Source organism: Spea bombifrons, chromosome 4, assembly GCF_027358695.1.
Source record: "Spea bombifrons isolate aSpeBom1 chromosome 4, aSpeBom1.2.pri, whole genome shotgun sequence".
Taxonomy (NCBI): Eukaryota; Metazoa; Chordata; class Amphibia; order Anura; family Pelobatidae; genus Spea; species Spea bombifrons.
In genome coordinates this window covers 40,040,346-40,176,625 of record NC_071090.1, presented here as the reverse complement: position 1 = coordinate 40,176,625, position 136,280 = coordinate 40,040,346, and the positions used below count along the sequence as shown (strand labels likewise).

Here is a 136,280-nt window from a genome sequence, read left to right as displayed (position 1 = left end):
GAAGGATTTATCAGAGCTCTAGCCAATAACAAGGAGGAATTCTAAAATATATTTATATATATATATTTTTTTATGTGTATATATATATATATATATATATATATATATATATATATATATATATATATATATATATATATATATATATATATATATATATATATATATATATATATATATTAATGATTCTATACGCGTTTTAAACATTTATATACATTTGGACTTATCAAAGCAAGGAAGTACATTTGAAGCCTAAAAATCAGTTCTTTGTAACTATGTACGTTTTTCCATTTTGCCTTTATTTTTGTTGAATAAATCATGACACGGTGTATTATGCCACGTGTTGTTGTATTTACCTAATTTTAGCTCTGCTAAGGAACATATGATTGTTAGTACCATTATGTCCTGATACGTCAAACCATAAAGAGTTGCTCAAAGACCAACAAGCATCACTGCATTCAACATTAGTGTCTTCTGCAGCTCATTATGGGGAACCTACATGGTTCCTTTGGGTGCTGAGCCTGTAACATGCTAACATAAACGCATGCAGGAATGATGCACCAGTATCACAGTTTGCCTAGGATTATAGGCAAAGTGTCCATGCTTATGGGGGAGTTTGTCAAATATCCTTCACAAAGAATGTTTTGCTGCCTTTCCAAGATTCTAGGGCTTGTACAGCTTGATTACAAGAAAACAAATTAGCCAAGGAAACGCCAGAGCCACTGGGCACAAGCCAAATCGGTGTTGGATGGGGAAGGAGGGCTATGGCCAGCAGCTCACAGTCCTCAGCCCTTTGACTTGGGATGTGTGTTGCATGGCTGCCTTAAAATCTAAAAATCACTGCTCCCTAGCGTGATACATTCTTATTAAACCTGAGTCACAGGGAATAGTTGACCATTTCATGAACTCATGTCTATAAATGGTTCTCAATACACTGAAGTCACCAACTCCACCATATGACTCTGGAATTTTAGCCATGACTCACACCTGTACAGGGCCCTTTTCTGATTATATGTATGAGTCACCAAACATGTTAGCTTACAGTTCCTGCAGTGATACACCCTTTATTCCATACATGTAATACATGCAAATTATGATCGGTTACTTAGCCATTAACAAACTTATACTTTTAAAATGCCCAGTGTTTACATTGTTAACACAGCACGTATGAAATGATACGGTGCGCTAGCAGAACAAGAGAAGATAAACACATAGAAACATCATGTATCTTCATCTGCTAATTAAACATTCACATTTCTAGCAAATCATTTCTATATTATGATTAGATTATGCAGAAGAACAGTACAAATTGTAAACAATGCGAGCAAATTGTTGCTCCAGTTTGGATTATAAAAGTAGCTCTCATGGCAGGCATATAGAATACTTACTGTCTCTAACAATTCATACGATTATAGCATTAAAGAATATTACATTTCTGTTAAGATTTGCTGATTAAATTGTAACAGGCGATTATCTTTGATTATTTTAATCAGTTCACAAATCAGTAGACAAATTAAATGCAGGTGCAAGAGCTTACAGTCCATATTAACATGTTTATACAGTCCTAAGGTATTCTGCACCTCCATGATTCAGGAATAAAATGACCATACAGCCAGTTAACAGGGACGCTATCGGTTTTAATGCAGTCCAGTATAAAGGAAAATCTGACTGCAAGAACATAATGCTGGATTTTTTGAGACACAGTGATATGGCTGAAACAGGAACATTTATCTTATTTATTTTTAATACTGTGAAATATTGTGAAAACTATGCTACTGAAATAACCCTTTCACCCCATGGGACTAAAAATAAAGTAAAAAAGTCAACTGCGTAGTTACTGCTGGTCATCAACGAAAAAGGGTATTTGACTCCAACAATTACTCTTATCGCACTAATTGCTGTTCTACCCCAACTAAACATACTGCTTCCAAGTATTTAGCATTTGTAGCAATAATTATCTTTCTGGAATATGTTTCTCAAAATGTTTTCTGCTGAAAATGGTATTCTCTTTGTGCTGCTCAGTAAATAAAAGGCAGATGATGTTTATGTGATGTAATATATCATTTGCCTCAGGGTACATTAGTAATCTTCAAAGGAATGGCTATACAGTTTGATGAGATGAGTCTAATTACTTACTGCATGTAGAGCATTGCCCTGATCCAACCTGCAGATGTTATGGAAAATGAGTCATTTATGTCTATGTGTGAGAGAGCAGGCGCATATCAGCCTCACTCACTCATTTAACTTGTCAGTGATGTATCTCACGATCTTAAAGAAAGACCCTGAAGTTCCTTGGCATTATCATGAGGTGTCCTGGTATGAGTGTGCTGCAAACCAAGTAGGGATTGTCACCTAATAGGAATAAGACAAAATAATTGAATCCAAGATAATATAGGAAGAAAAGTCAAGTAGAGGACTGCTAGCAGCTCCCAACACTAAACAAATAATTACACAAAGCTTTTGTAGCCCAAGCATGACCTACAACTGCATAGAGTGTGTATGTCTGGTCATATAGGGAGCCTAGCCCTGTGTTCACGCACTCTCCTTGTTCAGAACACAACCTCATATCCTAGTTGCATCAGGTGGCATACAGGAAAAACATTTGAAGTTGCCCAGGTCCATTGTAACCTTGGAATAGTGAGCTATATCACCAGGTTTGCGGTTTTATTTTTTTTTAAAGAACATTAAAACAATTATTACAATATGATAATCTCTCTAAAATATTATTTTGGACCTATCTGATCAGCTTGGTAATTTACAGACAACCAATAAAATGACCTGACGTGTTTCAATCATATTGTCGGTATATGTAGAAGGGTATAATCTTAATCTGCATTATGGAGAAACATAAGAGCACAAACGATGTGTATGCAAGCAGTTTATAATGTTTGAGGCTTTGGCACATCAATCATTTTGGTTTCTCTTAAGAGCTCTGCAATACAATGTCACGTCACTGTGCCGCTGTAAACAGAGGCAAGCGGTCCAAACCATGGTACAACATGACTAAAATGCATCTTTCCCGCTCTTTTTTGCTCCTCGTATGTCCTTCTTAATTCCGTCTCAGCTTCTGGATAGCTCTGTTAACCCAGCTGGAGAATCCTTGAGGACTTCCGATTTCCAAGGTTTGTAAGGTGCTGTTTGTCATATTGCTCAGCAATGCACAAAATGAATTGGTTAATTACATAGTAATAAGCTGTCTTAAAACATAAAGACCCAAAAGGCCTGGATTGAACATCCTTGGTTAATGTGAAAGGCAACAAATCACATGTTAATGTGAAATGGGTGCAGCAAATTGATTAGTAATCTCCTGGAAGCAGCCTTGAGAGGCATACAATTTGACAGCGAATTTGACCTATCTAGTCTTCCCATTCTATGTTTTAATAGAACATGTACGATATATGCGCCTAGTTACCAGCAATCCAAGATGCAGCAGTAAAGTCTGGAAAGTCTGACTACTGGCTGGTGGCACTGCCGTAACTCCAGGGGTCCCAGCGATGGTGCGACCCCTGCTTTGTGTTTCCTCGTACCGATGCAAAATAATTGTGTATGTGTGTAAGCATGGATGTTTAATTGTGTGTATGCGTGTGAACATGCATGTGTAATTGTGTGTGCTAATATATGTGTTAGTAAGCATGAGTGTGTGATTTGTGTAAGCATATCTGCATATATGTGCCAGAGAGTATGTTGGAAGAGGGGGGCAGGGGGCAAAGAAGGCAAAGACAAGTTTTTTGGGGGCAATGATGGCACATACCAGCTGTTGGGAGGGCCCGGGGCAATTTCCTAGTTACGCCCCTCACTGGTGGTCCCAAACACTGAAGTAGAAAAACTTACTACTACAAGATATGGAACATGGTAGACTTTTCATGGACACTGTCTAACTTTATAATTAATGTCTGCCATTTCACTCCAACTCCACAGTAGATATTAAATAAATTTTATCGTTTTTTTAATTTGGAAATGAATATGTAACCCCTTTAGTGCGTGGTTTAAAGAGTACATACAATCCAATTCAATCCAATTCATATAGTCCAATACAATCCAATTCCAATAAATATTTGAGACAAATTACTTTCCCTAGGGCTGGGTCATATAGTCATAAGACGAGACCCAGCACAAAAGAGAAAGCATTCTTGACATGAGTTATACGGTAAAATATCGGTTGTCAAGTTAGCGTTTTGAATGCAGATGTTCTCCAGGCAATGACAGAACGAGCTCGTGGCTATTGGTTATGTTCTTCAGAAGTATTTTCCACTTAATTTGTCATTGTGCTTTTGTTATAAATAACCTATATTTTTTCTGTCACATTTTAGTTACTAATGTAACCGACAACAGTGGTTTTCCATTTCAGAGAAAGCCTACAGGGTAGATAGATCAAGGCCTCTGAAAATGGGACACACAATCAAAGCTCTACCGCAATCTAAACTATGATCTCAGACAACTTACAGGGAGAAATCTATATAATTAACTGTTTAAAAGAGAGAAAATATCAACATCTCAGCGTGTGTCGGAAACGATTTCTATCAGAAAAGAAGTCATGAAATAAAAATATATGGTCAACTAGCTTAAGAATTCTGTCAAATAAATAAAATGGTGGCTATCTATAAAAGAGATTCAAGCCAAAGAAAAGTAGAATTCTCCCAAAAGTGTGATTTGCACCAATGTACAAAAATATTAGGTTCCTGAAAAAGCGAACTGAGCATATCTTTGGTGAATAATTATTTTGCTGGTTATTTGTAACACGCAAAATATAAGATTACTTTATGGTGTAAGAAGTCTCTGCCATTTTGTTACTGGTGTTATATGTTGTGTGGAGAAAAAAAGTCAAAATGTTAAAAAATAAATAAATCGCACTTTTGTTTTTATATAAAAATGCATTCTGATAGTTTTATACATTCTGTATAGACAGGTAGTCATAATTAAGACCAAGGGTAATTTGATATTTTTACATATAGATCCCTTGTTCCATAGCCAATTTGTACGCCATACGGTCCATATGGTTAGCGGTGTATACCAGTTTCACTGTGCACATTTATAAAAACATTTACATATCTTCATACACAATTTATGTTATAAACTAAGTTTATCAAGCCACCGTATTTTATAGTATAAAAAAAACTGTATTGCTTGGGCTGAGAAAAGCATTACATCATAAGTAAGGAAATAAACACATTTCTAATTGTGCTGCATGTTAGCAGAGCTCTGTGGAGATCTTTGGATGCTATATTTAGAAGCTAAAAGCATCCCCCTGTTACGACCCCTTACAGTAAGCGGTTCTGGTAAATTATGTCGTGACTCGATTTGGAATTCATATGCAGTGATTCAGAAAACTTCATCCAAACATGCCACATCTCAGCCAGTTCCCAGAGATGCATGTGTGCATGTTAATGAACACACGGGTGATACTCTTTGCATGGAATTCATTAAAGCTCTATTATATCGCTACTGCTTGGGGATTTAAGTCTAAAGGCATAAAGTCGTGGAAGTAAGATAGAACTGCAGGTATGTCTTGCAGTGATTGGAAAGAATACCAATACACAGTAATCAGGGGCATTGAAACCTAACCTTTTTGTGTCTGTTGTATATATGTGATGCATCTTAATATTATATCTGAGCTCAACTTTCCAATATTTATTAGGGAAAAAAATATTCTACTAACCTACATTTCATCATGCAATCACAAAATTACAAAGCAATAAAGCTTCTATGATGGAAAATATACAGTAAGAGATGATTTCTCTTCTTAAGACCATCTACCATTTGTTTGGCTTAACCTTAGCAACAGGATTGACAAATTCTTTGGGAAAAAATGGAAAATTGGTTTCTTGAGATTTCTATTGGTAAAATAACAACCTTTATTCATAACGCATATATCTGTGTTTTATGAGCAATGTTCTCAAATGAACAGTTGAATAGTAATGTGAAAGTAATTTTATTTAACAGCAGTTCTGGGATATGGAGTGTCAACCCTAACAATAGCTTATTGCAAATCGTTCATATTGAAAACTTTCTCTGTTGTCAGGTTAACTCTATTTTAATCGTCTTTGGGAACTGTCTGGATCTCAACAGTTAATGCTGCCCTTTTTGACCTATTTGCCATGGACTGGGGCAGCACAGTTCAACTGTCTGGGCAATATTACTAATGCATGAGAGTCTTTCTTGGGGGTTCTCTAATAAAGCATATGAAAAGCATACTGGGTTATCACATTTAACAATCCATTAGTGACACATCTGGATGGTATAGATTTAGTAACCACAGGGCAAACTGTAAGTTAGATGTCTTTGGAGTTATCATCATCTCCAGTTCTGAATTGTCCTTTAGGAACATTCCTTGGTGCCCTCCATCTCAAGGGACCATTTATTGGATAAACCAGCCAATGAAACTACCACTAGTGGTAGTCCGCAGGAACAGTACTGATCCAAGCTACTGTATAAGAAAGATGGGAGCTCTGGGCACTGAGCATTTACCACATACATAGAACAGGTATTTTCTTCTTCATGGTTAATGCTATGGGCCAGTGTGTTGCTTTTGTTGACTCATATATGGTAATTGCCAGTCACATACATGCATTTTGTCTTTCCTTGCTGCCTACCCAAAACAAATGAATGTTTGTATAGCAGTCCTGGTATGAATTCTCCCACATTGAGCAGATAAATACTCCTTGGCTCATTAGTTTGTTCTTGGTGGTAACTCTTGATTTCAAACTCTAAAGCAGATAAGCCTCACTGCTAGACAACATAGAGAAGTTCATTCCAGAACATTTTCATCGAAGAACTGTATTTCCCCAGAGTACAACCCTCAACAGAAGAACATAACATACTTACAGCGATAAAAATAAATTCTATTACTGCAAGATGTTTTATGGAATGTGAATGGCTCATTAACACCAAATTCATATTGAAGGCAAAAATCTGAAGGCATGTGACATGTGCTTTAAAATATAATAGATTTCAGCGCATGTCATTTTAACAAAAGTGTTCTCTTACATATTTCTTTGTATTCTGAGATTGCCTTGGTTTTAGTAATTTCATTTCACATAATAATACCAAATGGCACATTTATCCTTGACAGAGGATTTAAGTGTTGTACAGATACAGCATGGACGTTTCCTTGATTCATTCAGAATACAGAATACTCAGCAGTGAAGGCTCTTGTGATACATGTGATTATGATAACTCTTTATGCCTTCTGACTGATATATGGATGACAAACTTATGTGTGAACAACATAACTGGGGTACAATTCTCCCTTTTACCAGAGAGCCTTGTGAAAAATGTATTATACCCAAACTAACTCTTAATAACGATATTTATTGACTCGTGCACGTCTACTAGCTAAAGCCTGAGTCATAGCTAGAAGTACAGAAATAACTGAGTGAGTATTCAAAACCACTCTACATCAACTTGTTTATTAAGAAAAAGCTAAATTGGTGCCAAGTTGAAAGGTGTGCATCGGCAACCTCCAATAAAGCCTGATGCCTCATTAAGTTCAACTCAACTGCAGTGTCAGTTGAATCATCATATGTCTGTCAGTCAAGGCAGCAGGCAAGTTGACACTGGACCAAAGGACACAGTTTACGGTCATTTCTCCTTCTCTTTAAGCTGATTCTGTTAAGTTGGAGCGTTTTTTAAACCCAACTGCTATCCTGACTCAAGTCATATACTTGTGAATTGCATATTTTTCATGATAACTCGATGCAGTTGACTCCACATTTCTCAAGTTTACTTGAGCTGTGACAGAGTTAAGTATATGAGTCACTCAGCTGAGTTGGTCTGAGCTACATAACCTGATAACTCAGTTTAATATCAACTAATAAAACACAATCCAATGGGTTGTGATATGGTATATAAAACATGATTTAATAACCTGTAGAGTTTTTCAAAATAACTAAATTTCTTTTATTTTTCCCACTTCATCTCATCTTTATGTATGTTGCTAAAATCACGGATGATTATGTAAACACATCAGTTGGGCCATCTATGGACGCTTCTCACTTGCTCACTGATGTCCCATGGATGCTAAGGATGCTGTGATGAGCACAATATTTGTCTACTTCGTGTTACCCTGCTAAAAACAATGATCAGAAACATTGGAGCTTTACAGTTTAAATAACTGTCCACTGATCAATTAGTCATCTGGTAAACCTACATGGCGGTGATCACATCATGATACCATATTTAAAGCCCACAGGTAATGTCTTCTTTTCTAATTTTGTCATTAGTTAACCAACTCATGTCAGCAATTTTTAAGCTGTGAATCACCAATAGCCAGTCTTAAAAGTCTTCTCTTGGATGAGTAATCTTTATTGTCTAGAAGGCTTAGCCGAGAAACCTTTTCCTCTTCTGTGGAGCACAAGTGTATGTTGTTTACTACCTTGGGGTACTGTCTAAGTTTATTATGGCTATAAATTAGACCCAGAGTACTAAGCTGAATCATTTCATCCATGGTCTGACTAACTAGATTCCTAAGAGACATACTGTGAATTAACTGCTTTTCTCTCACTGACTCATTTTTCACACATTGTCACTCAATGATATGTCTCTGAAAAGTCCATGACAATTATTTTGTGTCTGTAACATAATTTAATCAGAGAGAGCAAGTCCCTATCCTTACATAATATCCAGTTGACCATTGAAGGTTGTCAGGAAGTAGCAGGAAAGTTAATTTGTATATTTAAATCATATTAATGTAAAGAAAAACAGGAATAAAGAAATTTATGTATTTCCGAGAATTATACAGTAAAAGTCTCGCCCACTGTTTTTTTTTGTAAGGACAGAAATAATAAGTTTGCAGATAGCTTCACTTGCATGCATTGGTTAACACAGATCCGGCATCTAGTAAATATAGAACTTTTGGACAGCTCATCAATATTTTACACTTGTGTTATGCAACAGGAAAGTTAGTAAAATCTATTTGCAGGGGGAAACTCTCTAGTGCATTTTGATAAAACCAAGACAAACAAAAAATAAAGAACATCAATATATGAGATTGTAAACATTGCATTTACCTGTTCAGTATCATGATGTAGCATGAGCTTATTTGTTTTCTTAAATCAGAGCAAACGCACATTACATTGCAACTCAGGGCTGACCCCACCATACATATCATATGTGTCATATCATATACATATCATATGGGGAACTTCCAGGGTAGATACCTGGAGCTCTCTGTCTTGTGTCGAAGATATCCTCAATGCTACTGAACAACAGGACTGGTAGTCTTGGGTGGACATATAGAAGAAGAGCAGAAAACACTCCATGGCACAATATAGTGTATCAAAGTAAAAAATCAGAATACAATGTATTATTAACCCACAAGAACATTGGCACTGAGACCAGCTCAGGTGCTAAAATTATACAGGTTACCGGTCTGGAGATGTCGCTCCAAACGGTAGCTAGAAAAATCCCCTGGATGGCAGATAGGGAAGAAACTGTCTCCAAAACCTGGGGAAGCAGAGCTTCACCTGGAAACTCTGAGGCAATCCTAGAGGTTCCCTGGTATGCATTTAGGCAAAGTAGGTGGCTGTCTAGGGTGTGCCGCCATCACTTTAAGAGTATGTAGGAGGAAAAAAATCATATCCCTGTTTTTAAAATCACTATTTTAAACATTTTATTATTATTATTATTATTATCCTTTATTTATATAGCGCCAACAGTTTACACAGCGCTTAATACAATACATAAATTCAAGGGGTATGACAAGACGAGAATTGACAGACTAAGACAAACTGATACATTTGGTGGAGAGAGCCCTGCTCGCAAGCTTACAATCTAGAGGGAATGGGGTGACAAACATAAGGCACAGAGAAAGGGTGAGAGGTATTGTGGTGGGAGTATCGATGACAAGGAAGTTCTAGCAGCTAAGATGGTATGCTTCTCTGAAGAAGTGGGTTTTTAGATGTTTCTTGAATGTTGGGAGGGAGGGTGAATGCTGAAGGTTCCTTGGGAGTAGATTCCAGAGATATGGGGCAGCCCGAGTGAAATCTTGTAGACGGGAAAAGGAAGAGGTGATGAGTGAGGAGGAGAGCCTTAGCCCATGGGAAGAACGTAGGGATCGAGTAGGAGAGTATTTGCTAATGAGGTCAGAAATGTACGGAGGAGCAGTATTATGGATGGCCTTATATGTCAGTACCAGGATCTTAAATTTAATTCTAAAGGTAACTGGGAGCCAGTGGAGGGTTTCACAGAGGGGGGAAGCAGAAGAGGAGCGACGTGCAAGGAAGATGAGCCTAGCAGCGGCGTTTAGGATAGACTGTAGAGGAGAGAGTCGAGACAGTGGAGTGCCAACCAGAAGAGTGTTGCATTAGTCAAGACGGTAGTTTTCACGTGTAGTCCATATTTATCCTCCAATAGAAACAAAAAGAAAACACCATGGCTGCATTTTATTTAAATGTGTGATTTCTCCAATTTTCAAACCCAACAGGGTGTCACTAAACTGTGATCTGCAGGTGAGTTGTGGAAAGATTATTAATATTTCTGTCTTGTTGGATATTTAGCATAACAGTGTTCCATCTGGAGTGTTAGATTAGGGTTACCAGATGTCCCATAATAACCACAATTAACCAGACATTTTATTAAATATCATGCATAAAGAACCTATCATTAACACAGAATGTGAGGAAAATTACATATTTAAGCATAGTTGCCCACAGTTCTGATAACAAATATAGAACGTGGCCTTAAACTACACCATATGCATGTATCCACGTTCTGTTCTGATGCTAATGATATAATAACATAAACTGCCCCCAGATATTATTTTTTTAATCTTGGCAGTTTATATTAGCTACTTCCTTAAAATGACCAGATTTGTTTTAATTGAAACCAGGTGCATTTTATGCTTTATTCATACGATTCCAGCAACAGGAGCAGCAAGTATACAGTACGTAATGCGAGATTAAATCAACCCATCCATCATCAGAAATAATCTAACTGTGTCTGATATAAGCATTATTTACAATAAAAGTGGGGATTTCTGTTGTGTCACAAAACTATGGAAAACACCTTTAGCCGTATTTAAATTTTAGAGGGTCTCAATTAAGGGACTGTTCCCTGAAGACTGGGACTTCTGGTCACTCTGTATTTCCCGTCAATTGACAGAGGGTAGTAAAATAAGTCTTCAATAGTCGAAAAGTTATATTAAGTATGTGTAAATGCTTTAACCCTTTTAGTCCCATAACATAAGTGGTCCCTAGGAGCCAACCACAAATAGAAGATTTTTTCAATCTACTTCAGTTTGGTACACCACCAAAGTGTCCCTTTGTGGGAGGGACAGTCCTTAACTGGGGCCCAAATCTTTCTCTCCCTCTTTCTTTCCTAGATGCTCTAGATCCTTAAACATCATAATAATGTGTATAAGGTATATATTGTGTATAAATTACAATGAGAATTAGCAGCGCATGATAGGTATAAACAGACACATTTTATACAGTAGCACAATTTAAGATGTCAGATTCTGTAACCGCCACCTATAGTGATCTCTAACCACACCCACCCCAAAAAAGAAATGGCCCTATTAGGCTATTTCAAACCTTGGGAAATACCGTTTGGTCAATAAACACTGCATGCATGGATATTATAATGGTACCAATAATAAGAGTACTTCATATTATTGTGTGTTTCCTACATTCATTTTAAAAAGCAAGGAAAGTATGGCAAATACTGCCTGAAATAAATATTTAGTAAGACATTTAAATATGATTTTTGTCACTGTGAATGTAAACACAAAGATTATAGCATCATGATGGTGATCACAGGTAAGATGCATGGCAGTTGATGACATCACAATAGTAGATTCCATGATACGCAGTAGGATCTGTCCTTCAGTGCTGAAAAAAGATGACAGTGTACAACCGTCTCTCCGAAGCCTGCCCATATCCTCTGAAAATCTCTGTTTGACGCGTCTTCATGACAACATTGTGACATTGGACAGAAAAGACATAACCCGCTGAGGCAATCCGCATGGCTGAGTCGAGTCAGCCCAACAGAGATTGGTTGCTTTTTCAATTTTACATTTATGGTTTAAAGTTAGATTTTATTTAGATGTTTTATGGTTTAATTAGGACACGGGCTTAACGAGAAACCGCGTGGCCCTGGTGCTGGTCTGTGCCTTCTTTGCCCCTCCTTCCAAAATATGTAAACACACTTAGTCATACTCACTAACACACATTCCATCTCACCCCACTAACACAATAACACATCCACGCTCACCCCGCCCACCGCTCCTGCATCTGTCCTCACTGGCGTAACTACAGGGGTCGCAGCGGCCGTGCCCTTCCCTCTAAGGGTTCCGGTGCGACCCCTTCTTCCTGTCCCCTCGTACTGGTATAAAATTGTTTAGAAAGGGCCCTTCCGACCTGGACCGCACCGATCCAGGTCGGAAGGGCCCTTTCCAAACTATTTTGAACCGGCACGGGGACACAGAAGCGTATCGGGGTCACGTGATGTCACGCGACCCCGCTGTGAAACCGAGGCTGCCCGCACAGTGTGCACGAGCAGCCAGAGGGAAAGCTGCAGGAGCGGTGAGGTATGCGGGGGCGGGAGGGAGGTGGGATCTATGTATATGTGTTTCTATGTGTGTATGTATATATATATATATATATATATATATATATACTTGTGTGTATTTGATCATGGATGTGTATGTGTGTGTGTGTGTGTGTGAGCACAGATGTGTTATTGTGTGTTTGTATGAGCATGTAATTGTGTAAGTAGGGTGAGATGGAGTGTATGTTAGTGAGTATTAGTAAATGTGTTTACATATGTTGGAAGGGAGGGCAAGGACCAGCTGTTGAAGTTGGGGGGCCGGGGCCATTTTTTCTAGTTACGCCCCTGGCTTTCCCTCGGGCAGCTCGCGCATACTGTGTGAGCAGCCTCGGTTTCACTGTGGGGTCACATGACATCACATGACCCCTATACGTTCCCGTCTCCCTGTGCCGGTTCAAAATAGTTTAGAAACAGAGGCGTATCTACTGAAAATAGCGCCTATGGCAAGCACTGAAATTGCGCCCCTGTCCAAATATCTACAACCCATTTATTAGCCCTTGCTGCCTATATATATATATATATATATATATATATATATATATTAGACCCTGCTGCCGATAGCAGGTAAAGATCAACACATTAACACACAAAACCAGCTTTTCATGTATAGATCAACTGAAATTTACTTGTGATCTCAGCACTGAAGGTATATATCAAATAAACAGAATCAGACATACAAATCCTGTATTTGCCGGTATACAATAATAATATATGAAACGTAGGATTGCAGGTATAGATCAAACAAATACATGGAAACAGCATTGCAGGTATTAATCTCTCCCTCATTCAGACAATACATTCACATATTAACTCATGCTCTCCCTCATTCAGACAACTCATGCTCTCCCTCATTCAGACAACTCATGCTATCCCTCATTCAGACAATACATCCACATATTAACTCATGCTCTCCCTCATTCAGACAATACATCCACATATTAACTCATGCTCTCCCTCATTCAGACTATTCATCCACATATTAACTCATGCTCTCCCTCATTCAGGCAATTTATCCACATATTAACTCATGCTCTCCGTCATTCAGACAACTCATGCTCTCCCTCATTCAGACGATACATCCACAAATTAACTCATGCTCTCTCTCATTCAGACAATTCATCCACACATTAATTCACACTCTTTACTTATGTTAATATTCTTACTACCTACCCTCTTCCTCCCTTATCACTTTCTACCCCCTCTCCCTCCCTTATCACTTTCTAACCCCTCTCCCTGCCCCTACTCACTATCTACCCTCTCCCCCTTTGTAGTCTCCCCCTTTAGGTCTGCTCTGCTGCGGTGCCTGCTGCTTCACTGCTGAGCGCCGAAATATGACGTCATATTCCGGCGCTCAGCATGAAATGCCGGCACCGGGACAGAGGTAAAAGCCTCGTGCAGGAGAATGAGGGGCGCCGAGCGGTTGCTAGGAGCCCCTCCCTCTCCGCCGCATAAAAAATAAAAAGGCAGCGTTTCTAAACTATTTCAAACTGTTATGAGGAGACAGGAAGAAGGGGTCGCAGGGGTCGCGCCGGCCCAGTCACAGCTGCGACCCCCATAGTTACGCCAGTGATTAAGGACTATTTTGGAAGAAGTAAGAGAACATAAACATTGGAACCTGAGTTAGGAGAAATTCTCTGATTTAGAGAAAAAGTGTATTAGTATTTATATATAATTGATAGTGTGATATTATACGTGACAATCACTGTTTAAAATGGGATCTCTTTTAATATTAAACATTTTTTAAATTAATTTATATTTAACTTACAAGAACCTGAGGAGTTGAAATTTAGCAGTAGTAAACATGCACATTTAGTTCAACTCGTAGAAATGATGGGGTATACTTGCATTTTTTGTCAAATTGCATACATTCATTGTTTTGTGAATAGACGTTTAGACAATGTACACTTAGCACAGAAAGGAAACGTAAGCTCATTATTTTCCTGTGTTGCATGTCATTACTTCATGTTACAGTGTTAGTTTGGAAGAGGAAAGAAGTGTAAGCTCAGTGGGCCTAATGTTGCTCCCCTGTCCAGAGAATGAGGTGATGTAGAATTCTGACTCAAATCCGGAGTGGTCCCAGGTATGTCTATAGTCTCATGAAATAGAAAGTAAAAGCGCTTTGAATTCTATGGTTTTACTTATACCGTATTTGCAAAAAAATGTCCGCTGTGGCCAGGCTGCTTACCGGTGCTTTGGTCGCGAGCAGCGTTTCTTCTACTAGCAGCAGGAGAACAGGAAGCTAAAAGAGTGTCACATAATGGGGGCGGGGCCAGGGAAGTTGCTCACACAGCCGGGCCACTGCAGAAGTCTTCGAGTGAGAGATCTGCAGTTCAGGTAAGGGGGTGGGGGAGGGTTTTTGAGCAATTATGTGTGATTAATGGCATGAATGAGTATTTAAATTTTTGTGAATGAGTGTGTGTGTGATAGCATGGATGTGTAAGGGGGGTGGGGGTGGTAGCATGGCATAGGGAGGCTGTAATCACACTACTATCATCCCCAGGTTCCAGCATGTACTGGCTGCCTTGGCTTGATAGGAGTGTGATTGCTGTTAGCAGTTATATATATATATATATATATCTCCAGAAATGCCTTTTAACCCCCTATATGCCACTCTGCCCCATGATATGCCTTTTAACCCCCCATATGCCACTCTGGCATATAGGGGGTTAAAAGGCATATCATTGGGCAGAGTGGCATATAGGAGGGTATAAGGCATTTCTGGGGGCAGAGAGGCAACCCTGGGGGCAGATGTGCATAACTGGGGGGGCAGGTTGGCAAATAAAAGGAAATACAAAAAATATATTTTTCTCAATCATAGCTTTTATTAAATAGGAAAAAATTGTTTACATGAATTAATATTTACTAGTAAAACTTTTTTTCCTATAGGGTAGTCAGGCTTTTTGTTTTTTTCCTAAATTAATATTTAGATTTTGGGGGGTCGTCTTATTATCAGGGTCATCTTATAATCGAGCAAATACGGTATTTGTGATTTTTCACACTGTGTCATGTCATGTGTTGTTGTTCATCTGAGGTTATATTTTCCTAATTTTTAGACCTGCTGACTTGCATACCCAGATGATTGTTATTATGTCCTGAAATGTAAAACCATAGAATTCCAAGAGGATGTATTTTTTCCACATAAATGTATGTCTTTCTTCTACAAGAATCTATAGAAGCATGTTAGGAGATATAAAGGTAAACTGTCTAGGCAAATTAGCTATTTCCTGTATTTTATTAATCATGTTAGATTTTATGTCACAGGGCAGGGGATGCTTTTCTCTATTCTGCATTTGTGTCTTTAGAGAGGATGTATACTCTGCAGATCTCTACTCCACTCTCCACACTAACATGCATACCCAGTCAGAGAGATACTAACATGCATACCCAGTCAGAGAGATACTAACATGCATACCCAGTCAGAGAGACACTAACATGGCCCCTGCTGCCAATATATATAAATATTAGACCCTGCTGATGATATATATAAATATTAGACCCTGCTGTCAATATATATATATTAATATTAGACCCTGCTGCTGATATATAAAAAATATTAGACCCTGCTGCCAATATATAAAAAATATTAGACCCTGCTGCCGATATATATAAATATTAGCCCCTGCTGCCAATATACAGGGCCGGCCCGACAATGGAGCTGAGTGGGGCAACCGCTCCAGGCGGCACTTTTGAAGGCCAAGCCCCTTTTTTTTTTTTTTTTTTTTTAAGCGAAAGAGAGACAAAGGGGCCCCGAGTGGTCAGTACCCGCTCGGCGCCCCTCTCTCTCTCCTCTGCGGCGAGTCTCCCTGTTCGGTCTCGGTGCCGTCTTGTAATGCTGAGTGCCGGAAGATTTCCGGCGCTCAGCATTACAAGCCGGCACCGAGACCGAACAGGGAGTCTCGCCGCAGGACTGCTGAAAGGCAAGTAGGGGGGGGGGTTAGGGTAGATAATATGGGGGGGGCAGGGACGGAGGGAGAGGAAGGGTCGATAAGGGGGGGGGCGGCATTTTAAAATTCGCCCCCAGCATGAAACCCTGGCACCGCAACACAGACACTGAAGACAGAGGCCTCGCGGAGGAAAATGAGCGACCGGTCGCCGCCCCTCTCTCTCCTACACGTCAATCAGTGCTTCCTTGCGGCAGCTGGGGATGACACATGGAGGGGCACAGCATACTATCTCTCTATATACACATATACACAGTCCTTACAACCCTTTCTTCCCATTTCTTACCTTTCTCATCTTCCATCATCTTCAATCATCCTGCATCATCTTCTTTCTTCCATGCTGTCATGGGAGCGTGAGGTCTGTCACTCCTGGCCTCTGCTTTAGTGCTCCCTCATCACTGTGCGCCGGCAGAATGCTGGGGTGACGTCATATCCCCGCGCTCTGCATCATTTGCCGGCGCGTAGTGGTTAGGGAGCACGGAAGCCGAGGTCTGAACTGACAGACCTTGCACTCCCTATGTTGGGCCGGTTAGAGGGAGAGTGTGATCTCCCCAACCAGCCCTGCTCATCGGACACCTCCTACCCAGACCAGCGCAATGCCCACGGGGCGCCCGATGAGCAGGGCTGGTTGAGGACAGCACATTACAGCTGACTTCACACTCCCCTAAAACCGCCCCAGGGGAGGTGGCCTCTCTGATCGCCCCTCCCCTATATTATTATTATTATCATCTTTTATTTATATAGCGCCAACAATTTACGCAAAACTTAGAGTGCCCATGCATTTAGATGGTTTCCTTAATGTTGGGCTGGTTAGGGAGATCAGTGATTTCCTCAACCAATCCCTGAGGCTGCAGCTGCTGATCGGGCGGCTGTGTGCCCCTACGGCCCTGACTGACATAAATATCCAGGCAGTCAGAGACTGACACTAACATTTATACCGGACCAGAAAGACACTGACATGCCTACCCAGAGAGACAGACACTGCCATGCCTCCCCAGGCAGACAGAAACTGAAATGCATACCCAGACAGACATTACCATGCATACCCAGACACACAGACACTAACATTCATACTCCGACAGATAGACACTGACATGCATACCCAGACAGACAGGCACTGACATGCATACCCAGACAGACAGACACTGACATGCATACCCAGACAGACAGGCACTGACATGCATACCCAGATGGACAGGCGCTGACATGTATACCCAGACAGACAGGCACTGACATGCATACCCAGACAGACAGGCACTGACATGCATACCCAGATGGACAGACACTGACATGCATACCCAGATGGTCAGACACTGACTTGCATACCCAGATGGACAGACACTGACTTGCATACCCAGATGGACAGACACTGACATGTGTACCCAGACAGACAGACACTGACGTGCATACCCAGATGGACAGATACTGACTTGCATACCCAGATGGACAGACACTGACATGTGTACCCAGACAGACAGACACTGACTTGCATACCCAGACAGATACTGACTTGCATACCCAGACGGACAGACAATGACATGAATATCCAGGCAGACACTGACTTGCATACCCAGGCAGACAGACAATGAAAGCATACCTAGACAGATAGACACTGACGTGCATACCCAGACAGATAGACACTGACATGCATACCCAGACAGACAGACAGACACAAACATGCATACCCAGGCAGAGACTGACTTGCATAACCAGGCAGACACTGACATGCATACCCAGACAGACACTGACATACATACCCAAGCAGACACTGACATGCATACCCAGGCAGACAGACACTGACATGCATACCCAGACAGACACCAACATGCATAACCCGGGGCAGACAGACACCGGCATGCATACCCAGACAGACAGGCACTGACATGCATACCCAGACAGACAGACACTGACATGCATACCCAGACAGACAGGCACTGACATGCATACCCAGACAGACAGGCACTGACATGCATAACCCAGGGCAGACAGACACCGGCATGCATACCCAGACAGACAGGCACTGACATGTATACCCAGACAGACAGGCACTGACATGCATACCCAGACAGACAGGCACTGACATGCATACCCAGATGGACAGACACTGACATGCATACCCAGATGGACAGACACTGACTTGCATACCCAGACAGACAGGCACTGACATGCATAACCCAGGGCAGACAGACACCGGCATGCATACCCAGACAGACAGGCACTGACATGTATACCCAGACAGACAGGCACTGACATGTGTACCCAGACAGACAGACACTGACTTGCATACCCAGACAGATACTGACTTGCATACCCAGACGGACAGACAATGACATGAATATCCAGGCAGACACTGACTTGCATACCCAGGCAGACAGACAATGAAATGCATACCTAGACAGATAGACACTGACGTGCATACCCAGACAGATAGACACTGACATGCATACCCAGACAGACAGACAGACACAAACATGCATACCCAGGCAGAGACTGACTTGCATAACCAGGCAGACACTGACATGCATACCCAGACAGACACTGACATACATACCCAAGCAGACACTGACATGCATACCCAGGCAGACAGACACTGACATGCATACCCAGGCAGACAGACACTGACATGCATACCCAGACAGACACCAACATGCATAACCCGGGGCAGACAGACACCGGCATGCATACCCAGACAGACAGGCACTGACATGCATACCCAGACAGACAGACACTGACATGCATACCCAGACAGACAGGCACTGACATGCATACCCAGACAGACAGGCACTGACATGCATAACCCAGGGCAGACAGACACCGGCATGCATACCCAGACAGACAGGCACTGACATGCATACCCAGACAGACAGGCACTGACATGTGTACCCAGACAGACAGACACTGACTTGCATACCCAGACAGATACTGACTTGCATACCCAGACGGACAGACAATGACATGAATATCCAGGCAGACACTGACTTGCATACCCAGGCAGACAGACAATGAAATGCATACCTAGACAGATAGACACTGACATGCATACCCAGACAGATAGACACTGACATGCATACCCAGACAGACAGACACAAACATGCATACCCAGGCAGACACTGACATACATACCCAAGCAGACACTGACATGCATACCCAGGCAGACAGACACTGACATGCATACACAGACAGACAGACACTGACATGCATACCCAGACAGACACTGACATGCATACCCAGACAGACACCAACATGCATAACCCGGGGCAGACAGACACCGGCATGTATACCCAGACAGGCAGGCACTGACATGCATAACCAGACAGACAGGCACTGACATGCATACCCAGACAGACAGGCACTGACATGCATACCCAAATGGACAGACACTGACTTGCATACCCAGATGGACAGACACTGACTTGCATACCCAGACAGACAGACAGATACTGACTTGCATACCCAGACGGACAGACAATGACATGAATATCCAGGCAGACACTGACTTGCATACCCAGGCAGACACTAACATGCATACCCAAGCAGACAGACAATGAAATGCATAACTAGATAGATAGACACTGACATGCATACCCAGACCGACAGACAGACACAAACATACGTACCCAGGCAGACACTGACATGCAAACCCAGACAGACACTGACATGCATACCCAGACAGACACTGACATGCATACCCAGACAGACACTGACATGCATACCCAGACAGACACCGACATGCATAACCCGGGGCAGACAGACACCGGCATGCATACCCAGACAGACAGGCACTGACATGCATACCCAGACAGACAGGGACTGACATGCATACCCAGACAGACAGGCACTGACATGCATACTCAGACAGACAGGCACTGACATGCATACCCAAATGGACAGACACTGACTTGCATACCCAGATGGACAGACACTGACTTGCATACCCAGATGGACAGACACTGACTTGCATACCCAGACAGACAGACACTGACTTGCATACCCAGACGGACAGACAATGACATGAATATCCAGGCAGACACTGACTTGCATACCCAGGCAGACACTGACATACATACCCAGGCAGACAGCCAATGAAATGCATATCTAGACAGATAGACACAGACATGCATACCCAAACAGACACTGACATGCATACCCAGACAGACACTGACATGCATACCCAAGCATACACTGACATGAATACCCAGACAGACACTGACATGCATACCCAGACAGACAGACACTGACATGCATACCCAGACAGACAGACAGACAGACAGATAGATACTGACTTGCATACCCAGATGGACAGACAATGACATGAAACTCTAGGCAGACACTGAATTGCATACCCAGGCAGACACTGACATGCATACCCAGGCAGACAGACAATTAAATGCATGCCTAGACAGATATACACTGACATGCATACCCAGACAGACAGGCACTGACATGCATATCCAGACAGACAGACACTGACATGCATACCCAGACAGACAGGCACTGACATGCATACCCAGACAGAAAGGCACTGACATGCATACCCAGATGGACAGACACTGACATGCATACCCAGATGGACAGACACTGACTTGCATACCCAGATGGACAGACACTGACATGTGTACCCAGATGGACAGACACTGACTTGCATACCCAGATGGACAGACACTGACATGTGTACCCAGACAGAAAGGCACTGACATGCATACCCAGACAGACAGGCACTGACATGCATACCCAGATGGACAGACACTGACATGCATACCCAGATGGACAGACACTGACTTGCATACCCAGATGGACAGACACTGACATGTGTACCCAGACAGACAGACACTGACTTGCATACCCAGACAGATACTGACTTGCATACCCAGACGGACAGACAATGACTTGCATACCCAGGCAGACACTGACATGCATACCCAGGCAGACAGACAATGAAATGCATACCTAGACAGATAGACACTGACATGCATACCCAGACAGATAGACACTGACATGCATACCCAGACAGACAGACAGACACAAACATGCATACCCAGGCAGACACTGACTTGCATAACCAGGCAGACAGACAGACACAAACATGGATACCCAGGCAGACACTGACTTGCATAACCAGGCAGACACTGACATGCATACCCAGACAGACACTGACATACATACCCAAGCAGACACTGACATGCATACCCAGACAGACAGACACTGATATGCATACCCAGGCAGACAGACACTGACATGCATACCCAGACAGACAGACACTGATATGCATACCCAGACAGACACCAACATGCATAACCTGGGGCAGACAGACACCGGCATGCATACCCAGACAGGCAGGCACTGACATGCATACCCCGACAGGCAGGCACTGACATGCATACCCAGACAGGCAGGCACTGACATGCATACCCAGACAGGCAGGCACTGACATGCATACCCAGACAGACAGGCACTGACATGCATACCCAGACGGACAGACAATGACATGAATATCCAGGCAGACACTGACTTGCATACCCAGGCAGACAGACAATGAAATGCATACCCAGACAGATAGACACTGACATGCATACCCAGACAGACAGACACTAACATGCATACCCAGACAGACACTGACATGCATAACCCTGGACAGACAGACACCGACATGCATACCCAGACAGACAGGTACTGACATGTATACCCAGACAGACAGACAGACACTGACATGCATACCCAGACAGACAGGCACTGACATGCATATCCAGACAGACAGACAGACACTGACATGCATACCCAGACAGACAGGCACTGACATGCATACCCAGATGGACAGACACTGACTTGCATACCCAGACAGACAGACAGACACTGACTTGCATACCCAGGCAGACACTGACTTGCATACCCAAGCAGACAGACAATGAAATGCATACCTAGACAGATAGACACTGACGTGCATACCCAGACAGACAGACACTGACATGCATACCTAGACCGACAGACAGACACAAACATACGTACCCAGGCAGACACTGACATACAAACCCAGACGGACACTGACATGCATACCCAGACAGACACTGACATACATACCCAAGCAGACACTGACATGCATACCCAGGCAGACAGACACTGACATGCATACCCAGGCAGACAGACACTGACATGCATACCCAGACAGAAACCAACATGCATAACCCGGGGCAGACAGACACCGGCATGCATACCCAGACAGACAGGCACTGACATGCATACCCAGACAGACAGACACTGACATGCATACCCAGACAGACAGACACTGATATGCATACCCAGACAGACACTGACATGCATACCCAGACAGACACCAACATGCATAACCTGGGGCAGACAGACACCGGCATGCATACCCAGACAGGCAGGCACTGACATGCATACCCAGACAGGCAGGCACTGATATGCATACCCAGACAGACACCAACATGCATAACCTGGGGCAGACAGACACCGGCATGCATACCCAGACAGGCAGGCACTGACATGCATACCCAGACAGGCAGGCACTGACATGCATACCCAGACAGACAGGCACTGACATGCATACCCAAATGGACAGACACTGACTTGCATACCCAGATGGACAGACACTGACTTGCATACCCAGACAGACAGACAGATACTGACTTGCATACCCAGACGGACAGACAATGACATGAATATCCAGACAGACACTGACTTGCATACCCAGGCAGACACTGACATACATACCCAAGCAGACAGACAATGAAATGCATACCTAGACAGATAGACACTGACGTGCATACCCAAACAGACAGACACTGACATGCATACCTAGACCGACAGACAGACACAAACATACGTACCCAGGCAGACACTGACATACAAACCCAGACGGACACTGACATGCATACCCAGACAGACACTGACATGCATACCCAGACAGACACTGACATGTGTACCCAGACAGATAGACACTGACATGCATACCCAGACATACACTGACATGCATAACCCAGGACAGACAGACACCGACATGCATACCCAGACAGACAGGCACTGACATGCATACCCAGACAGACAGGCACTGACTTGCATACCCAGATGGACAGACAGACAGATACTGACTTGCATACCCAGACGGACAGACAATGACATGAATATCCAGGCATACACTGACTTGCATACCCAGGCAGACACTGACATATATACCCAAGCAGACAGACAATGAAATGCATATCTAGACAGATAGACAGTGACGTGCATACCCAGACAGACAGACACTGACATGCATAACCAGACCGACAGACAGACACAAACATACGTACCCAGGCAGACACTGACATGCATACCCAGGCAGACACTGACATGCATACCCAGACAGACACTGACATGCATACCCAGGCAGACACTGACATGCATACCCAGACAGACACTGACATGCATACCCAGACAGACAGACACTGACATGCATACCCAGACAGACAGACAGATAGATACTGACTTGCATACCCAGATGGACAGACAATGACATGAAACTCTAGGCAGACACTGAATTGCATACCCAGGCAGACACTGACATGCATACCCAGTCAGACAGACAATTAAATGCATGCATGCCTAGACAGACAGACACTGACATGCATACCCAGACAGACAGACACTGACATGCATACCCAGACAGACACTGACATGCATACCCAGACAGACAGACACTGACATGCATACCCAGACAGACAGGCACTGACATGCATATCCAGACAGACAGACACTGACATGCATACCCAGACAGACAGGCACTGACATGCATACCCAGACAGACACTGACATGCATAACCCTGGACAGACAGACACCGACATGCATACCCAGACAGACAGGTACTGACATGCATACCCAGACAGACAGGCACTGACTTGCATACCCAGATGGACAGACACTGACATGTGTACCCAGACAGACAGACACTGACTTGCATACCCAGACAGACAGACAGATACTGACTTGCATACCCAGAGGGACAGACAATGACATGAATATCCAGGCAGACACTGACTTGCATACCCAGGGAGACACTGACATACATACCCAAGCAGACAGACAATGAAATACATACCTAGACAGATAGACACTGACGTGCATACCCAGACAGACAGACACTGACATGCATACCCAGACCGACAGACAGACACAAACATACGTACCCAGGCAGACACTGACATGCAAACCCAGACAGACACTGACATGCATACCCAGACAGACACCGGCATGCATAACCCGGGGCAGACAGACACCGGCATGCATACCCAGACAGACAGGCACTGACATGCATACCCAGACAGACAGGCACTGACATGCATACTCAGACAGACAGGCACTGACATGCATACCCAAATGGACAGACACTGACTTCTATACCCAGATGGACAGACAGATACTGACTTGCATACCCAGACGGACAGACAATGACATGAATATCCAGACAGACACTGACTTGCATACCCAGGCAGACACTGACATACATACCCAAGCAGACAGACAATGAAATGCATACCTAGACAGATAGACACTGACGTGCATACCCAGACAGACAGACACTGACATGCATACCTAGACCGACAGACAGACACAAACATACGTACCCAGGCAGACACTGACATACAAACCCAGACGGACACTGACATACAAACCCAGACGGACACTGACATGCATACCCAGACAGACACTGACATGCATACCCAGACAGATAGACACTGACATGCATACCCAGACATACACTGACATGCATAACCCAGGACAGACAGACACCGACATGCATACCTAGACAGACAGGCACTGACATGCATACCCAGACAGACAGGCACTGACTTGCATACCCAGATGGACAGACACTGACTTGCATACCCAGATGGACAGACACTGACATGTGTACCCAGACAGACAGACACTGACTTGCATACCCAGACAGACAGACAGACAGATACTGACTTGCATACCCAGACGGACAGACAATGACATGAATATCCAGGCAGACACTGACTTGCATACCCAGGCAGACACTGACATATATACCCAAGCAGACAGACAATGAAATGCATACCTAGACAGATAGACACTGACGTGCATACCCAGACAGACAGACACTGACATGCATAACCAGACCGACAGACAGACACAAACATACGTACCCAGGCAGACACTGACATGCAAACCCAGACAGACACTGACATGCATACCCAGACAGACACCGGCATGCATACCCAGACAGGCAGGCACTGACATGCATACCCAGACAGACAGGCACTGACATGCATACTCAGACAGACAGGCACTGACATGCATACCCAAATGGACAGACACTGACTTGCATACCCAGATGGACAGACAGATACTGACTTGCATACCTAGACGGACAGACAATGACATGAATATCCAGACAGACACTGACTTGCATACCCAGGCAGACACTGACATTCATACCTAAGCAGACAGACAATGAAATGCATTCCCAGACAGACACTGACATGCATACCTAGACCGACAGACAGACACAAACATACGTACCCAGGCAGACACTGACATACAAACCCAGACGGACACTGACATGCATACCCAGACAGACACCGACATGCATACCCAGACAGACAGGCACTGACATGCATACCCAGACAGACAGGCACTGACATGCATTCCAAAATGGACAGACACTGACTTGCATACCCAGATGGCCAGACACTGACTTGCATACCCTGATGGACAGACAATGACATGTGTACTCAGACAGACAGATACTAATTGGATACCCAGACAGAGACATGCATACCTAACATTCATACTCTGGCAGACAGACATTGGCCTGCATACCCAGACAGACAGTCAGACACTGACATGCATTCCCAGACAGACACTGACATGCATACGCAAGCAGACACTGACATGCATACCCAGACAGACACTGACATGCAAACCCGGGACAGACAGACGCCGACATGCATACCCAGACAGACAGGCACTGACATGCATACCCAGACAGACAGGCACTGACTTGCATACCCAGATGGACAGACACTGACATGTGTACCCAGACAGACAGACACTGACTTGCATACCCAGACAGACAGACAGATACTGACTTGCATACCCAGATGGACAGACAATGACATGAATATCCAGGCAGACACTGACTTGCATACCCAGGCAGACACTAACATGCATACCCAAGCAGATAGACATTGAAATGCATACCTAGACAGATAGACACTGAAGTGCATACCCAGACAGACAGACACTGACATGCATACCCAGACCGACAGACACAAACATACGTACCCAGGCAGACACTGACATGCATACCCAGACAGAAACCGACATGCATAACCCGGGGCAGACAGACACCGGCATGCATACCCAGACAGACAGGCACTGACATGCATACCCAAATGGACAGACACTGACTTGCATACCCAGATGGACAGACACTGACTTGCATACCCAGATGGACAGACACTGACTTGCATACCCTGATGGACAGACAGATACTGACTTGCATACCCAGACGGGCAGACAATGACATGAATATCCAGGCAGACACTGACTTGCATACCCAGGCAGACACTGACATACATACCCAGGCAGACAGACAATGAAATGCATATCTAGACAGATAGACACAGACATGCATACCCAGACAGACAGACAGACACAAACATACGTACCCAGGCAGACACTGACATGCATACCCAGACAGACACTGACATGCATACCCAGACAGACACTGACATGCATACCCAGACAGATAGACACTGACATGCATACCCAGACAGACAGACAGACAGACAGATAGATACTGACTTGCATACCCAGATGGACAGACAATGACATGAAACTCTAGGCAGACACTGACATGCATACCCAGGCAGACAGACAATTAAATGCATGCCTAGACAGATAGACACTGACATGCATAACCCAGGGCAGACAGACACTGACATGCATACCCAGACAGGCAGGCACTGACATGCATACCCAAATGGACAGACACTGACTTGCATACCCAGATGGACAGACACTGACTTGCATACCCAGATGGACAGACACTGACTTGCATACCCTGATGGACAGACACTGACATGTGTACTCAGACAGACAGACACTGACTTGCATACCCAGACGGACAGACAATGACATGAAAATCTAGGCAGACACTGACTTGCATACCCAGGCAGACACTGACATGCATACCCAGGCAGACAGACAATGCAATGCATGCCTAGACAGATAGACACTGACTTGCATACCCAGACAGACAGACACTGACTTGCATACCCAGACAGATACTGATTTGCATACCCAGACAGATACTGACTTGCATACCCAGACGGACAGACAATGACATGCATACCCAGGCAGACACTGACATGCATACCCAGGCAGACAGACAATGAAATGCATACCTAGACAGATAGACACTGACATGCATACCCAGACAGACAGACAGACACAAACATGCATACCCAGGCAGACACTGACATGCATACCCAGACAGACACTGACATACATACCCAAGCAGACACTGACATGCATACCCAGGCAGACAGACACTGACATGCATACCCAGACAGACAGACACTGATATGCATACCCAGACAGACACCAACATACATACCCAGGCATACACTAACATGCATACACAGACAGAGAGACACTAACATGCATACACAGACAGAGACACTAACATGCATACACAGACAGAAACACTAACATGCATACTCTGCAGATCCCCACTCTTTGTATAACATCTTTCAACGTAGTCTAGAAGCTTAGTAATGAAGTATGATTATTAGTAAATGGAGGGTGCTTTTCACAATGTATCTACTTAGGGCCGATGGTACATGAGAGCATAAAAAATTATTCAGTAGTGCTAAGTAGGTATATCTTCATTTTATTTTATGGACATAAGACATGGACTCAATAGCATGATTTTAAAATGTTTTATGCCCAGTGGCTTATCTTGGCCTAGGCTGACTCGGCCCAGGGGTAATTAGTTCTGTAAGCAGGGATCTACCTTGTCTTAGTAAATGCATATAGCAATACATGGCAAATGCCTTAGGCAAGTGATCCAGGGAGAAAACCGATCGCCACATTTGGGGTCAGGAAGGAATTTTTTTTCCCCTAATGAAACATAATTGGCTGGAGTTTCACTGAGGTTTTTCTTTGCCTTCCTCTGGATCAGTTAATTGGTAAATATAATGAGAATAACAATAATGCTTATTTTGCAGCTCTGCTTATTGCTGCCAAAAAAAAATAAAAAAAATAATTGTAATCTACTCCTGTCTGATACTTGATTCATTCAATCAAATGGCTACAGTCTGAATGTTAGAGACCAGTAAAATGTTTATTGGCTGTTAAATGTGTGTTGTTTTATGTCTGGAGTGTGAGTAGCGCGGGTGTGATGTATGTACAGAGGTTATGTGTTTCTGTGAGTACTCTATACTGTGTACACATATAGGTTAAGAGTCATAAGGGGTTGAGGTGTGGGATAATTATTTGGGTGAAAGCCCCACAAATGAGTCCGGTCCACACCTCCTAAAACTCCTGCCAATTGAAATGTTGTAAGACAAGCCCCCTTGGGGCCTGTTGGTTCTCTTGCCCACATAGCCAAGTATGCAATTTCTGGGCTACAGCAACAGCCATGTACAAGACACATTCCCTAAGAAGACATTCACGAAGGAGCAATAAAAGAATCTGTGAAGAATGTGTAAGATGTTGCCTGATTGTCCCGGGGATCCCAGTGGATATGTTTGGAGCTGCAAATACAATATTCAAGGAGGCTTCAGGCAGTGGCCCAAAATCTTTCTTTAAATGAGGGCAGCTCTGAAGTGTAGTTGCTCCCCTGCCCGTTGCTGATTTAGCCTTATGATTTTCCAGCTCACTAGCATAGGGGGGGGGCACTTGGTTTTTTTAATTGGCAGAATGGGCACTGCCTAAATGTTATTTTAACCAAAATGAAATCCAATATTCTTCCACATTCCTTACTGGTACAGCGGCAGATCACTATAGTTTGAAAAACACTTAAGAGGACAGTTGTGTAAAAATTGTGACCCGCACTGTTGCTTAAATTTAACTTGCTACACATCATGGAGGCACTGTAGTGCCCAAGGAGACACCAGACCTTTGGGGGAGTGCTGCCACCCGGCACCATGGTCACCTGACAGCAAGGCCAGCCCTGGAAACACTTTGTGCCTCACTGGTGCCTAGAAAAAGAACTTTCTACTTCTGCTGCTTTAAATACAAGTTACCTGCCTTCCCCATTGTCTGGCGGTAGCGACTTCATTCATTGAATCACAGATCATACAAACCCAGGGAATCCATTATGCGGCGTCTATCGTAAGAAAATACCACAGGAGGTCACTGCATAAGTAATGGTTTTATTTTGTTCAATGAATTTTACACTTTAATACATTTTTTAAAATAAATTATCTTTTGGCCATTCTAGTAGATTACAGATGCTTTTAAACCTTTTAAACTTGGATCACCTGCAAAACACTGCTCTGCAACGTGATGCAGGACCCTGAAGCAGCAAAAGGTCGAAAGGACAGTATGTACAAAATGACAAAGCACCACCTAACTTGAGAGGCCCTCAAGGGGATAGATAATAGTTTCAAATTATCAGTAATATACATATTACAACATTTTTTCCTAGATGATGACAGACATCAACAACATTCAGAACAAAAAGTAAGCATTTCTGTTTATAGACTGACCAGCAGAAAAATGACATTTAGCCACTGTTGACATGACAGACTGCAGGTCTTCTCTTTGTGCAGACACTGAGGGGATGAACTAGTTTTCAGGCAGGTAATAAAGTCATAAGCGCTTGTCCCAAGTCCTTTTCAAGGCCTGAATGAGTCATTGTCCATTGGTAGGGCCTAAATTCTCGATATTCAAAATGGACTATGACATATCATGGTAGAAATGGAATTTAGAACAAAAAAGTTTTATACATAAAAAAGGTGACCGTTTTGTCCATATGGAGCAGGAGAGGAAGAGATCCTGGTAAGCCAGCCTAGGAAGTTCGTTCCTAACGTAGGCCACTTGCAGTGAAAGGTTAAGATCTCCATATCTGGGAACTTCGCATGGATGTTTACCCACAGTTCTCCCAACATTATGGGAGCTACACAGGTGAGATGGAGCTAGCTGTGTTTGCTTATTGAGGCTAGTCCTTTATAGGCAGGAAAGACGCCAAGATAAGTGCCAATCATAACGAGGAGTGAGATGAGCCCTCCTTATCGCAAGATGAAGAATTGCCCCAAATGCAGATACAGAGTTCACAGGTAGAATGATCGCCCTACACATAATCGTATGATAAAAATGACAAAATACAGTGATTATATTAAGGACTTGATCTCCTTGTTTCTGTAACACTCTTACACACAGGAAGCCACATACATGTGTTTACAAATGCTAAGGATTCATGGAACCCTGAGTGCAATTACACATGAGAAAACAAAGTTGGCAAAGCTAACACTGCAAAAGGTTTTGTTTGGAGTAGGGATTAAAAGCACTGCATATAGTTATGTCATTTTGTATTAAAAATAAGTTTGTGTGTGTGTATGTGTTCACCATATTCAACAATAGAATCACAGTCTCAGTATCGGGGATGAATTTTTAATAATTTATGGGTTGATCTGAAGGGAGCCGTGTCAGACTTGCGAAGTATTAACATTTTGTCACAACCACTTGATTCTCCGGTAACCCCCTTAAGGTATAACATTATTTTCTTGTGCTACATTATTTAGTACATGAAAAGAAAACGAAAGAGAAATAAAATCAATAATTTACAGGTCCCACGTGAAAAAGAGGACATTATATCATAACCATATTTACAATCTGTAGCTTCAGAATAATGATAACTTAAATTTAATTAAACATTTAAACTTGATTTATGTGAGTTTCTATGATTACCAGAATATATTTTTAGCATACCTCCAATATTAGCCACTAGGCACTGCATACTTAAAGTCCTTGGACCCCAATTTTGCCTAATATTTGTAATTAAGCCTTTTTTTCAGCCCCCTCATCCCCCTCCTAGTCGAAATATAGTTTCCTGTTCCCTTCAATCCCCATTCAGTACTTTCCTGAGTGGAAGACTGTTCTTGACAACAGATAGCCCACTGACATCAGCACAGGATTTGTCTGGGTCTGCTACATGTTACATGCCCCCATGATGACATCAGTGTGCGGTATAGCACACTCCTTGCTGTTGGGTCCAGGCTATAACCCTTGTTAAAGGACAAGTGAAGACAGCATACCTCAAAAGTGGCATGTCCACTTCTCAAAATGATATAAATACATACACGTGACGTTGGAGAGGCAGAGCTCAGCCAGAGGGGAATGTGTCGTGCTGAGGGCCAGGGCTAGACACAAATGAGCAGAATGAAGGTGGAAAGTGCTTAGACCTATTTTTCCCAACCTGGAAATCAAAGGTTGTTTTAGAGGTCTTCAAATTAGCTGAGATATTGGGATCTTTGGGGTAAATATACAACGTTCTCAGCTATTATCAAGGTTGTTAGTGAAGCAGAGTTACCGATGGGCCTCATTCAGCTGTATCATGTCGATGGCAGCTTCCAAGCTTTGCCAAAGCATCAGTCCACAGCAACTAAGTACTGTCACGGCTTAAAACGCTTATACATATGTATTTTTGTGAATATTACAAATCATTCTTTTATTTGAGAGAAATGTTTGTATTTAGTCATATTTTTCATTTCAACATTAACCTTTTTTTATATTTCATAATACCGTAAATGGAATTTTAAAAAAAAACGTAGAAAATTAAACATGAAAATGGTTTGCTTAATATTTGGCTTTTTCAAAATATGTACATATATATATACATACACACACACAAATCTATATACACATTTACTGTATATATGTATATATTATATTGACAGACACAATTGTGCCATGAGATGTAACTTAAATAACTATAAATAATTTATATAGAGAGTAAAGGCGCTGTGGAAACTGAGAACAATGTAGAAGTTTGTAATCTTTCATACTAGCTTAAATTTCCTCTTGTCCTTGAAAAGAAATTTAAATAATGTTGTTTATGCTGCTCGCAGCACAAATTAAAGACCTATCCCACCCCTTTTAATTTACAAAATAACCATCTACCCTCATGATAACAAAATCCTTCAACGGAAACAGTGGCTGTCCTTACTCAATTTTCAGGTAGGCTGGCATTGAGTAATTAAACATTAAGTAATCAAGTTTGTAGACTTCAAACAATTGCATTTGGTGTTCTGAGCTGATATTCTGGAAAAATTCGGCTGTCATTTCATCAGTAGTTCTGGTAGATTTTGCAAAGGTGGGGAATTTCAAATAGTCACTAACTCCTGCAAGCTTTAGAATATAATTGGAATCTTCTTCTAAAGTTTCATACTTTCCAATGAGGTCATAGTGGATGTGGCACGGATGGCACAGAGAAAAGACCGTTTGCCAGTGCTCATTAAAAGGCTCTTCTTTTTGGGTATGAGGGTCGATAAGGTAAGCTACAAACTCCTCAAACTTGACATCATTGCCATTATGCAGAGCTTCCTGAGTGGCATTTTTCCTTTGACGTCTAACGATTTTGGTTCCATACCGCTTGTGGAAAGAGGTGTTATACTTTTGTGTGAATTTGTTTCTGTAGGCAGAGACCAATCTCTCAAAAGGCTCGCGGACGAAAAGGAACTTCATGTAATTTTTCAAGCGGTGATTGATCTCTGGGATGGTGTACTGGTTGAGAGTCTTCAAGTTAGATGATACATGGGCCACATTGGCTGGTATTTCCATCGGATCGTTGTATTTACCTCTTCCAGAAAGAACCATCATGACCCTCTTCCAATTGGTACACGCTACTTTCGGTACATAACAATAGATCATCTCGTGATCTTCATCCACTACCAGGTGTTTCAGGTCATTGGGTGTCAGCACACGGCGTTTCCTGTTCGCCACACTGTTTGCCCGGCACATGTCCGTAACCTGATCTCGTCTTATTTGATGCAAAACAGCAGTGCTGGACAGTTCCAACTGTAGAAACACAAAATTAAAGACTGTTAGCCACACCTGCACAAAAATCAAGCTTAGATCAACATATCATTTTGATGCTATATTTTTCTTCTGCATAACAAATAAAAAAGCATTAAAAAAACATTGACTTACTTGAAAAGCACATTTAGTAAAGATGATAACTGAACTGCACTAGATTGCAAGCTTTCAAGACTACTTAGGTAGTGCCTCATTAAAACAACAAAGTCCAAAAATGTAAATTGATGCAGGACCCTCTTTCGATAATATATTTCTTTGTCGTTCAATTTTAGTTTTGGCATACCCTTTGACTATATGTACTGTAAGAAGCTTTGTGCACTGGTAAAAAAAACAGGAAAATAACACAGTATAGAGCTTCATGTCCAAAACATAAAAGAAAAAAAACTTCCATTGTTATTCATCATGGTACCTGAGCATGTTTTATAGGCAACCGGCATCCCCCAGCTAAGCATATTTTTGGAAAAATACAGAATGCTAGGTGATTCAAATAAGTCTATGTACTAAGGGCTGGGTGCATGACTAAAATAAAACATGTTCCTAGAGGAAAGTCTCAAGCAACTCCAGGCATAGGAATTATATATATATATACATACACACACACACAACACACAAATCCCACAACTCGAATGCCCAGTAAGTCTTTGCACAGACAAGCTCAGCACTGTGTGCTGCTTAACTATCCATGTGTTCTTGTACGAATCCCCTATGAGACTATTTGACATCTGAGAAATGTATCACTAATAGTCTCTCCAGCACATCCATATATTACAACCCAAAATTCTAAGATTAAAAACCACACAGGCAATTCTTAGATGGTCAACAACAGAGTTAATGCCAAAACGGTTTCTCGCACTCTAATGAAGTTGCATGGGGTTGTGTAACTCAGGGGAGTGCAAGTAAAGCCAAGTGGCCCCATCGACCCCTTGTTCCCCCAATGTATTTACTAGCACAGATTTGCACAAACACTTACACACTCATGCTAACACACATACATATACTTACACACCTACTAACATATACTTAATCATTCTCACTAGCACACACTTACATCCCTTATGCTAACACACACTCCCTCTCACACTACTTACATATACACATCCATGCTAACACACAAACACTTACACATCTATGCTAGCACACAAACACTTACACATACACATGTTTGGTGAAATTGAGGGGCTCTAGGGCAATTTTTGCACCAAGGCCCTGTGATTTCCAGTTACGCCTCTGTTTGTATGATTGTTCCTTCACTTCGTGCTGGGCTGTGTGTATGGTTTTCTGCCTTCAGAACATGAAGCACTTGAGATGATGGCCATAGAAGATGTCCTTTTAAGTGCTGTTTTTTCTCAAACACAATGTGATACAACTACAGTGTTACTAAATATTTTGGGACCTTATGAATTTTAGGTTGAAGTGGAATACGAGAATTATATTTGAATTCTTATAGTGCTATTACATCAAGCCTGCTGAATTTAGCACTTTAGTAGCTGAATAAACCATTAGAAAGCCATTCACAGTACTGGTATATGCTAAAACCCTTCATATCAATTCCTGTAAAAATGTTGCATTTTTTGCGGGATAATTTTTGACAGGTTCACTTAACTGTCATGTGACACAAAAGCAGGCACTGATTGATGCCAATGAAACTGAAAATAAGGGTCTTAAATAAATAGCAAACCTTAACAGAAAAACCCCAAAACCCTGCACCCAGACATTGGTGACACTGGGCTTGCCCTAGACATATACACTCACTATACACACACACACATATATTATATATATATATATATACACACACACACACAGATAAAATCTGTACTAATATGTAAGCAAATATGCAAAGAAAAGCAGCTTTACTGGAAATAACGTTTTGATGAAAGTCTTTAGCCATCTGTAGCTGCTATGAGCTTGGGTTTGTGATTGGCAATAGGATGCATCTATATCACACATTAGACTAGGAAATATTGCATTCAACACTTGTCATTTCCCTTCCATTTTCCTTCATGATAAATCCCCACTGTCTTATACAGCACAACAGTCTCAAGCAAACAGATCAACCTCGTACATAACAAACTTGACACGAGACGCCAAGAGAGACAAAAATGTGACGGCTGCGTCATCCACTTTAATAATATTCTTACTTTAAGGAATTTTGTAATCCTCTTAATTTGGCAAGGATAGTGATGAGATTCTGTAACATAATAATAAGCTTTGTGTTTTTGTAACTTAAAGTCTATGAAGCAAACAGATAATTTACATCTATAGCAAATGCAGCTTTACAGTTTGTAGTCTATTGGGGTTATGACTCTGGGCTGACTCTGGGGTTTCTAGAATCCTAGGTGGACCACATCTCTTTCGAGGGCCCTGTTCCACCCAAACTGATTCTCTGTGGATATCTCCTCTGCCTGCACACCAGAGCCAACACCTGCAAGGTCACTCACATGTATAGTGCATGCAACAGAAGAGCACACATATGGTCTACGCCACTCATTCCTTGTGTATTTCAAGACATATGAATTCACTAACCAGTGTAGAAAAGCTGGCCATGGCATCATCCACCACCTCCAAAGCATTGGTTACTCAAGCAGCACATATGGAGTGACCAGCTCTGACTTTAATGGAAGGCACAGCTGAACTTGAGGCACCACTCTACATATCCTATACTGCCATTCACTATAACTAGTAAAAAGGAATCAACAAAACTATTCATCAATCAAATGATTTAATATTTTAAAAGCACATATATTATCCAGACTGCTAGGGGCGTATCATGCAATGGTATTTTGCCTGCTAGTACAATCCTCATTTATAAGACATTTTAAAGATTTTAATGATACAAACTGTGCAATTAGCAGTTGAGATGGACAAACCAAATGTGTGCTGGGAGATATATTCTGCTATGGGCAAGAGTGGGCATAAAATGTTGCAAAACTCTAAAAACAACCCAGGATACTAATATTTAGTGAATTACTTACATTTTATAGATTTATGTTAACAATTGTAATCTGTAGTACTGTATTCTTCAAAAAAAAAAGTGTATAAGTTGCCTAAGATCCTGTGACAAAATACTGAATCATTGCATATTATTGCTGTACAGTGCCTTACAAATTCAGATTCCTACAGCTGACGTATAGTCACAGACACAAGGCCATGTTCTGCAAATAACGCCACATTAAGTTAAGAAGCCAAATTAGAAATAACAGTCAGAGCTGTGAGCTTAGTCCAAAGAGACAGAGTTATGGCAGACTGCTGTGCATGTACTTTGCTAAATATTACGCAGCACACAGCTGCCAGGTAATGGGGCACTTTCTGTGCCCAGGCTCTGCAGGTGGCAGAGAATTTTTGGGGCATTCACAGCTTCTAATTGACATCCATCAACTTGAAGACGACAGTTAGGCAACAAATTTGCTACCTACAGGTAAATCTCCATAATAAGCCTTAGGGAAATTTCTCTTAGCCGCTTTAACACAGTGGGATCAGGTTTTCTCTGAACATGCCTAGGCTCTTTTGTCAAGCTGTAGATGCCTTACAATTAAAAAAAAATGTTTTTAATTCAGAATTGCAAAATTGCACGCAATGCAGAGAATGAGCAAGCATGAATTTCCTTATATTTCACGGAAACCAAGGGTGACAGGGATATCAGACAATTCTGAAACAGCGAGTTTGTTAACAAAGACATTGTGACTTTCTTTATGCCTCTTTTTATTCTGGTCCTATTAATTAACAATAAGAATCTCCAACATGTCATGACTAGGTGCTAGTCAGAAAATAAAAATCTGAATTCAGGCCTGTCTTCAATGTGCGGCAAAAGGGGCAGCTTCCCCGGGCCCAGTCATTCCTGGGGGGCCATAGTAGCTCCCCTTTGAGACAAGGTTAGCATGTGTGATAACATAAATGTGCATGTGTTAGAGTGAATGAGTGTGTTAGAGTAAGTGATAAGGGGTGTCATGTTATTGATACTGCCCAGTAAATTGGGATTTAGCACAGACATATGTCCTTTTTTTCTCATGTGTGACAGCTAAAATATTATCTTTAGTTCGAAGCAGTGGCATGATTATTTACTAAGATATAAATAATTTGGAAATTTTCTACACTTTGACCATACAAATAAATAGGCATTTTGAGGTATCCTTCCCATCTCTACAAAACAAATACAATAAATTGCTTAAATTCAAATCAATACACTCCAGAAACATTGATTTTCCTGGTCTATTTTTCATACTTTGACAATAAAGGACATTATTGTCATTAAGTCATACATTTTTTGGCTTTGTTCTCTAAGCGGTAGTATAAATCAGTGTTATAATTAAAGGGTTTGCCATTAAGAAATATAGCAGTCAAGGAGAAACCCGTCTATCTTACAGGACATTGTGATTCAGTCTTTCAGAGGTCATCTCCTGCTCAGGCAATCTTTTATGACAGGGTTGAAAGTATGCCAGCAGTACCGTAAAGATCTGCCAGAAAAGTTTCATCTTATGGCTAGAAGCAGCTGACAGTGCAAGGATGACAGTGCTTCTTTAATCCCTTAAGGACAATGGGCGGTCCCAATACCCATTGAAAACAATGCAATTTGAGCCCGTACATGTACGGCCTCTGTCATTAAGGGGTTAAACTTTTGTGAATCAAACACAGTTTCAAATGAAACATCAATTGCTTTCAATGTTACTTTTGATTCTAAAATAAGTGCATTCTGTATATCCTCTCTTGGAGAACACACACTGGTTCTATAATCATGAATACGTATCTATAATTGAGGTCTAGCTCTACAAGCTCCATGGTATGTGTACCATGCCTACTAGTGTTACTTTTATTAAGACACATAAGGAAAACTATACAGATTGTAATATTTTTAAAAGAGGGGAGAGGAGTTACTCCAAGACCCCTCTTTCCCAATAATGCATTCCAAAAACATATAGGCCTTGCTGTAGACATTTCAACGTCCTGAAACAAAATATTCAAATTCACTGAAAGTTAAGGATCTAACTCTCCAAAAGAGCAGAAATATAGGCTTAACTCTGTGACATCAGACATGTTGTCAGTAGAGCAGATTAGCTCTAGATCCACCAACATATGTATATCAGATATCACATCTAAGTCTGACATTGGCTTTTCAGACTAGGAGAAATGTTTAAATTAAATCAGTCATTATTAGAATAGAGTAACCTATTTCCCTTGGACCTTGTAAACCCATGACATAGGATGCTAAAAAAACGAAACAGATTCCATTTTGAAATTAGACTCCAGAATGAAATTTAAGAAATATTACTTTCAATGTATACGATTTTATTGCACTTAAATCTCTAATGTGTTTTATTATAGCACAATAAGCATTACTGCAAAAAAGCGCATGTTAAATGTTTAACATCTCCTAAATGTAATTTAGCAAATTGTGTCCATTTTTTAAAAAAAATAAATTTTTGCAAGGTCAGATGGTAATCCAAAAAAAGGCATTTAACAGTTATGGTTGTTAGCAGTTTCTTTTAGAGGCTACAATGCAATTGAACTTTTTGTGTGTCTTGAAAAATGGCAATTTTAAGCATAAGTGCACAGTTTATACTGATTGAAAATCACCAGCCACTTCCATTATCAGTCATTTTAATCAAAATAGAATAAAACAGCACACTTTGGGAGATCTTGCTCCTAAATAGATATTTAAAGTCCATCATCTAATAAATTATAAATAACTGACAATAATCACAAGAAGTTCTATTTCAGCCAAAACAAACATGAAAAAGGCAATAGATGAAAAACTCATAGACAATCGCTTCAGACACGTGAGCAGAGACTGGCAAGATGGCCTTCAGACTGTCTGTCTGTAAGAAGCAGATAGATACCAAAAAACAATATAAATATGTAGATAAGTGAGCATTTAGATCTGTTCATTTGGGTTTTGCGCAAATGTAATATTTTTCTAATAGCGTCATTAGCAAGTCAGAGCCAGCCTTATTAAAAGTCCATGATATCTTCTTAGGCAATGTTAAGCTAGTCTATTTTTTATTTAATACTTGTTCATTTTAGTTGATATTGAATATTTAGTCTTTTTGGTACTCGAAACAGATATTTAACCTTTCCCAATAATACATTTTATAGTTTAAAATGCCACATAAATCTGTTTAATGATGTTTTTATGCTGCTTAGTGAGTGGACCTGTAGGTAGATCTGTTTTTTATGTTGGCCCAATAAAAAGGTATTAACATTTACTAAAGATGAACATCCAAACTGGGACTTCTTTGTAGTGCAGCTAGAGGTGGGAGTGACTGGCTTGAAGAGCCCCCTTGTGGCACTCAGCTACAGAGCATTATGAGGTGGACATGTAGGAGCTAAAATGGAGTTACATGCTGCAACAGCACAGACTTCCATCATTTTACAGCTACTACAACTAATCCAGAGAGATCAGAGGAGATCAGAAAACTGGGGCTGTTTCATGAAAACCATGATGGTTGGCAAGTATGGATTCTAAGTACAGATAAGCATGCCACCTAGTAATACTGCTCAAAATAAACCCTGTAATGGGGATTACAACATTCGTGGTTAATGGCCATTTATTTAATATTTTGATCTTGATGTGTTTCATGGAATATGGACACTGAAAGATAAATATTGTGGTATCATTATAAGGCACAACATTTCAATTGTAGCCTACTGTTAAGTGAAAGCGCGTTTGTCCTGTCTGCAAATATTACCAGTGTTTTAAGAACAAAACAAGCAAAGGAAACATTGTGTTCTCTATAGTTATAGGAGCTGCATAGGGAAATGGATTATGTTCACATCACAGCCCAGTCCAAGAAAGCTCACAGTTGTCACTTCATTAAGAATTCATGGATTTGGTCTCCATTCCCACACTTGATGTGTGCAGAAACCCAGCGGACTGCTGTCACTGATAAGAGATGTTTACTTTAAAATCCACAGGTTTATCAACGGCTCCAGAGAGGTTTATTCAACCAAAACCTACTTAATCCTAATAATCTGCCTGTTTGCGGGTAGTATGAAGCTGTTAAACAACATGCAAATAATGTTTTTCTCTCATCCAGTCCCAGTAGGTAATATATTTGCTTAACCCATTGAGGCAGGAGCAATATGTTTACATTTAATAGATTCTAAATTCCCAAGGGCTTTCTTCTTTTGTACTAGTATGTCTTTTGTGTGTTCATACTATTGTTAATTTTGTATATTATTCATTTTAAGGTTATTATACATTTTATTATTCTCCCTTTATTGTAAGCTATTATTATAATTATTATTCTTTATTTCTAAAGCGCCAACAGATTCCGCAGCACTGTACAAGGTGAAAAGGTTACAGATAATGACAGGTACAATACAACAATTGACATACAGATACAAAAGGAATGAAGGGCCCTGTTCCCGCAGGAACTTACAATCTAGGTGGATAAGGGGTGAGAAACAGGGGGTGAGGACTGCATGGTAGTGAATTACGTTAATGTGGGGCGAGATAAGGGTTGTAAATGGGTGAGAGGGAAGTTTTGATGATTACCTCAGTGGTGGGCTTCCCTGAAGAGAAAAGTTTTTAGGGAGCGTTTGAAGGAGGGTAGAGTTGGTAAGAGAGTTCCAGAGGGTTGGTGCTGCGCAAGAGAAGTCCTGTAGGCGGGCGTGGGAGGAGGTGATGAGTGAAGATGCGAAGAGCAGGTCATTGTTGGATCTTAGAGGGTGGGCTGGAGTATATTTGCTGATGAGTGAGGATAGGTAGAGGGGAGTGGTGTTAGTGAGAGCTTTGTAGGATAGAGTGAGTATTTTGAATTAAATTCTCCTATGGATGGGGAGCCAGTGGAGGGACACGCAGAGAGGTGCGGCAGATGCAGAGCGCCGGGTGAGATAGATTGGTCCGGCAGAGGCATTGAGGACAGACTGGAGGGGGGATAGTCGGGAGAGAGGGAGGCCAGTAAGTAGGTTGTTACAGTAGTCTAGACGGGAGATTACAAGGGAGTGGATTAGTTGTTTAGAGGTGCTGGCAGTCAGGAAGGGACAGATTTTGGAAATGTTACGCAGTTGGTTGTGGCAGCATTTAGGGAGTGATTTGATGTGAGGGATAAAAGATAAGTTTGAGTTAAGAGTCACTCCGAGGCAGCGGACTTGTGGTGAAGGAGAGATAGTGGTCAGGGGAGGGCTGGCAGCCTAAGGCCTGGGGGGGCAAGTCAAGTGAAGTGGCTCCGCCCCCTCGCACTCACCTTTCACCCCTCACGCTGCTCCCATCACTATGCGGCCATCAGACTGCTGGAAAACTTATCTAAACGGCCGCTGGGTGCTGATGCCACCGGCCGGAGCTACTTTAATCCTTTTTTTTTAATTTATTTAATATGCCGGATCGGCTTACCATATTAAAAATAAATAAAGTATTAAAGTAGCGCCGGCCGGCAGCATCAGCACCCAGCGGCCGTATAGATTCGATTTCCAACAATCTGATGGCTGCATAGTGATGGGAGCAGCGTGAGGGGTGAAAGGTGAGTGCGAGGGGGCAGGGCTTTCACCCCTCACACTGCTCCCATCACTTGGCGGCCATTGCATACGGCCGCTGGGTGCTGATGCCGCCGGCCGGCGCTGCTTTAATACTTTTTTTTCAATTTAATAGCCGATCCGGCTTGCCATATTAAATTTAAAAAAAAAAAATATTAAAGTAGCGCCGGCCGGCGGCATCAGCACCCAGCGGCCGTTTAGATTAGATTTCGGGCGGCCTGGGGGGCAATTGCCCCCCTGCCCCCCGGCCCAGCCCGCCCCTGATAGTGGTACCGTCGACAGTGATGGAAAGGTCAGAAGGGGGAATAGAGTTAGATGGAGGGATTAGAAGGAGCTCGGTCTTAGACATGTTTATTTTGAGGCCATCCAGCATAATATCTACAGGCACGCTATAAATAAAATATAATAACAATGTAAAAAAATAATAAAAACTATTTTTACTACAAGCCAAGGATGAAAATCAGAACCGACTCCATGTATTAGGCTGGCATCGGTGCGGTGTCCCTCATGGCAGAAGTATTTTAATATACATTGAGAAATATCAATATACACCTTTTCTGTTTATCATTCAATTTACTACACATATCTTAAAATCTGCCATATGGTGTGTTTAACAAAAAGTATGAATATAATCTTAAACTCTAGATCCATTTTAACCATTTAAGAAATTAGCGTCACAATCTGGCATGACAAGTTTTAAACTAACATGTAGCTAAAGGTGACTCTTTCGGCTATAAAAAGAGCAGTGTGTAATACTAACACATATGGGTAGCATTTCAATGCACTGTTTTTCCCCTGTCTTGAAGAAATTTTAATTTACGCTTTATAAGCAGGGGTTAGCTATAAGATACGGTATATTTATTAGCTTTTTATAGTCACAGAATACATGTACTTATCACTCTTTTCCCAGGACATTCATTTGCTTATCACAGGACAGCTGATTTCTTTTCACACAAATCAATATTTAGACGTCAGTGATACATCGCTCTTTGTCTGGATTTATGCTGATAAATCAACCGTATTGAATATTTTGTAAATGTTATTGCTTTGTACAATATCTATTTCTGTACACTGATGAATTCTGTGAATTTGCCTAGAATTTGCAGTCAGTTATTATCTTTTATTTATATATCACCAAACATTTCGTCTGCACTTCTTACAATACATACAGTCAATGGGTATGACAAAACAAGAACTGGCAGAGTAAGACAAACTGATACATTGGGGCCCTGAAGTTAATTTCATAGTCTGTACGTGTTAATTGTATCCAGTTTTCTGTATTTCTGAAATCCACACAGAAGGCACTGTGTTTCGAGTAAATTAAAAAGGTGCGACTTACTTTTTCTTACCACAAAACAAAGCCTGAACCCAGCCAACATTATTAGGTGTCAAAAAATTCTACTTTCCTCTATACTGCTAATATTTAAGATAATTTCCCCAATAAAGAATACATCATTCAAAAACTCAAAATTCCATTGATATTTATGGAAAGAATGATGTGTAGACAATGAAAAACAATGTAGGGACAATAATATAAACATATTAATATATTTGTATTTACAACAGAAATTGCAATAAAAATAATGCTACTGTGACCCAGTGTGTGGATCCTGGGGGGAGGGGGGGGGTAGTGATAACCAAACACTGCTCTCCTGGAGACTGAAGGTACCAACCCAAAGCCCCGGGGAAGCAGCATCTCACCTGGAGACTCCAGGTGAAACCCAGCAAGTTTCCAGGGCTTTTTGTTTTTTTGGGGACGTACTAGTTAAATTAAAGATAATGAATCCATTGAGGAGTATAAACGATACAAATAGTATCATTTCTTTAATACATTTTGATTTTCAGTAAACTGGCAGTAAATAAGTAACTGATGACTCAAATCATAAATTAGGTGAAATATATTATACGAAAAGTTGTGTTTCCAAAATGTACTTATACAACACTGGATTTTTATTTTTATTTTATGATGGCTGGTTTAAAATGGTAACAATACAAAGGATAAGTTCAACATGGCAACTAAAGAGTGCCTTTGTTGGATACATTTCAATAACATCCAATCTGTTTGGCCACAGTATGATAAATCAGAAAGACAAGGCTACACAGTAGAAGGAGGCATCTAGTTTAATACATTGAGAGAGCAAGAGTGACCTTGCCTCAAGATTAAATTGCAGGAGTTGTCAGACATTAAAGATTCCGAAGTCACCATTTGAACTGTCCATAATAACCATGTATGGGATAGATGTCTTTTTACACTATGGTAAATACTTATAATTATTTGATTAGAATAATTGTTAAATAACATTCAGGGGTTAGCTCGCGGATTGTCAGGTTTTAGCTGCCTCACTATTTAAAGCACTATGTTGTGAACACACAGCAAATGTACACCAATCAGGCATAACACTATGACCACTGAAAGGTGAAGTGAATAACACTGATAAAACATTTTTTCCTCAAATGTGTTAGATGCAGGAAAAATGGGCAAGAGTAAGGATCTGAGCAACTTTGACAAAGGCCAAATTGTGATGGCTGGACTAACGGGTCAGAGCATATCCAAAATTGCAGCTCTTCTGGGATGTTCTCGGACCGCACGTATCAAAAGTGGTCCAAGAAAGAAAAAGCAGTGAACTGGGGACAGTCATGGGACGCCAAGGATTATCGATGCACGTGGGGGGCGAAGGCTGGCCCGTGTGATCAAATCCAATAAATGAGCTAATGTAGCTCAAATTGCTGAACAAGTAAATCTTGGTTCTGATAGAAAGGTGTCAGTACACACAGTGCATCAGTCCATCACCTTATGGGTCTGCGTAGCTGCAGATCGGCCAGGGTGCCCATGCTGACCCCTGTCCACTGCTGAAAGTGCCTACAATGGGCACGTAAACATAAGAACTGGACCATGGAGCAATAGAAGAAGGTGGCCTGGTCTGATGAATCATGTTTTCTTTTACATCACGTGGATGGCTGGGTGCGTGTGTGTCGCTTACCTGGAAACACATGGCACCAGGATGCACCCAGAAATGCCCTACTTTGCAGCTTACAGGATATGTTGCTAGTGTCTACTGGTCTAGTGGAGTCCATGCCTCAATAAGTCAGGGCTGTTTTGGCAGCAAAAGGGGGACGGCTGGTCGGTGTATGTAGTTTAGGATGGCCGCTACATGCAAAATCACGGTATTGTTTCGATAAAATACAGAATAATGTAACAAATTGTTGCTGTCAAATCTTGTGTGGAGCAGTAGGGACAGAGAAGTTACGCAATATTACCCACTGTTTTTATTTAATCTGAGTTTTAGATTTTACATAATAACACAGATAAAGAAACATAGCTACAAAATCACAACAGGTGTCGCTCCTGCCCAAAATAGTGTAGAACATAATAACTCTAAATACAGTATAATGTAGACTATAACCTGCTAAACCCAAGGGCATAAAGCAGAATAATACTGAGGCATAAATCAAGTGGCCACCAAAAACATTAAATGGGGAGAGGTAGGGAATTTCTGAAGTGGGTAGCTGATGAGAGTGGGAGAGGTATCCTGAGAAAGGTGTTACACCTATATACCTTATGCCCTAACCATCTTCATCACATTCGTCTCCTGCAAAACCTTTTTTAAAATTTTTAAAGCATTTTTGAGCATATGGGGGCTCCAGAGGTATTTGAGCTTAAGGCTCCTGGAATGTATAATACCGCATATAACATATATAAATCTATAAATATAATTCATAAATAACAGAACACTGCCACTATACATTTCACAAAATCCACTACACATTTTTTAAAGCTAATGTCCTATATTATGGATAGATTGTCAGCTCACATGAGCAGGGCCCTCTTCTCTTTCTGTACCAGTATGCTTTGACATGCAATATTGTCATTTTAAGTTATCTTTATTAAATAAATTCACTGCCCCCTACTGTAACAGCACCACAGCGGGTGGTATAGAAATAAATGTTGTGCAATATAAAATAAAATGTATTTCCCATTGTTCTCCAGAAGAAGACTGCTTTAAAATTTGCCCCTGGTCTTACTTGATCCATCTGAAAAATGATCAGATTTTCCTCTATTCCACTGTCCTGTATTAAAGCCATTACATTTTTCAGCATATTCGTTCCATTCACTAACCACCTATAACGACACCATTCCCCTGAAAATCCATACATTTTAATAATGCATGCGCTCCTGTTTATTATGCTTTGGTTTGCCTGTGACACAGCAAGGAACTGTGAACGCGCAGAGACAGTAAATATACCCATGAAACATTTCCAGAGTGTTGTTCTGTCCTTGGGAAACCCATCGACGACTTCTCAAGGACTCTTTAGTGATACAGAAATAATTATTGCACCATTCTCAGACTTAAAACAAACAAAAACATAATTTAGGCAGGAATTACATTAAGATACGTGTTATTTTTTGCGAGCATGCTGAAAATCAAACTACACAAATATTTAAGAAATAAATAGGTACTATAGTGAAACACTTAAATAGTTGAATAAATCAAGATTTCTTCAAGCTGTGTTAAAGCTTAACTTTTAACTAATTTGTAAAGCATTACATAAGGAGCACACAAACCCCTCACTCTACGGGGGGTCATTGTGATTGTTCAGTGAAATCATCTTATAAATGTAAAAAAGAAAAGCACATGCTTTTAGAAACATACCAATTAACACGTGACGTTTTTAAGAACATACTATTTATTTGGTTTGTGCTTTTGTGATGCTGGTCACTACAATATGGCTAAAGGCAGTCTTTGTCAGCTATCGCTTGCAAGTATTTTCATAACTAGTTGTTTACATATGCGTTCTGCCCAGTGACTGCCTAATACTACCCTCCACCTGATATGATGGCCGTATTAATGTTAGGCTTTTTGTTCTTCCTGGGAGCTGACAGTTTGTCTCCCTCAGCCACGCTCACTGGAATAAAGGTCATTAGTTGAGGACTCCAGTTGTTAGTTATGGAAGGAAATAACACCATTCAGAGTGAATGTAATTATTCTTCACAGGTAACCTGGCTCTTACTAATCCTCCTGATATAGCAACACACATCACCTATCAATCCATTCACATAACTCAGTCTAAAAACTCAGATCTCCTTCTACGGGATTTCTTCATTAAAAATTATCCAGATGTTTTAATTAATTTTTCATTATTGTTGTTTAATATTTCACATGAGAGATGCCACGATAAAACTTTCATCTGTCCCATTCCTGACCTGGCACCCATCTTTCCAAACGCACTGCATATCGGAGGAAAAAGAAAACCACAGCTCAATCAGGAAATAATAAATCAGACATTATTATCTACAATGTTTGGTTTTTTCATCGTAAAACAGATCTTAAAAACTCCAGATTTATCGGCAGCAAATGAAAAGCTTTCTCTCGTCATTACGTGAAACTGAAAATCAGTTGTCTAATAGAAGAACGTGAACATTGATTAATGCTGAAACCATTATTGTATTGCCTGATAGCCAAAAACACAAAATGAACATAAAATATACCATGAAAAAGATTTACTTGTCTACATAATGCTTTACTGGTAAACCTCAATGATAATCATACTCGGAGACTGACATTCTGCATAGAACAGAGACTGTATGATGCCTCAAGCTGCTTTTTGGAATTCCTATACCTCTGAAGTACTTCTACTTAAATATTCATTTAAATAATATTGTAATGAATCATTTCAATGCAATCTGTGTGTTCGGTCTTTGACTTTTAGTGTGCTTTATGGAGCGATCACATCCGGAATGTACAATAAACTATGTCCATTCCAATCATTTATTAAAGTTAAGTTTTAACACTCCACATTGTGTGAAATTAACCAACGGCACTCAACATGTGTGATGCTAGGTGTGAACATTCAGGGCTTATCTGGCTGGTCATCACTGAAAGAGGATGGGACTGCTTGTAATTACAACGGGAAAAGAAGATTGGAAAGGGAAGAGTGTATTGGAGAAGGGAAAGAATGGACAGCTGCATAGGGAGGTCAATGCTTGGGTGCCCGTTACCTGGCCTTAAAGTAAGAAGTAAGAAAAAAAAACAGAACCAAAAAAATGCATGTAGATGAAGACTGTAGGATGATAAACGAGACAGAGCCACGTTCCGATATTTGCAGTACAAACACACATTATATTGTTGCTGTGTGTCTGAATAGTAACAAGATCAGGAAAGTGCTAAGAAAAGCCTATTATTGGGTTCTGTAAACACAAGAAAACAGCCTGCTGCATGAGCACTCACGGAGCGGGGCACCGGGGACCTTTTTGCTGTAAAGGTTAAAAGGATTTTCGACTGAAATTGTTGAACAAGCTCCTTATTGTCTCGACTGCACTGAGACTCAGCTCCTGGTGACCATTTTACCTTCCTTCTCAATGTTTTTAACCACCTGGGTTCAAGCCCTTGTCAGCAGCTCTGTGGTCATGCAAGGGTCACATCTGCCGATAATCTGGATCACAGCTAAAGTTCTGTGATCAGTGGCACAAATGAAACCCAATTTGTGTTCAGTGAAAGTGAGGCTGGTTCCCTAAATATTGTCTCACTGCATGACCTATGCATTATGTGGGGCCAACTCACAATGTATGGTTAGTTCACAGTTTTTCCCACAGGAGGGGATATAAGGGCTCTTCTAGTACATATATAGCGAAATGAGGTTCTTTATGTCACTGCCATTCACCTAAGCTTTAATGGGAAAAAATCTGATGACTCTCTATGCCCAAGTACATCAAGGATAGCTATATGTGTAAATGTTCTCTATGTATTTACCTAGGTCTATGAACATAACCGTATATACAAAGACAACCACACATTGCATAGTCTAAATAGACTGATAAGAGATAGATGGATAGATAGATAGAGATAGGTAGGTAGATAGATAGACAGATAGATAGATATTCTGTTTCCTTGCAAGTCCATAAATTGCTCACATAACTAGCATCCTTACTGTGTGATCAGTTCACAAGGAGCAAATGTTTTTGGACTCTTTTGTCACTTGTCGAATAGTGATTTAAAGAGGCGCAAAACTTGGAGCACGCAACATTCAATATAAACTATTAGTGTTGAGTGAAAAGAATCCAACAGTACCAGATTTAGAACACTCCCTTCAGGGACAGGGAATATCACATCAAACAGAAGAGTAATCCCAAGGTTCAAGTGTTTGGAGTCGCTGATGCTAAAAAAAGAGCTTGCATTTAAATGTTCAATTGGAGTGTGAATCATACTGTCTCTTATATATGTAAGATGATTTCATTGTGTTACTAATCATGCAAAAACTATTGGCAACATATTCAAAGGTGCTGAACTCCAAGTCATCAGACACACTGGATTTTATGTTTTCATGATAAGCATTAAAGCATTAAAATTCTTCTAGGACTTTGATCTTTAAATGAGTATGCCACACGGTATCTGCATATACTGCACAAATCCTATACAGGAGTCCCTGAGGTGGAGCAATTCAGACAGCAAAGTTGGTCAATGCGCCAACTCCAGTTTTTCAACAGACTGGAGGTCCAGGACAGATTTTGGAAGTCCAGTCCAAGACTCTGATGGAGCCTGCAACGGATTCAGGAAGAGTTATGAAGAAGTTTCCCTGTACTCTCAGGGCAAGAATGGGCCCTGAAAGAAGATCTATGATCTCCTTTTCATTTGAGGCCTACCCAATGGCATATGCTGGGCTAGACTAGATTAAGGCCTAGGGTGGTCTTTATAAAATAAACTTTAAATAATATACATTAAATTATCACAAGCCTAGTGTTCACTAGCCCATTATACCATCTTTATTATCGTATATAAACATAAAACAGCTGTATTCAAGAAGCCACCTAGCATGTGTATGATGACATTTAAACCTTCTTTTTATTAGTCTTTTGTGCATGACCTGCAGGTCTTATGATGCACAGGGAGCTCCATAAAGGACAAGTTGCCCAAAGCGTGCACTGTAAGATTACACAGCTTTCAACCAACAGGCCAACGCAAACAACAAATTAAAATTTCATTAAAAATGACAGGCCCCTGTAAGGCTACGAGCTCATTAATAACTTTGTTGCATCTAATGTTACCTGAAATGAACCTGAGCATTCCAGTCTCTTTTATTATTCCAAAGCTACATGAAATACTTCTACTATAGTTCTGGTTCTGTATTGTGACAAAGAAACATTACAGCTTCCAGTTAGGTCGGGTAACTGAAAATCCAAACGATTCGGAATGATGTATGAACAGCTCTCTAAACATCTGTAACACATTTGACTGCTTCATTCAGTTTGTTTTACAGCCGAGAAGAGATTCCATTTGTTTTCAGGTTGACTGCAAGTAAACAAATGCCCAAGCAAAAGAGTTTCCAATTAGGGCTTGCATAAAATCTGTCCAACAAAATCCAACAAAATGATGTGCTTTGCTTTGTGTTGTAAAGCAGTAGGAAAAGGGTCATGCAGGTCTACTGTGGGCTTTCGGAAGGACTAGGATCGCTAGAGATTCAGTGTGTAATTACACCTGTATTAAAGGGGGGTTATTTGAGCTTCTGTCCAATTGCAACACAGTGCACTAAGGAATACAAAACAGAGATTTTTACACGAAGACTAGTTGTGGAATGGATCTTATCACTAATGTTTTTCAGCCAGGATACCTGATCAGGGGTATCATCAGTCTGGGCCCAGGGAAACATGGACTGGGCCCCCTGCAGCCAGATAGATGGGACTCAGCACTCGCAGATCATTACCCATTTCTGGGCTCTTGCTGGCTTTGGGGGCCAGGTGGACCATTGACAGTATGAGAGAGACATGGCAGGGACATGGGGCAGAATGGTAGGCGGAAGATGGGGGCAGAATGGGGCAAGGGGTCAGTCTCTTTAGGTTTGTACTGGGACCCAATATTTCTGAAGGAGTGCCCCTGGTTTCTATGCTGTCTGCTAGACCCATTTTAGGCAGACTTTTACAAACTATGTAAAGAATATACTTCAAAACAATTACTGTACATGTAATTCAACATTTATCCTTAAATAGCTGCCAGACTGAGACAAATAATCTGGACGAAACCAACTTCTTTATCCTGGCCACAGTGCATAACGGCAAGCGACAAACTCCTTAATTATATTTATATCTTGCTAAATTGGCATTTGGTATCTAAATACAGATGGTTTTACTGATTGCCAGAAGACGTGCATCTCTCAGACCAGTAACGGGTCAAAGGGTTAATCTGCTGATCTAGCTTCGGCAAATGGCCTTTGGCTCAAGTCCAAGGAAGACTGTTTAAATGAAATAAACCCCACCACATTGCTGATATAGTAGTCAAGGGAAGAACGGGAACCCCACAACGTTATAAGGAAGGAACAGATAGATCAAAAAGCTAGTGAACAGTTTAGGTTAATAAGGTGATAAAACCGAAAATGTTTTTGCATTGGGGGCTCCACAGACTTCTGATTTACACAATCTACTATTTTACATAATCCTTAAAATGTAAACAGTATGTAGCTAAATTAAACAATAATAGTATGCCTCCATTACATGGATAACAGGGGTAGATGAGGTGTCTGTACCAGGGTATCAGTGTCCGTCTAAAAGATTATGGAAGTCTTTGGTAGAGCTGAGAACTTCACATGGCAGGCTACCAGGAGCCTGGATTACTGAGGTGGCAGGGCTAGCTGTGCATGTATGAGTGGTCAGTTGTGCTGGTAGAAGGGTTAACCATGGGGGGGGGGCATGGTTAGCCCCAAATATAATTAAGTGGAGAAGGGGAATTGGGCAGGGAAAGGGTTTGGTCTGAACACAATACACTTACCATGAGCGAGAGGACAGTGATCTCAGACGCTCCGGGTATAACCCAGAGAGTTCTCAAGTATGGTCATTGGGCTATTTGCTGAAGGATCTGCCACAATCTACCTTTTATAAGTCTTGGATACGGATTTGGCCAACTGAAGCTCAGCTGCACTTCTGGTGCTGCAGTCATCACATAAAATTAGATAAATCTGTCATGACTTTTAAAATCTATCCTTTCTAAGCCCCAATTGGCAATCTAGTGAGTTCACCATAAACTTTACAGTGAAGTTGGAAGAGATCCAATTCAGTTTAAAGGCAGTCAGTGTTCACATTAAGAGGCAGCAAACTTTTTTTTGGCAATTATCAAATCAGCTGTGAATCTGAATCAACCATACTGCTTTTAAATCAAATGTCTCTGTGTTACTCAGTTACAGGGCTGGATCCAGACAGCTAATTATGATAACAAATATAGCCAGTATAGCAGTACATTAATAATTACATGTACCATTGTGACGTCTGTTAGAAATGCAAGCATTCATATAATGACTATACATTTTGATTAAAAATAAGAAAAAAAAAGATATAAAAACACTCCAAAAACAGAGCCTGAGCTCTATTTTTAGCGTAACCGCAAGCCAAAGTTACTCTAAACAGGGAATTCCTTTCTTATAGTAAACTTGTCATAATTTACTCAAATTCCACCGGGCCAGCAAACTTTATATTGGCTCCTAACTTCCGAAATGTGCAGTATATGAACCTTTTACCACAAACTATATTTTAGCAACAGGGCTAAGCGGTTTGCGTGAAGCATTTTCAATGGTTTTTTATTAAACACATAATAGCACATTAATTTGTTTAAAAAATACAATGTCCTTTGTGAGCAGAATGAAGGACCGGTTTGTTTTCAGAATGTCATTTACTCTGTGTGGTTTCACGGAATGTGTGTTCTTAAAATCCTCTGAATGAACAGTATACTGTTCTAAATGTATGGCTATTTGTCTGGCGCTCGACGTGTCACGGAATTGTCAGAGATTACCGATGGTTTTCTCACCTGTAAATTTAAATTGATGGCGAAAATGAAACCCATTAAATCTAAACAAAAATAATACACTCTGGTCTACAGTCCAACAGAGGTATTTTTCCTAATGTGAGTACAAGGCACTGACTTAAGATCAGAGCCGGCCTTAGGTGTTCTGGCGCCCTGTGCGGACTACTCGTCTGGCGCCCCCCCATCCCAAAAAAAGAAAGGAATCAAAACTTGTAACAAAACCCCAATCACTATATACTACGCCAAACATTGATGTGGTGTAGGCCTACCACTTCATTGTCTGGCTTAGTAGTAGGGATGCACCGAAACGAATTCTGGACTGAAACCAAAAGTGCAGCATTTACCTGGCCGAAACCGAATATGACCCCCCCACACCATAACACATAACAAAACAATTAAATAACAATATTTATATATATATATATATATATATATATATATATATATATATGATTAACAGCAATCACACTCTTATCATGCCCGCAGATTCCAGGATGTACTCGTAGACTACTTGGCATGATAGGAGTATGATTGCCCTATGTACCCCGTCTCACTCCATTCTCCCTATCTACCCCCTCCTAACTATCTACCCTCTCCCTCTTTGAAGTTCACTTACCTTTCAGAAGTCCTGCGGTGAGGGTGCAAGGCCTCTGCCTCCCAGCTCTGCCACTGTATGGAACAGTATAGAGTGATGGGAGTTATGATGTACTTTAGAGCATAATTATATAATGAAAAATACATTGGAAATGGTACAGCATAACACCCATCACTCTCACACACTTACCAATCCACACACATACACCAATCCACACATATACACCAATCCACACATATATACCAATCCACACACATACACCAATCCACACACATACACCAATCCACACATATACACCAATCCACACATATACACCAATCCACTCCACACATATACACCAATCCACACACATACACACCAATCCACACACATACACACCAATCCACACACATACACCAATCCACACATATACACCAATCCACACATATACACCAATCCACTCCACACATATACACCAATCCACACATATACACCAATCCACTCCACACATATACACCAATCCACATATATACACCAATCCACACACACATACCAATCCACACATATACCAATCCACACATATACACCAATCCACACATATATACCAATCCACACATATACACCAATCCACACATATACACCAATCCACACATATACACCAATCCACTCCACACATATACACCAATCCACACATATACACCAATCCACTCCACACATATACACCAATCCACATATATACACCAATCCACACACACATACCAATCCACACATATACCAATCCACACATATACCAATCCACACATATACACCAATCCACACATATATACCAATCCACACATATACACCAATCCACACATATACACCAATCCACACGCATACCAATCCACACGCATACCAATCCACACACGTATACACCAATCCACACATATACACCAATCCACACATATACACCAATCCACACGCATACCAATCCACACATATACACCAATCCACACATATATACCAAACCACACATATACACCAATCCACACATATATACCAATCCACACATATATACCAATCCACACGCATACCAATCCACACATATACACCAATCCACACATATATACCAAACCACACATATACACCAATCCACACATATATACCAATCCACACATATACACCAATCCACACATATATACCAATCCACACATATACACCAATCCACACATATACACCAAACCACACATATACACCAAACCACACATATACACCAATCCACACATACACCAATCCACACATATACACCAAACCACACATATATACTAATCCACACATATACCAAACCACACATATATACCAAAGCACACATATTTACCAAACCACACATATATACTAATCCACACATATACACCAATCCACTCTCACTGTCACTCTATGCTTTCCTACCTTTCCTCTTTCAGTTTCTTTGCCTCCTCTTCGCTCTTCTTCTTAGTTCTTCTGTCTTCTCTTCTTCCGGGTCAGAGGGCACGGAGACCGGTGGGCGCGGCTTCAGTGCTGTGCGCCGGGATCTGACAGCAAACCCCGGCGCACAGCAGCTGTTGCCGCGGGGATTACAAGGGAGCGGTATCGGAGGTCTGTTAAAGACCTCCGATACTGCTCCCTTGCGAGCCTGCTCCTCCAGCGGCGGACATTACTGTCCGTCTCTGGAGGGGTGCCGGGTGCCCCCATACTGGCGGCAGCGGACCCCGCGGCGGCAGGGGCGTCGGACCGCGCTGCGGCGGACCCCGCGGCGGCAGTGGCGTCGGACCGCACTGCGGCGGCGGCGGACCCCGCGGCGGCGCCCCCTGGAGTGTGGCGCCCTGTGCGGTCGCACAGGTCGCACACCCCAAAGGCCGGCCCTGCTAAAGATAAAGGAGAATATGGCAACTTAAAATGTTATACGGAACAAATCTCCAATTCAGTTTTGAGAGAAGTAATGATTAAAGTGACTTTAAATGTATTTTTCACATTTAACAAAACAATTAGCGAAACCTTACTTATATGAAAAGGATTACACAATTGTTATTTTAAGCAAAAAAAATTCTGTATTACTTCCCATACATTTTTCTACTTTACAACAAAAATTGTATTATTTACTGCTGCTGTCTGCCTTCTCTCTCGAACAGTACGGGCACCGGCGGTGAGTACCCGACAGCACATTATGGATACTGCCGGGGCCTGTACTGACAGAGAGAGAATATATATATATATATATATATATATATATATATATATATATTAATACCTCATATTTTTTAGTAAACCGTACCAAGGTTGGGCAATGCTAGCCAGAAATAAAGATATGAAGTATGTATATATATATACATATATATATATAATCCCATCTCAAGTCATTCCCTGCAATTTAAGTAGACAAGGTAGAAAGGAGACTGAGATTTTCAAAGTCCATGGTTTATAGAAACGTTAAATTACAGCACTGGTCTAACTTTATTTTTAAATATGATTGTTGTTTCTTAAAATAAGCCATACATGTGCCCATCAAAGAGAACAACTCATAATTTATAGAAATACTAAATTACAATATGTCATGGTAATTAAAGATGAAACTCTGGCACACAAGAGATGGACGCCAGTAGTGTTACATTCTTAGAAATTTCCTAGAGTTTTGGTCTAGTCACATATTCATTTAATGTTACAGTAATACACAAACATTGCGGGGGCTTCGGTCGGACATTAAAAGCACAGCATATTACATTTGTGTGGCTCAGATCATAAAGTAAAACGCACAAATGGTAGGGCAAAACAAACCAAGAAAGGCACAACTGTACTCCATAGCTTATTCAGAGTTCTCCCTTCACTTAGTACCAGTATGTGTTAACGTGTGTTATGTCACTTTGAACAATCATTTATTATCACCCCCTCTTATTGTAACAGCACTATGGAATCTGCTGGCTATATATATATATATATATATATATATATATATATACATGTAATGTAATATTTATTCAGATCCTCCAAAAAGCTAATGATGTGTCAATGATTGGTCATGCTATTGTGTTGGCTGATATAAAGCACTGGTATATGCTTATGAATATAAGCTTATCAACATCATTTTGTTGCAGCAAAGAGAATACCCATCTGGTAATTCCACCGAGACTCTATCCTTGTGTGAGTCTATATTGTGGTGTTGGGAAGGTACATTTCTGCACTCCACGATGATCTGTGCAAACCGTCCCAGGTAACACAATGTAAAGCATTTAACTTTTGTGGTGGCAAGGCATTAAGCAACTTACTATCCAGCTCCTTAACAGTATACATCTCTGTTGAAAGTTTCTAGACTGTCACTATGGAAATGTACCAAAAGTTAACAAATTGGCTCTGTTTCTGCTACTCTTTCAATCTCTGCTCCTCGAGCTATGCACGAGAGGGATAAAGGCTGTCTTTATGTTGCTTCAGGCTCTTCTGAATGCCAAATGTTCCTTTAAGCCAAAGCAGACACGCTTTGCCTATTAATTTAAAGTTCTCACATATGGAATCTGTAAATGGAAGTGTATTTGTATGCTCTCAAGTGAACTGTACAAACATAATGATCCATTGAGGGCTTTAACATGCTCAATTACATGGTATTATGATAAGGTACATTATACACATCACTTAACTGCAAACTCTACTTATATTTAACCTTTGTAGGCTTGGGTGATGTGTGTATTATATACACATACATATACATATACATACACACATACATACACACATGTATACTTATTTTCTTTCCTTAAAGTTGCAGTACTGCAAGAAAGAATATGTATGTTTTACACATGTCTTGGTTTTCAGACATTTTTAAAGATTAGGTTCTGTATAGCAATGTAGCGATTCTGTATTTAGAGCAGTTACCTGATACGAGAGACTGATGCTGTATGGAGCAGAACTCTAGAAGCCGTCAACTACAATTTTACGCTAATGAATGTTACATAAAACCTGAGAGGCAGCCATTCTGCTTTGTGCCAGCGCCAGCGCAGTTTGGGATGTAATGAATCTTGGCAGAGGGGGTAGAGGTTAGGTATGCAATCAGCGGCCAGCTTGGAAATGCAGGTTTTCATACAGAACAAGGGAAATGTGACTTTGTCAACGTGATTGGAGCATTTATCATGATTCCATGATACCTTAAAATCATATATATAATACGTACGCTTAGTTTACAACTAAAGTTTCAGGAAAACTTGATTTGTAGGTCATGATAGTTTGTATATGTGTAGAATATGAACCCACCTTATTATAAATTAGAGAGTAAAACATAAGAGTTTGTCAGTAGCAAAGCATTACCAGGATGTAGAATACATCACAGGCTAAACAACCTTTTTATCTCTACATTTAGCTCTTTATTTTTATTACACCTTTATACAACCAATGTAAGAGAAGGATATGACAGAAATGAAACACCTTGTAATAAATATAGAGCCAACAGCTTCTTTCATAGCAGAGGTTACACTTACAGCTCATAATGTAAAAATATCTGAATACGTTACACCAGTACTGCACAACTTTGTATATCCTTGACTCTATATCCCTTACAGAAAACTAGTTTGAAGGCCATCATATGGAATAGTGGTCCGTTTTGACCCAAAAGTGTAGAAGTCAAGAACGAAGCCTTCTTAATGCGTGGAGGGAATGTACATTGATTATCTTATATGGTATCGCTAACATAAGGCGTAGTATCGGCTTTAAGAATGTGAATTCTCAATCCCATTCTAAAGTCATTGTATAATTTACATGTATGCAATACCCCTACAGATGGGCAGGAGATAAATAACAGGTGGGGCAGATAAGAGTAATGGATGGAATGGTGGAAGAAACACAAAAAAAAGGGAATGGATTGAGAGAGAAAAAAATCGGTGACTAAATAATTTGTTTTACGCCTTTTTCGGTTTCCTTCTCTTTTAGCCGTTTTCTTTCCTTTACACAAATAAATTCATCTTGAACTTATGTTACACTGTGCAGACATAATCATTTTCTACTAAACTGTGGCATATTTGGAGAGTAACATACCCGTATATTATATTTATTACAATGCTTGCTATGTGTTCTCCATTTCTCTATGAAACATTCAGTGATTATATTCAACAAAGAATAACTCTTCAGATCTGCTCCGCTTGTAACAAAGCCACAGTGTCATACAGCAGCAGGATGGAGGTATGGGTAGCTGCCTGGTGCATCAATCAAAGGATCATATTTATTTTACCGCTAAGCAAAATGAAGCAATGTTATCTTAAGCTGCCTAGAATGAGGAATATACAGTTACAGGGTATAATTTATGAGACATTAGGAAAGACAGAGCCCAAGATTCTACAGCAAAAGAACACCTAAAGTTCAACACAGAGAACATCCTTTGAGACTATTTAATCTTTGGCTTCTTTGCTTACTAAAGGATTCCCTTTGGTGAGTCCCAACGCTTTCTTAACCAGTTCCCTTTGAACTGGAAATCTGAAACTGTATAAGAGCAGCAGTAGTTTAGCATTTGAAAGTTTCCAAATAACAATAGATAAAACTACAAAGGCACGCTTAAAAACCCATGCTTTGTTTGCCTTGATTGTATTTTTCATGTTGCTCCATATTGCATTATGTTTGGATCTTTCTTCTGTATGATTTGATGTTGTATAGAAGAGTTTTAATATTAATGGCATATGGATTTTTGGAAGAGTAAAAGGTCCCCCAGGAGAACTTCACATTGAACACTAAAGTAAAAAAACAAACAAACAAATAACCTATAGAGTGATTCCTAATCTTATCGGCTACTTATGTGAAACTTGTAAGCCATTTACTATATGCTAGAAGCACTTAAAGATCTCCCCTGGTTGACCTTACAAGCATTTGCCAAGTTTTATTTCATAAACATGACCCTGGCGGGTGTGCTGATGGAATAGTGATTTTCTTATTTGGGTAAAGGGCATATTACACAGCAGGATGTCAAATACAAAAAAAGCTGAACAAGAGCGCATTATACGATTTGTTTATATAGAAACGTTGTTAAAGTAGCTGCCCGCAAGCATGCTTTATTTACCTTAATAAGATCTATTAATTATATTCATATATTAACACTCAACATTTCTGTAACCACATTAGCCAACGGAGCTATTTGGAGCTATGCATAGCCCAGCGGCCATATACCCCAGGGCAGTTACAGTTTTTACCAGCTTGAGGAAATAGAAAGACTTAATACATTACCAACTTGTACATATCACTGTCACTGACAAGTTTACAATGAAATACAAGGGATATGAGACAGAAGTGAGGAAGCAAGGAAGCATGGAGCGCCAGAACCACAACAACCCGTCAATTGTTCCTGTTTGCCCATTGAAAAGCACCGCAGAATATCAGGGTACTGAAATGCTGTAGCCAGGCCCGGACTGGCTATCTGGCACACCAAGCAAATGCCTAGTGGGCCGGTGGCCAGCTGTGCCACACACTCACCTGATCTGCCCCTCCAGGGCAGATTCGGGGCTGCAACGTGTGGCTGGATATGCCTGGCGGCACGTTACCTGAGCATAAAAACACAGAGGACTTAAAATGCGATTACGTGTATGATTTTAGAGGAAACATGCTGAATTTGTAGCATTAGTATGACACTGCTCCAGGCGCAGTAAAGGCTCCAGTTGCCCTCTTTCTAACAAACCACACAGCCGAAAGACGTTCTCTAAATGTTGCCTAAAAATCAGCACAGAGTACAGTCAGATGCTGTCTCTAATAAGAACAAAAGGGAAAGGGAATGCTGTAGGGAAATACTGCTCCAGCTGTATCCTCTAAGCAATTGTTCTGTTAACATCATGTTAAACAGAAAATACTTAATTCTTTCTTTACTGCCCAAAGCTATTTGCCTTTTACATACACTAAAATGATTGATTTAATGACTCAAAGCAATTGCAAACAATAGCTAGTCTTTGAAATATATCCTATGCGCATCCATGGATCTTCTAGTAAATATCTTTTTAGTTAAGATCTAACTACAGTGTTGTATACCGTAATGTATTACTGAGGAAAATATTTATTTCTTGTTCTTCTGGTAAACTATGGTTAACTGCAACCCTCAGGCTGCTGTCTGTAGGCATGTCAATATATTGAGTTAACATTTCATCTTCTATTCATACATCTTGGAAACTTGATGAGCTAGATCGCGCATACTCAAGGTCTATTCACTAAGCTTCAAGATTGTCCAGTGGGCAAAGGACTCACATTACCTGACGGACCTGGCTGAATTAGCTGAAAAATGTATTTACCAAGAAAAAGTCAAATACCAACGCAGCTTCAGTTCAAAATAGTGTGCAAACTCACAGAGAATTACTATGGAAAACATGGCATCTCTTCTATTCCCAGAAATTCTAATAGATAGTCCAGTTAAAAAAGGGACTCCACCTATACAAAGTAGGAAGTGAGCGACTCAATAATAAGAGATAATTGATTTCACTGCAAGCTTGGCTGCCAACTTAATTAAGACTCAACCACCCACTTGCATGACAAACCTGACTGGCAGACTTAATGCCAACTCATCAACAGTCCACTTCCAACTGACAGTAACTTGACAGAATCCCTGCCAAGAAACTGAATTTCCTACAGGGCTGGTATTAATGCACATGGAACCCCAGAACAAATACACATTTTATCATTACTCCGAATTACTCATAATCCTGTTTCAGGGTTCCTATGATGTAGTGAGGAAGTGGTAAGATTTTTTATTATTATAATCATCAAATTTGCACTGTTTTTTTTTTTATTTGGGTTTACGGATGCATTCAGATAAGCGTAAAGTATAAGTGACATGCCAAAAGCAAGAAAGAAAAATAATACAGACGCAAAGAAAAAAAAAAAGCTGTATACAGAATTCAAAAATGTGATCCGTATATTAATAATTATGTATATTAGTTATTGTTTTAGGATTCAGTGGAAAGTTGCACCACAAAACATATGTTGTGGATACATAACAACAGTTACAGCCAGTAAGCAATATGGGATTTGTCCAGGGTTCCCAGTCATGCATCAATAGGAATGGAGCACAGGGTTGATGTCTAGCAGTGTCTTGTCCTCTTTGGGGAACACCTGGCAAGTGAGTTCATTTCTAAAAATGTCTTACCCCATAACCCAGCTACACATAAGTGTGTGCTAGTCGATGGGCATGGGGAATCAAAGAAGAAACCTAATTGCACGTGGTGAAGTGTGACCGGCCAAGAACAGGAGGCCTGGTGCCTTGTCTTAGAAAGCCAGCATTGATGAAGCATCAATGGAGCACCATACAGCGGAGCACCCATGTTTTGGGGTTTTATCACTAGATCGTCTATTCCTCATGCTCAGGTTCGTATAGATCAGCATTGCTAATGCTTCTCTAAACATTTCAGAAATGAAAGGGAGTTAATGAGATATTTGTGTCTGACTCAGTAATGTTACCATTTAAAAAAAACCCCTGAAACATTTTTAGAAGCAGATGTGCTAATGCACTTTGAATACCGCATACAGAAATGATGTCTAATTGCACTAATTTGTTCCACCTGTCTGCAAATTTGTTCTTGTTAATATCTAAATGAGATTGTGTGCGCGTCTGCTCACCTGGGTAATAGCCAATTGCCCTGTGCAAATTGTTTCTTTTACACAATGCTGCGAATCACATGCCGGACTCTGTATTACAATCATTTGTCGTGCATTCGATTGCTAGATATGGTTGGTTATCACAATTCCCCAGCCCCCAACAGGAGAGAATCACTTCCTACCACACAAGAAATTGAAACGCTGACACACATGACATCAGTCCATGCTAATTCGGTTTATAAGCGTCTATTGGATTTCTCAACTAATATTTTATATATATTAAAATCACAGGCATCCGGTGTATCCGTGTATATGAATAACTGTATATGTGATAGACACACATTTCCCCCTATAATTATATAACTACTATTTGCTGCCATGTTTCTCGGTGCTCTGTTTCACGGCTCCTGAACAATAACACTGAGCGTTAAGTCCACAGTACTTTTATTTATAATGGCTTGAATGGCTAGAATGTGCCCAGAAGGCCCCGCATTCAGTCACGTTATCTGATGAATATGTATTACGGCAAAGCATACTATTCCTTCCTCGGCATAGAAGCAAGGCTAAAAATGCTTAGTCTCACATGAAACAAACTCAGAAAAATGTATCTTGTTATGTAATTTTGTAAAAAAAATAAACCTTAAAGATGGTTGACCTAGGAAGAAGGATGGTGCCGTACAAAGTATATGCCCTGCTGATATTACATCTGAAATGTTTAGAATCAGTATCCACGTGCTGTAAACATAATGGGAATCTTTAAAATACTGTAAGGTTAATATGGAGCCTGTCAGAGGTTGTACCCACCTAATTTTCACATAACGAGCAAGACGTTGCAAAGTTTGAGGATACAGCTTTATCATTTGAAAACAAGTTTATTGGATCTGTTAATTAAAATAAAAGATTTGCTGTCTATTTCTAATGCAATTTGAGCCGGGCTTAATATTTAGAAAATTAGATTTCATTATTTGATGCATATTTTCGACATGTTCGCTTAGGCAACTCAAGTGTGTTCCTTTAATTACAGCCTTGATGTATTGCTGTAGAACTGCGTGTGTACACAGAACACACAAAACTTGTAATTACTACTTAGGACACTTTAGGGTATTGACAGTTTATACTTTTCTCAAAGCATTAACATACATTATAACAATAGGTTGGCTTTATTTCATTCACATTGAACTCACGTGTATGGGAGAGAGAGTGCATCGGATGAAGCCATTTATATTCTATTATTTTCTTTGGAGGCATAAAAACAGGACCCAAAGGCACGTTAAAATTAATATTTTTAACATATTGAAGAATACACATTAAAGTACTTATTTCATATGTATTCTTCATTGGTAAGGCTGCATGAGACACCAGAGTGTCTTAAGAACAAAATGTAATTTATATTTTTACTGTACAAAGCGTATCTGAATATCATTTATTTTAGACTGAAGGCAAACAGTACTCCATCTTAATTCCAACATTTTACCTTTTTAATTATTTCCTTATGCCTGCCAATGCATAATGCCTTAGGTCTTAACACCACTGGGCTGAAATTTGTAAAATAATATTGACTTTGATAAAACTCTGTCTGTGGTGATGACTTTAAGTGTATTAAAACATGAATATTCATTTCACTGTTGGGATGCCTGCAAGCCGCATATTTGCCTGCTTGAGTTAGCAAACTGCCTACAAAATTAAAGGCTGTATTTATGAACCATAAATAGAAAGAAAATAAAACATACATTTAACATACAGTATAGTGATATTACGTATATCATACTACAGATGGAAAAGAATGGCTTCCGAGGACATTTATAATAGGCTAAATTTAGAGAATACCATGACCTTCAAAATGAAATTTGGTACCAATAGGCTGCGTGTTGTGATTATAGGAGGTAGGATATGCAAGGTTCCCTTATCCTCCTAAAAATCTAATAATTTGTATACAATTAATAAACAAATATGTAAATAAAACAGAGCCTGTATAGTATCTAAACATACCTTATCTCACTGGTGGGAGCAATTGTATATAAATGAATGGATTTGTTTCTAAATGTTAAGACCTCAAAGAGTTAATCGGAACATAATGACACTTGGATGTAGATATTTAATGTAATTTCTATTTAAATAGTTAAAGTTAATTTATAGTTTAATTCTGAACACATCTCCTGCAATAAAAATAGCCTGGGGGGGGTAGGGTGTTGGCTGCAGGTTTCTACACAATGCATTAACAAAGGGGATATAAGATAAAGTCCATATTATGGAATATCAGTTTATGAAGCTTCCCTGTAACTATAAGAAACATTCCATATTTCTGTGAGATTTCACAAAAGTAGACCATAACGCTTGGGTAATCAGAATCCAGGTAATCAAGGCATTCAGCAGATTACGTGGTTTAATGAACTGAGTAGTAGAAGACCGCACATATAATAAGACATGTAAAATTTCACATTTTGCACATTTTAAGCCACTTACTAAAAATAAGCTAGAATGGTGCACAGCATCTAATCAGTCTGCGGCATACCTCCCAGCATCGTAATCTTTAAATGTGCACCCGTGCTCTAGAAAGAACAGTAATTGCTAGTTGTCTTACAAGCAATCATCTCATCAAAGAATAAGAAAGGAGGATGAAAAGAGTTCAGGAAACAGGCAGACAACACCTGGAATCCCATCGCACCCCTTCAGTATAACTCAATGGGATAAACCTGAAGATGCACATTGAGAATAACCAATTTCATATCAATAATCATGAAGCAAGAATAGCAAAAAAAAACTTGCTGTTTGTTGTTATGTTAACATTTCATATAATTTTGAAGTTTTAGAACAACAGATACTTTTGATGTAAATAATTTAAAGAGAGAAAATTAGAACCTGACAAAATGGGTGATTTTCAGCGTATAATTACTATTTGTTCTTATCATATAACAAGTGGTGTATTTACTTGATTGAAAGTACAGATAAACAGTATATAAAATGACAATAATTAAAAGTAGAAAAGAATGCTGTTGTATTGGGATGAAAGAATAATGAACAAGTTTAGAGCTTTCAGGCTGCCAATGGTTTTTGAAGAAAACTAAACAATAAAATTTAGTGAGACTTCACCAAAAATATGCAATGTTTCTTGGCACCCTTCACAGTCATGGAAAAGCTCTAGATTTTTCTAACATGCCTCATAGAAACATAGAACATTACAGAAGCCAGAAACCATTTGGCTGATCTAGTCCTGTTTTTCCTGATGTAGAGACTGAAAAATCCCATGCAGGTTTAAACTCCATCTCTGCGTTAGCATCTACCACTCCTAACGGGAGGCTGTTCCCTTTATCTAACACCATCTCAGTAAAGCAAATCTGCCTTACATTACATCTCTGACCCTCCAGTCTGTGACTCATGTAACATGTCTCCTTTGAAATAAATGTCCCTCCTGTACTGTGTTAAATCCCTTCATGTATTTAAAGGTTTTTATCACATCTCATCCTTCTCTTCTTTCTTTCAAGCTACACATGTCTTCTCATACCAGAAGGTGACAGAGGGTGGACAACTTTAGCAGCGGAATCAAACAGAATGATTTTACATATTAATTGGCAACACCCTCCGATCACACTTTATATGACACATTAGTAATATTGTAACAAAAAAGATGTGATATTTTTATGTCTTGGCATGGAATTCAGGCTTTCCTGGCTGACAACAAAGAAGCAAAAAAAAGCTGTCCTAAATGACCTTATTTTGGGTTTTTTGCATCTAAAAGACTAGTATATAAGCTGATCTAAGCAAGAAAAATACTCTTCAGGATCTGATGTAATGTCAACGATAAAACATTCTCTTAAATATACAGATTTGAAGGTATTTTTTCTGAAATTTAGCTTGTGTGCGCTAGTGAAATCACCAAAAAGGGAAATGGAAAAATATACTGCCGCTATCTAGAATCCCCCCTGAGGTAGGTACTACGAAATATATATATCTTGATGCATCTGTGTTAACATTTCAGTGTTTTTAGTGATTTTACTGTAGGTGTATATAGCAAGAATACATTAAATGTAATAGATAAGTATAAATATATGCAGTAAAATGATAATCTATCTGAAAGCTAGAAGATAAAGGCTACTAGCTCTTCTTTTATTTTACTTTTTATTGAAAAATAAATCTGGTCCCTTGTGACTACCTACAAATAGGTAATAGTGCCAGTCGTAGTAAGGAATACTCAACCGCTATGAGAATCATGAAAAGACAGTCCTGAAACAACAGAACAGTCTATCACATTGTAGGATATTCACTTACACGTAAGATATTTGCTTAATGTAGTTATTTAAATTTCCTCACCATTCCCCATTGAAGAACAGAATCCTTGGTGGCCCCTGGACCGCAGAAGCATTTGATATGCCCTGATCAGAGCAGGATTCAGGAGACTGCTGACCTTTTTCAATTTGTGAAAATAGCAAATTTGTTGAAAATAGCCAATAATATTAAGATATATAATGGGGAAGACCAAAAAGAAAAAAAAATGAATTGATGATTCCCATACGAACCTAAAATTAAAATACAATTAGTCTAGAATGATGTGTGCGTAATGCTTTTGACAATCAACATAAAAAGATAGGCCAAACTTTGAAGTGACGGCCAGGAAAATAAAGTCTGTTAGCCGGCTTTACAAAATGTAAAATATGTAATCACGGCATCTAAAAGAATGCTTAGATTTCTAAACAGTAAATCTTTAAAAGCCTGCCTGGTATGATGCCAGTGTATAGATGACCTGAGGCTGAGAGAAACGCAGCTTCCTCCTATACAATACTCATGGGTCTGATTTATTACCTACGCTATAATAATGGGCTGGTGGAAAGCTGAACCATTACAGTGATAACGGACTAGCATCGAGATATTATCAAAGGGACACAGAATACCTAGGACTTTGTTTTGCTTCATTGCTTCTGTGAAATTCAACCTTAAAATTGTGCTGAACATGCTGGGTATTAAATGGACTGATTTTCCACCTACTGAGTCACATTCTGTCTTGGGAAACTGAACACTCTCTTCCTTTCTCTGCACATTACTTAACTGTGCATTCATGTATTTAGCAACTGTAATCAGAAGAGAATTACAAGGTGGGTTTGATGAACAATAAGACAGTCAAACTTTCATATCATAGAGTTTGCTATGCCTACAAGACTTTCTTTAGATTACATTATTCACTAACAGGGTAGTGGATAAACAAAAAATGAAATGGTAGAGGCTAACACATGGGTGGCATTTTTTGGGACAGGCACAAAGCAAGTCTGAAAACACAAGACATGCAAGGTTTTATCTAAATGATTAGGAAAGATGACAACTACATCTTCCCATACACGTCAGAAAAATTCAATAGGAGAAAGAATTGTGGTAAAGGTATGTCCCCTTCAGCATACCAAGCCATTTTGGACAATGCTATGCTTCCAACTTTGTGGGAACAGTTTGGGGAAAGCCCTTTTCTATTCCAGCATGACTGTGCTCCAGTGCACAAAGCAAGGTCCATAAAGACATGGTTGGATGTTAAGTTTGGTGTGGAAGAATTTGACTGGCCCACACAGAGCCCTGAGCTCAACCCCATCAAACACCTTTGAGATGAACTGGAACGGATATTGCTGAGCCAGGCCTTCTTATCCGACATCAGTGCCTGACCTCACAAATGCTCTACTTGATGAATGGGTAGAAATTCCCACAGAAACACTCAAAAATCTTGTAGAAAGCCTTCCAAGAAAAGCGGAAGCTGATATAGCTGCAAAGGTTGGACCAACTACATATTAATGTCTGTATTTAGAATGTGATGCCATAAAAGTCCCTGTTGGTGTAATGGTAAGGTGTCCCAATACTGTTGTCCATATAGTGTGTATATTTTATATAATATATAATTTTGCACATGTGCTGGATAATATTGATTCTCTTCACATACACTAATAGCTTTTGGCAAAATGACAAATGTCTCACGTACTGAGAGCCCTCTTTGCGTTATCACTGGCTGTGCACGAAATGATGCTACAGAAATACTATGTAAACAAAGGAGTTTAACAGGTGAAGTGGAAGCATCTGTAGCAGGGAAACAGATATGACAAGTGAAAGGAGAGAAAGGACTCTTGATAAATGAGCTTATCTTTCCTTTGCACGCCTGCTTCCATGCTATTACTTGTCACATCTATTATGTCCTGTTTCTGTTTGTGACGCCCCCAGGCCATTTAATTAGAACAAATACAACAAAGGTGTCAGCAAATGTCTCCAACAGTAGAACCCTTCCTGTCAACCAAGGTGGAGCCCCGCCGAGAGGTCAGCAGAGAAGATCACAAGCAAATTGAAATCAGTAATTGGCCACACTTTCACTCGCACAAAAAAGAGCTAGTTACACTAAATAATCTATTTCCAAATTAACTTAAAAAAAACCAACTAAATAAAAAATGTCCTTGTATTTTGTATAAATTCCAGCATTTGGGATTATGATGAGCACCCTACATGGTTTTCGGAAATGGCTACATTAGATAATTGTATTCAATTGACTCATCCTCCCTTTGTTGGTGAAAATTGCTCACGGTTTAAGACGGTTCTTTGTCCTATTTTTCTTTCCTAAACCTTTATAATTTGCCAATTCCTTCTGTTCTATTAAGATAAAAAGGCACCAAATTTCCGCAAAAAAAAGAGTATAATTAGTGTTTAGCACATTCCTAGGAATGTAGGAAGATCTCAAGTGACCCTTTCAAGTTCTACTACAGCAGCTGCAGTTTGCTATTCATACAACTGACACACAATGGATGGCTGTAATTTCTGAAGACAAAAATAAAGAAGAAAAAAAAGCAAATGAAGACCTATGGAAAAAAAGATGTTTATTTAGTATCCTCTATGTATAATAAAAACTGTACAAAACTCTGTACACAGAATAGCAATTATGTACCTTTGCCTTTATTCTTAAAAACATGTTTTGTATAAACGAGTAAATGGAATGATACAAAATACCTGGCTAGATTTTGTACCTATTCATCACTTTGATTGTATTTTGATGTTATAGTACAATGAATAGAACAAGTTTTCTTGTTTGACTGAAACAAAGTGAAACAATATAAAAAGTATTTAGTGGCAGCAGAAAGTAAAAATGGATATCTGCTTTATTACTACTACCCAGTTATGATAAGTAAAGTGAGAATGGAAGAGGACATGCAGAAGGCATTGTACATTCTGCCAATCTTACAAAAGAATGTTTTCATTAAGTAAAGATAAAGACAATTCCAGTCATTTGGGATAGGCGTAAAACATCACTTGGAGCACCAATATGTCAATAGTCTAGACTAGAGTACCAAGATGCTGATCAACAAGGCATTTCAACACACATCATGGTTCCGATATCAAACGCTTCAGGAAAAAATCCTATTGTATTACCTTCTTAAATGATTGTAGAGGACAGACTGATGGGGGAGATGCTGGACAGCTATGATAGAACTTGGGGGTGGGGATGCTATGTGCCAAGGTATATAAATGTTTGTGTTACAAGAAACGTTAGAACAAGAAACGTTGGTTATTGCTTGTTGAAACCCCTGCATGGGGTAATTTTCGGATCCAGAAACATTTGGACACAGTTATAGGGCATGCAGAAATGGAACTAGTCTAAGAAATGCTTTCTGCAATCCCTAAGGAATTTGTATTATCATGCATTCTGGAAATGTTAATGAAAAAAAATAATAGTTAAAAAAATAAAATAAAGCCAATTACATATTCAAATGTGTGCACAATTATACTGGACAATTTCATTGTTCTTATGATTACTTTCTTCTTTAAAACCAGTATAAATAAATAAAAGTATTTAAGGGCTATAGGAAATAACCATTATCTGTGATGCCAGATACAAATCTGCAGCCTGATAGTTTAACAGATACACTGGTGACCTCTAAAGCCTTGGATCATAGTGAGTTAGTGGAAAACAGCTAAATTATTTCTGAAGTATGGCCTGACTTTACTTCTCATGTCACATTATTGAGCTTACATGGTAACTAATTGACATAGATCAATTGTTACTACCTAAAACAATTTCAACTGCTTAAAACAAGAAGAAGATACTATGTAATGATAATTATTGGCCAAATGTAATTCTTCATCGTACATCTATTTACTCAAGTTCTTTTCTTTTAAGAAGAACTGGTGAATTCAACAGTAATGATAATATAAACCGTGTTAAAGGAAGGAATATACCAGATGGGTGTTTGTTTGCGGTTTCCCATGCTATGTACAAAAAATGTGATTTAGCCAATTGAAATTTACCTTTAACCTGCACCATGTAAAAAGTAATCATGGTTTGTGAAAGGGAATTTTCTAGACACAAGGCAATTTGGGCACTTCAATGCAGAAACACAAAGAGGTTTTGCACTACAGAGACAAAAATAAGAAAAGCAAAGGGAATCTGATAGTGTGTCAAAGCAGGAGGAAGGGAGGAAACAGGTAAGAGAAGATGGTATGCCGTCTAGGAACAGGATGTTTTAGAATCTAAACTGTATCCCATAAAATCCCGTTTTTAGATATTGTAGGAACCTATCTTGAAAATTTAAAATGAGGTGATTTCTTCTACCTTTTGGATCCAGAATTACAGCTTTATCACCATATACATACAGTATACACCTTGGACTAGAATGGGTTGTTTGATGAGAACACATCAAGGTACCACATCGTTTGTTAAATTCACAAATTGTTTCCCTTAAATATCTTTGTGATGACTACTCTGGACACCTACATAAGTAACACTGTGCTATTTATTACATTGCAAAATGTAACTGCAATGCACAGCCTCCTTGTTTGATAGCAATTTCCCTTTAAGTCCTCCGAGCATCGACGAATCCAATAAAGGCATGAAACATCATAGTGCAATTTTAATGGAGGGGAGATGCTGTTGTTGCAGGGGAGAAAAAAATTGTTGTGGCTGTAAATCCGTGCAATTGTCTTTTCCTTGGTACAGTACAATCTGTTTCTACTGTGAAGCTGGCCCAGATTTCCAAAATGGACTTCTGAGGGCTTATATCAGACTATGCAGTTATAGGAAATTGGCTGTAGCCTCACGAAAAGGTAGGATAACGACTTTGATATTTCAAAGAGGGGGATGTAAGTCGATTAACAGCAGCAGGATGAGAAAAGCAGTGCTTAGATGGCCATCTTAGATGTGACCTAACCTGGAAATATACCGTATTCGCTCGATTATAAGACGACCCCCCCCAAATCTGAATGTTAATTTAGAAAAAAAGAAAAAGCCTGAATATAAGACGACCCTATAGGAAAAAAGTTTTACCAGTAAATGTTAATTCATGTAAACAATTTTTTTAATAAAAGCTATGATTGAGGAAAATTGTTTTTTGGTTTTTGTTTCCCTTTATTTTCCAACCTGCCCCCCAGTTATGCACATCTGCCCCCAGGCTTGCCACTCTGTCCCAGAAATGCCTTATACCCCCTATATGCCACTGTGCCCCATAATATGCCTTTTAACCCTCTAAATGCCACTGTGCCCCATGATATGCCTTTTAACTCTCTAAATGCCACTGTGCCCCATGATATGACTTTTGACCACCTATGTGCCACTCTGGCATTTAGGGCGTTAAAAGGCATATCACGGGGCATAGTGCCATATAGGGGTATAAAGCATTTCAGGAGGCAGAGTGGTGTATAGAAGGTTAAAAGGCATTTCTGGAGGCAGAGTGGCATTAAGGGGTTTAAAGGCATATCATAGAGCACTCTGCCTACAGAAATGCCTTATGCCCCCCATTTAACACCCCCAAAACTTACCGGTGCTTCTGACTCCTTGATGTGTAGTCTAGGCAGCCTGTAGACGTCTACGCGATTCGCATAGGCAACTACCCCTGCAGCCGGAAGGAGGTGCCGTTAGCAGCAGGGGGTGTCTGCGCTGAATTCAATGCAGTTGTATGGGGAACTCTCCTCTCTGACAGCCATGGAGTGTCTGCGCGATGGAGGCAGACAACCCCTGCTGCTAATGGCAAATCGCATAGACATCTACACGCTGCCCCGACTACACACCAGGGAATCAGAAGCACCGGTAAGTTTGGGGGGGGTTACCAGACAGGAGGATCCAGGTCCCCTGCAGCGCTGCGGGGGATCTGGATCTTAGTCTCATAGTCAGACCTATTTGAGGTCTGATTATAAGATGACCCCGATTTGCTCTGAAAAAAACCTTGTCTTATAATCGAGCAAATACAGGTCTAGATTAGATATACTACACTGCTTGAAAACAAGTCCGGAATTATAACCTCATGATCCTTAGCCATAGTCTGCATAATCAAGCTGAAGAACTATCGATTGCCAAAATCACAAAATTCTGTTAAATCAAAACGAAACTTAGAACTGATTTTGGTTTCTATTGCATATGTACTGTTTAAAAAAGGAGAAATTTTTTTAAGATGAGTCAAATTCAACCACATTAAAAAATAAATTTAGCGTTTAAGCAGCAAGTTGACCCCTCACAACAGTAAGCCTATGCTGTGAAGCATGAATGAAAGGCATGTGTCAAGGCTATAAATGTTTGATCTGGAGTGTGATGTCGGCTTCTCTTAAGACTGCAACAGAGACCTAATGAATTGAGACTGAACTAATTAAGTGTTAATTGATAAGGGTAATAGATACTAAAACCACAGGAGGATAAGAATCAGCATGCGGATGAGAAAATATAGCTCTGCGCATAACATGCAGCTTGTCTCATGGAGCATAATAATGCCAATCTATCCTACAGCTGTGATTTTTTTTTGGGGGGTGGGCAGGTTACATCTTTGCTAAATCTTTCATCAAAGTATACAATTAACTGGAAAAAACACAATAACAATATAATAAAGACACGAGGTCATGTTTAGGGGCAGTTTAAACCCAAAGCGCACAATGGGGAGCAAATACCCAGAAATTTTCAATTAGCACAGCATAGTAAATACTACTATGCAAAGTTTTTAATTGAACTGTTTTGCAATGATCGTCTTTATAAACCGCTTAGGTGTGGGAATATTCAGGCCGTAGGCTGTAGAGTGCGGCCGTAGGCTGTAGAGTGCGGCCGTAGATCATTTGGCAGCCGCTGCCCTTAAAGAGACAAGGCCTCTTAGTCATCCCTAGTCTGGTGTAAATGACAAAAACACAGCATATAACACACAGACCTGTGTTGGATTGTAGAGCTCTTGCAATGGACTTCGAGACCCCTTCCGACAACAGATGTCCATTCCAAATGGGTTTCTGTGCATTACTGCAAAATAAATAAAATCAATTTGAGTAAACAATCCAATGACAGCATACATGAATACATTAAACAAAGCAGATACAAATCTCGAAACCATATGCATGTAAATATACATTATTCTGTTTGCTTCCACCATCTGAGCTTCAAGAGCAAAATCATTTGTAAAACTGCTTATTCAAACAAAAATAAAATGCCAATTTCCCCCTAAAAACAAGAACTTTTGGGACAGCAAGAAGGTATCACACAACATTGTTTCACAGCATTATAGTCTAAAGCTGTAAAAGAGTTCATCAGGTTCACACTTTCACATACAGCTATGAAGCTATGAAGCTGCTGTTCGGCTAATAAGGAAAATAAGAGGAATATTAAAAAAAAAAAATACTAAGTGCCTAAAATGAGAAACATCTGTTGGCAATAAAACTACCACATAAAATGTAATATAAAAGATCTAGCTATTGTGTTACTTTTATTTAATTGTTTGTACCACAATACAAAGTGAATGGAGATACGCTGAGGGCGACTGTGGAAATAGAAACCACAAACTATCTCACGCGCCTCACCATATTCCAGGAAGACGGTATAGACCGTCACACACACTGAATTTATATAACCCACAACAAAACACACTGGATTACACTTTGTAAATCATAAATAGAAGGATTACCATATGTTAAAATGGATAACAGTTGCTTCCTTTCATTTCGTGTTCTATAGTTTATATCAACCACCAAACAAAATGGGACACATGCATTATACATTCCGCGGGCATAGATGAAAATTTTATAACGCAAATAAACATTAGTGAAGCCTGGAAACCTCCCGTGTTTTACCTTGGCCTGATTCTGTCACTGTACTCAGTGTGTGTCTATCATAGATGAATGGCGAAGTATATGGTGCACGCCATCTACAAAGACACATGTGAACAATTTCAACAGAACCTTGCAATATCCAAGTGACAGTACTTGATTTATTCTATATGTATGTAGTCAGTGGACCACCAACAATGGTCTACACTACATACGAGGACTGTTTATCCTAGAGAACAGGTATCGTTAGGATCGTTTTAGGATTTTTTGACATAGAATTTAACAATAATAATACTGAGTATCAGTACGGTAAGGTCTACGCTCCTCACGGACTTGACTTGATCCCATCGCAGCCAACATTAGTGCTCAGAAACACTTGCGTGTAGAGTAAGCTAGGAGTAATAGTCCAGTAACTTGTCTGCTTTCATCCGATTCCATTTAGGATTCATTTCGCTTTTTTATCTAGTTATCATTTATCAAATTCACGCAAGCAACTCATTTGTCAACTTCTATCAATGCCAGAAAGAGATGAAAAACCTGTCAAAAATGGCCACATATTGGACTGATCCTTACAACAAACTTAATAACAGCAAGGGACTCATAAGATGTGATGCAGATAACATAATAGCAGCGACCTGGCTTCGGGGTTAGAAACAAATAAAGGCAATGGTATCAGAAGGCACATGACCTTTATTATGTTTAAAAAAAATACATAATAGGTGAAGGAAGCAGCAAAATATTTAGGATATAGACTGTGCTCATGATCTTAATTGCTTAGCACTATTTTTCTGTAATGTAATGACTATACTATATTTTTCAGCTCAGCGTCGGTCCTGTCAGAACGGCCAACATAATGTACTTATAATGCAGAATAATGACAGCTTGCTTTGGAGGAGGACTAAGAGAAGAGGGAAAATAAGACAATGAAGAGAAAAGGACAGGTCCATTAAGCTCTTTATAAAGTGTTTCATAAAGAGTGACAGAAAGAAGAAAGTGCAGTAACCTCTCGGGTATAAACCTGCAGGGAATCAGTGGTAATTAGCCATAACTTCACCGGAGTTTCAGGGAGGATACTGTAAATGATATGCCAGGCTCAAATCACCAAGGCATAGTTACGGCCTTCTAGGAAAATAAAGAGTAACTGCTGACACAATCCTAAAAGTGTATTAATACAAACTGCATTTAAATAAAGCGATTTGCAAAATGCAAGAAGCTACAGCATGTCCACCCTGCCCAACCCCATATCCCTCCGGTGGGATCCTCAAGGTTACAGATCATGTATGATTACCTTGAACATTTAAGGCATTTGTTAGTCACCGTACGGCAAGAGAAGGCTGGCAATGGGGAGAATCTCTGCTCTGAACCGCTGTGGTGTGTTTTACTTGTAATTCCCGTAAACATTAGGCCATCAATAGTAATTAGGAATTTATGCAGCATTTACACACCGGTTGGGTCGTTATGGGGCTTCTGTAAAAATCCTTTGGGCAGGACTGGATACTGTACATCGAGCATTAAATCTACCAAATACATATGGGATGCTTTATTAGTGGTCCATTTGAAAGAACCTGGCTCCTTGGCTGCGGACGATGTACTTTCACATCAGTTGCCTATGAGCGCCCAGTCCGGTATCTTACAGGTGTAAATCAGATGGCTGTGAGCACTCTGTACGTTAACGAATGCACTAAGCAGCTCACAGTTCAAGTTATCAAATATTGGGGACACTTCAATTCTGACCTGAGTGAATCTACTCGATATAGGTGAGCAAATGAGCTAACATTATAGAGACATTGTGATACATGCTGCCTCTAATAGGTGAGGCATGAATGAAAAGAGGGTGTTTAGGCTGGTGAGTCATATATTTTGGCAAGAGCGTCTGGTGCCCCTGTCTGCCAATGAGACTGCTATGAACACATTAGGCTGTGGCTTAAAACATAATTTACTTGGAATTCAAATCCAACCTGACAAGTGGGTTGTTTTTATATAGTTTAATATTACAGAGATAAAAAAATATGCTCGTCCATCACCAGTGAATGCTAGCGTTTCATTACAAATACAGGCTGTTCCAGTTTTCAGAAGCAGTCACATCAGATCAAAAAAACCTCATCCCAGAAAGAATACTAAACAAAGTAACCATCTTTACAAAATCACATGTTGGGAGGGAGAAATTAAAAACTGAATTAAGTGGCTGGAAGCATATTATTATATTACTGAGCTGTTACATGTAATCACCATGTGCTATCCCCGTGCTCTAAAATGTCCCTTTGTCCATGCTTTAACTCGTATGGTTAATGACACAGAGCAGTACTGTAGTCAGGGCTGCATTCTTCTTGTGGGTTTTCCGCAGCACAGCATATAGTATAATACGTGTTCATGTGTGCTAGTAGACTGGGATAAGATGACATGATAAAAAAACTCAATATTTTTAACCTAATACTGCTAAAACAAAAAAATGCTAGGAGTTCCCATTTCTCTCTTAGAAAGTCAACTGTTGATCTGCTCCAAAACTTTCTAGGTTTTATTTAATTTCGTAATTGGATCTGGCACATTAGTGTAAGTGAAGCTGATTATATGACACACCCTAAACACACATTAGATCGTTCTGTTTAACGACATGGACCCTGCTTTATTGGTTCAGTATTATAACAACCAAACTTCCACTAACCCAACTCATTTTAAATAATATTGGATGTTGCTTGTGAGAAAAATACTTTGAAAGCTGTCCATCCAATAAACTTTGTTTCCAAAACCAGCCCCAGCCCCAGTGACTTAACGAGAATGCATTTCCAGTCTGTAAGGCTTATACAGACATTCTAGTCCCAGTCCTGGCACTTTGGGTGTGTACTCTCATAGGGCAATTGAAACCACTACGCAGGAATAATAATGGAAAGTAACCCGCAACACTGACATAACACTGCAAACACTTCAGCATATCACGATGTGCTATTAATTATTTAAAAGTGGAAAAGGTGAACTTGTTTAGTATTTTTTAATAAAATTTCAAATCCTGGCCTTGACAGTCCAGAAAAACACCGTGCTCCATAGATCGTTTATCTTATCTCCAAATATTACCCTAACCATCCTCTTTAATCGTTCCATCACTTCTCTCCACCTTCCTGTACCTATTCTGTGGAATTACCCACCCGTAACATGATCCCCTACTTATTCTAACGTTAAATGTTCACTAAAAGCTAGTTCAGAGAACAATACCATATATCCCCTTCACAGACACAACCTGCATTCTGGAATAAAGTCATCTGTTCAAGATCTCCAGGCCAATGACTTTGCCATATGACCGCCTCTACAAGCAAATCATCTCAAGCTGTCCCTCACCTTCTGTCTCATATATTCCAAACTTCCTAATTAACTAAGCTTGCAAGACCAGATTTGTTTGTGTTACTGTTCATTTTGTATATTATTAGACTTTTTCTTATTTTTATTAACCTAATATTCTCCCTTATTGTAAAAGTGGTACAGAATCGACTGGTCCTTAATTGAAAGTAATCTTTACAAAGCAATCATTATAAAAGCACTATTTTCTCTTGAGCTCTTTTGGGTTTCCCTTTTGGCTGTTACTGCTGCCTTTTCATATAGTCTTAAGGCATGTAGGGTATGAAGAATATTTGGTTTATAAAGCTTTATAAAGTGTATTCCATTGAAATTCCAGGCTCATTGTTTCAGGGATGTGCACTAATCCCGCTAGCTGTAACACATCCAACAATAAAGTGTGAGCCACATTTTCCAATCTAGCCTTTCCTGTGATGTTTGGCAGCTACAGCTGACTGCCGTATAGAAGGAAAGCACCATCGGAACTCAATGATCCGCTGCAGACTTAAAAGTTGCTGGACGTGTTATCAGAGAATCAGGATGTTTTACTCTGTGAGAAGAACATGCGGTTTAAGACAACGCAATCAAGCAATCCATTGCACAGTCATCATTTCTATTAGCGGAGGAAAAAGCTTATTAGGTGATTAGTTTTAAAGGTGACATGACAATGAAACAATACTTTTTCATTGTATCTGTTCCTTTGGACTGCAGGAAAGCTACCTATGTGCTTACACATATCTACACACACATTTTTTAGAAAGGAAATTTGGTAATATGTTACAAGCTGTTATACCGATACAAAGGAAATTCTGTACGTACATCTGTGGCATGTGGGTTGCATGGTTAAACAGCCTGAAGCGTGCCTTCTTCACTTTGTTTTTGCCACCATATAATGTATCCAGAAATGTTGCTTGATAACCTAGCCATCTGCCTAATACACTCATTTGGAAGGACTGATCCTGGCAAGTAGGCAACCCATTAGGACCAGATGGCTCCCACAACCCCCAGCTGGGAAGCTCTTTAGTAGCAAAATGTATTGAGGAACAACTGGGCGGTCCATCATGGCAGGCTATCCATTAGGTACACTGGGCATGTGCTTAGGAGCCTTGATCTCTGGGGATCCAGATGTGCTGATGGGTAATCTGGCAGGGCACTGCCGCTGGCACCATAGCAGTAGCTGCACTGTGAAGGTCTCATTTGTTAATGGCAGCGTGGTAGAGTACGTCACATATGGTACGGCAGTGTGGTAAAGTTTGTGTGCGTACTAAACCCGTGCACATGTCTAATCCAGCACTGTAATTTGTCAACATTCAGGATATCCTAATGTCTATACTATGTGTGCTTACATTCCTTAACTGTTTTTACCTCCGCCTCCTCTTCTGGAAGGCTGTTCTAGTTATGCACAATATTATCAATCGAGTATTTCCTTTAGTATTAGATCCAACCACTATTTAATGCAAGTAAACTATATATTGGATATCGACTGAATGATGCATGGAATACTGATGATGCTATCCAATCTACTCTGCTAGATTTAACACTTTTCCAATTAAGCATCATTCCTAATACGGTTTAATGTCCAACATCTTTCAAGAAAAGTTATTATTTAATTATGTAACATTTTGCCTCATTTCTGCTGGGAATATTTGTCACAAAAAAACACAAAAGGAGTCACTGATAGGATGTTATATAAAAACCAAGTGATTAAAGTGATTAAAATTTCAGAGGAAAAAAATAAAATGACAGTTCTGCTAAGGATTATTTGCTTAAAATACCAGAGTGTGTAAATAATGTCTCATCTCACTGGAACAGCACCTTTAAGAAAAAAAGCCATCCCGTAAACTATCTTATAAGCAGAAGGCAATATTCTTCATTTTAGAGACTATCACGCATGTGTAGAATCAGAGTTCTCTTTTCCAAAAAGTAAATGTGTCTCATTCACCTGATTTAAATGTCACATCTTTGTTCTAGACGCCATGCTTTTGGTAGTGATGAATGAAGGGGTCATACCAAAACCTTCTGGGACCCAGCACCGTCTGAACATTGATATTCCATTCACACTCCATTTGAGGCTCAAGAATCCAAGGTCTTGTAATCTTTCAGTATGAAGCGGCTTTAGTGATCAATCAAGCACACAGAATATTTTATAAGCGATAGCGCAGATTTTACATAATGACTATGTAGGATGATCTGGCCGCTGACCAAAATCCAACACAAAGAGATCTTATTTCATTATTGACATGAACTAATGTCTTGTGCAGAAACAGCAGTGACTTGTGAAGAACCAAGGAGGTGCTATGTTTAACGTGGCATTTCATGGAGCAACGGAGATGTATGTGGAGAGAACTGCTGATATATTTCTCAGCAGCGTGCTAGGCAAAGAAATGAGTAATGGGTATTTTGTAACTATGTGACCCACTGGTCACTGCCTATGAGAACATGACTGCTATCGTATATATGGATAGCTAGGTGATTTATTTCCAATATACACGATAGATGACCAAATTGCAAGCAAACATTATATTTATATGCCAAACCCAGAGCTAAAACCCACACATAATTACCAATTTCAAATGTTAATAATATAATGAGATTTTATACAGAATACATAAAGCGGCTACTAGTGCATTGATAATATTCATTTCCAATGCTCGCTTTACCATGCTGCTATAAAACCTAAACTAGATAACCTATAAATACGGATAAAAACACAAAAGCAAATGACTGTAACACAATAACTGCAAACGCTCCAAACCTTTGTCACTTTCTGCCATTGGCCTGGAAAGCAAAAATGAACACAGTTGTGATTTCCCCAAAGCTGCTTGGAGCTTGCAAGCGAGCTAACAGCCTGCTGTAAGGAGAAAATCCTGGATGCACTACATGGAAAATAAACTGCTTTCCATGTGTTAGTAATCATGATTAAACGTGACTGGGGAAACAGTTTTCCACCCATATTTCAAGGGATATCCCTTATATCCCTGTCTGAGCACAGGTGAGCCACTCTGATGTGATTGCGTTCGGTCGGGGGGAAACCACGGTGGGTTACTATGATACATCTGCCCTCATTTTTCAATATATATTAACATATTAAGTGACTGCTAGTCTTTTGCATGTCATATTTAATATACTACAAAAGACATGAGCTGCTGTTGTAACATATGGTTAACAGTCCACGGTGTGACGTCATTCAGGGATTTTATTAGGCGTTTTCGTAGTCCCCGCAAGCCCCATTCATTAAAATCCATGAAAGATGACATGCTATATGGGATCTTCTGTTTCTTTACACATGTAATGATGTGCACGTTGTTTATAAGGAACTTTCTATGATTGCTTTGAATATTAAAGCTGAGCAACAGCTACTGGCCTCTTCAATGTCCAAAATGTTTGAAAACTACTGTGTATATATATATAATATATATATATATATTGCTTCTTATAAACCAAAGCCTTTGGTGACATACATTTATTTATTGGTGTCCAGTGTTTTAGCCATCTGCCAAGAATGGCAGCCAAGCAAATTCCACCCCCCAAAAAAAAAAAAAAAAAAAAAGAAATCTGTCCAAACTGTAAACATATTGGACCAAAAAAGGCTGGTGGCAGAACACACTGCACACAAGTAAATACCTAAGGTAACTTAATTGTGGGCAATCCATTTATTTTAATCTCAATAACACAAAATAACCCAATATAATATATGTTTACAATTATATAACACATATACACACACACACACAAGGATAGCAAACTGTTTAGATAATAGTGGTTCTGCCACAGGCTGCTACTGATCTCAGACTAAATGTCACCAAAAATTCTGATTTACAAACAAAAAGCACAGTAGATATAAAGTTTCCATAAATAAACTGTGACACATTTCCTTTAATGTTGCGCAATGCAATTGTAAAAAAAAAACATAATGTCCATTTAAAGTTAAATGTACATTATAGCAGGAGTATGGAAGTCATCATCCTCATCGTCCCATTGCATAATGGGAATCGTCATCCTCATTGTCCCATTGCATCATGGGAATCGTCATCCTCATCGTCCCATTGAATTATGGGATTCATCATCCTCATTGTCCCATCGCATTTTGGGAGTCATTGTCCCATTGCATTATGGGAATCATCATCCTCCCTATATTGATAGAGGAACCAATAAATCTAGGAGTTCTATATTACTGGAAATTAGAAGAATACGATGCAGGTTACTATTACTTCCAGCACCAGGCAGCCCAAAAAATGTCAAATGTGAGTTTGGCAATGAGTTCCTAGAATAGGCCAGAGATGAATTTATTGTTATAAGAATGTTGCAGCTCGCAGTATACACAAACTTCGCATGGACGACTAACAGCTTTCTGTTAAGGTCATATCACCGATGGGGATCTTTTTCATTTCCGGTAACCTACTACAGATTAATGATTCATCTGCAGAAGAGGATATCCTTATATCCCAGATGGTATAAAAGCACTAACGTACGCATTAATAAAAAAAGCTTCTTACTAACCCTTTAAGAGCTGGTTTAAGTGCCATCTCTGGTTTTCAATTGAATTTACAGATATCTATAATAGATTTAAACCAATACAAAATCCCCCATCTCTCACGTTTTATTACATTATTACCATTCAATTTATTTAAAGCTTGCCAGTAGATTATGTAGCACTAGGAAGCAATAGAAGACTGAGAAAATTAACAATAGCATTTACTTTGAGAAGGACAGTGCTTCAAAATGCAGAGCTGTCCCAGGTGATCTGCGACACATGGTCACCCTACTGGGAACCCTCTGGATCTACCATGGAGACCCCAACCTTTAGATGGAGGTTAACATTTTACTCCTCCACCATCGCTGCTCCATCATTGCTGCCGACTGCCGAACCTGTACTTCATACCTTTGGTTACCCCGCCATTCTTTCCGCTCATATATGGAGTTGCAGTTATGTGCACAATTTGCAAAGTTTCAAAAAGCCAAAGAAGGACATTTGTTTTAATGGGTTTGTTTAGAGTTACAGATTTATCCCGAGTCTATATCTGGTCTATTGATAATTATTATTTATGTAGCTTACAAAGTTATTTAGAAGAAGACAGTGTTAACACTATAAACCAGTTTTCTGATGACTCCATACATAATATTGTGATGCTTAGGTCTGTAGAGAACCGTATTATACTCAAACGCAGCAAATATTCAGAACTCCTAGAAAAGAGGGACAGTGGGGGAAGAAAGAAAATATTAGGTGCCAAAGAGGGACTGCCCCTCCTGAGGTGGGACACTTAGGAGGGATGTTTTGGGGACCATTCCTTGCAACTTGCCAGATATGGGCAGATATGTCCTTGGCCAGAAGACAAGTAAAGATGTGTTTTGAATAGCAGTTTTCTGAACTCAAGGTTGATAGGAGCTTGTTCACTAAACACAAAGCTGCAATAAGATGAGTAGCTGCATTTTCTTATATTTACTATACATTGCAAAGGGCAAACCATTCTTTCAGAAGATCCTTGCCACGTGAGATTATTCGTCTGACCCTGCAACATGCTGTTTAATGAATGAAGCCCAATGGCAGAGACACCGGGAGAATGAATACCTCTTGTTTAACAGGTGAAAAAATCCCAGAGATTTCAAGTTCCAAAAAACAGATCCTTCAATGTTTGGTTTATCAAACTGAATGACAAAATAAGACATCCAGGAGTGTGTTTTAGCTGCTTCCAGATAAGGTATTTTGACACATTTTAATGGTAATTCATAACAAAGCACTCACAGGCTTGGCACAAAGAATAAAACCTGTGGTGTATTACTCACTATTTCAAGAAAATACTACTTATCGCACACAGAGCACCACGGGCTTCTTCATCACAACAAAATATTTACACAATCTATAATTCCATTATCTGTAATATAACGATGGCTAACAGCACTTTATTCATTGTGCCCGAGTAACCAGTAGCCGTCCTATTGTTATAAACAAAAACTCCCATCACTTCCAGCCTCCAATGTTTAATTCAAGAATAGCTGGGCGGGCACATTCTTGTACAAATGACTTCATTTGATCTGAAACTGGTTACATCTGCGTCTGGATATCTATTACAATTTTATGTTGCATTTCAGCATAGTTTAACATTGAGTCATCTACAGTATAACTTTAGTCATACGTGACATGTGGTCAAGCATCTAACGTCACGCGTGTGGACAGGACGGATTAGAAACAGCAGATTCACAACACGTCCCCAATAAAATTCACTTGAATAAATATACATATAAAAACATAAAGAAACTATGATTCCTTTCCTGGTCATGAAAGAGCTGAAATTGTCCCAGGAAAAAGCAGGACAGTTGGCAACTATGATTTGGGGAAGTTGTAACAACTCTGTTGCCAGATCCTATTTTAGTGATTATACCCTATCATGTACCTGTTACACTATACTAACATAACACAATTATACGCAATTATATATTGTACTTACAAATACACAGTGGCAAAAAAAGTAAGTGAACCCTTTGGAATTACCAACAATTATTTATACATTTTTTTTTAAATATGCTCTGATCTTCAAGCTTCTATAATGAACAAACACTATGTTTTACTACAATATGTTTTAACTACCGTATTTGCTCGATTATAAGACGACCCTGATTATAAGACGACCCCCCAAAATCTGAATATTAACTTAGGAAAAAAAGAAAAAGCCTGAATATAAGACGACCCTAAAGGAAAAAAGTTTTACCAGTAAATGTTAATTCATGTAAACTATTTTTTTTAATAAAAGCTATGATTGAGAAAAATATTTTTTTTGTTTTTATTTCCTTGTATTTTCCAACCTGCCCCCAGTTACGCACATCTGCCCCCAGGCTTGCCACACCAATATGGCACTGTGGCCCATGATATGCCTTTTAACCCTCTATATGCCACTGTGCCCCATGGTATGCCTTTTGACCCCCTATGTGCCACTCTGCCTCCAGAAATGCCTTATACCCCTATATCCCATTCTGGCATTTAGGGGGTTAAAATGCATATTATGGGGCAGAGTGGCATATAGGGAGGTATAAGGCATTCCAGGAGGCAGAGTGGCATTAAGGGAGTTAAAAGGCATTATATAGAGCACTCTGCCTCCAGAAATGCCTTATACCCCTATATGCCACTCTGGCATTTAGGGGGTTAAAAGGCATATTATGGGGCAGAGTGGCATATAGGGAGGTATAAGGCATTTCAGGAGGCAGAGTGCTCTATTAAATGCCCCCTTAACGCCACTCTGCCTCCTGAAATGCCTTATACCTCCCTATATGCCACTCTGCCCCATAATATGCCTTTTAACCCCCTAAGTGCCAGAGTGGCATATAGGGGTGTAAGGCATTCCAGAAATGCCCTACACACACACACACACACACACACACACACTTACTTACCGGTGCTTCCAATTTCCTGCTGTATTGCCGGGGCAGCGGGTTGACGTCTCATTCCGCGGCAGCCGGAAGGAGGTGGAGTTGGCAGCGGGGGTTTGTATGCGTCCGTCGCAAATACCTTCCCCGGCTGTCAGCGATCAGGAACTCTGGAACTCTGATCTCTGACAGTCGGGGAAGGTATTTGCGACGGACGCATACAAACCCCCGCTGCCAACTTCACCTCCGGAAGCACCGGTAAGTGCGTGCGTGCGTGCGGGGGCGACGATAGGAGGATCCAGGTCCCCTGCAGCGGTGCGGGGGATCTGGATCTTAGTCTCCTAATCAGACCTCTATTTGAGGTCTGATTAGAAGACGACCCCGATTATAAGACGAGGGGTATTTTTCAGAGCATTTGCTCTGAAAAAAACCTCGTCTTATAATCGAGCAAATACGGTAATAACACACGATTGTTAACAGAACATGGTTATTGTTCTCATCCATATTCAATACATCATTCAAATATTCACGGTGTGGGTCGGAAAAAGCATGTGAACCCCTAGGCTAATGAATTCAAAGCTAATTAGAGTTAGCAAACGTCGAGTCACTCAAACGGGAATGGAGGTATGTTTTAGAGCTACTTTGACCTATAAACGAAACACTCAAACAATTTGAGTTTGCTATTCACAAGAAGCATCTTCTGATGTGAACCATGCCTTGCACAAAATAAATCCCAGAAGACCTAAGATCAAGAATTGTTGATTTGCATAAAGATGGAAAGGGTTATTACCGTATTGGCCCGAATATAGGCCGCACTTTTTTCCCCCACTTTAAGTCTTTAAAGTGGGGGTGCGGCCTATATTCGGGGTCTATCGCCCAACGCCCGGGACTGCATGTCGGGCGGGCAGGCAGCGGGGTTAGGATACAGATCCCCCGCAGCGGTGCAGGGGACCTGCATCCTACTCCCCGATACGCTCAGACAGCCTCCCGTGCCAGCACTTCCCACGGGGGGAAGTACCGGCACGGGAGGTTGTCTAAGCGCATCGCACGGACGTTCACCGGCAGCGGCGATGCGCCGTTGCCGGTGAACGTGCGCACGATGCATTCTAACCCCCCCGACTTACCAGGGCAGACTCCCGGGTGTCCTGCAGGGCCGGCGGAAGACATCTACGCAATACGTGTATACAACTTCCGGTGCCGGCACTTCCGCTGAGTGCCGGCACCGGGAGTTGTATACACGATGTCCATAGATGTCCCCCTCCGGCCCCGTAAGACACCCGGGAGTCTGCTCTGGTAAGTCGGGGGGGGGGGGGTGGACAGAGTGGCAGCATATCGCGGGGAGGACAGAGTGGCAGCGTATCTCGAGGGGGGAGGACAGAGTGGCAGCGTATCTCGAGGGGGGGGACAGAGTGGCAGCATATCTCGGGGAGGGGGGGAGGACAGAGTGGCAGCATATCTCGGGGGGGGGAGAGGACGGAGTGGCAGCGTATCTCAAGGGGGGGGACAGAGTGGCAGCGTATCTCGGGGAGGGGGAGAGGACAGAGTGGCAGCATATCTCGGAGGGGGAGGACAGAGTGACAGCATATCTCGGGGAGGGAGGACAGTGGTAGCGTATCTCGGGGGGGGAGGACAGAGTGGCAGCATATCTCGGGGGGGGGAGAGAACAGAGTGGCAGCATGTTTTTTGGTGCTTTTTTAAAGAAAAAAACTTTTTCTTTAAAAAAGCACCAAACTTTTAGGGTGCGGCCTATATACGGGGGCGGCCTATATCCGAGCCAATACGGTATTTGTTTTATATAGCGCTTTCATATTCTGCTGCGCTGTACAATGGCATACATATTCATTGCAAAGAGGTTACATAATCATCAGTCCAAAAATTGGTTATAATAATTTACTACGGTGGCTACTCTCCCTTGAAGTGTGTGCCCAGGCAAGATGGGCACCTCCAAGCAGGACACCTTGAAGGAAGCTGCTGCTCTCCAAACAGAACCATGACAACTCCTATGTGAATACAAAGCTAAAATTTAGGCAGTTATTACTAGTTAGTTAACGAGCCCTGACCCAGTTCACTTTTTTTTTTAATAAGCGTAACAGAAAACATATCCCCTCTCAATAGACTTTTGCATTCCAGACTGACTGCCTCCATGTTTACTTAGCCTGCAATCCTGCAGTTAGCTCAGTTGAATGCTGGGTCTTAATTTTATGGCATAGTTACACAGACTGTAAACATATTATTCTTAACTTTATTTTTTACAATGTGCTACAAGACAAAACAGGCCCAAATTGTGCTCTGGGTTATAAATGCAACCGGAACGTGTAGAGAAAATGCAGTATTTGGGGGTCTGCGATATTTTTCCTGTCTGGTTAAGTGCTCCTACTATCCATGTTGTGAATGGACGGGTTAAGGTTCTACTATTCTACTATTTCTGAGTATGCAGGGCCAATCATTTGTATTGCTACACTTTTATCGTGTGTGTATTTTAGAAACTGAATGCATGTCATGTTTCATGTTTCATTTTGGGGTAACCTTGGGCAAATCAGGTCTTGGGTATTAACCCCCCAGTGAAGCTCTTGAGTAATAAATGCACAGGACTTAATAAGAACTTACTAAGATGTGTCACAGGACAGTCAGTCCACCCAGATTCATAACTGAGATTTCAGGTAAAGTCATCAAGTACAGTAACTGTATGACAGTTTTTAAAACATTGCCGAGCAATAAGAGCCTCAAAGTAGTCACCATTTCCCACAATGCAACAGATTTGCTTCATACACAACCCTTTATTTAAGCACACAAGGATCTTTTGATACATACATATATCCCAGTGTATGTATAGTGTTCCGTATGTGAAAATCCCTATTAATGAGACCTCAGTTGCATACTGTTGTTTATTCTCTAGTAAAGGAAAAAGCAAACAGACATCAGAGGAGGTCCTAGAATTATGTTTTACTGAAAAACAAAGTAAAAAATCATTTAAAAATCACATAATAAAAAACAAAGTCCAATTGCTACATATGTGAAAACAACTCTCCTGCCCTGCCACAAATAATGCTCAGCTGCTAGGAACCTATTCACACCTCCCGACAGTAACCCTATAGCCAAAAGGTCATGGACATCAAAAGGAGAACTAAGCACAGCGACATATGCAAGTTATGACAATGATGCAATGCAAGCTCGGAATGACACCATAACAGTCATATGAGAGAAGATGTTATTTTAATCTAATGACCAAAATAAAAAATGCACACATAAATGATCACACAATGTACGGCGGGAGTTGAAATTATATTCAATTGGATATATGTTAGCTACTGTATTAAAAGGACAGTCTACTTCCCTAACTGCCACACGAACAATATATGCATTTATGATTGACAAACACTAAGGGCAAGTTCACCATGGCAACAAGCAATCTCTTCCTATTACCTAGGGTTTGGCAGGGTAGCCCCCATGGCTAGAACTGATGAGCCTCCTCCACTCGACCTGGCATATCGTGCACTGAGTAAGACAATTTTCTGTGACTAAGATACAAGCCTTGTGCGAGGACTGTGTCCTCACCCAACAAAGGTACAGGTAAAAATATGTATATATCTTACACTGTGTGCGTAAATATGTTACAGAGTGTGTGTTGGTATGTATATGAAGGTGTGTTACTGTTTGTGTATGTCTGTTAGTGTGTGTGTTAACTAGTGTATGTGAATATGAGTGTGTGTGTGTTAGTATGTATGACTATGTTACTGTGTGTGTATGTCTGTTAGTATGTGTGTTGGTATGTTAATGTGTGTATGTATGTTAGTATGTGTGTTGACTAATAATTAGAAGAAGAAGAAGAAAGTAAACTGGCTCCCACATTTTTTGGTTGGCTTCTAAATCCCAACCAAATTAGTCGACCACTGTATTAAAGTACTTAGTAAGTACTTTTGCATGCACCGTGTTAAAAAGGTAACAGCTCCCTCCCTTCCCCACAATGTGAAGTTTGATATTCTCTCTATCACAGACCACTGCAGCTCAGTTCTGGTTTCCTTAGTCTTTTCTAAGAAAATGATACACTTCAATATCTTATAAAACCATATTAAAACTACAGCAAAGCAGGCAATGGGAAATTCAGTACAACAGTGCGAAGAATTGCTAAGTACACCCATGTGATATTTGGGAAACCGGTTTGCCATAGATAAACATAGCATACCAATGTGCAGAGAAAGGTAATTCAGAGATCCTGCTCACAACTGAGCATTTGATCAGCACAAGTGCAAAATGGTACCAGGGAAATGCAAGCATGCACCAAAACATCTACAATGACTGATACATGTCTAGCACATCCATGAAACAGCCAATATTGCGTAACATGGTAGAAACATGTTTTAGTGTTGTAGAAAATAAGTAGCCAGGTAAGCAGCAATCCTTAGTGTGGGTATGTGGGAACTCAAACAGCTGCTGTATGGGAGACTGCTGCAGTTTCAGTTCCCATTCTGCAGTCTGGTTAGAATTTCCCAAAACTTATACAAGCTGTTATTGCTTAATATTGCTTTCACGCGTAATATCTCTCAGATACAGCATATCTTTAGTAAAAGTCATCTTTCTAACTTTCTTTGGCGTTTAACAATCTTTGGACAAAAAAGCTAATTCCCTACAGCTCTCTGGCGAGGCATTAATTGACTGTTTATGCAACGGTTTCCATGCGTGTTGTGAGGCAAACACATGATGTCATGAGTATGTGTCAATGTTTTTGCTCAATGTGACCCAACCCTAGAAGAGGTAAATGGGGAAAAAATTCATTCTCTAGAAACAAACACATGGTTTTGGCATGGGATTATTTCTTAACTGCCTTCTAAGTTTCCCTGCTCATACATTCTGTAATCAAACACGCCGCTCAGTTACAAACATGGTCCCAAAAGTTACAAAATGAAAAATCAAAAACGGTACAGCTATAATAAATATAAAAGGAGAGCCAAGCACTAAAACCTGAACTAGTTTTTTACAGAACCAAACTGTTCTGTATTTACTGACATCCATTATAAGCTTAAAGGACATGTACAGTATACAATATGATATGTTTTAAGTTACCATATACTGGGACTGAGAGCCTTCTTTTCAGAGAACATGTTACCAGTAATAAATACTAGAAACCTTACTAATGCAATAAAGTAATATTTTAGAAAGTAAAATTATTAAACATGCTCCATATTTGTATAGTATGAACCTTTCTGTTCATTTTGTTCCTAGGGGTACTTTTGATTTTACTTGTGTTTATTGTATAATTTCCCTTAATAATATAAATTTGTATAGTTTGTAAAGTTGCCATTCTTTTCATACATTAAGCTCATTACATAATTTAGAAATAGCCCATTATCAGTAAGCTATAATACAGGGTCTCTAATGAAACATGACAGACTCCTTTAAAAACTGCTGGACTGATTTTTTTTCTCTTTTATAAATGACCTGGACATACAATTTATATGGAAACAGCAAATAAATATAGCTTCATTCCTAGGAAAAACTCCAATTATTTCTGCCAAGTCTTCTAAACAAAAACTGTACATATTATAACACTTGCCGAAGCCTGCTCAATTTAAGTTCTAGGAACTTTAGAATACATTTGTGTAATGGATTTAGCTCAGTTTGCATTACAAAAAAGGTGTATCCAGGGTGGGGTTAAATGGACAAACCCCCCCCCCAAAAAAAACCCCAAAAAGATGGCAGTACGCAAGGGGAGTAGGTATAAAGATGTAAGTCCCATTGTGTGTCTGGATATTTTAGTTTGTGTGTATCTGAGTATGTCAGTGTAAGTGTGAATATGTCTCGGTGTGGTAGTGTTTATGTGTTATAGTAAGTGCCTCTGTGTATATGTGTAAGTGTGAGTGTCTGGCTGTGTTAGTGTGAATGTCCAGAGGATCCACCACTGGGCTTTTTAATGTATGACTGTGGAATTGTATACTAATTACATGTAATAGTATCAACCTTAGATGATGCTGTATGGAGTAACAGCAGGTCTTACTTTAATATAAGATATAGAATTTCAGGTGTATTGTACATCACCCTTGCGTACATTGTGTGGTTCTTCATGCATCACAATAATGTATTCATTATAGAGGTAACTAAATAAATAGGAATAAAAGCTGCAACCAGTATTTGTGGACTGATGTCTTTCCTGTGCCCAGAGGGAAGATTCACTGCCCATACGATATGATTTGCAGATCCTTATACCTGACTAACCATGGTCAGAGACACATTTGGGCCCTTTAATTTGTATAATAGAGTAACTGACTCCGTTCTGAGTACCACATACTGCAGGGCATTTTTTTGTTTTCCCTCCAGATGGCTCCTGTAAGTTGTCCTTCTCCCTCAAAGATTTGAAGCACAGAGAGGTCTGCTTTTAAAGTGGAATTGTACACCTATTATAAGCCTTCTACTGTCTTCTTTTTGAAGTCTGCTGTGTACTACTGCTAGATATAGATTAATTCATAAAAAGTGATTTCATTCCATATCTTGTTAACGGCGCCAGCTTTCACATGTCCGTTTAATAGCGTTAGTTTCCACAAGCTTACAAACAATCTTTGAAGTTTAATAGTTCAATAAGGGGAACAGAGGAAGTTCACACCTTGGTGTTGAGCTACCGGTTTTACTTCAGTTGGTGACAGATTGAATAGTGTGGCATTTTACAGACTTTCTTGGGAAGCTAGTTGTATAATGGAGGTTGCTTTAAGAGTACATAAACATAATACTCCAGTCTGGTTTAAAGGCTATTTATATCAAACAAGTTTGTTGCTCTTTTTTGCCTGTTATACAACAAACAGACCTATCACCTTTCTGCCTCATTCAAGTTTACGGCTCTGATGGGAAAGCTTGATCTGCTTGTATGGTACCACCACACACAGGCTTACAAGGTGCTCAACAGAATTACTTTGGCACATCTGTCAAGCGTTTTAGAAGATATCACTCAAAAACCCCTCCTTTGCAGAATGTTGGAATAGGGTTAACTAGTCTTGGTAACCAAAAATGAGCCTACTCACAGTGTGAAAATGACAAGACACCCTGTTTGCTGAATGCCGATTCAATGCTACGTTACTTACTCCATTAAACTAAACAAGTCTGAGCCTTTAATTGGTAGGCCAGTGTAGCTATGATCCTCGCTTTCCAAATGGACAACTTAATCAATAAAAACATAGAGCCTACAAGTCCATTCATTATTCTCAATGTCTCTTCTGTCCCATATCCATAAAACAGGGCAAGCTGATTATTTTACAGATAGACAGAGCGTGTAAGTGAAGAAATACACATTATTAAGTAGGCTTATAAAATACAACCAGACCACATTTTTGTTACTTGGCCGGTTCACGGGACTAATCTAAGGTCTAATCTAATTAATGCTGCACAGTGTTTGATTCACTCTTATGTTAACACAGGCTGTCTAAATCACATAGATCAAGCTCCCTCTAAATTGAATTCTAATAATTGAAAATACGCATAAGTATGGTCACTATACACGTGAAGGGGCAAAAATAACCTCATGTAAAATGTAGATGCAATAAGCACACGAATAGTACTCCAAGGAAATTATCATAAGTCTCAAATGCAGGGGCAGCATCCTGTCACAAGATGTAAGCCTAACTGGTCAAGTTTCTTTTTCATCAGGGAAGCTAAACTTGGATACAAATTATACTGTATGGGTTTTCTGTTCTTTTAAGTGGTAAAAACGGGTTTGGTGTCGTGGCTATAAGCTCAAACTCTATGTCATGCCATGTAATATCGCATAGTCACTGACAAGGACAGACCCATCTCTGCAGGGTGCCATTTTAATGAAACGATACAATAAATTAAAATGTTCAAAAGTGTTGGTCTGTCTTGACATTGAAAGAAAAGTATTTCCTGACAATTATAAGAGTTCTCCTGTGAAACCCCCAGTCACCTTTACATATAATAATAAAGCTGATAAGGGTCCTAATTTTGACAGATGGGAGTTAAACCTCTGGAGTTTGTCCGCCAAACAGTGAGTTGCTGTGAGATGAAATATTTAATAATCCAGTCTTGTAGTTTTCGGCATTACCTGTTACATATGAATATATAATTGACCCCTTCGACGTTTCAGGTGTCCAAATCAGGACACTGGGGACCAGAGTTGGTTCAGAAGTAGGGAGGGTTGGAAATGTGCCACCCACCCTCCTTATGTGATACGTGTAATGAAATTACCTTTTCCTACAACTGAATGTTTCCAGCACCTTTCTCTAGAGGTTCCTTTTCTTCAAAAGCCAAATGTTTCTGTTTTCCTAACCTCACCAAATGTGTCAGAATTTGTCACGATTGACAGGACAGAGGAAACATAAGGGCAGAGTCCTGTGACAAACTGTAATTAGGTGGTAACCCCAGCTAACACTTGGTTTGGTGTGCTTCTGTGTTGTTCAATCCTGAATAAACCGTACCTTTCTAAACAGCATGGTGGAGGACAACAAATAACAGGCATTTAGGTTTAAAATGGCTACCATCATTCATGAAATGTATTTAGCTTAACAATGACTTGTTGTTTTAGCCCCATAGTTCCCAAACCTTATCCCGCCATACTGCCTTAGCATCTGCCTTAGCACAGAAGAAAAGTCACTTAAGATTACGATTTTGGGTGTACCATATGATATATAGTCCCTGCTACTTTAACTTTTTGTTCCATTTTAATCTGGAAATTAAGATATAATGGTCTCTCAAAAGATTCCATAGCATTTAATAACAGCTGACTAATAAAGGTCACTAAGTAGAATAAACGCATCATTAATCATTGCAAAGCGTCCTATGGCTTTGACATCTTGGCCTTATTACAGGAAAAAACGGTAGCACCGCAGTCTGAAATGCTTTTTTTATTACATCCTTCTCTCTTGAGCTCAGCATGACCTCGGCTATGCACATTTTACACAGAAATTGGAAACACGGCTCAAAATGTCATCTTTTGTCACTATCCTCCTATGTCCTTGCCCTCCTTCATTAGAAAAAATGATTTCAGATGCCTCTGGTCTTGCAGGTAATGGCACTACAAGGCTGCATTACACGCCAGACTCCCGGTGGGAAACAGCAATTTAGAATGGATAAATTGTTTAACTGCTGCATTATATCGCAGCACAATGCCAGCATTGGCTTTCATTTTTTGAACATGAAAAATTGCCCAGAATTAATTGACGAGAAGATACTGGTTCTTCAATTCTATATATCCCAGTTGGCTGGCATTTCAGGTTGCCAAGAAATTGAATATTAACAAAAACACAGACATATGTATTATTCTAACACCCCAGTTGCTCACTTAGAAAGAATATTTATTCATTTAGCATACCGCCAGAAACTGTATTAACCGATGGTCAAGGGAAACTAAAAATATCAGTATTTTGTTTATCTTTCATTTTATGCACAAAGGAAGTATGTAAATCTCCAAATATTGCCCAGCATGCAGTAATTTATCTTGAGTAATGCAACTACTGAAATTGGTCCATGGGCTCAGGGCCTGAAACTGGTGTCGCAATAGAGAGACCCTCTTATAGTACTAGTTTTGCAGACAGGAAAAGACATGCTTGGCATGCAATAGCAAGGCCATTAACATGCAGGATCCAGGTGCTCATTGCCGTCATGCACCACAATGTGATCCCACCATACCTGGGAACCTCCTAGGGTTCTCTACATGGAGCACCACCTCTTCTGGCGGGTGGGGTGTTTATCAGAGTGTAGGGATAGGGCTAACTCCAGTTAGACTTTAGTGGGCATGAAGTAGGTAGTATTTAGCAGGGTGTAGATGGAGAGTAAGCTGAACCTGGGTGGAGAGTTGGCATGGCCAGACCAATGCCCCAGAGATTAAAGATACTGGACAGGTGTCCTAGGAAAGCACCCCCACATGAACAGTCATGGTGTTCACACCACATGTTTAAAAGAGTGCTTCCTGGGCAGGGAAAGATGACTATAACGAGTATGTGTATGAGTGTGGTGTATGTGAATTGAGCCTGGTAGTATAGGGTGTGCAGCTAAGTGCGGCCGAGAGTGATGTGTGTTTTAGTAAGTGTCATTTGGCAAAACAGTGTGCTATTAGAAAAATAGAAAACATGCCAATAGATAAGGAGCCATTTTTGTAGTGCCTGGAAATGATTTAAAGGTATCCAAATGACAGAGGGACAGACAGATGGTACGCTAAAACATGTTTACCAGGTACCATCATAAAAAGTAAACATTTAATTTAAAATAAGTACTAGAACCACCAGGTAGCATATACATAGTGAGAAAACAATGCTCCATTACACGTTAGAGCAAGATTAAATTCACAATACAAGAAATGTATTAGTAGAAACAACAAAGAAAACTAGACAGAATTCTTAGAAAGCAGTCCTACAGATTATTCAGATAAGAAATTATTATTTTTTTGCTTTTTGGTCCAAAAGGATTATTAAAATGTATTACAGATGGTGAAATTTACTCAAGTCACTTGTTTTAAAAGATTTAAATTTGCAAAGTGTGTATTTTAGACATTCTTCTAACCAGATGCATTATGTAATCTCATATTTAATTGTGGAATTACTTAATAATGGAAGGAAAACGCATAAGAATTTATACAATAGCCTTCTTTTTTATATTTGGCCATGTAGCACAAAGATTTTTAAGTGGCGTTCAGGAAAACATCACATAATTTGCATGGCAGTTATCATAGTTGAACACGTCTGTTTTTACAAATAGTACTTAACCACCAAGGACCCTGTAATAACACTGCAATTAAGCCAAGCGGCTGCTGCAACATGCCTACAGATTTGCACCATGGCAAACAGAAGTGCCATTCATTTGGAAATTAGAAACACTGCGATGGTTTATGGACTGTTTAACCTTTAGGTGACCATGTGGCAAGAAACATAATACAACGTTCATCTTGCTTCTCTGGTACGCTAAGGGTTAAAACAAACAGCTTGATGAAAAGAAATAAAAGAAAAAAAAACCCGCAGAAAATGGTGAAATATCATGGTTATTCGTATACTTTGGCGGCCAAGTAATCAACTGGAGACACATTTATATGAACACGAAGACTAGACAGTGCAATCAATGTCCCTGAGCATGAACAGTATAAAATGTCCCTTTTCCCCTGGCCGACCTTCAGCATCGCTCCAAGGAATTTGTCTCCAAACAAGGCTATGATCACAGCTGTTAACAAGGACACAACACACGCTGAGATGAACATCGCTGGTTCCTCTTTGGCAGGAGGAAATTAATACAATTCATATACTTAATTGGCCACATGTTGTTTACTGAGGATTTTCATCTGGTTTTTTTTAAAAAAAAAAACTATGGAATACTTAGGTATATAAAAAACCACAATAATGTCTAGACATCATCATCTGACAGTGTTTCATACACGAGTCTTCAAAAGGTCAACAAGTTCCTGTTTTTATGATGTGCATGTTAGAAACCTTTCCCATTTAAGTAGGAGTCTAGTAAAAAAAAATCCTACTTGACACATTTAATCCATATGTAAATATTGTAGATAAGGTCAAACAAAAAAAAATGTTTAATATTGTTTCAATATACGACAAACTTCTAAACAAATAATGTTTTCTAATGTTTTTGTACTGGGTTCACCAAAGCTGCATTCTAACACACACACAGTACTGTGCAAAAGTTTTCGGCCGATGTAACAAAAAAATGCTGTAAAGTGAGAATGGTTTAAAAAATATTAATAGCTTATTTTTTATAATTTAACAAAATCTGAAGTGAGTGAACAAAGGAAGGGTCTAAATCAAATCACTATTTGGTGTGACCACCTTTTGCCCTCAAAACAGCAAGTTAAAACCCAGTTAAATGAGACTAACCTGCAATGGAAAAGGTTGGTGCAGAACACTCTAGCAAAAGCTGAAAATGGGATTGCTAACCTGCTAGAAGTCAAATTAACATACCCTTCATAATCAAAATGCTCTACCAAATCTAGCACAATCTCCTCTTCTATAAGAATGTCAGTTGCAAACCTAAGACTTAATAAAATAGTCTCAAACCGTAGCAAGGTGATGATAGTGTCGCCCTCTGAAGACTTTGCCATAGACTTCAAGGACTTGGATTAGTATTGATACACCACCTATGCATAGGGCCTTGGTTTAAATGGTAACATAGCAGCTAATGGTTACAATTAATATTACAAGTGTCTACTGAAGATAAGCCATACTCCAAATGTGGTGTTCTAGACATTAAGTGCATTATTAAGAACGTTAATATTCCCAAGTATAGTTCACTTAAGAAGCAAAAACATAATACTTGATGAGTACAACTTGCTCAGGTTTAGTGGTCACTTAAACAATGCGCAACTAGAGAGAAATGAGCAAAATCCGTTCTTTATACCTGGTTGTCACCACATTGCCACACTACTAATCCAACGCTACCATAAGCAAGTTAAACATCAAGGTCATCATTTTAAAGAAGGTGTAATAAGAGCAGCATAAATTACACACATCACTAACGTACTTTACAAGTGTGTTACATGTCAAAGAGTGAGAGGAAAACATCAAGAACAACAGGCATTAAATAAACCATCCGAAAAGACAAGTACAGAACTTCCGTTCACATATGCAGGCCTTGGTGTCTTTGGGCCGTGGTTAGTCAACAACAAAAGACGGGCCGTTCTGTTTACTTGTCTGAGCTTTCGTGCTGTTCTCATTGAAGTAACTGAAACAATGGATACCTCGAGTATTATCAATGCTATGCAAAGATTCTTGGGGTTGATGGGGTTGCACGACGCATTCTGTACCCTATACTGTTTGACACAAGACACACTCGGCTCACCCATGAAGTTTTAACAACATTCTTAGCTGAAGTGTCAGCTATAATGAATGTAAGACCACTGATAACATGTTTCTCCCACTACTCTGCTTACTCACAAGACTGGAACAGATATATTGCTCTCACGAAACATGACTCAAAAGATCTTTACAAAAGATGCGTGGAAACATGTCCAGCGTCTTTCCAACTCATACTGGAATCGCTGGCGACGAGAGTACCTTATCACCTTACAAGGTCACAGTAAATGGCAAACAACCGAATATACAAGTATGAGATCTTGTCCTACTAAAAGACAAAGATGTTCATCGAAATGAATGGTCAATGGGACTCAACATCGAGGTTACACCAAGTGAAGATAAGAAAATTCATAAAGCGTAGGTAAATACATCAAGGGAGGCACTATAAAGACTTTCATCAGACCAATTACAGAACTGGTACTTCTTTTACCTCACATAAATGTGATAACCAGAGCACTTGAGAATGTGCAGACCTAGACGATAACAAGGGACAGCGCTAGCCCTACACTGCAGTCTAGTCTTCTAGAGTGTTCAGGAGAAAATATCATGGCCTTTAAAAAACTTATTATTACCATTATTGCATGGTATGTTTCTTTGTCTTGTTCTTTAGGTTTTCAGAAGAAGAGAATTGTCAAAGTATCATGTATGTTTGTTAACTTGCTTTTATTATTATATAGTGGTATCTACTGATACCAGACAGGGAGTGCCATGTTCATGCCTTTTCTCTTAGGTTCTTTTTGCTGTTCCCACCATGTAATATGTATTTCTCTTAGTGATTAATAGGGCTATTTGTACATTGTTTCACGACCCCTACCAAACATCATCTTAGTTTCCTTGCTACAGTTTACTGAGCTTCAACTAACTGTCCAAAGGATATATTCTCTAACATAACAGGAGTTCAACTACTGCCAGAGTCTCCTAAACTGTAAGTGGGTTTCATTTTCATGCATTTTTTCATGCATCAGAAGGCAGCCATCCTGTCACACAGTAGTTCAAAACAAAATAACATCTTCTTTAAACAAACCTTTTTAAATTTCTCACTAGACTATAAGAACTTCTATAACTAAATATAGAATTAACTAGAGGAAACCCCCTAATGTCGTCATGTTGGTGACGACAGAGTTAAAGCACAAAACTTCCTGCATCTTTGGAAAGAAATCTGTCAACCAACTGTTAAAAAAAAATCTATGTTTTGGTACATTTGCCATTAAACTTTATCTGCCATATCCAAAAATGTTTCTGTTCCCCAAATTGGCTTACAACAACACTCCTGGCAACCTGGACAGAAATACCAGACATGTGCCTTTTATATTGTCTTCTCACTGCTTAAAATTAGAAATGGTGCGCAATGGCTCTCCCCAAAATGACTTGTGTCGGACAGCCGTAGCAGATATAATTCTTATTGGTCCATGAGTAGAAGCCATAATGTTTAAAGAATTGGTTCAGTAACTTGGTTCTTGGCACCTTCTTGACAACTCAACTGCAATTTACCACGGTGGCCTTGGCAAACAATCTCAGCGTGGAGTAAAATGGCTCGTCTTAATGCCTCTTAAGTGCTTCTAAAAACTACAGGGAATAACAACATCATGTGTCTGTGCGTGCTGTCCATGAAGTGGTCTACAAATCCTATTTGCTTTAAAGAAAAAAAAAACACTACATTGCTGCAAATCACGCTAAACTGCGAGAGGACATAACTATCCTGCAGAGAGTGAAGTGAATTACTCAAACGGAAGAACATGTCATCTCTTATCTTGCAGACTAGAGCTGCATGAATGACACACAATGGTAATACCCTTAATGTCACCCTAGTATATTCCTTGTTTAAGAGCATTTTCTGTGTATAAGACAGGTATGGGAATGTAGCTTAGGCATAGAACGGCATTGTTTTGTTAATTAAGACAGATTTTGCGATTTCGAGAGTCTGACACAAGGCATGAGCCGGTTCTGATTAGGCGCAGCTATTATGCAAGCGATTGTATTTCTAGCAGAAGTCAGGCTGTAATATGAGCTGGTAGGTTAAATTACAGAGGTAAATATCCGATTCCAAAACGTATGGGTAAAAAATCCATGCAGCATTATTCCGGGGCAACAATTTTCAAGTAGGCTTGATTAATATCAAAAGCCTCATAAAATATTCTATGTATTATAAAGAGGCACAATAGTAATTTTGAAAGGGGTGAGATGCATTGCAATATAGAGATGTATTTTCTTTCATATCCGAGGGCCCAAGTGCTGTATAATCCATGACTATTTGGTTCCTGGGGTTTATCCAAACACCCCCCCCCATGTTAAGGATATTAAAGCATTTAGTCACTAAGCTTCCTATAGATCACATTTCTGTTGCCATGTAATATTGTTGAGACTTTATGAAGGAAAAACAAAAAATATATATGATAGCTATATAGCAGGGACCAGAAGAACTGCTGTCCAAATCCATGAGTGAGGTAATTTGTAAACCATTGTAAGCCACTTATATGAGTTAATGACTTCTTTATTATATATTTCTACTAGATATGATGAATAATAATCTACTGGGTCTGTGTAGGCTGATTGTGTGCATCTTTCTTACGTATGGCCCTTAATCTTTTTTCACGTCCTACATATTATGAGCACAAAAATACAGTATTGCTAAATTATTATACATTTCTAAAACACTAGATATTGTATCGAGTGAAATACAAGCTCATTTTAAATACTAGTTCAGTGTCTGAAGATGTATTTGATCACTTCAGTATACTGCTGTTCGATCAAAATCCAATCCTCGTTGTTTTTGTGGCCTCCTTGAACCGTCTATGTATGAATGACGTACGTGTGTTCACACACGCGTACCTAAAGCAACTGAGTAAATGTAGCTCACCAGGAGGGTTATGGACTGTAATATTTCCCCCCTAGCTAGAGACTTAATCGAGCGAAAGACTATGGATAGGGGAGTCTGACAATCTTGCTATACTGCCTTCCGCATACCAATTTATACCTTGATTTCATCATTTTAATAAATGTGTCTTGTTTGTTAACAGCCACAGCAATCATGATGAATTACTTGCACTGGGTGTGTATAATTGCTGTCCTATTGCTTGCGCACTCCAACACAGTGGGTTGTGTGCATGCGAGCTGACCTGATTCACTGAAGCAGTGATGCCTTCCGACATCTAAGTCAATGACAAGTGTTTCACTTCGGGCTGGAATTAATATTTATATATAAATATATATATTATACCAAGCGGATAAACCCATCAGCACAACACAAAAAGCAGAAATCAAAAATATGATGTAGAGCAACTTTCGTTATTTGTATTCTGTATTAACAATAGGAAAAAACAGCTCCGCTGACTAGCACAGTGCATTTACAAGAAGCCCAGCTTCTGATCGGTATTGCACTCATTCCTATCAATGCACACATGTCCTTTAGTTTCCAGAAATGCAGAATGCCCTTTGTATTTGAACTGACGGCTGTCAGATGAAATCCCGTCTACTAATTCACAATAGCGAGACCTTCACAGAGTATGTGAGCAGAATCCTCGGCTATTCAACAGTAGCTGTTAACGGTGGAGCACACTTTAGAATCCTTACTCCAAAAAAAAAAAAAACAGTGTAACCTGAATTAATGGAGATGCCACTACATTCATCCAGATCATGTGAGTGAAAACATTCATTAGCTGAGCAACATGCATCGATTATAGGCTGGAAAATTACCCTTGACTAGAGAGTCAGACTTTAGCTCCTGGCGTGTTTGAGATTAGATTAGATTGAAGCCAAGGGGAAAAAATAATTGAAATATTCAGGGTCTACCCAATATGTATTGGCAGTGATTCAAGTTGCGCCGGCATGATGGTGACTACGTTTCATATTGTGGCAGTAAATATTAAAGTATATATTTTACATTAAGCATTAAGGCAGTTCTATACATATAAAAAAATATGCTTAATATGGCTAGATTTTAGAGAATTGTTTAAAAGGGCTGGAGCCAAGCTTCTATCCCACCATGCTAACCTGAATAAGCAATAAAAGCTTATGGGCATGGCGTAGGGGTCAATACATAGTTGTACATACACATGTAAAGCATGTTGCGCAATTATTAAACATGGATGTAGACCTGTCAATATATAAGTGGAGGGAATGAAGGTGAAGAGGGAGCTGGCACTAAAAAAAAAAACATACTGACCTTTGGGAGGCAGATACACCCTTCCTTAAACTAGCTGTGAGGGTGCGACATTTCATACAGAAACACTTTGCATCTAAACGGTTATTTGTTACATACAGGTATTTCGGAGTATAAAATATTCCCTTCAACTGCCACCGAGTCTCTGATCATACAATTATTTGCCTGGCCAAACATAGCAGAATACGTTATTTGCAAAGGTACATGCCAGCCAATCACATTCACTTAATGGCATATGATGTCCTATTTCTTGGCATGCAAACGTACAAATGGATTCCTCTGAATCCCCTCTATACATTTCCCTTCCCCCATCTTCTTGGCTGGCGGGGGATGCGTTCAGTGGAATACATCTCCTGCTTACCAGATTGAGTCTCGGGAGGGGGTCCGCTGCAGCTCTTTTGGGAGGGTTATACTAATGTCCTACTACTAACGAAATACTTTAATATCCATTAATCATTGGTGCATTAGTAATAATAAAATAAGCTTTTATAGGATCAAAGAAGATTCTAAGAAACAGTAACATATCAGACAAAAATATTCTGGGAACTAAGAATTACCCAATGGCTTACCTACCCCGACCCCCACCCACCTGAAGATACCTAAAAGTAATCAGGGACAATTGTAAGGATTTTTAATTGGAATAATTGATCCAACAAGGGTCACTCTGAACCCTACTCTTGGAAAAGAAAAATATGCAGACCTCTGTGATTTACCTAATTATATCCGAGAAGATGTACTTTGGCATTTATGAAGTCCATCTTAACAGCTCTACTGTAGAAGTATATTTCTTGCTTTGTGCAGGAACCTCAGGTCTGTTACACACTACCTAGTCTTTGAAGGTCATTAACAAAATCCTAAGAGTTTTGTTAATGAGTTTGAGTACTTGTAGTTAGCTTCACTAAGCAATGTGTAAGATACAGTATATATAAGGATGGAATATTGGCGTTACTTTCCTACAATATCTAAAAGACTAGATGGACCAAATGTTTATTATTTGCATTATATTGCATGTCTTTATAGAATGCATCCAGTTTGACATGTATTAATTGCCCAATAACTGGGCCTCTCACATCTCCCACGGATTTACATTTACAGACAAAGTGACACATATCTCATTGTCAGTCCCCAGTATGTGGTAGTAGGTCTGGTGCCTGGTAGGGGTCCAAAGTATCATGTAGAACTTAACTATACAAGTGAAAACTGGGAATGTTCAGGTGAGTATTTTAAAAAGAATTGTTAGTACTTCCTTTTAAGGGAAACTATAGCTTCACGGCACCCCTCTGTGACCCACTTTTTGCACCACTTCGCCTGCTTCAAGCAGTGAATTCAGTAGCAGGAAAGGGCTCCCATTAAAATCAATAAGATTATGTTCTGTGCATGCGCACAGAGGTCATTGGACTCCTCTGAACTCTTGCGCAAGCCATTGCTGGAGGTGACTGGCAGTGAGCATATAATGCATGTGCAGGCAACACCGGGAGATGCGTTCGTTACCAACCACAAGCCAAGAAGCTGAAGGAAGAAAAACAAGCAAATGGAAGTAGCAGAGAGGATTCTGCTGAATCCCTCAATGCATTTGCAAGGGTAACAAAAGATAATTAAAAGGAGGAACTTTGATGTCATAGGCATTATAGTACATGTGGTGACTGATGTGCCCTTTTAAGAAGAAAAGGCCTATAGCACAGAAATCTAGCAGATATCATATATCACAGTTCCACTGGGGTCAACAATTTGGTCTTAATTTCCATCAGTACAGTGGTGAAAAAAATAGTTTTGAGATGAAATTATGACCATTTGCTGCATCCAGTAAAAAGAGAGATTAAGACATACAATGTTCAGACCATTGCCATAAATACTTTTCAGTGGGGTACTACTTCCAAGAAAGTCAGTTCGCCCAAAAATGCGTTTAGGTCATTTAATCAGAATGACTTAAAAAGGACCTTTTCCACCCAATGTTCTCAACTCCTCCTGCCCATGCAAATTTGAAGGCCGTAAAAAGTGCTTGCCCGGTCAAGTCTGGCAGCTGACAAAGGCACCTGCTAAATCTTTCCACGTCCGGCCAATAAACAACCTGATCTTCTCAATACTCTAGGTTTCAGCAACAAAAGAGACACAAGCACTCCACTTCCCATGCTGCATTATTATTTATTACAACTTTCAAGCTGCAGCTGTATATGGTAACAATAAATTAGGAAAAAACAAGTACATTTCCTTAAAATACAAACCAGCAAGACTTCACCATCTGCACAAATCCATTTTTAATTACATTATCACTACTGAATAGCACATATACAGTAACAATAAATTAATATATATATATATATATATAGTATCTCACATAAGTGAGTACACCCCTCACATTTTTGTAAATATTTTATTATCTTTTCACTGAAGAAATGATACTCTGTTACAATGTAAAGTAGTGAGTGTACAGCCTGTATAACAGTGTAAAATTGCTGTTCCCTTAAAAATAACTCACACAGCCATTAATGTCTAACACCTTGGCAACAAAAGTGAGTAGCAGAGTGTCATTTCTTCACTTGTCACATGAAAAGATTTAATAAAATATTTACACAAATGTGAAGGGTGTACTCACTTTTGTGAGATATCGTATATATATATATATATATATATATATACATACATACATACATACACACACACAGAATCTTGTTTTTTACCCTACGATGCAAAATGCCTTATAGCGAGCCAAATCATTTTATATAAGAATTTCTCTGGCTGGCTCCTTTTAGGAAACCAAAGCATACTGTCAATGTTCACAAGCCTTTATTTGAACATGCAGCAAAAATGATCCATACAGTTGCCGGGAATATTCTAGTGCTTTTAGACAGCAATGATTTTGGCTGTGTTTACTTATGGGGATCTGGAATATTTGTGCTAAAAGAAGCTATTCATGTATTCAGAGAAGCACTAAACCAGGGCAACAATTGGAAATACATAAGCAGCAGCATTCATAGATATTTATGAAAACTGTTTCTGGGTGCAAATTAAGAAAATGCTATCCTTGCGCTCACAAAGTACATTGGGGTTGGAGAATGGGGCCATAGGGGTAAGAAAGGTTAGTCGAGTTGTGTTCATCACATGAGCTGTCATCCAATTGCCTTAACGGCAAAGATTTGACGTTGACTTGACATGTAAGTGTGAATACATTGTTCACACTTTGAGAGAGAGATCTTTGTGCTACTGAATGAACAAGAAACAGAAATGAGCCTCTCATACTTATTCAGCTCAGTGCCCAAGAGTCACAAAATAGCTCAATAGAGAGAGATTTTGTGCCGTCATAGAAATCTGGCATATTTTATGGCTTATAGCAGGATAATTCCCACATGATACACTAGTTCAGGATGATACTGTCATTAAGTAGGTTCTAGCCCACAACAGGTAGATCTGCTGGACCCAAGGCTAACACTCATTGTTGGATATGTTTTGTCACTGGAAGCTGCTAGTACTGACCATGTCAAACACAAAGAGTAAGTTCACATAACCTGCTAAAAGTTGCCCTGACACAAGCTTGGAAGGCATTATTTGTGGTGCATACAGAAGCTGCTCTGACCATTTGTATATTTATTTTAGTTACTGTAGCATATTCAGCTTTTTTTTGATACACAGCTCAATAACAGACATAGGTATGAAGCTCAGCCCTATGCAAGAGTATAATGACTAATTCTCACCACATTCATAATGCCACCAACAGATTTTTAATGTTTCCATTATTAGTTTTTCTATAACTCGTTATCTGTGTTTTTTTACCCATAATTTTTGACACTTTATACTCAAGTGAATCACAACTACCATAGGGTGAAGGAAAAAGTTGGTTCCAGGAAGAGATGGTTCCAGTCTTTCTAAAAAGCTATACTGGTAAATGAAAAAAACATCAATACAATGTAACAAACAGGAAAATCTGTTATACACTTAATATAGTTAGCTGTTGGGTTGGTTTAGGACCCCTCAGCAAAAGATAAGTTCTTTGTCCGTTCCATATTTCTGGGCATCCATTCTGTCTCTGTGGGTGACCCAGGTTGTGGTTTGAACCATGTACGAGGAGTAACAGATCCCACCGCTGCCACCAGTGTAAATGGAATCAGGGGGGTCTTGTGCATGGCCATGGATGCAACCCTCGTGGACACTCCAGTTGTTTCTCTGGGGAAAAGGGTCTCCAAAAGACCCATGCCACCAGTAACGACACCAGCCAGGATGCAAGAGAACACACTTTATTGGAACTGGGTATAGTTTATATAGCAACTTTACCTTTTCGCTTTAAACCAGATATGCAGGGATTCCATTTATTTGGTTTACCCCAACTAATTTTGATACTGACGAGTTACTGCTAGTTTTCCTCCAGCTTGTGCCCGTGGGGATAGAAGACTGGGGATACATTTTCAGTTCCACACAAAGAATTCTCACACGCGTGTGTTAGCGCACTTCACAGGACATTCTTCACATTACTCAAACCCATTCACTAAGAGCCGGCTTTCGCTGAGACACCAGCCTGCTTCAGCCCTCTAGGCCTAGGAACCTTGACCCTCTGTATATTTTTATTTCAACTGGGGCATGAATAGCAATGCAATCATAACACGCTCAAATTCTTGACATCTTTGCTTGAATATTGAAGGAAAGCATTGTGGACAGACTATAATAAAAACAACCAAACAAGGACTCAATTCTTGAGCCCAACCTTTGCGAAAAACCTCCTAGGTGAATACTGCAGCGCCTAGACATTTTGGAGGATCACTCCTAACCCAATCTGCAGTTTATCATGACAACAACATTGCTGTAAACAAAAACTACTTACGTGCTTCAATGCACATTAGAATTTATAGTTAGATTATTTTTGTATCTTTCTGTATTGCCTATTATTATAGAAAGCTAATATGATTCATTTTTTGTATAATAAAATACATTTCATAAAAATAGAATTAAAAAATGAGCAATGCGTTAATAGGTTCTTACAAGTCTATTGAAAAAGCAATGTTGCAATGATTAAACAGAGAAAATTATCAAAAAGTATTTCTAAGGTAAATCTGGTATTACTTTGCAACTGAGCAGCATTTCAAATTAACTTCTATTACCACAAAAAGATATGTCTGTCTAACAAAATCATACTTTCTGAGGTAAAAATTAGAAAGTAATTTTTGAACTTTATAATTACAAATATATATATTTGGGGAGGAAGAACCAGCTATAGGCTATTCACTGAACTGCACAACAGAATATGGTAAAGCAGGAACCATTTTGAAAACAAAAATGGCAATTCTCTCCAAGGTTAACATACCCACTGACATTTTGCAGTAGGAGAAGCCAAGTACAGCCTGTCCCCATTGGGATTGTTCAGTAAAATCGAAATCCGTTCTTAATCAGCATATTTATAATTACCAAGCATAGGTATTATCTCTGTCAGGGATGTCTGTATTACAGATGGGACCCCAAATAAATGACTATCCCATTCTACCCCAACCCCCTCAATCTGTGAATTTCTTCGTCGAGTAGGGTTTACCATGGTGGAGTAAAATACAGTGGCTGCTGAACAAAAATTGTTGAGAGCATCAATATGTAATGCACACTATATGATCTGAGCTATAATATCTTTAAAAGTGACATTTCTTAAAATATATATATATATATATATATATATATATATATATATATATATATATATATATATATATACACACACACATATATATGTACACATGGTTTACAATGTATATCTGAAAATATTACATGGAATGTGGATTTTATTTTTATATTAAAACCTGTCATGCAAAATAGACACAAGTAAAATAATTTTTTTTTAAAAAAAAAGTTAAAATTAAGCTGCTGAGAAAAGATTATGAATTTTATCCTATTAGCCTAAAATCTATGGATTCTGATGAAAAGGAATATGTGCTGGAAACTTACAGTGTATAAATATACTTAATGCACATACTCATGCTGAATGCAAACAGAAAAAAAAAATCTTCCTCTGGTTTACGCCCTTTACATTTAATTTAAGTAATGGAAAGTAACACAGGAGATGCTGTAAGCCCTGAAAGAAGTTATTCTACTATTAAAGAAGATCTCTCACACTGTCTGTACAGAGACTAACATAGGAAATACTCTGCCCACTGGACAAACAGAACATTTTTGATCGAATGTATCCACCTTGCTAAAAAGCAGGCTTTATGGTTCTATTTTCACATTTATTACATCACAGGGGATACAACCTTAATATGTAGATTTGCTCAGTCCATGTCGAATATTTTTATTTAAAATAAAAATGTTACAAAAAGAGAGACACTTGGGATTTTTAATTTAAACAAATATACACTTGTTTTTAAGTACAGAAACTAAAAACTTTTTAAGAAAAAAATACCATATTTGTCTGTGATTTTTTTTTTTTTAATATACATACAGACAGTATATAACATATTCTTATACGTGGAAAATAGCTGCCGCAAACCATGATACTGGTGTTGCAAATGTATTTAGCGAAGACAAGCTTTGGGGGCAAAGATTACAAATTAAAGAGAACAAGATATATGCGAGACTTACACACATGTATCACAATAGAGACCTCCTTCTGTCCTCTCTCTCTTTTTGAAGGGACGTTCTAATTATAAATAAAAAAAAGTATCCCGCAGTTGGCTTAGAGAAGGCTTTTGATATGAAGATTTGGAAGGGCAGCATGCTTCAGCCTCAGATAATAACTCCTCGTCTATGCATGGGTTCAAAGGAGAAGCCAAGCAGAACTGGATTATGTGGGAACCAAGGGAGCTTCATTTGCGAATTCCGCCTTTCTTGATAAATCTCTGGAAGCCCTATTCTGTTTATGCTCAGATCCAGAGAGTGCTTTTACAACGTATCCCTGATCTAAAGGTGGCTCATGAGTGCATGGGAACGTCAATACCCCAACCCTATATACATGGCTGCTCTAAACAGTTACTGATGGGATACTCCAGGAGAGTTTTTTTTGCTATTATCGACCACGGCATCATGCTGGGAATCTGCCCTCACTCTAGGCGTTTTGTGCATTCAACAAACATACACAAAATTATACCAACACAAATCTTAACTCAAGTGTTCTGTTGTGTGCCACTTCTGTAACATTGATAAAATGTCTCACTTGTAACACATAGTTGCTGGAAAATGAAAGATGTGTTAATAAACACAATAATAAGACGGTGCGCAGGTTGGGAGAAAGTGTTAACCAAACGAGGCAAATGCAAAAATATACAAAATGTTTTTTAGTCTATGACTAAAAAATTGGATGGCGGATTAATGCTGCCAATGTGCCATAAGCTCCTGTGTGTCTTGTCCTGAACAGATCATCCTAATGGACAAGAAAACTACCAGTCACAAGACACTGCTACAATTATTACAGGTAGTCATGGAAACTCGTCACTTGTCACCAACATCACACCATGCGCACAACCGGCCTGCAGCGCTACGGGAATGTGTTATGTGCTGTAATTAAAAACGTATGGCTTTATGAAGCACTATATGTAGACAATGTACGTTTATTCTTATAGGGCCAGTTTTGCAGGACAAAGCACTTGAAAAGTACAGTTTCTGGTTGTAATGATAAAATAGCTACTGATATCCAACAAGTGACCAGTACATGGAGAAGACATTCAGACATTAAGAATTCTGATTATAAATATCCTAAAGTGCTTGCAAAGCGGAAACAGCTTTCAATTCAGTATTTTTATTAAATATTAATTACATGGCAGGAGACTATGAAGACTGCCGCCACACACCATTTCTAGACTCAAAGTGAAGTCTGCAGCTACACGCAAGAACACAATGGAATTACAGGCAGATTTCCTTCTACAGTTATTTTTTTTTATTAAATGTCAACAAATTACGAAGGGCTGTACAATTTAGGTGGGGCAGTTAGCACATAGGCAGGCCACTTGCAAGAATAGCTTAAACAATATCAAATATTAAGCAAAGGAATATCTAATTCAAGCACGGGGCCATTATGGGGTTAACATCAAATGGGGTTATAAAGATGAGATTACCATTGATAGATCATAATACTAATCTAACCCCTGGTACTATTTTATCTCCTTCTAAGGCACAAAAAAGAGTTTCAAGGCTTTGTTTTCATTGTCTTCTAACTCATTCAATCGGAATCCTACTCTCAATAACTATCCAACAAGGAGCACAATCAATCAAAAACCAGAAACCAACCATGAATGGATTCTATATTCATTTTTTGCTGCCTCAATGGAAAAATGCGCTCTAGCTGGCCCAATAATAGTAATGGTATCAGATGATATTCTATTTACAGATGGTCACATCAGGTTATAACATACCCAAACTGTATGATGTCATAAGTAAGTTTGATGGTAGAATGCAACAGTCTATGTTGCTTAAGGTCATAATGCATTGGCATGTATACGTATTTCAATTTCAATTAAAGTATTCAACAGGGCAAATTACCAAATTACATTTTGGCTGAAGAACTTTCTTCTTGAGCAGAATGTTTATCTAATAAAAAGCAGCAGAAGTCGTCTATAAAATAGAAAGCTGCCATCTTTTTTTCAAGAACATATTACTGTAGTGAGCTAGAAGCAGCAGATGGTAATTGATTCCCCAAAGCCTAGTAAAAATAAAACATGCCTGCCTTCACTGCAAATTATACAAGGCGATTGCACCTAATACAAGGGCACGTCATTATCTGCCTCCTCTACTCCAAGACAGCTCGCTCTGCACTGCTCAACCATCTTTGGAACAAAGACTATGGAGCTATGTCAATCTGTACCATGCACACATTCACACCTGACCGGTTTCATTACTGTGTCTTTCAGATTTATTAAATTTGCCATACCAGATTGCCTGTAATAGGAAGAACCAGGCGTTCATTATTAAACGAGACAAAGGAACAGTAAATTTCATTATGCCAACATAATTATGTTTTGTGACAACAAAGCTAATTATGAACTCACTCAGCTTCCTCGCAGTTGGTGTAGGTCAGATATGCCCTGTAGTTATGGCAGTCAACGCAGCACTCTGTAAATTACCGGTAGCAGTAGCCTTTGTACAAAGCACAAATGATTAGGTAAAGGTACAACGCATTCATGGAAGCACATGAGTGAGGTTCATTCAGAAATTCACTTCTGCATCAGCTTCTAGAACCACATAAACACTTTAGGTTCTCATTGACTATTATGTAGTGCATAATCAGCAAATTCTTCTGACTTCATTTGAGGTCTTATAATCCTACCTGGAAATTCTCAAGTTTGGTTCCCAAGCTTAGGGTGACAAGTTAAAGAATTGACTCTTGTTGTGATCTCATTTTATCACATTGACACATGACAATGAAACACTCCTGCTTGCATATAGGCAACTTCATTTAGAATATTTCCAGCTCCTGACAAGATTGCTTTTGAGGGCCATTAGAACAACCTAAACTGCAAAATGCCTTATTGTATCCTTTACATGCACATATCTCCAACTATTCCTCTTTACTCACATGATATCGCTCTTCTGCAAGCTCAGAATGAGTAGGAGGGTATCAAAATGTTGTGCAGGCTTGAAAGCGGCAATGATATGTAGAAATAGGAGGAATATGATTATCAATAAAATCTAAATAAATAGTTTTCTTAATGTATTAAATCAGTTACATCGAAAAGCCATATCACAACATACAATCTACCATTTAAATGACCAAACAGACCTTCAGGCATACATTTTCTGCATCGTCACAGCTGACACCACAGGAAATGTTGGAGTTGAAAATGCAGAAAATGGAGTAAAATTGAGAAAGAAAATGTATCTTTTTAAAAAAAAAATAAGTATTATCCCAGCTTATTTATATAATAGTGCCATCAACTAGTTTTATATGTAAGAAAATGGTTTAAAATGAAAGCCCAAATTCTCCTGGAAACAAACCAAACAAACATACAATATATAATGTGTTAGGGAAAGGACCAGGAATGTTTTTAGGTCTAACAGTTATGGCTACTTGGCCGCTATAATTCACCCAGTCACGCACAGGAGTATTGAAGGTCAGATTAGAACAGACTCACTATGATGACCAAGAAGATAAATTCAATTTTACTTGAATGCATGGGCATACGATTGTATATAACTGGAGAAAAGGTTTAAATGTGGTTTCTATAGCTGCACACTACTGCATATATAATGAAAGTAACCTCAAAAACATCAAAGCGTTATAACACAACCGCATAACATAAGCCCAAGCATACACCAAGCAGATAAGTAGGAATGATCTCAACATTTCGGTAACAATGATACATTTATCATGTGATCTTTGGGATTATGTGTTACACTGTGCAGTTATTGATTAAATTGTGACTTTAATTATATATGCTGTGTTATGGACTAAAGTGCAAGACAGCCTGGGGTAACTTTATGGGATTGCTATATATCTTGCAGATTGATTTATAGACAGTGCTCTGTTTCCATGTAACTTATACCGTCATATTTTCCCATTACCCTATCCACATATGACTTAATAAGAGCATCTACATTATAGGCTGGGAATAACGGACTGTTGATGGATAGTCACACGGCAACCCCTAATGAGAAAAGTTGACGAAGAACGAGGCACCAGTTTTTGCCTTAAGCAACGGTTTGTATGGACTCAGCAACAGTCTAATACAGCATCCGACCAAAAACAAAACTGCAACATCATTTTAGGAAGCCCATCATGTTATTAAAAAGAAATCTATCATACCAATGTAATTTTAACACAACACATTGTTGTACTGATTATAATTTCATCAAGAGACACGTCTGTACATGGATTAGCTTTTCCATTACTGGCAGGGTTCATTAACTTCATTTTGAGCATGCCATATTTTAATTGCATTGGTCAAGGGTAATCAGTGTTATACATAAAAGTGCATATAAATGATTTTATTGCAGCCGTGAATGGCAGCAGTGTTGCCATACCATATGAAATGATAAGTCTTAGGTTTTATTTAGCGCTGCCGGTGGCAGATGGCTACTTTAACCCAAAACACGCCATGAGATCACATATCTCTGTGCGAAAGCTCTCCTTTGACTTCTGTTAGTATCTAAAAATGTTTGAAGGAAATACCCAATTTATCATTTTACCCTCTTTATAACGTTAAGCAACAACATCATTACACATCGACCACCCTCTATAGTTTAATGTAGCCAACAGGTATCACATCAGGTATGTTGTTTAAGCGCGAACCTCATTCGTTATTTTTGGGATTCTTGGGAGTTGTATTACTTGCCAAAACGTATAGCAACCGAATGACACCAATAAACATTTGCAATGGTTAAACCTCAAAGATTTAGGTTTAACAAACCACCACACTGAAGGTTAATGTTTTAGGGGCAGATTAAAGCCACTGGGTAACACCAGCAATCACTTGGTATTCTGCCCTAGTTATTATGAGGTCTTCGTTTGATTAGCCAGCATTGTTAACATGTTATTCCATGCAATGACCCCTTCCTACCAGACTAAGCCTGCATCTGTCTAACAGAAAGCCTCTCATAACATAACTCCCCTTCTGCTGGTCTTGCTATCTCTTGCAAGACTGCACATCAGCATAATCCATTGAAGGGAGCAGAAGACGCTTTCGAATTCTGCATCTGTATAGAATCCCAGAAGGTTTAGATAGCAGAAATGAGCTCTCTATTATTAGTGCTATCAGACATTTAACACCGCATTTACGTACCTCTCACACACAGATCAAACAATGCCTTTAGTAGAACATCTTTTCAATGCGGTCGTAACATGCTCACCAACAGCGGGGTGAATCTGATTATATTTTTCTGATTGAAATCTTCATTGGCTTGATCTTAATTTTATACAGTGTGCAGCTTTGCATTATATTTAATAGTGATATTTGCAAAAGAATACGTTTACATACATGCATGTGAAATGTATAAATGTCAAGTGTTTTACAGTAGAAGAGCAAAAACCAAAGTGGTAAAAGTGGACCAATCATGCTATGTTAATTGAACCAATTCTAACTCCTACTATACAAAATAACCACCAAGTTTAATCCATTCTTGATCAAAACATGAAATTAAACTTTTGAATTCAAGTAAATCAACCCATTTGGTAGAGACCAAAATCCCATTTGTGCCACTGAAAAATATCAAATTCTCCTAGTTTGTAGCTCACAGTCACACCGACAGATCATAAAAGATCATGCGTGCTTTCTGATCCATGCCTATTTAGCATTGTTCTTCAGCTGTCCAGCTATAGAACTTAATGAAAGCTATTCACTGCCAATGCATCTCTTTAAAGTACGCTCAAGTGTCACTGCAGTATGTTAAAACTTCCCTTATGCGTAGCACGTTCAGTGGAAGGCAGTAATCGGAATCCTTATTGTGACAAATGCCTCGTGTTACGTGGGCTCCCCCGACCAGCTTCAGCACTTTCTTCCCCAGATGGTTTAGGCGATCTGTGTAAAATGTGCAAATCACTCACCAGCTATGTTAAACTAAATCTGCCATTTCGTTTTCAAACCTGATGAAAAAAAGAAAAAAAAAAAGAGCTTGAAGCCGTACGAGCCATATGTAAGGGTTGGGGAAGATACATATCTTCCCTCGAACATACAAACCGGCTTCTAAGCGGTTCTTGAGCTTTTAATTTCTATCCAAGTTTGAACGAAGAACACAACTAAAAAAAAGTGTCCTGTTTGCTATTAAGAACTGAACATCTCTGTTAGGGACTAGGAACCAGCCAGAGACAGACAGTTCAAACACCTTTATTAATAAAAATAAAAATGATCCAAAATCGTAATCCAAGAGAGTATCCGGGGTCAGCAGCCAGAGCGGGTAATCAAACAAGCCAGGGTCAGGAGTATGGAGATCGGTGAAGTCAGAATCAAAGCCAGTAATCAGGAGCCAGAAGGGAAGTCAGCCAAAAGAGGTCATACATGGGAATATACTGAATAGCGGGGAATACACTCGGTATCAGGAAACAACACAAGGCCAAGGAGGTAATGAGCCTTTCTGCTTAAATAGCCTGGACTGAGTAGAAAGGCTCTGGCTAATAGCAATCAGGTGAGTAGAAAGGAGTCAGCCGTTACTAATCAGGTGAGTAACCCTGACTTTGGTTAATGTTGGGAACAGTTGTTTACAGTCTTTACAACAATGCTCTGTATTTGACCCATACATTTTCCATGGATTCATCAAGATTCTACATCTACAACAGACTAAATTTAATAGAACTCTTCTCAGTTTTGGAATTGTTCTCATTAAAGCTCGTTTGAGCAGGGCCCTCCTCACCTGTTGTTTCTGTAAGTCATGTTATATACTACTTGAAATGTCCTGCGCTGCATAATATGGTGGCGCTATATAAATTATTAAAAGAGCTTGAGGTGTCCTGGCACAACCACCAGCAGATCTATTTAACCAGTCACTAATGACAGGAGGAGTTCCAGAAGACTGGAAGTTGGCAACCGTAGTACCACTGCACAAAAAAGCTAGTAAAGGACGACTCGGCCAACTATAGACCAGTCAGGCTTACATCAGTAGTTGGCAAATAACATGGAAACCATGCTAAAGGATAGGATTATTAAATATCTGGACGCAAATGGTTTGCATGATCAGAAACAGCACGGGTTTACTGCAGAAAGATCTTGTCAAACTAACTATTTTTTTGACTGGGTAACTAAGATAATAGAAGAGGGAAGAGCTGTTGATATTGCCTTTAGTAAGGCATCTGACACTGTTCCTCATAGAAGACATATAAATAAACTGCAGTCTATGGGTATGGATGCCAGAATAGGTGAACGGATAAGCCAATGGTTGAGTGACAGGACACAGAAGGTTGTAGTTAATGGTTATATTTAGAGGAGGACTTGTTGCTAGTGCGGTACCTCAGGGATCAGTATTGGAACCTGTACTTTTTAATATTTTTATCAGTAATATTACAGAAGGTTTTTATGGTATGATATGTCTTTTTGCACATAATACAAAGGTCTGCAACAGGGTAGACATTCCGGGTGGAACAACTCGAATGGCAAATGACTGATGCGGTTTAATATTAATAAATGTAAAATAATGCACTTGGATGTAAAAATCCCAAGGCAGAATATAGCATTGGTGGCAAGATACTGTCAGTGACAATGGAAGAGAGGGAGTAATCATTTATGATGACTTAAAGGTAAGCAGACAATGCAATGAAGCATCTCAAAAATGGCAAGTAATTTGCAGGACAATATCAGGAAAGGTTAAAGTATCTTAATATGTACAACCTAGAGGAAAGAAGAGAGAGGGGGATGCAAAAGAAACATTTAAATACTTAAAGGGATTTAACAAAGTACAGAAGGCAAGTGTATATGAAAGTAGGAGCAATGTTAGCACAAGAGCTCATGGTCTAAAACTAGAGGATCAGTGGCTTACATGTAACGTAAGGAAGTTCTACTTTACTCAGAGGGTAGTAGATAAATGGAACAGTCTCCCAGCAGCAGTGGTGGAGGCTAATACAGTAGGGAATTTAAACAAGCATGGGATAGACCTTAAAGCTTTCCTCACTCTAGGACCTGACCAAAGACTGATAGGGTTTAAGCCCCTTACATCAGGAAAAAATAGGCAGACTAGATGGGCCGAACGGTTCTTATTTGCCATCGAATTCTATGTTTCTATGTAAGCTCGTTTGAGCAGGGCCCTCTTCACCTGTTGTTTCTGTAAGTCAATTTGTTATGTTACATACTACTTGCTATAACCTGTCTACCCATTGTACAGCTCTACGGAATATTGATGGTGCTATATAAAACAATAAATAATTGCCTCAATTAATTTTTTATCACAAAGGCTGGTGTCTTTGGTCCTTTAAAGACTAGAATCAAAAAGGACTGCCTTTATTTAAATGAAGCAGATGTGCCAGCTTGGCAATCGGTCCATATATGTTTTGCTAATCTAACACAACAACGTTTCTGCATTCCACTGAGAAAGTTTTTAAACAATGCATTCATTAGCATTCATAACGGTTTAAAAAGTAACATCCCTATTGTGGTTCAATTGTAACAGTTAGAATTTACCTAAATAGTACAAAGACAAGACAGAGTTTTTTTTTTGTTACTAAAACCAAAAGGTCAGAGACTTAGATGTAATGTAAGGAAGCTTTACATTATTGACTGGGTAATAGATAAGTGAAACAGCCTCTCTGCAAAAGTGGTAAAGGTTAAGCAGCGAGTGAATGTATACATGCACGGGATAGGCATATAAGGCGCATACATTGAATCTAAGACAAGACCGAAGACCGATGAAGGTTTAATTCTTTACGGCAGGAAAAACAGGCAGACTAGCTGGTCCGAATAGTCCTTCTCTGCCCACAAAATGTTTCTATATATTAAGCTACGCTGGACACTGTTTGCTGCTATCTAGCAGCATAAATGAGAAACAAAAAAAAACCCCATTGTACCGCGATGAGGAATATGATGGCGCTATATAAAAACAACAAATAATACTAAACATTTCACTTTCCAAGCGTCCCTAATACCCTTCGCACTTAATGATTTATGCACAAACAGCACATTAGAGGATTCCTACTCATGGGGAACACATCACCGGCTGCTAAGGTCTTACAAATTTCATTTTTACCCGTATAGTAAGTAAAAGGGGACTGGCAGTCACACAAATATTAGGCATTATTTTTGTACATTGTGCATACTTTAATGCATTTGGAATATAAATAAAAACAGACCCGATGCAACAAATAGAACACAAGTAATATTGATTTATACAGTGTTTCTGTAACACTATTAGCTCCGTCTTATCCGTAAGATCCTCGGTCCACTGGCCAGTTATATTGCCCATACTCATGGTAGTTTAGCGACCACAACATATCTGTAATTTTTTTTTTTTTTTTTTTACCACTACCGGCACCAAAATGGTTAAACATTGCCACTATCAAACATTCAGTACTGAAAAGATCATCTTTTTCTTTGAATACTCGTAATACTCTTGGTAAATATGCTTAAGGAAAATAATTTTGTATCAATGACATTTAATGTCCAAGGGACTTATAGCTCAACGTGGAAACCTAACTTACTCTTATGGTACAAAGGGTTAACACTACCTCGCATTTCTTATGTACAAAGCAGAAAATCAACAATATAAGACTATGACTCTCACACTCAACTCTATGGATTTCTATATACAATTATTTAAATAAATTCCTTCTGCATTAACAAAAAAAATCAAATATGTCACAAACCTACAAAGTAAAAATAGTTATTTATTAATTGCAGGGCACTGGTTATTACGGTAACAGTTAATGCATGTTTACATTCACATATACTTCATTGGCTTCATTTCGATACCCTTAACAATGTACATTAGTGACCGCAGAAGTAAAATAACTTCATTATAACACTTTTCACAATATTTCAGATACAGAATGTAACGCAGAGGCGGATTAGAATGATGAGGCTTGCAGTTCAAAAACAAGTAAGGGAGCCATAAACGACATGCCGCGGCTATAAATATCATATATATGAAACATGCCACAACAAATGATGATTTCAAACGGAAACACCTGCATGACATTTGCATGAAAATAGAGTACTTTTACTGAATACATAGCAGGTTTCTCGGCAGACGACTACAACAAAAAGCATGGCTAATAGCGTACAGTAAGACAGATTTCAGATGCTGGGACAGTGCCTCCGTTTATAACGGACATGGAAGTATTTCAATCTTTAACCAGGTGCATCTAGCAAAAAAAAAAAATCTGCATCATCCCGCAATAAAATTATATTAAAACGTGGTCGCCAACCCAAACATACATCAGTGCCGGGATTTTCATAGACCTATAGATAGGGAAATATACAACTTTTATTTCTGCCGCTGCCGCTGTTCATAGCGTAATGAAACCGTATACCCAGAAACTGCTAGAAAATCAAAGGCCGACCGAAGAACTTCCCTAAGCGCCAATATCTATGCATCTCCCAGCGCCGAATCACTGTATATGTCTAGCTCTGGCCAGCATAGAAACAGATGAGGAGGGTACATGAAGCCTTACCTGGGTGCAACATACTTTGGAAATAGAAGATGACCAGGATGAAGGATCCTAGGCAAGTGACCAGCACCATCCGGCAGATCCGATTCATCCTCATTACCTCCAGAAGAGCCTGCTTCATAGCTTTGTCCGGCTGCAGGTGCAGGAGCGGGGAAAAGCGCAGGTAGAGGACTACGTGCGAGCGCCGCTTGGCAGGGTGTCTGCTGTAGGGTGCGGAGGTCGTGCCAACTTATGGTGTGTTTTATCTGGCTCGCTATACAGCTGCTCGGAGAAAAGTGGACATGAATTGCCGCAGCTGAAGAAAAGCGTTGTGCTTTTATGCATGTATACAAAGAGCCATTTGCTGCACTGACAATGTATAAAGATCCACTTGCGTTAACACTGGTCTACGCTCAGAATGTGTGTGTGTGTGGAAATCTGACTGTGAATCGCTACATCCAGTTGTCTGTGTATTGCGTGATGCGTTGAATGTTTGTATATGTATTGTGGTGTCTCTCTCTCGTGTTTGTATATAGTGTCATAAAGCCAGCGCTTCCTTGACAATAGTAAGTATCCAGTGAATGAATGCACTCAGCCTGTGTGGTCCTGTATATTGTGATTCTAGCGCATTGCCCCTCTAAGCCTGTGTGTGGGTTAAAGGATGCTCTGTCGGAGTGTATATGAATGTGGCATCTAGAAGGGATGGTGACTCAGTAGAAGGGAGGAGGGTGGTAATGATGTGCATGAGAGCAGCAGCCTGTCTGTCTGCACACCGGTCACTGCTGCTCTAACAGAGGGAGGGATGGAAAGGCAAGCATGACGCTCGGCAGCACATGCGGCTCCTCCTCCTTTTGTCCACTGCCTCTTTAAATGGGACTAGAATCAGCACTGCCATCTGCTGTCCATTCACGCTAACTACACTTTCATGCAACAGACAACTGCCTACTATACTCTGCATCTTTTATGAAGTGTCAGACACTGTGACACTGTGGGAATAATAAAACCTATTTCTAAAAGATGATCATTTTCTTATCAAACCTATTTACTAATGTGTAAACACTAGTAACAACAGGACTGCACGAAACTGAATGCATATCAGCTACAAAATGCATTGAATGAAGAGAGTTTAAAAACAGCCTATTCCCTTTACCTGCATTATAGCGGCTCACTTTTTATTTGGGGTCGATACACTAAAGGGTTGGTAAAACAGTTGATTTCAGCTCCTTGTCTTTACTATATGTTATGAAGGTCCATACCCAATAAGCTTCTGCTAAGAGCTTTGCCCTGGCAAATTCATAAGTAAATCAGTGACATTTTCCCAATCTGGACATTTCTAGCTGGAGGAACTTGCACTTTATAATGAATGGAGGGAGAAGGAGCTAAAACCACAGCTCTTTTGCAAACTTTCCTTTGTATTCTGTAACCTCCCCAGTCTGTTGTATAATTGGCGCCAGAAGAAAATGATTAAAGTTAACATACGTGAGAAATAGTTTAACCTTAAAATGTGTTAAACCTCCTTTCATTTTATGATGAGATGCTTCAGGTTCTGTAAGTCAAGGAGTGTTCCTTGTGTGTGAGGCCCTGCGTCTGTCAAGGATACACAAGCTCAGTATTCGGAGACCTTCTCAAGGACGATTGTAAATGAAAAGGCTCGGGGACAGGGGAACTTAAATAAAGGTCCTCAGTTATTCAGCATTCACCAGCTCAATTTCATTCCCTACTTTGCTTTTAACGCTAAGTTGTTTTTAACGCCGAGAAAAACTGCAGGGTGTATAAAACAGGGTCTAAATTGCAGTAAAGTGCCTCATTCACTAAATAATGTCCAACTGCCAAAATGACAGGTTTCTGCAGCTGCAAACCGACATACCATCACCTAAAGCTATTATACTACATGGACCTGGAAGACAGGGGGAGTACAAAAGCATAGCTGTGATAAAAAATACAACTGAGCTAAAATACAAAACGGCCCCAATGATAACAAATTTAGTTTCAAGATTGATTTTTTTAAATTGCAACTCTTTTTGGACAACAGTTTTGCGCTATAATTCCCCATGAAGCTAATATTAGCTATACAACATGTATTCAGGCATGTTTTTATGCACCTTCAACCACTTAGGCAACCATATTTCTTTAAAAGGGTCGCTAAAGCAAACAGTATGCACTGAAACAGTTACCTAAAGCAAATGACATTACTGTTCTTTTAAGGATGGATACCGGAGGCTCATACAGAATTATTTGGCCCGTTTAGTGTATAGATTACTTTATATTCTATATCATGCTTCAAAACCAAAATATCCAAACTAAACACCAAAACAGCAGTATACAGAACATGCCGTTCACAGGACGTAGCAGATACCACTTAACTCTGTCTTCTTTTTACATAACGATCACGCAAGACATGCCCACCCAACCAGACCAGGATTACAGATTATTACAGATAATAAATAAAAAAATGATAAAAATAATAATAATAATAAAAAAAAATTATAAAAAAAAAACATCTGGCATACCATGGGATACTCCATCATATCCTAAAGACAGCTGAAAAATACTCTTTTAAAAAAAATACATTAAGAAAATGTTATATATGTTAACATTGTCAAAATTAAGTACATTACTATCTTTGATTCCCTATGGTCAGGGTCCCAAACCTTTCATTTTAACTCATGAGGAGCTCTGATGCAAAGGAATGTTTGCAGCTCTGGCATTTAAAGGGTTAAGTTGAGGGGGGGCACACACACTTAAGATGATGGAGCCCAGAAACCCTTTCTCAATGCCTTTAACCACTGCTGCCAAATTTAGCAATGAAAACAAGTTGTTACTTTTCTGCAAGTGTCAATTAGTTTCGCAGACAAGCAGGCCAGTAACGCAGAATCCGGGAAAACCACACTGTGTGGATCTACTGGGTGTGGGACGTGAATGTTATCCCAAAATAAAAACCCGTAATTGTCCCAGGTTTACATTATAAGCAGGTTATGTCTAATTACAGGAAACAAAACAGACACGGATTCCGTACAGTGCCAGCATTGTTTTTGTCTTTAACCCTTGTGACCAAATGTTTACTAAAAAAGTACCAACTAAAAGGAGTAAATTGACAGTAATACTCACACTGAGCCAGGTGACTACAGAAAAAAACATATTCCAGGTACGGAATGCAATAGGTTATAATAAAATTAGATACTGGGAAATCTTAAGGAGACTGATGTAAAGCAACCTAGAGCTCATCCATCCACTGCCCCAATAGTGAAATAAACATCAACTGAGCTACCAGGGAGCTCACACTGTTCAAAGTGTAAAAAATCATATTTGAGGAAGGCTCCTCTGTTTCCTTGTCTGTCTCTGCACTGGACCCACTGCCGATACATTTCTACCGGGCAGCTATTAAGAGGATGAAGGGCCTATTACTAGTATAAGTTATATATAGAGTATATATAACTAGAGAAAATTGTATGCAATAGATGTCATCACTGTCTATCATGGTAAGGGTCTTCTGGACTGTTTCTGAAGGTGGTAGTAGTGTACAAAATGGTTAATTTACAATGTAACCATATCCAATTTTATAAATTTTTTTGCCAAATTTGTTAACAATATACAATAATTTTAAGAACTCACATGATATTTAAAAAGGTATGCTGTGATCTAACTCTTTTTTATAATCTCTGTACATCAGATGAACACTATGCACCCCTTCCATGGGATTGTGATCCAACAAAGTATCCCTATATTAACCCTTTGCCCTACAACACCAATCAGCAGCTGCCTCTTACCAAACACAAATTTCAGTTCAGACCAAAAGTACATACACACCTAGGCTAAAGACATTCAGGCTGAAGTTTTCAAAACTCCACACACTTCATGTTACCATAAATTTCTTTTGGCAAGTAACATCTACTCTGTTCACATTAGAGGTAATTCTAAAAAGAAAAAAGAAAAAATAAATTACAAAATTCTTTTACATACACTTTTCATTGCTTAACTTGAATCAAATGCTTGGGGTAGTCTTCTACCAGCTTCTCGCAATACCACTGGAATTGTCTCCCATTTCTCCTGACAGAGCTGGAGTAACTCAGTCAGGTTTGTGGGCCTCCTTGCTGAAACACACTATTTCAGTTGAGTCCACCGAATCTATGGGCTTCAGGTCTTTGTGATGGCCACTCCAAGACTTTGTCGTCTGTAATGATGCTGGGAGACTTTGTTGCGACCAAGTTTTATATTTGTAGCTGATTTTGAGGTATAATCCTCTTTCCTCATGAGGCCATCTATTTTCTGAAGAATACCTGTTCCTTTTCGGGCAAAACATTGCCCCCACATTGCTGCCACCCCCACACCTTACAGTTGGGATGGTGTTCTTCAGATTAAATGCCTAACCCTGATTCCTCCATACATAATGCTGATCATTATGGCCAAACAGCTAGATTTTCCTCCTGGTGATCATCTGCAAACTTAATTCTGGCTTTTTTTTTTGGAGTAGGGGCTTCTTCCTGGGATGAGAGCCTTTTAGGCCGTGGCAAAGTAGGACTCTCAAAGGTGGATGTAGATGCTGTGGTACCGATACCTCCAATCCCTTTACCAGACCCTTTGTTGTAGTATTTGGGTTCAGTTGAATCTTTCAGACCAAAGAACGTTCAGCCCTGGAAGTTAATTTGTGCCTCCTTCCTGAATGATTCAGTAGCTATGTGGTCCCATGCTTTTTAAGTTTGCATACCATTGTTTGTACAGTTGATCTTGGTAACTGCAGTCATTTGAAAATGTATCGTAAAGAGGAACCGGACATGTGGAAGGCCATGATATTTTTTCTACAGGTAGGCCTGTAAATACAGTCATAGGTGCCAATTAACTCCTAAATATGACAACTGCCCAAATAGAGTCATTACATAGATTTCTGGAATCTTCCTGACTGTTTAAACACACAGTCAACTTGCTGTATGTAAACCTTTGATCTTCTGGAATTCCGATATGTTGAATTAAAGCTGAAATAATTCTGTCTGTAATTGATTGTTTTACAATTACCTCTCAAATGAGTAGAAGCCTTATTTGACTTGCCAAAAGAAATGTATGGGGACATGAAATGCTGCAAAAACTTGCGTTGGAATATCTTTTGTATGCAAACTTTCGGCTGTACCTTTAGTAAAAATGTACTGAAGTACTGCCTAGCCCTGTCAGAACTACTCGCTCGGGTATGCCTTCCATAGATTGATAGACTCTGCTTCATCAGACTTACATTGTGTTATTAAATTGACACACAAATAGACCAACGGTCTAGCAGTTCCAAGTCATCTACATGGTGGCAAATACTAGCAATTCCTGCTCCCTGCCTAGTACAGTTTTCTGCAAATGAACTAATATCTGGTACATAAAATGTGCCTGGTGTACTTATTCTTCCGATTAAAATGTTTTTGCTGCACAACTGGTGTGACAAACCGCTAAATGTATTGAATTTGATGATGGAGTCCAGCCACATTATTTGTTCTTATGAGTATAAGAATTGGGTTAAAGAAGCTGCACCCACCATGAGTTTCAAACTAAACAGACATCGTGTTCTGATAAAATGAAATCAATGTTATTTTAGGGTTGTTTACTTTACAATTACCTACTTAGGTACAAAAAATTTATGTAAAGCAATGGAGCTAAAGATGTCGAAAATGACCCCTGGGATTTTAAGTCGATCTAACCTAATAGGCTGTATTAACATCTACCACTTATGATGGAAGACTGTTCCACAATCTACCATCATCTCAGTGAAGGGAAACCTCCTTACAGCACATGTTAAACATGACTTGGTTTAGTGAGTGCTTCCAGTAGATGTGGGTAGAGAAAAATGTTTGGGAAGTCGATGAAACAAGTTTTATTTTTACTGGGCCATGTGGCTGCGTTTGTCCCCAAGGGAGTTTAAGAGCCAAATAATACACGAATCTGAACCTCAGGATAGAACAGTACGGGGGGTGATAAGTTTGGACAATGCTGATTTCATAGCTTCATACAAACATTATTTATGGGCTTGCATTAAAATAGTATGTTTTCTCTTTTTGAAATGTAATAAAAATATATTTACAAAAAATAAAATAGTATGTTTTAGCAGGAAAGGGAGGCTATTACAAATCCCAACTGCAATTTAGGTCACGCGACCCATCTGAACATACAATAAGGCACTGAACAAGTGTAACACAGTGGCATTTATGTTAATTGTACTGTCAAGAACAAGAATTGCAGCAAACACACAATATTTACCTTAAGGATGTTGTTGCTAGAAAGGAAACGAATAATAAAAAAAACTGTAATAAAAAATATTCATTATGCTTGCCTGCTGAATGTTGCTGTTTAGAAGCACCCTTTGAAAACATATAAAACAGTAATTTATGTCCTGTTGCTGCTAAATGTCTGTGGTTGTTAAAAGCCACTATTCCTCTGCAAAAAATGTACTCATCAATTAAGTCAAAATAGAAAGAGAAATAACATATTCCAGACTGTTTACTAAATACCACAATAGACAAGCGAAACACAAAATGGTTTAGTGTATTTCCCTATATGGGGTTCGTCAGTTGCCTGATTTTACATGTTTTCTGGCTAGAGGTTTTAAATGACATACGCGCTGACGGGAGCAATATTGTCACATAAAATGAATACACAAATGGCTGCTACCAGAAACACATAATCATAAGACAAAAACTACAGAAATCCTATGGCGATGGCTGAAACACTGCCAATTTACAATTCATATCACTAAAAGAACAAATAAATAAAACATAACTGCATAAAATAAATACAATTACTGAAATATAAGATCAGGTAGACACCAGAGGTCCCAACCCAAGATCAACATCTGAAATATTGAAACTACTGTTTATGAGACTTTGTGGTTAAGGCACTTACTTTATGTTCTATTTACAGTTTCATTTGCGGACACATGATCCAGTGTTTCTATTCACAAATGTATTTTACAGCTGGATAACATAGCAAATAATATGATCTGCTCAACAAAGGTTTTTGGGTGACACACAAGGACTGCCCCTCCAAAAGAGGGACACATGTGACCTACACCATTTTTTGGAACTCAGGGCAAAAGTTATGGAACGTGAAACGCTTAAGATGTGTGTTTATGAAAAAACATTTGCCAATACAATGGACATGTGGATTACAGTATGTTAAAAATATGCTACTGTTAAGAAATACATTTCTTTCATGAAGAGTTGGATTTTATTTTTGGTCCTATTTGGACCATAAAGTAAACATCAGAGCTAGTATTTCCATCACACCCTGTGACTATATCAGTGTCATGTCTTTATCGGTAAAACTTCACTGAACTTATAGAAATGTGGGGGAAATATTAAGTATAATATCATTGTGGCATCTGGAAATAAACACATAAAAAAGCAAAATTGTAATAATTACAATTTAATACTCAGTTCACGTGCACAGTTGGCATCTATGGAAATGAACGCTGGTTCTCTCTTGTGCTCCCACTTAGCGACTGTGGGGTGTTCATTACTGACAGGGTTTTTCTAGAGGTCTTGTGTCTGTTTCAGATTCCAATCAGTTCGTCTGTTGTGTATAAAGGCTTCAGTTGGTCTACGTGACAAATCCACTTGACCAAAGGGTCTACAGCCAATCAAGAAAACGCCTGAAAAAGTTCCTGTCACTTAATGTTTTCTTTAAGTGTGATGGATACTTTGTTTTTTTTCTTTTCTTATTTTAATGCTAAGTACTGAACGGAAAAGCTGTTATCTGAAGGTTAAAAAAAAGAAGCCAGTATTTGGCTCGATTGTATGCGCTTAATGAATTTCAACATCCCCCCCAAAAAATCAGTTTATTCAGATCCCCCCTAGGAAGGTTTCCAAACCTTATTTATCACAGAAACAGCCCCAAATTCTTTAGCGTTATGTTTCCAACAATAAAAAGTTATAGAATTGTAACCTCTCTGTATTGCTATCCATCTTTCAGGGTTTGAAAATCAGCCAACATAATGTCATCTCCCTGCATGCCACATTATTACCCCAGTTCCACAAACATTCACATTGAATTCAAATATTTGAAACCTTCGATAAATTTAGGCGAGAATGTTAAAATAGGCCTTCTGTTACACAAATCCAAATAAAGCATGTTTCATTTTTTCCATGACAGTACTATAGACCCCTATAGACTGAAGTTTATATTCCCTTAATGCAGCATTTTAGGTTGGCTAAAAGTTGGAATTTAAATTTAACATTCAAACAAGCTCCTCTAAGTTTTAGCTGTTTCAAGCAGATTTTTAAAGCAGTGCAATCTCGAAAGGTCTATGTTAAATGCATATAGAGTCAATTGTGCTTGGACTACATACAAGTCAGTGCCGGCTTTCTTTAGTTATTCTAATAAGAAAATTAGGTTTCTTTCTGGTTTAAGTTCTTTCTGGTTTAAGTCTTTCCTGCTGTCTCTACTAAACGCATAAAGTATTTGTATGCACGCTTGAATATGCTCAGGAACTTCCCCATTCCAGTCAACTGGAGCTGAGCTCCCACCGCAGTCAATGGGAGTTACAGCAACCCCTCACATGTATAATACCTAAATACTGTTGTTACTTGCATGCAGGTGATTGGCTGCCGCTTCCCCCAATGATTTAAAGGGCAGCTCAGCTCCCACTTATGGCAGTGATGTGCATTGAGTTCAAATACAATAGACTCCAATATGCATTAAAGAACTACAATTTTGGGAACCAGACTGTTCCTTTAATTCAGGACAAAACAGCAGCTTCCCACTTTGGGTCACTTAAGTCTTCAACAAATGCATCATTTTTCTTTTACTCATCTGGGAAGAACGTTATCCCTCAAAGGAAGATAAGTTGTGATTGAGGTAAGGAAGAAAATAGGTCCTAGGATGCAGCATAATCATTCTAAGAACCTCTGTGCTTTGGTAGGCCCAGAATTAGATGCTTGCCTGGGGCCCTATTAATAATGAAGCTTATTATTATTCATAGATTTCCACAGTGACATCATATTTCACAGCGCTGATGGCATTTACGAGTTATTTTAGAAACTTGCTGGGTCAATGTGACACCAGGTAGCCCTTGAATTAAGCATTTTAGATGAGCATACATTGCAATTAACCATCAACTTGTAGACTCTCTCCTTGGCCTTGAAAGCTCTTGAATGTAAAGAGGTGATAACTCAACTGACATTTATATTCAATTAACTATACTTTAGTTCTGCAATTTGTTACCTCAACTCGCAACCTTAATTCATGTGTTACCCTTTCTGTGAAAAGTGAATTTATACCCCATAAATTAGATAAGTGTCTTACCTTGTTAATGTGTAGACATAGATACATTTAAGGGTGCTCTTCAACTTTCTCTACTGAAATCAATTACCGTAAATGCAGCATTAAAATCATCATTCTAGTATTGTTGAATACCTTGCCAGAAATAATTCTTAAATTCTGTAACATGTTGCTTCTTTTTGGCCTGAAGTAGGCCATCCTTACAAATGAAAAGGACTTGCGTCTATGTATTTGAATTAAACCTTCTTAAAAACATTAACACAAAAAACATTGTGCTGCCATCTAGTGGCAGAGCACACACTAGCCCGAGAGTCACCCAACCTATGTGCTGGAGAAGAAGCATCTAACTCACTAATGACAATCAACTATACATGCCATAACATACAGGTTGAAAAAGTGCTAATTAGATTTGTTTTGAAATATATGTTTTTGGTTAGCACAAGGTATAGGTTAATTCACTTAAGGGCCAGTGCAAGTTTTAGTTGCAGTTGTATGAGGATGGATGCATATGAGCGATGTTACGTTTTGTTAACTGGCCACTCATGCATTATGGGCATTCCTGGTTATGGTTATGCAGTCAGCAGTTAGCTATGGCTGCAGTTCCTTTTAGGGACATTCAGATTGCCCTTTTTTAAATTTTGTTAATACAAAAGGAGTCCAGGTACTCCAGTGCATTTTACTGCATGCATATCACTTAGGGTGACCACATCAACCAAGTTTTCCAGGATAAATATAATTTTTACAGATTGCTGACCAGTGCATGTAAAGTGCTTTCATGGGGTGGGTGAGATGTATTAATGTGTAACCGATTCCTTTCACTGAGTTTATACATCTCGCACACAGCGAGGCACCATTTCACATGTGTTGGTCAGTAATATGGAATATTATACATAGCCTGGAAGGCTCATGTGGTAACGCTAAAATTGGTGCATGCATTCCATTTTTACTTTAAGTCAGAAAATTAGACTTCCCACACATATACTGTAGAACTACTAGATCACAGAATACCTCCAAGCCATCCTGTTTTCCATGGGACAGTCATAATTTTTCATTACTGTCCTGCCAAACTACTCCAATTTTCAGCTTTAGCCCGCCAAGCTGGGAAATCGATTGAGGTCTGTGCTTTTGCTTTGAAGCTGTACACTGGGATATGACATCATATCCTAGCATTCTGGCTCAATAAAACATGTGCTAATACAGTATGTTTAGAGTCCTGCCACTAACTCTGCCCCTACCTGCCTCCAACCTACCTGAAATATTGTGGGGTATAACAAAGGGCTGGAGAGTATGTTTAGATCTCTGGCATTATTCCATATGGCTTTATTTTGTCCCTGACAAGCGAATGGGTTAAAAGTTAATAGCATGGGAAAATGTGCAAAGCTATGAGAAGACTGCTTTTGCTTCCAGTAGATTATAGTTGACATTCCTGCTTGAATGTTGGTGACTCAATTACTTCTAACATTAAATAATGACAAGTCAAGGTTTCCACGAGGGCTGGTATTGGAGCCGTTTGGTTAACACATCTGGTTTCCCTACATAAAATCTTCAGGATGGGCTATTAAAGGATTCATTTTTCAAGAAGGGCTGGCTCATTTAGAAAGTTCCCAGGTGTGGGCATCAGTGAACAGGCCTATAACGTAAGTCTACCTAATGAGCGATAGCTCCAAACCAGCCGAGCTGTTACCTTTTATTTTTAAGAAAAAAAGATTATGAAAGATTGTGAAAGCAAACACGATACCACTGCTTCTGCTAAAGGTTGCAACGTCAGCATGGTGCACTTTTGCTAGCTGTACATTTGTGCCGACGGAGCTGGCATGCACCCGTGTTATGTGTTTGCCAGCTGTGGCTTTAAAGGCCTCTAGGCAGATCTCCAGAAAACAAGGACACCACACAGACAACCTTGGCAGCCTCTTCAAAACCAGTTGAGAGATTGGTACGGTGGTCCGGAGGTACATCTGCATGGTAACGGGGGGTTTATTTCCCAATTAATAGCTTGTGATGAATGAACAGAACCCTGCATAGAGAGTCCTACTCTTTGGGTCTATGTTCTAAAAGCTGGGTTGTATGGTTAGTTAAGTGGTAAATGTGACTTTCATAACTAACCCAGGGCATGGATAGTATGTTATACTGCACCTAGCAGACTCTTTTGTCTACAGGTATGTGGCTAGCATGTTCACTTTAAATAGGCTTTAGGCGTCTAGATGGTGCGCATGCAGTAAAAGTGGTCGTTGTATTAGAAAAAAGGGAGATAACATTTCCCCAGCAATAACTGCAGAAATAACCCAACAGTAGCATGCTTTGTTATTTCATTTTTGGAATCCAAGCTTATTTCTTATAGAGCGGTAAACAAAATGTTTTCTGTTCAATAACATGTTTACGGAGTTTTAATACAGGCAATTAGGAACATTTCTTATTTTATTGCGTGGTCACACTGTGAAATATTATTTGAGTTAAATTTAATCTGCCAAAAGGAGCACTTTAAAGGCTACAATTAACATCCATGGTGAGCAGTGAAGCACGGTGGAAATGTCTGAAGTGAAACAAGAATTAAAGGGGACATTCTAGAGGACATACTAAACTTTGTGTATTGTAGACAACCATTAAAAAGTTTATCTGTCTGATAAAGTGAAATTAAGTTTTAATGCCATCACTTTTTTATGAGCGTGATGGAACCCCACACACATGTGAATTTACCAGTAAACCTCTGTAGTCATTATGTTTTGGGTCCTCCAGTCCCCTTACTAACCAAGAGGAGGCCAACCAGTGCATACACTTTCTGCACTCCATGTGCAATGTGGTAGAGTAAAATAATAACTTTGGGGGCATATATTCTATCTGTCCCCCTCTACCCTTATCTCCTGTCCAGTGGGATTAAGGGTAGATAGCAGTGGCTTTCATGGAAGCTTGTTTATATATATGATATATGTGCAGCCTCTAACCATTTCAGAATCTGCTGTCATCAGGTGTGAAATTTATTCTTTTTACACTTATTATTATTATTATTATTGTTATCATTATGGACAGCCCCTTTCAATGGCCTGAGCATAAGAACTCAATGGAACTGCAAATCATATTTGGTAACACCAAATAGTAAGTAAAACTTTTTCCCAATAGCTTGCACCCTTTGGGTTCCAAGAGCTCTGACTGTGGTTTTTATTTCAACCCTCTTTGTATTCAGGGGTCTGTTAGACTGATCTAGGGGATTAAGGGGCAGTGGGGTTAGGAAGGGTTTAATATTTTATTTTATTATTTTATTGTGAGCATTTAACCACCTACATCCATCAGGACAGGGCATTAAGAAGAGAGGAATGGTGAGCATATGCCTCCCCAAAGGGCTTTAACCCCCCTAGTACTGGGAAGGAGATGAGGCTGGACATGTCATAAGTAGGAAGGCTCTATGTCTGCTTTAAGAGTACTTTATTACATTTTGAGCTCCCTTCCATTACATCCCTCAAAGTTATTATTTGATTACTCTCGACCTGGATTTAGGGGGAAGAGGGCCATTAAGTCAACTCTCCTACCCCTTGGTTAAAGAGGGTCATTTTTTAAACTTTTTTTCTGTGTTACTAAGATTTGAGGGTTTGAGGGACATGTGAGTTGCCATTCAACAGCCACAACATCTCTTGCAACTTGTAAATAAACTTATGTACTTATTTGCAAGTGTTTCCATGCAAGTACCTGCCAATTCAGTGGAGTCTGGTCTTTCTGTTAAGATGTAGTCTCTCAGCATTTGTGCCAGAGCAGTAACTAGAGATCTTGGCGCCTGAAAACTGTCCCTGTCCTTAGAGAAGGTTGTGTCAGGTCAGAAGACGGGCCCACGCTGATGTCACTTTTCAACGGAGGCACAGAAAGCAGTCTCAGACAGCGAAGGGAAGCACAACAAGGCACAGGTGGATTTTCAAGTGTGCCCCTTACATTAAGGCACCTGTCTATGGTACACTATGGTAAATCAAAACTATTAACCATTAATAATAGGGGTTTCTGTTCCACGTGACAAAGTCCAGTCCATGAGCGTTCTCTCTAGGTGGGAACATTCATTATTGTCATCCACTATTTCAGTCACTCTTTCAGCTCTGTCCTTTAAGCTTTTTTTAGGCTTCAAATCTTTATGTCCTGTGTAAATGCTGATAATGATTGTTAGTTTAGGTCTCTACAAATAATCTGAACTTTTGAGGGTCGTTTTTAAGGTCATTTCAGGTTTCTGCTGATACAGACTGACAGATGAGTATAAATGAAGCACTGATGGTGTGCACTTAGCAGCTCCTACTATACATAAATTAGAGGTACATAAGGCAGAGGAATGTTGAATAGATGTAATGTGTATGCTGCTTAATGTCTGCATGTTTCTATAGTAATCTGAGACTAAATATCCAAAATAAAATTCCTTTACAATGTTTTTTAAATAATTTTTAGATAGCTCCTGCTTTTAAGTACCCTTACCACTGTAGATTCTGCCGTAGGAGCAATATGGCGGTCAAGCATTGGTCATCAGTTCCCTAGTGGTCCTCAGTACACTTCTTGGTGATCATCAGAATGAGCTAAAGATCTGTCTTGAAAAATAGTCTGTAAAATAGATTGTGTGAGCAGCAAGGAACAGCTTCTTAATTAAATCCTCGGGCTTTTTCGTTTATGTTATTAATCTTTTGTATAAAGGTCTTGCATGATTGCAAATAACACAGAGATGAAGAAACAGAGGGTGGCTGTTGGCAGCTGTCACAATTTAACGTGCATCTGTCATTAAAAAAATGACATGGATCAGTAGATCTATGCATATAAACTTTTCCATTAACAGCTTTGGTTTCACAGATTTAAAAGTGAGCTGTGCAGATGGGTGGGATGCCCTTCCACATATCAAACATGCACTGTCTGCAGTCCTATAATCAGTGTATGCATTGTTTTTGCCAGCACATTGTGCTAATCCACTTCATTTTTTAGGTCCTTATAGAGCAGATCAGATCCCAAAGAGTTTTACCTCAGAGAAAGCCTCTGTAGGAGATTCATACTGCACATAGTTTAATGTGGAGTGGTGATTTGTTTTTTTCAGCATATGAAATCCAAGATATAGATGCAGTTTTATTCTCTTGTATAAAAATGCTTAGTCTCAGAGGCCATATGTTCACCATACCTCTGGGGTGATGGTAGCAGCGTCACCTATCCTTGCCTAATTCTGTCCACTTACTTGGGTGCCAGAATTGCAGTCTTGCATTACTCTTAGTGGGGTTATGGGACCCTGAGCTATACGGCTCTATATACTGTGTGCTAGAGAGAGTGTTCCCCCGACCCAAGTGTCTGAGATAGGTAAGCAGATTATAGGCAGCATGTGTGTGTGGGTGAGAGAGTTATGTATGTTTTAGTGTGTGTCATAATATATAATACTATGTACATCAGTGTGGGCGAAAGTGGTCCCTGTGTTTGAGTTTCCGTTAGTTTGCATCAGTGTTGCTGAGGGTGGCCAAAATGAGTGTGTGTCAGTAGGGCTGTGTGTGTGTAAATGTATCAGTCTCACAAAACACTCCCCATTTGGAAAACATCCTCCCGTTTTAGGAACCCAAGGGGGAAATTCTCCCCTGTAAAGAATAGTTCAGGCTATGGTTTATTTTGTGATCCTGTTATCTGCTTCACTTTCTTCTTAACCCTTTCACAAATTATTTTTGTGCAGGTTTTCTATAGTTAGTATTCCCCAATACACATCTTAGCAGGGCTCTGCATGATGATTCTTGGGAAGCTGAGTCACACTAGAATGTAACAAAAATATTTGTAAACATGTTTTATCGTTCTCTGTGTAGGAGGAATATCTGCATGTTAGCTTGTATATTCAGCATGAGTTTTTGGCTGGAAGAAGACAAAGCAGTGGGTATAGTTTTCAATATCCCCCCCCTTCCCCTGCCATGAGTTTAATGAGAATAATCATCGTTATGTTTTGTTTTGCATTTTTTCTATGACTAAACTGTATTTTACACATTAAAAATTAAAGTTTCAAATGTATTAATTATTTTTTGGAGGATCAAAACACTCCAGTACCTTTTTAGGACAATCTAGAAAGCTTTAAAATACTGACGTTCATGCATGCTCCATTTTTTAAAAAGTTATAGGACATGAACAAGCAAAGAACTCATTTTCCACCAAACACTGTTGGTAACTGTAATAATATATACAGTGTGCAGTATAGGAAAACAATGGTTCCCCTGAACTGCTTTTTTAGATGCCAAGTGTGAGAGCTTCTGTGCGCAGGGTGCTCCTCAAGTTTCCGATGAGCAATTGGCGTTTGTCCTTGGTAGGTCAAGTTGTATTAACCTCACCATATGGGACCTTCACCTTTTTCACACCTATTCATACTTCACTTTCATGTAATTTATTTTATAGAAACCAAAGCTAAGGGGTTTAGCTACAGTGAGTATAATAAAGCATATTTAACCACTGGTATAAATCTCTCTCTAATTTCACATTGTAACCGGTCTCCTGCAAACTTACATGTTGTGTCCAGGCTTCTTATGCAGAGAGCAGAACTTGAGTCTCTAAGCAAGGCTCTAAATGTCTGAAATCTCTAGAGTTTGCAGCATGTATTCATCAACCCCGGCAGCTGGAGCTTGTGCAGAGGTGACAAAGGAGAATTGGAATTTGATTAACGTAAAAGTACTTGTGAACCAAGCTATGTAAAACATGAATGAAAATGTTTAATTCACATCAGTGAAAGTTCTAAAGCGACCCTCACATCTTTGCCTCCACTTTGTCAGTGGGCATTAATTGCGATGACGCAAAAACACAAAAGAGTGCATAACACCATCCAAGTTCTTAAAGGAGAAACAAATGTAAATCATTCTATTTATAGCCAACTAAACCAACAACACCAAGTCTGATAATTAGACTGTATGTTTATAATGAGGGAAAGTGTGAGGTCAAACTGTACCACATGCTGTGCATTTTCCCCCTGTCAATGTAGAGTTAACTAAACATTTAAGGTAAAAAGTCCCACGGCCATAGGCATGGCTGGCATCCTTGATTTTTTTATTTTGACTACCTGAGCTGTCTCACCATAGGATATTTCCTTTGTTAGTGCTACACTAGATCTTAGTTAAAAGATAGAGGTGCCAGTCAATGAAGACAGTGGATGACTTGCTTCCTTTACTCAATTGAGTAAATCAAGCCCAAAGATACTTGTAAAACAATCCACGACCTTGAGGGAAACGGAATACTTGGTTATGTGGTACCTTCTGTGTGTAATCTGTCTATAGGACTTAAATATCATCTTACACACTACCCAACTCTAAGATGCCATTAGTCATATCAAAATTACATAAAACAACTAATGGCCTATAGTTTTGTTCTGATATATATCATATATTCTTTAATATTGTGGAAACTTACTGTACCAACAACTACAGTTGCCTGGTTTTCACAACAAAATCCCAATAGAAATTATTTCAGTTAAGAAATGAAATGTTAACTGTGTGGGCTTCCTAGTTGACTTGATCCATATCACAGTGTCTTTATTGTATCAATGAATGAACAGATAAATAGTCCGGTGTAGAAAGGCTTCTGAAAATTTCCATGGACTCTCAATTTACAAACCGCGCATTCATGTATCATGTCCTGCATTTGCATTTTTGTCTCCAAGCCGCCGTCTCTAAATAAATGAACACTGTGACTAGCAGGAAAACTGAAGCCACATCGACAAAAATTGCGCTTTTATTCTAACTAATGAACATGCAGGGCAGTTATAAATATGAAATAAATAAATACAAGCACTTGAATATTTTACTGATACACTCTGCCATCTTAAAGTGTCTTATGTTGGGGCTGAAAGTTTAAATTAGCACAACCATCTGAAGACTACTTGAAGAAGCCCATATTCAAAGCAGCTCTCAAATGCCATTGCTTTCCAGCTATTATACTGCATCACATTTTATTCAATCATTTACTTGCCCCTTATGCCCTGACCTGGCCATATTTGGAATTATATTACATTCAGTTATTATGATTGCAATTTCATAAATGTAATCCTCAAATGTACTTTATTTACTCACTTATTGTTTTACCCTTAGCATACACCTCTGTACAAGTAGTATCTAAATTGTGTTTTCCATCTTAATTCAAAATACACTTATCTCATCTGTTGAAACCGAGGTTTCATCTGCTTCTAGCCACTGGTATATACTGTACATCCAAAATAGATGAATAGTTTAGGAGTCATAGGGCGTGTAGTCCTTTACTTTTCAATGGAACAAAAGCAATTGGACAATGAAGAAACTGTTTCATGGCCGAGTATATGGCTTTCAAAAAATACATAAATAGAAAAGGAGGAGAGATGATGTGAAGGGGGAAGAAATAAAGAAAAAAGAGAGGGAGAAAGGGGAGAGATAAAGAAGAGAAAGAGCGTGTTTGTGTTAGGCCAAGTAGATCTAAGGGCAAGCAAGTGTGTGGATGGAAGGACATGTGTAAGCTACTATGTTTATGTGTAGGGGTAATCATGAATTTGCGTGTGTATGTATGCTTGTGTGTT

General features: G+C 39.5%; 1 protein-coding gene across 2 annotated transcripts; it reads right to left on the bottom strand.

The window, feature by feature from the left end:
* Nucleotides 1–32,093: 32,093 nt before the first annotated feature.
* On the bottom strand, nt 32,094–119,036 carry CHST11 (carbohydrate sulfotransferase 11). 2 transcript variants are annotated; one of them, XM_053463192.1, is made up of 3 exons: nt 118,559–119,036; nt 73,062–73,147; nt 32,094–33,534 (listed from the first exon to the last, which is right to left on the bottom strand). In XM_053463192.1, the coding sequence occupies exons 1-3, from the start codon at nt 118,674–118,676 to the stop codon at nt 32,680–32,682; spliced, it is 1,059 nt and encodes a 352-aa protein (XP_053319167.1). In that variant the 5' UTR covers nt 118,677–119,036; the 3' UTR covers nt 32,094–32,679. The 2 variants fall into 2 exon arrangements, with proteins under 2 accessions (XP_053319167.1, XP_053319168.1); XM_053463193.1 differs by having other exon boundaries at nt 118,574–119,036.
* Nucleotides 119,037–136,280: the final 17,244 nt, after the last annotated feature.

Coding starts and splice junctions, on each gene's coding strand:
- CHST11 (XM_053463192.1), bottom strand. CDS start 118,676: ATGAAGCAGGCTCTTCTGGAGGTAATGAGGATGAATCGGATCTGCCGG. Junction 73,148..118,558: donor CCAAAGTATGTTGCACCCAG/GTAAGGCTTCAT, acceptor TTTATTTTGCAG/TAATGCACAGAAACCCATTT. Junction 33,535..73,061: donor AGCTCTACAATCCAACACAG/GTCTGTGTGTTA, acceptor GTGTTTCTACAG/TTGGAACTGTCCAGCACTGC.